This window comes from Pseudopipra pipra, chromosome 2 (genome assembly GCF_036250125.1).
Source record: "Pseudopipra pipra isolate bDixPip1 chromosome 2, bDixPip1.hap1, whole genome shotgun sequence".
NCBI lineage: Eukaryota > Metazoa > Chordata > Aves > Passeriformes > Pipridae > Pseudopipra > Pseudopipra pipra.
The window spans coordinates 114983974-115106466 of NC_087550.1; the positions used below are offsets into that span (position 1 = coordinate 114983974).

General features: G+C 44.6%; 3 protein-coding genes and 1 long non-coding RNA gene across 12 annotated transcripts in view; 3 read left to right on the forward strand and 1 right to left on the reverse strand.

Moving 5' to 3' along the window:
- RIPK4 (receptor interacting serine/threonine kinase 4) overlaps positions 1 to 4473 on the forward strand; it is a 23418-nt gene extending 18945 nt beyond the window's left edge. Inside the window, exons 6-8 of the mRNA XM_064647031.1 lie at positions 466 to 572; positions 1094 to 1346; positions 2308 to 4473. Coding sequence (XP_064503101.1) covers positions 466 to 572; positions 1094 to 1346; positions 2308 to 3485 — 1538 coding nt within the window. The 3' untranslated portion in view covers positions 3486 to 4473. The remainder of the gene's footprint in view (positions 1 to 465; positions 573 to 1093; positions 1347 to 2307) is intronic.
- Positions 4474 to 60647: 56174 nt separating this feature from the next.
- Positions 60648 to 70743, forward strand: LOC135410368 (uncharacterized). 4 transcript variants are annotated; one of them, XR_010428649.1, is made up of 4 exons: positions 60648 to 60734; positions 61301 to 61508; positions 62691 to 67872; positions 68221 to 70743. It is a non-coding gene; the product is annotated as an uncharacterized LOC135410368 (long non-coding RNA). The 4 variants fall into 4 exon arrangements; XR_010428648.1 differs by lacking the exon at positions 60648 to 60734 and having other exon boundaries at positions 60749 to 61508; positions 62691 to 62798; positions 63548 to 67872; XR_010428650.1 differs by lacking the exon at positions 60648 to 60734 and adding an exon at positions 60749 to 61095.
- Positions 70744 to 75258: 4515 nt separating this feature from the next.
- Positions 75259 to 97854, forward strand: TMPRSS2 (transmembrane serine protease 2). 5 transcript variants are annotated; one of them, XM_064647037.1, is made up of 15 exons: positions 75259 to 75399; positions 82127 to 82300; positions 83466 to 83536; positions 84379 to 84577; positions 84858 to 84941; positions 86284 to 86427; positions 87753 to 87882; positions 89223 to 89333; positions 90170 to 90213; positions 91328 to 91502; positions 93033 to 93208; positions 94200 to 94295; positions 94957 to 95099; positions 95681 to 95833; positions 96027 to 97854. In XM_064647037.1, exons 3-15 carry the CDS (start codon positions 83522 to 83524, stop codon positions 96036 to 96038), a joined length of 1482 nt encoding a protein of 493 aa, XP_064503107.1. In that variant the 5' UTR covers positions 75259 to 75399; positions 82127 to 82300; positions 83466 to 83521; the 3' UTR covers positions 96039 to 97854. The 5 variants fall into 5 exon arrangements, with proteins under 5 accessions (XP_064503107.1, XP_064503105.1, XP_064503109.1 ...); XM_064647035.1 differs by lacking the exon at positions 75259 to 75399 and adding an exon at positions 75916 to 76059; XM_064647039.1 differs by lacking the exon at positions 75259 to 75399 and adding an exon at positions 75916 to 76059 and having other exon boundaries at positions 86308 to 86427.
- A 1014-nt stretch (positions 97855 to 98868) lies between these two features.
- On the reverse strand, positions 98869 to 120336 carry LOC135410369 (interferon-induced GTP-binding protein Mx-like). Of its 2 annotated transcripts, XM_064647033.1 has the most exons (15): positions 120238 to 120299; positions 119646 to 119704; positions 116861 to 117183; positions 115166 to 115358; positions 114214 to 114351; positions 112848 to 113002; positions 110756 to 110894; positions 110065 to 110263; positions 109242 to 109320; positions 108485 to 108607; positions 107585 to 107726; positions 105289 to 105447; positions 104341 to 104417; positions 102662 to 102880; positions 98869 to 100019 (listed from the first exon to the last, which is right to left on the reverse strand). In XM_064647033.1, the coding sequence occupies exons 3-15, from the start codon at positions 117128 to 117130 to the stop codon at positions 99786 to 99788; spliced, it is 2127 nt and encodes a 708-aa protein (XP_064503103.1). In that variant the 5' UTR covers positions 117131 to 117183; positions 119646 to 119704; positions 120238 to 120299; the 3' UTR covers positions 98869 to 99785. The 2 variants fall into 2 exon arrangements, with proteins under 2 accessions (XP_064503103.1, XP_064503104.1); XM_064647034.1 differs by lacking the exon at positions 119646 to 119704 and having other exon boundaries at positions 120238 to 120336.
- Between the last annotated feature and the right edge of the window lie 2157 nt (positions 120337 to 122493).

Genomic DNA, 122493 nt, shown 5'->3' on the forward strand with positions numbered 1-122493 from the left:
AACAAAAGGCAACTCTGGTGAAGGGCTTGAACTTGTCCAAAGCACCTGTTAGGAATTCAAACATGCAGAAGGATGTAGCAAGTGCTTCCACCATTTAGCATTAATGGGAGAGATTTGCCTCTTCCCTCTCCTTCTGCTCAAACAAGGAATGGGGACTGAAGGGACCCCATATTTTAATAAACATGTCGAAGTCTGCCAGCAGTACATTGGTTCTCATTTCACAGTCAGTCCTGCAGCGTAGCCACTGTGTAACACCAGTCTGGTTTGAATGTAAAAATGAATTGTTTGGGCAGCCCTGTGCACTCTTGTGCCCACTGATGAGGTGTTAGAGGAAATAGTCAGAATTGGAGTCTTTCTCCACAGTATCTCAAAGCTGTTAAGTTCTATTGCCAGAGAGAGGCAGCAGGGCATCTCAGAAAGTCTCCTGTAAGAAAACCCTGAAACCTTCTCTTACTTTCTTCGAAGAAATCACTTCACAAACAGAGGCCCTCTGTGAAAAACCAGAAGATGAAACAAAAGAGATGATAACTCAGGACCTGGACACCAAGAATTCCCCGGAGCAGCAGCCTGAGGTATTTTCTCTTTCACTTCTTGTTCAAACATGATGGGTTTTGTGAGGAACAGTTTCCTCTGTGACCTGTAACGTCCCAAGCAACCTTCTCTTTGCTGCTTTTGAGCACTGCCTTGCCTGATAGAAGTGGGTCTTGGTGAAGGACTGGAATGCCAAAGTGACAGCAGGAGCATGGAATGAGCTCAGGAAAACCTCAGTGCAGCACCAAATGCAAGTGGATCTTACTCTGTTGAGGGAGAGCAAGACAGTTAGGAAACAAAAGCTGGAATGATGTGGACGTTACTGATCTTAAAAACCACTGTAGACAGAAGAGCCACATAGCTTTACTGGCTGTGTGAGTACTGATGGAAGCTGCCCTCCTGCCTCTGGAAAAATTTCAGCGACCTGGTTCATAGTTTTCATTTAACACAAATAGTCTGTAAAGGCTACCTGCAAATTAAGAAATTTATGTTTCTTCTCTAGGGCCTCGTGCTCAGTTTTCTTTGCTGACCCTTCTAAAATGCTTGTGTGCTTCTCTTGAAGGGGATTTGTGCACTGTCCCAGAAGAAACAGGAGCCTGCTCTACCGTCAGTTAAGGATTACAGTCTCTCAGAGTTATTGTCCCAGTTGGATTCAGGGATTTCACAGACTATGGAAGGCCCTGAGGATCTCAGCCGCAGCTCTTCTGAGTCCAAACTTGCCTCCAGTGACAAGCGGCTTTCAGGAGTTTCATCTGTAGATTCAGCTTTTTCATCCAGAGGCTCCCTTTCCCTTTCCTTTGAAAGGGAGAGTTCAGGTAATGGTCAAGTTTTTCTTTGTAGTTGTTTGGACTGGGGCATGGGAGTCAATGGGTTGGAGAGTAGTCATGTAAAGAATAACATTCTGGAAATTACTGTTAGCCTTGCTTTCTCTTGCTGTCAGCGCTACAAATTTGTTTACTGGAGGTAGTTATTTAAAAGAAAAAAATAAATATAAATAAAAAAACATTATGTGGTTCCCAAATGTGATCTAATGAGAAATAATAAATCTCATTTACTCTTTGAAAAGGAGTGACCTGAACTCCCATCAAAGCAGTTGCACAATCAGTCATGTAGAGGTTGGTTTGGAAGGGAGGTCACATAGTCCAGCATCCCGCTTGAAGTGGGATTAAAGCCAATGCCCAGTCAGGTCAGCTGAGTTTGTGGCTTTTTCAGTTATACCAAGCCTAAATCTGAGCACCTTTGTTTTTGCAGAAGACTCAAGCCACCCTCTCAGCAGCCCCTGTGAACAATGTAATAAAGCCCCCCTCACTTTTCAGTCCAGTGCTGCAAAACCCAGACATTATTTTCCAGTTGAGTAAACAATGATTAGCACAGGGAGATCAACCACAGCATCCTCTGGTCTTCATGTCACAAGAAACAGAGTTAGTGGGGGTTCCAAATTTGACCTGAAATTGTTCTGGGACAGTTGTGGGACAGAAGGGTGGATTGGTGCAACTCATTGCTGAAGCCAGCATATCTGTTAGCCATGGCCAGGTAAGGTTTGATGGGTATCAGAAATGTGATGATGTCTTTTCCATGGAATTATAGGACAGTTGGGGTTAGAATGGACCTTTAAAGGTCATTTAGTACAACCTTCTTACAATGAGCAGGGACATCTTCAATTAGATCAAGTTGAATGTTTCCATGGATGGGGCATCTGTCACCTCTCTGGGCAACCTGCTGTTCCAGTGTTTCACCACCCTCATTGTAAAAATTTTCTTCCTCATATCCGTTTAGATATTGGTACTACAGACATACAGAAGAGGAAGCTAACGGAGGCGATTCTGTCTGGAGATACCAGCAAGCTGATGAAGATCCTCCAGCCTCAAGATGTTGATATTGTTTTAGATGGGAACTCCAGCCTTTTGCACTTGGCTGTTGAAGCTGGTCAAGAAGAATGTGTCAAGTGGCTCCTCCTGTACAATGCTAACCCTAACCTCACCAACCAGAAAGGATCCACCCCTCTTCACATAGCCATCGAGAAGAAAGTTAAAAGCATCGTGGAGCTGATTATGGCTAGGAAAATCAACGTTAATGCCAAAGATGAGGACCAGTGGACTGCCCTTCACTTTGCTGCCCAAAAAGGGGATGATTTCAGCACCAAAATGCTGCTTGATAAGAATGCCTCCCTAAACGAGGTCGATTTTGAAGGCAGAGCCCCCATCCACATAGCCTGTCAGCACGGCCAGGAGAACATCGTGCGGATCCTGCTGAGGAGAGGCGTCAACGTGAACATCAAGGGGAAGGACGACTGGGTACCACTGCACTACGCTGCCTGGCAGGGCCACCTCCCCATCGTGAAGCTCCTGGCCAAGCAGCGGGGAGCGGATGTGAACGTGCAGACCGTGGACGGAAGGACCTCGCTGCACTTGGCCGCCCAGCGAGGGCACTACCGCGTCGCCCGGCTCCTCATAGACCTGGAGTCGGATGTCAACGTCCAGAACGCCCTCCTGCAGACTGCCCTGCACATAGCTGCTGAAACCGGCCACACCAGCACCTCCAGGCTGCTCCTGAAGCACGGCGCAGACATCGAGGCAGCCACGGCAGAGGGATACACGGCTCTGCACTTGGCGTCGCGCAGCGGCCACTTGGCCACAACAAAGCTGCTGATGGAGGAAAGGGCCAGCGTTCTGGCCAGGGGCCCGTTAGACAGGACAGCCTTACATCTTGCTGCAGAAAACGGGCACTCTGAGGTAGTGGAAGAACTTGTCAGTGCAGAAAATATCAACGTGCCTGACAGCGAAGGGTTCACAGCTCTTCACCTGGCTGCGCGAGGAGGGCACGCGAAAACAGTCGAGGTTCTTCTGAAGCACGGGGCTCACACTGACATGCCAAGGCCCAAGTGTCACACCCCGCTGCCCCTTGCTCAGCAGAGCAGCAGTAGCTCACTTACTGTGTTGTTGAGTGACACTTAAGCCAAAGGTGCCAGACGCGATACTTTTTAGTACCTGGTGCGAGGAGGCTGCTGGAGCTCAGCTCCTCAGGGCCTCCTGCAACTGTGCAGTGACCCCACCAGCGGTGTCAGTGATGGACTGAGGTGCAGCCAGCACAAGTTTGAATGTGTGATGAGACTGCACGTGGATGTAAGGCCCCGAACTGGAGTCTGCCACGCCGTGGTCTGTGTCATTCATTCTGCACATGCCCTGCCCTGGCTGGATCTGGACATTCCCCTCCTGAGAATGTTGTGAGAGAAGGATGTGACTTGTGGGTTCCCCCTGCCTTCTTTTTTTTGTTTTGTTTAATGTGCCAAACTAATTTAAGAACTAACATTATGCTTTTTTATTTTCCTCAAAACAAAACAAAAAGGTGTCATAGATTTCTGGTTTACTGCAGTGATCTGTATTTTGGGCTGAACGCCTCCAGTGTAGAATAAATAAAACACCAATCTGCTTGAAGTTAACGCAAGAGATGAGGAAAGAGCTGTTTAGGATAATCATGTTTCTGGTACTTTTTTTAATGGAGACATTGATTACAGATTTCCATGTACTCAAAATTTACGAGGCAGACTTAATAGCAATGCAGGATTCCAAAAATAATAAGCAGAAGTAAAAGCTTAACACTGGTGTCTTCATATGCAGTACCACCTTGTGTGTATTCTAAAATCAGTAAGCTGAACTAAGTGCTTAGTGGTTTGTCTTAAATAAACAAGTCAAAAGCTGAAATTCATACTGGACTGGAACTGGATGGTATATTCTCACACTGCTGTACCAATTTACGAAACAATGTTTGGAGGGGCCGATGACCAGACTGATATACTGTGTATATAGGATTTCTACCTGTTGTATGCTTTTTTTCTACTGAAGAAAATAGATTGCTTAGAGTGGGTATGTTTTAATACGCCTTTTAATTTCACTCTTTTCAAAGTACAAATGTGATCTGTTATTAATAAAAGATTGTGTTCTATATCTGTCTGTATTTTGTAGTTGTTAAAGCAACTGAAAACCCATTGAGCAGCAGCAGCACACAACTGTCATGTGTTTAATGATCATGGAATCATAGCATGGCCCAGGTTAGGAGGGACCTTTAGAGATCATCCAGTTCCAACCCCCTTGCCATGGGCAGGGACACCTTCCACTAGACCAGGTTGCTCAGAGCTCTGTCTTGAGTTTTAAGGCAGTTCACTGACTGCAAGTAGATGGTGAAGCCACGCTCGTGCCAATACGTGGAGGTTACAAAGCAATACCCCTGTTAGCAGTGCATGGCAGTCCCAGCAAGCTCCTGAAGCTGCTGACAGTGAAGCTTCTCATTAAACAAACAAAACTGTATTTTTCCTACTGCTTCCTTCAGCTTCTTTTGAGACCAGTAAGGTGGTCATGTTTCATTAAGCTGTGCTTAATCAGTCTCTCATTATAGCAAATGCAACCGCAGACCACTTGATCTCTTAGCACTGTGCTTAAACCCTTGGCCTGGCCTAGCACACACCATTCCCTTCTATTACAGAGTACCCTGAACAGTGAGATTTGAGATACTTTAATTCCAGTGTCTGCCTGAACTGCAAAAGAGCTGTAAGACCACGGAACAGCAGTCTTGCACCTTGTAATAAAGGTGGTTCACACCAGCAAGGCAAGGGGAAAGTACACTTATAAAATGCTTTTAAAAGAGCTCAAGCAGTGCTTTGCTAGTACATTCCTTCAGTGCCTAATAATAATAGCACATTAGCTTCTAATTAAACATGAGGCCACACTCATGAGTCTTTGTTTCCATGCTGTCTTTCACAATAACAGGCACCAGCTATGCATTACATAGAAGGCAACACAGCTGGCACTGGACAAAAAAAACAACCAAGGGATTGCAATAACATGCTTCCACTGTTGGAGTGGGTATTTGTCCCTGTGAACCAGCCTTCCTTGGGGGCAGGAGGGGTGAATGGGGGTGCTAAATTAGCACTAATGCAGCAATTAGGAATTGCTGTTTTGTAAAGGTCTCCTACGGGTGACTTTTCTGGTTGATTGTGTGTCCTTTAACTTTGTTCAAGTCCTAACTGCGCTGTTGACCTGAAGCTTACAGGCATTTCTTTGTCTCTTTCCAATCTTAGGTGTGTTCTTTAGAACACTCTGCAGGCTTGGGAGGTGGGTTTGGGAGGTGGTGTGACTGCGTGGAGGGCTCCATGGAGCTGAGCCTTGCTCCAGGTCCCCTGTGCTGCCTGACTGCTCCCTGGCATCAGACAGGGCTGGAAGATTAATATCAGCACCTCTTGCTCACCTCCAAAATCAGGCAGAGGCTGCTTGCAGGGCTTCTGTGTGCACTGTGCCAATTTGCTTCCTTAGGGCTTCTGACCATGGCCCTGGGTGGCTCTTTCAGCCCAAGGAGCAAAGAATGTCAGAAAATAAGAAACAGTGAAATGGCTCTAGTGACCATAAGCTTCATCTTTTTGTCTCTAGACATGATTTTTCAGCCTGGCCTCTGCCCACACACCTGTGGCAGCACAGTCTGGGTTCCTGCCAGCACCCGCTGGTGCCGGCTCCCCGTGCAGGAGCCCCAGCAACGAGGAAGGTGCCTCGCACCATCCCCATTCCTCACTCCTCCATCCCAGCCTCTGCCTCCGGGGGATAGCACAGCCCCTGATGCATTACCTGTCTCTGCAGCAGTTTGTTCCCAGCGCCAGGCAGCTTTATTTACCTGCTGCTTAGCACGGGGCACTCGGCGCCGTGTTCCTACAGGCCTCGGGAGGACTCAACAAGCCTGCGGTTCAAACACGCTGCTGGGCCAAGGGGAGGGAATTGCTGGGTGATTGCAAAGAGGCCCGGAGGCAAACCTCAGCCCTCTCGTTCCTGCCTCACCTCTTGCACCACCTTGGCTCTGCTCAACAGGGTTGCAAGAAAAACAAGGCATGTGGGAGCTGCTCTGCAAGGTCTCCCTTAGCGGAGAGGTTGGGAGGGGGGGATATCTTCTCTCCTCCACGCTCCTTTAACCCCAGCTGGGTGACATAAGATACATGGATGTCCCCAAAAATCCCAGGAGAAGCCTTTGGGTGCCACAGTGCTCATGGGGTGCAAATCTGTGTTACCTCCCTGGCAGCACCTGGGCTCAGCTGTTGATCAGATCCTGTTGTCCCTGTGCATTAGGGAGAGGGCATCCAGCCTTTCCCCTTCTTTAACTTTCATCAAGCAGTGTTCATTTTGATGTGTTTCTTTGAAGGAGACCCACACAAGCAAGGGAGACAGAGCAGGGGGCTTCTTTTACACACAAGTCCTGGGGCCAGTGGTTTGAGGGAATATGTCAGCCACACTTAGCCTGTCCTGTTCTTGGGCCAAAACCGCCCACACGTGCACCCAGGGCTCTGCAAGAAGCCTTTGACCACTTTTGCAACACCAGCTTGGTACTGTGGAGGGATGGATCATGCACTGCCTCCCCCTCTCCCTGCTCCTGGGATGCACTTTAACCCAGGGCTGTGGCAAAACACTGAACATTTAGCTTGGAAAAGGTCTCCGGGACCATCGAGCCCAATCATTAACCCAGCACCGCCAGGTCCAGCACCATTGTTGACCTGAGCAAGGGAGAGACTCACACCCCAAACGAGCGCTGATTAAGCAGGGCAGGGTAAGAGCACAGGAAGCCCTTTCGCAGGGGAGGCGGCGCAGGCAGATCCCAACACGTTGGGCTGCTGTGGCTGCTCGGCGGCTGAACACCAGGGGCTGCTGGCACAGAGTGGTGATGGAGAGAGGGGTGGGGAGGCTGTGCCCTGGGGAGGTTGGCACGACACCCGGCTGGGCTGGGAAATGCTGCTGCACCAGGGAAGTCCTGAGCTCATAGGGAACCACTCAACAGGCACTTGAGGGAAAAAAAAAGGGTTTAAAATCAGTGCTGTCACCAGCTTATTTACCTGGTGTTTTTGAATTGCTGTGGGAGAGGCTGTCAGGCTTTGCTCTGAAGTGATGTAGAGCAAAGACCATTTAAAAGCTAATAAAGAGCAGCTTGTGATCTGTGCAGAAACACCTTGGCTACGAGACTTGAGCTGAAACACGCAGAAGCATAAGACACATACTACAGCTGTGGCAATGACAAGGGCAAAGATGCTCTGCCCTCTCCCCTGGAAGAGCAGGCAGGAGCCCGTTTGCTCTGCCCCAGAGGCAGAGTAATCCTTGAGCGTGACAGGAATAAGGGCCATGGGCCAACTCAGAACGTGCACAAGGACAGAAATTTGCCTGATGATTCCCCCCTGCCCCATTCTCCATTACCTGATCAGATCAGAGGAAATAAACCCTGGCAGAGCCAGTTTTCACATGAGTTCATGCCCTGACCCTGCCTCAACAGGGACTGGGTCCAATACGCTTCCCTTTTATCTATTTAAATAGAACTGCTTTTCCTAGTCCACTAACAGGCAAAACATGCCAAGTCCTGTGCTGCATCACTGATGTCTGACGTGTTTTAAAACCCCCAGTGAGCCTGGCTTTGCCCCAGCACCACCTTGCTCTTTGCAAAGATGCTTAGCTAGGGGCACTGTAGGAGGTTAGGCAGGCCACAAATATAACTGACATTGGGAACTTCTATCACAGATTCTATATCCAAAAGCACACGTGCACTGGGATTTAGGCATTTGCAAAATCAAAGTCTTGACGTTTGTCTGTGGTGAATATAAAGGCTGGTTCAGCCTAACCTGAGTCGCTCTGCCAGTCTTGGCAGCTCACAAAAATCTGCAACATCTTTCTTTAAAAAGGAAAAAAAAAATTGAAATCTAATCAGCAGACTAGTTGATCCCAAATTAAAGATGCCAGATACCCCAAGATTAACTTTACCTGACTACCAACTTCCCAAAGCAGAATCTTCCCAGTTGGTCTTTATTGCTGAGCACAGCTGCACCCCTCTGCCTGGGGTACAACTTGAGTAGTACTGTCAGGATTTGTGGGAGGTACCTGGCTTTCTCTCCATGTTGAGGCTCCTTGTTTTTCCACACAAGGACATGTGAGCCTACACTCCAACTGAACTCCCTTATGTGGAGCAGGAGGGAAGAGGAGGATGAGGAGGAAGCTGCACTGCATGCCAGCTGATACAGTGATAACCATGGCCTGGGGGAGCAGAGCAGCAAAGGACCACTGACCACTGATGAGCAGCCAGGGCTTTCTGTCTCCACTTGACCTAAATCCAGATTCGGATGATGATTTATTAAGGGAAGGCAGTACTGCTCCATTGCTCACCAAGTCAAACCACTCTCAGGACCATCCCTGCTCTCCCTTCACCCTTTGGGCTTCTGACACATTTGTCAGCGCACCAATTCCCAGGGAAGAAGTTTGTTTTAGTGCAGCAAACCAGGCCAACCAGTGCAGATGCAGACAAGCTCTCTGGCCACAGCTACAACCCGCAGCGTGCACCTCCCTCCCTTTCACCAGGGCAGTGTTTTCTCTGCTGAAAAGGTCCCAGCTCTGGGATGTTCCCAAAGCAAAAACCTTTGCAGAGTTGGTAACTCAGGTGCTCACTGCCCATCTTTGTCTCTGCCAGCTTTGAGGAAGCAGAGAGGTGCAGAACTGCTCTGGGCATCCCCTTCCAAGGCCACAACAGTGCCAATGACACAGCCCCAGACACGCTTTCAGCACAGCACCTTCTCCCTTTCCTTCCCAAAGGCCTGCCAGGACCAGGCAGCTCTGCAGCAACCCTTTGCCCCGGGTGGCACTCGCTCGGCGTGTGCCGGCACGCACCGCGCCACGGGTGGCTCCGGCTTCACCGCCGCTGCCTTTCCATCACGGGAGAATCCTGCCCAGACGGGGCTGGCTGAGGTTTGCCAGACAGCTTTTTTGGCAGGGAGGTGGCGTTGCAGATGCCACTGGACTTCATCCATTCGTTTCTCCTCATTAGCAACCAAAACAGCTGCCCGAGCCAGGGTGCAGCCCGGCGGTGAAGGCAGCGGTAATTAGCTGTGCTGGCAGCTCACCCAGCAAAGCAAAATGGCTGGGGAGCCTTCGTGGCTCAGAGCCAGCTGAGGCCTCCCTGATTCTCCCCTTCCTCCCTCTGAGCTTCCCTCACCTCTCAATTAGTTTGCTCCTTCCTGGAGGAGTTAAAAGAAAAAATAAACTAAAAGGCCAGTAAACGGGGAGGAACATAATGGCTTCTCCCTGCTGGCAGAGGCTTGTGCCTGGAGGGGATTCCCTGTTTCCCCCCCTCCCTCCCCCGCTGGGGTGCATGATGGCAGCTGAAAGGCAGGGGTAAAGCAGGGCTGGCTTGGGGTCAGGCAGAGGGTGCAGCTCCCTGGCAGCAGCACGGCCAGGCTCACCCTTGGGAAGGGACTGTTCTGTTCCATAGTATTCTGGGGGCAGTGGGGCCGTGCCAGCCCCCTGACAGTCTCTCTAGCCTGGAGCAGGCCAAGAAAAGGTGCTGCATGGGAGATTGTCGATCCCTTAACACCAGTAACCCATTTCCAAGGGGTTTTATGCATCTGACTCCCATTAAAACCAGAGGGACTCCGACCTAAGGGACTTGGCCAGCGCTGTGCTTGCTGCCTGCAGGCATCTGGAACCACTCCTTCAGCTGCCACCTCCTCTGCTCCCTCCTGCCCCAAATCTTAGCATCCTGCTGCCTCTCTCCAGCTGACAGCTCTAAAGCATCTAGAAAAAGGCCTAAAGTCAAGTGGTTTCCATGTAAAATCCCCAGAACTGTGCTCTGAGGTGTGCCACAAGACGCCCCTGTGCGCACCACTAGTTTGTCCCTGCTGTGAGCTCATGGGCAGGGCCCTCCCGGTGTCACAGGTTGGCACAAGCATCACAATAAGGCAGTGGGGCTTCCCAGGGGAGGATACAACCCACTGATCAGCCCTGGCTGCGCTGTGTCCCTGCTGCTGTTTGCGAGCAATTACCAGGGACGTGGGACAGGGTGAGGCTGGGCGAGGTAGGAGACCGGAGGCAACAGGGATGGGATCTCAGGCTATCCCAGCTTTTTAATGTGGCTCTTTCCTCACTGCCATCACAGGGCCATGCCAGGTGCCCGTGCATGTGCTCCTACCTACACAGGCACACGCTCCTGCCAACCTGCACACGCGGGTTTACAGCCACACACACACGTGTCCATTCCCTGCCCACACGCCCGGGCACGCTCCTGTGCACACGCGGTCACATGTGCAATGTTCATTTCTTGGGTTTATGGTGAAAATTAGCCACTTTTCAAGGCTCTCAGATCATTACATCCGCCAAACTCCCCCCAGCCAAAGCCACTCACAGACAGGTGTGTCACTCTTTGCTTTCAGAAACAGATTAAAAAACCAAGGAGGGAGATGGCAGGAGTGCAGTGCATCACTGCTCGACCTGATCCCACTGCCCTCTCAGTCCCACAGCAGTTTGCAGCTCTCCCCTTAAGCTACTCCATTCCCAGCTCGCTGTGGTCTATCAAAGCATGTGGATGGCTAAAATTTGCCTCAAGGTGTGTCCCTTGAGGGTGCCAAAGATTCAGGTTAGACACACCACAGCACTGCCACAACCTGGTAATTCATTCCCATGGGATACTGACGCTGCCAGAAAGAAATCAAATCCCATCTGCAAAAGAAAGAGGAAGAAACATCCAGTTGCTCAGCCAGGAACAACTGTTGTTCCCAACAAGGGCATGGTATGGTATGGTATGGTTGTTCCCAACCCAGTAAACACGATCTGGATCAGACCAGCATTCCCCAAATTCAGTGTTCTGCCTCAGAGTTTCCCATGTTGAAAGCCCAAGGAGGAATCAAAACATAATCCTGCTCTAAGCAGTTGGGAAATACAGTGCTCATAGGGAAAACGCCTTCCACATCCCAGTCACTTTTCACAGTGTTCACACTACCTATAATAAATATTTCAATGTTTCCAGAATCCAATACTGTTCTTGAGAGTTACCATTTTAAAAAATATTTATATATACATATTTTTATGCATATTCACATACATAAATATATATATGTTTGCATATATATATATATGCACACAGAGAAAAACCCTTGAAAACATTTATTTGATCAGTCTAAAGACATGCTGCCTTTGGATTCTGCTTCCACCTCCTGTTGTGACAGAGTAAGTCATCTTTATCTTCTCTCTAGCAGTCACATGAGACATGGGATACAAACTGTTACTGATTCCTCTCCAATGCTCCCTATTGACAATAGCTCCAACTCCAATCCCATCCTAACAACCCAAATCCAAACCCAGCTGCAAGGACTTGGCTCCAGAATGGTACATGAGGCTGCTGCTCCTGCATCACCAAAAACTCAAGGAGCTGCAAGTAACTTCCTTACTTTTGACCTTATATCTTTGCAGTGGTTTGTAGTGGTTTATTTATGACAGGCTGGATGGAGCTCTGAGCAACCTGGGATAGTGGAAGGTGTCCCTGCCCATGACAGGGGGTTGGAATGAGATGATCTTTATCGTCCCTTCCAACCTAAACCAGCCTATCATTCCTCCCCTTGCCCTCCAGCAGCCTTCTTCAACACTCTTTTTATAACTGTTGATCCACTAAAGGGCAGTCTCTGGCCTTCAGAGAAGGTATTTAACCAGTATTTCTCACGTTCATTGCAGACATACCCATGCACACACAGAGTAGGTGGTCAGTTGCAGTGCTAAACTGCTTTTTATCAAGCCTCTTCCTGCCCTTATGCTGTTTTCCCAGGTTTGCTCCAGGCCCTAAATATGTTCCAGTTGAATAAAATTCACTGGCTACCAAGACACAAGGGGCAAAAACTTCCAGCCAAGTGGATCTCATGGCCTCCAGCAATGTTAGGCCCATATATCTCAGTTTAAATGTCCCCTTGGCCCTTCCTGATGCCTGGTGGGTGCCAGGGGCTCCATGCCAAGCCCTGGCCACTCCTCACCAGCCACGCAGCCACCCTGACATGCCAGAGGATTATGGCTTCCTCGAAGGTCTTGAGAGGCTTCAATTATCTTCCTCGATCAGATACCGGAGCTCCTGTGGCAGCAGTGAGTGATGGGAGCAAACCCAGCCGGGGAGAAGATGAGCTCCTGGGCAAGGCACTAAATTGCCTGCAGGGAGGGTGATCCCCAGCACCTCGGCTCCCCAGAAAGTTTTATTTCTGGAGAGGCACAGGCCAGCTCTCAAGAGATGCTGGTGCTTGGGGGGGGCAACTCTGTTGCTGCCCACAAGAGGATGGGATATGGGTGAGCCCGAAGGGGAAATTCACCTGCCAGAATCCCAGAGCCAGTTTTTGGGTTTGGCTCCCCCTCTCAGTGCTTTTAACTCCTTGATGCCCTTCCTGAACAACCAATCCAACCCTCCTATGTTGCCCAAAAGGCATTTGGCCGACGAGCAGTGAAGTTGAGATGTCAGTACAAACACGCCTGTTGCCAGCAGAGCTTGGCTGCAGATCCCAGTTGTGACATGATTAATACGTGATGAGGATATACATATTATGTTGTGACATACATAAGATCATCAGCTTTCCGCCGAATATGTTATTGTTGAGGAGCCAAGAACTAATCCTTTAACCATGGATTAAATTTAGTGCTGTATGACATCCCATCCTTCATTCAAGCCATTAAACGAACCTGGGGCAGGAAGCTATTCTTGTTCCTCACCAGAAATGCTCGCATCTGGCTGAGATTTTTTCCTAACATACATGCAAATGAGAAGTTGTGAGGCTCTCCAAGGAATGCCTGCTCTCTCCTGCTCCTCTTCTGGGTTCTGCCCTTTGAGTTGTGGTGAACCAATGCATCCAGAGCTGAAAGGTGAGTCCTCAGTGACTCATAAGGCAGGAGAAGAGGGAGGGAAATGAACACAAGGGCCAGCTCATGTGTTTTTTTCTCTCCCCTCTTTATCCTGCAGGGCTGCACTGTGATCTCCAGAGTCTGGAGGCAGCAGGTGTCTGTTTTGTGGGAGTACAGCTGCCAGCATCCTCTGTATCTCAGCCTACCTGTTACCCAGCCCAGTCACTACAGGCTTTTTCCCCCCTCTCTCCTTCACCTATGATGGAGGTCCCCTGAGATCCCTCTTTCACTTCCTTTTGCCTTAGCTGGGTGAAGTTATTAAGGATCTCTCTCTACCAGCAGCAAAATAGGGTGACACATGGCAAATTTAGGGAGTCAGTGAAAAGAAAGCCAACTCCTGAAACAGAAATGTGGAGGAAGAGGAAGAACATCAGTAAGAGATCTGGAAATGAAAAGCACATTGTGAAATTATGCAGCATCCCTGTAAAGAAATCAGTTATACAACTACCTGTGAGGGCACCTATTTGCATTATCCATAGGGCATTAATTACACAACTCTTAATTTTTCTTTTTGAGTCTTTGCCATTACAGTTCAGCACCTGCAGCAGGTAACCCAGCAGCGCTTTGCTGCCTCTGCTCCCCCCAACACAGTCTATTCAGTTTTCTCCTCCTGCCTAATTATGACAATTACTTTCTTATCCTCCTCTTTTATTTCCCTTCACTCTCAGTGTTTGATCCAGCCATTGCAGCTTTAATGTTCTTGTACCAAAGTTGCTCTCTGCAGACCCCACCCAAGACGGCACCATGATGTCACCTGGTGTCAGGTAGCAGCTGAAATCAGCTCTCCAGCAGGTGGTTTTCTGACAGCTCCTGACAAAAAGGAGTTTGTGGGTTTGGTTTGTTTTCCTCTGACTGCCACATGTCTCCATGGCCTCCTCTTACCATCCTTTCCTGTTCAGCACAAGCTGGATGAACGTGATTGTGTGGTCTCAGAGGCTGTTACAGAAGTGACAGGGATCCCAAGGAAGGGCTCAGCTGACTGCCTGAGCACAACATTCCAGCTCCTCAGAGCTGAAATCCACAGCACCAACTGTCTAAGCATCACTGAGGATTCACCCACAACCCTCCCACAGCAGGACCAGGCAGACCCTGCAGCGTGGGCTCCCCTCTGGCACATCCCAGACCAGGGGCACTGTACTCACACCACAGCAGGGAACTTGTTTAACAATTAATTATTGAGAGCACCAACAAAGAATCAAAAGAGCACATTTGAAACTGCTAGATATACATGGCCAAGTCAGAGACTAATAAAACAGGGGAATAGGGCTAGTCAGCAACACTCACACACAGTTGTTTAGGTTATTCATTAAATATAAATGTTCATAGCCAGGTAGAACGCAGCACACCCAACTTCAGGTGTCCCATAGGCTGCGAGTGTGCCAATGCTCTCCCAACAATCCATGGAGAGAAAATGAAGAAAACCCAGTGCATTTATTCATCCCACCTTTCTCAGTCACAGAGCTGTGCCTCTGGGTGAGCTGAGTGCCCTGCACTGACCAGACAGGGAGAGCAGACAGCCCAGGTGAGCCCAGGGGGAACTGGGCTGGCCAAAGGCAGGAGAGCCAAATCCCACCCAGACTGCCTATGCTTTGTTGTTAAAACAGCCCCAGAGAGGCAAGCAATGAGAAGCTCCTAGGATGTGCCTCAGGGTGTCACTGGAGCTATGAGAGGGTTTTGGTCTAGGAGCTGGAGCACTGGGCTCATGAGTGTGTCTTCAGGGAGGAAAAGGAGTGTGAGAACAGCAGAGCCAGGAATCTCCTCTAATGGGTCCTCCCGGGGCAAGTGCTACTTGTGAGAGATTGCTGGTAGAGCTCATTGTTTAGTAGTTTGGGCTGAGCTGACCAGGGTAATGGGCTAACACTAGGCTTAGGGTTATTCTTGTGGACACAAGTCCAGAAGGAACCAAAGAGCTGAGTCTAGCACTGTTATAAGCAAGGACTAGAGATCTACAGTAAGTGCTGCTGTCTCCAGGAGTTGTTGAGTCATCCACCCCTGAGCTAGTGGTGCTTCACTGAAGTGGTCTCCTGTGATAGGAGGCTTAGGGCTGTCCTGACAGAAGATGGAGTCAAGTTTCTGAAGAGTTGTAGATAATTCTGGAAATGGCTGAGGATTCCTGGGTGTAGGGAAGTTCAGAGTTGGAGGGATACATCAGATGATCGTTTGGGTGTATTGGGTTTGTGTGGAAGCATTTGAGGGATGGGGGGCAGGGGCTACAGGGTTGGCTTCTATGAGAAGCTGTTAGAAGCTTTCTCTGTGTTCCACAGAGCCAATGCCAGCCAGCTCCAAGATGAACTTGCCTTGGTGATAACGTATTTAAAACGTGGGTGGTGGGAGAAACCCTGCTCCATTGCAGCTGGAGAGAGGAGTGAGAGTATGTGAGAGGAACAGCTCTGCAGACACTGAGGTCAGTCGAGAAGGAGAGGAGGAGGTGCCCAGGAACCAGAGCTGCAATTCCCCTGCAGCTTGTGGTGAAGACCCTGGTGAGGCAGCTGTGCCCCTGCAGCCCACGGAGGTCCGTGGGGGAGCTGAGACCCACCTGCAGCCCCTGAAGGATCCCATCCTGGAGCAGGTGGATGCCAAAGGGAGCCAATGCTGGAGCAGGCTCCTGGCAGGGACCTGCGGACCCGTGGAGAGAGGAGCCCACACTGGAGCAGGTTTCCCTGTGGAAGGGAGCCATTCTGGAGCTGTTTGTGAGGAACTGCAGCCCGTGAGAAGGACTCATGTCAGAGAAATTCATGAATGTTTCCCATGGGAGGGACCCCATGATGGAGTAGGGAAAGACTTTGAGGACTGAGGGGAACAAAAGAGCAGCAGAGAAAATGTGTCATGAATTGACCACAACCCCCATTCCCTGTCTCCCTGAGCTGCTGTGGGGGAGGAGATAGAGAAAATCAGGAGTAAAGCTGAGCCCAGGAAGAAGGGGTGGGGAGTGCGGGAGAGATATTTTTAAGATTTGGGTTTGTTTATTCCTTATACTACTCTGATTTGATTGGCAATCAATTAAGCCAATCTAAGCCAATTTTCCCAAATGGAGTCTGTTCTGCCCATGACAGTAATCGATGAGTGATCTCTCCCTGTCCTTATCTCCACCAATGAGCCTTCTGTTATATTTTTTTCCCCTTGTCCAGCTAAGGAGGGGAGTGACAGAGCAGCTTTGGTGGGCATCTTGTATCCAGCCATGGTCAACCCACCACCTTGGTACAGGTGGGTCTGAGAAAATTCAGAGATGGATCAAACACAGCCTAAAGACAAAGGATGAGGCAGGGTGACAGCAGGGATTATCAGCATGTACTTTGGGCTATTCTACTAAGGCCAGAGTCAAGGTTAAGAACCATAGGATCACCAGAAATAACCTGAGGAACGTTGCCTAGGAGGTGAATGCAGGCCAATGGTCGTCATAGGCACAAGTAGCTTCCAGCCTTCCCAGTAACACTCAACCATTCAGCATTCCTGGCATCAGTCTCACAATCAGTTATCAGCCAAGCTTGCCACTCACTTCTCTTCACAATGAGGGCAACTTATGCTTTTCTGAGACCTAACACCCACCTTGCCCCTCGTCTTAAGCCTAGTCCATAATCCTATCTGCTTTTGTGCTGCAGTTTCCTGTACCCAAGGTGCAAACCATAATACCTGTTCAATGAGTTCAATCTGGCCCAGAATAATCAACACTAGATCACTCCAGTGATCCAGTCATCACTCCAGTGTTCACTCCAGCCAGGAGGCACTGGCTCGTTTCAGCCTTGTGGAAAAATCTCATCCCACTTCTGAGCAAATCAAAGCCAATTTGCCTCCACATGATGCAACCATTATCTCAGCCAGACAGGCCCTGCAGATGCTTATGTTATATCAAACTCTCCAGTTTTGCTCTCATCACTCTAGTCCAGTGATGTTGAGCTGAATTTAAATGAAGGATGACCCTTTTGCCCCAGGTGATGCTAACGCTTCAATTTTACAGGACTACAGGAACCAAGGAGAAATTAACAGCTCTTTGTGGGCTTTGTTGAGCTCTAATAACAGGGTGATATCCTTGTTTATGGATCCTGAGTTGGTACAAAATGAATGAGGACACTCTCACCTACACAATTGCCATTCTGCTTTTAAATGGATGGCAGGACACAGTGGAATAGGACACAAAGCCCCAGAGATCTTCAGCCCATGCTAAACCAACCCCTAACCATCATGCTTTTTGCCTGAATAAATCAAAGATCGATGTTTTCCCTCAGGATGCCACCATCACTTTTGCTTGTTTAGCCTTGCAGGCACAAGAAACCCAGAGGAGGGACACGAAGTTGATAAGAGGACTGGAGCATCTCCCCTGCAAAGACAGGCTGAGGAGGTTGGGGCTGTTCAGCCTGGAGAAGAGAAGGTTGTGTGGAGACCTCACAGCACCTTCCAGTATCTGAAGGAGCCTACAGGGAAGCAGGAGAGGGACTGTTCATCAGGAACTGTAGTGATAGGACAAGGGGGAATGGGTACAAATAGAAAGAGGGGAAATTTAGGCTAGATATATGGCAGAAATTCTTTACTGTAGGGGTGGTGAGATATTGGAACAGGTCGCCCAGGAAAGTTATGAATGTCTGAGCCTTGGCAGTGTTCAAGGCCAGGTTGGATAAGTCCTTGAGCAAACTGGTCTAGTGGGAGGTGTCCCTGCTTGTAGCAGAGGGGGCTGGGGCTCCATGATCTTCAAGGTCCCTTCCAACTCTTAACATTCTGTGATTCTGTGAATGTATTGACCCATGCAGCTCTTCAGGCTCTTACCTTCCCACATGGTCCCTCAGACAGAGGAGCCTCAAACCCCCACCCACGTGGCACCAGTGCTAATCAAAGCCCAAAGGCAGTGGAAACGCCCCAGAAAGCTTAGGGCAGGGCCAGAGCTTTCATTCAACAGGAGCTGAGGAGTTTCCTGTTTTACCACGAGGTAAATCTCGAGGCCCAGGATGAGAACCTGTGTGGCGTCCTCAAGGGATTAATTGTTTTTCATAAGGATGAGCTCCCTGAGATCCTCTACTGAGATGAGAGGCAGGATTAGGAACACCAGGGTTTGTGGAGCCCAGGTGATTAGAAAAGTTCACAAGGAGGAGGAGGGCTGGCATTAAAGTGAGGAAATGACTCGTGGGCTATTTTGGGATGAAGCAGGGACTCCTACATTTGTGTCTATGGGCACACAATGCTTGGTTTGGAAGAGCCTGTTTTCCCGCTGTAATTGGCCCAGTGGGAAGGCAGGATGGGAGCTGGTGTCACTGGTGGGGTTATTTAGCCCTTCTCACCATCACAGTGAGCACTGTCTGGCCAAACTCACCATCAGCTCCACCCATGGGGCCTTCCCAGCTCCAGCAGCAGAATTCCACAGTGACTACCCTGCCCAGTGCCACCAAACCTCAGCAGCTCCAGCATCTGGTGTCTCCTAATCACCCTTTGGCAACCAGCAGCCTCTCACCACAGCTGCCAGCAGCCCTCTATTGCATATCAAAGCAGGAGGACAGGGCAGGATTAGGGATCAAAACAAATACATGAGAGATCTCAGTCTGCTTCTGAATCATTCAGCCCTTGGAGGGTAGGATTAGAGATGGTGCCACTGGAAGCCAACAGCTCCTACTTTTTTTCTGGGGCAGGGAGAGTTTGCTGGGGATGCTACTCCATGGCACAGTAGTGTTTAAATAGAGTTGGCACTTTAGCCCAAAGTCTACGCCAAGTGATAAATCCTGCAGATTTACATAAATACTGGTGTCAGTCTGGATGTCTTCTGTGTAACTGTGGGGCATGTGTGGATCTCCTGGATATACAATAGCAGGAGCAAATAACTTAATAGGCCTGTTGTGAGTAAAGCCTGCTTCAAAGGCTGGAGCTGAAGTCCTGATTAAGAAAACCAAGGGATGAAGAGCTAAGCTGATTTACACATCTTGCAACACCTCCCAAGGTAGAATGAGGGCTGTTGGTAATAGCAGCAAGCGTCTCCTGGTTTGTCTTGGGGCACAAATTGTTCTCCAGACAAACACAGGCAAGCCTAGAACTGGGCTTAATATTAGGGAAGGAGACAACTGAAGACCTCTTTATTGTTGTTTTCTCTTTAGCTTAGAGCATTACAGCCACTGCTGCCCTGGCAAGAGATTACCAAAATATTCAGCCCTCACTGCCTGGCTGGTGCCTTGGGTTGATCAGGTGCTGCAGTCAGTGCTCAGACAGTGGCTCTTTTTTGCTCAGGCTCAGGAGGTCCATGGGGTTCAGCTCAAGTTAACACCTGCCCTCACCAGCATCACCTTTGCTCCCCAGTACTAGCACGTGAAGCCATGTAGGCACAAGCCCCCCCTGCTCCCATGGTACCACCCATCCAGGTTTTTTGTCCCTTGTTCCTGCTCCCTTTTTACCTGGTGCTGTTCTGCTGCCCAGACATGTCCTGACACCCACTAGACAAGATGTATCTTATACAGGGAACATCTACAAATCATTAGGGGAATTGCTTGAGAGCTGTAACTTCTACATACTACACACAGTGCTGTGCCCCCCACCCCACTCCTCCAACAGCAGATAATGGCTTAGATGAGCTCTCTGAATTTTTCTGTTTCCAATTCATTTCCCTCATAACTGTACAAATTTCTTTTAAGTTACTAACTGAAGCTTTGTCTTCTTTTTAAGGTCATTGTTATCTATTAGATTTGTAGAACCTCTATGGACTCTGAATAATTGCCTTTCCATTTCAGGTTGGCATTATTGGAAAGGCTATTGAACACGAAGCAATATGAACTGCGGTTTATAAAATTTACATTTTATTACAATAATCTTTCACGTGAGAGGTACCTCTGCCTCATTTATGTGCCCCATCCACCTTCATGTGCAAATGTAATGCTCATGAACTTTAATGGATATTGGAAATGCTCACTGGAATGAGAACATGCTCTTTTCACTGGCCACAAACACAGTATGATGGCACTAACATTTTTTTCCACCCTGCTCACATTTTTTTTTTTTGATCCTGGCTTCTTATTTAATAATAAACCAGGCTGTGAACACACTGACTCATCTCTTGTTTTCTCAAAATAGTGAGAAGTTTTATTTATTTTTTTAATCAGTAACTACCTGAGAGAAAGGAATGCCTCATAAGATAAAGGCATTTAATTAGTTTGTTTGCTGTTAAGAAAAATATGTAGGTGGATGTGGGCGAAATGCCAAGCCAAAGTGGTCTGGCTTTGCTGACAGTTCAGCAAAAGAAGAAAAGATTAGACGTCATGGAAAAAATTACTCCCTGAACAGGAAAAGCTGGACATGGCACATATTTCTCTTCGTGATCCAGCTTTGTAACAGTAAAAGGAACCACTAGCATTAGCTAACAGAACGTGCTTGGGGCGTCAGAGGGCTGCAGGACAGTAAAAGTGCAGCTGAATTGGAGGGCTTTGGTAATTAGGTGGGATTTCTTTCAAATATCTTATTTTTCATTATTATTCTTATTAATATTTTATAGCAAAAGTGAGTACTCCCTTGTATCCCCAGAGTGCTCAAAGGCCAACACATCAGGACTGCTGAGAACCTCTGGCTACACTGTGCACGTTTCGGAGCAGCCCCAGACATCAGGATACTTTCATTTCTAACCCAGAGCGCACCACAAAGCTGGATACCTTTGGTAACCAGGTTAGCAAACAAACAGCACTGTATCAATCAGCCCAATCTTGATTTCAATGCTTTTCACATTCCTGTGGGCGCGAAACACTCGGGATACAACGTGCTGGAATCCCAAAACACAAACAATCCCAGAGAGCCCATAAAGGTGCACAGGTCTGTTTAGGGTTTGGCCATTCTTGCTGAAGGCCAAGTTTGCCACTGGACATCCCCTGTACTCTGTTCACGACTGGATCTTTCTGGTCCATTGCTGCCAAGGAATTATTCCCCACACTTGAGTTTGTGCCACATCCTGGAGTGGGATCACGCCTGTCTGTACCGAACTCCTCTCCAGGGACTGCAGGGCATTTCAGACAATGCTTTCCAGCTGGCTGCTACCTCAGGAAAGTCTACCAGCATGTTTTGGATACAGCATCTTAGTGCCAGTCATCCTTTACCCTTTAGACTTTTGTCCCAGATAACAACCAAACACCCTCCATACCTTTCCTGAAATCCACGATTCTTATCGTGGTGACCTGGCTTATTTTATGATCACTCAACTCCCACCTTTGGATTGTTCAATCAGTTTCTATTAATCAGGACAGATACTGAAATAGCCAGTCCATTATTAGCTGCCTCCTATTTCTGAGATGAGTTGTCTCTACACTCTTTTGTTCCTCCTTATGTTGAAGGAACTTGGCCACCCGACTGCTTCTCCTGTTGACCTTCTCCTGGTGACCTTTGGGAGAGTGAGAAGTCTGCTTACTGCAAGGTCCCATCCCTCAGACAGGCATGGCAGGGATTACAAAAAAAAAAGTCACATCCATCCCTTTCCATACTCTAGGGGCTTGTTACAGCATATTACCTTGGTTTTCCCTTTTATAATTGAAGGGTTTGTGTGCATGAAATGTAAGGAACTTGGTGGGACAGTTTTTTCCCAGCCACCCAATCCAGGTGTGTGTGCATGAAGGACACATTCATACACATGTCTCCAGGACAAATTGAATCCAGAGGGAGACATCTAGTTTTGAAGACCAGGTCCAACATTTCCAGCAGCTGTTAGTGATGGCACAGGGTCCTGCTGGACAGAGGAGGATGGAAATATGAACAGAGAGAATTTACATCAGGTCAAAGACCATGAATGATGAGCAGATTGAGAGTTAAAAAAAGAGAGTTTTTTTACTGGCTAGAGATGATGATCTACTCCCCAACCAACAGAGAGAAACCTGGCTGCCACTCTTTCTTCTCCCACAGGATCTTCCCTTGCATACAGTTATCCCATTACAACTTCCATTTTCCCCGTGCCCCGGCAAGAATTCCAATCTGTGCCCTTGCGCAACTCCCGATTTCCTTGGGAGACGGGATGGGAACCCTAGCTAAACAGGCAGCACCTGGCTCAGCACTTCTGGCTGCTGAGCCAGTAACACCAAAGGTAATGCCCACACCACAGGCTAAAAGGGTGAGACTGTGCCTGGGAAGCCACGGCTCGGGCACCAGCGGCAGCTCGTGTCCCCCAGCACGGCACCAGTGACCTTCCACGCTCCCAGGCAGGGTTTGCAACTTGTTATTGCACCCTGTACTGCCATTGCATCAGGATTGGTGTCAGAAACACTTTAAACCTCAGCTGCTTACTTTTGCTTTCAGAGGTGTTGTCAAGAGAAGGGAGAATAGAGTAAGATTAGTTCTGAGTTTTCTCCTCCAAGAGAAATTAGAAATTAAATCCTGGGTTAGTAAATCTGTTTTAGCCAATCTGGCTCCCTAAAATGAGGCTAAAGGCAACAAGTTCTGCCTGCTACACCCACGTGGCTTGGCTGGCTGCTGACACAATCATCATTTTGTAACATATTGCCTGTGCCCACACCAGTGTGGACCTCCCTCCTCTTCTGCCTTTACCCTCCCTAAAGGGATGAGCTTCTCCTTCTGCCACAGCCACAGGTGCTGTTTTCCAGCAGGGAATATATCTGTGCATACACAGCTCCCATTGTACAGGGCTACTAGGGCTGAACTATTTCCTTGCTAGGTTGATTTTGAAAGCTGACTCCTGAGCACAGAGCTGTGAAATCTCCTGTGAGATCTCATGGCAACTTCCCTGGCATAGTGCAGTGCCCTGCAAAGTCCCACCTCTGTTCCTCATCCCTTCTACTGGTATTTGTCCAGTCTTCATTTCCACTCTTTTGTCCCAAAGGATGATCCTGGACTCCCACTTCCTGACTCATAGAACGGTTTGGGTTAGAAGGGACCTTAAAGATCATCTCATTCCAAGCCCCCTGCCATGGGCAGGGACACCTTCCACTATCCCAGGTTGCTCAGAGCCCCATCCAGCCTGGCCTTGAACACTTCCAGGGACGCAGAATCCACAACCTCTCTGGGCAACCTATTCCACAGCCTCACCCCCCACAGAGTAAAGAATTTCTTCCTAAATTTCAGGCTAAAGGTGTTCCCCCTTGTCCTGTCACTCCACGACCCTGTGAAAACTCCCTCTCCAGAGCTCTTGTAGCCCCTTTAGGCATTGGAAGGAGCCTTAAGGTCACCCTGGAGCCTTCTCTTCTCCAGGCTGAACAACTCCAATTCCCTCAGCCTGTCTTCAGAGGAGAGGTGCTCCAGCCCTGTGATGAACTGAGTGGTGACAGTCTGGTGATAAGGAAACGCAGACTGGTGTGTGTGCTACTGCAAGAGACACTGGTATCCAAGAATCCTGTGTGGCCCCAGGTAAGGAAAAGGTTTCTCACCCCACTTTATCTGAACAAAAGCCTTTCCCCTCCTCTTCAGCTTCTGCACTTTCCATGATCAGACCAGCTTAATCTTCACTGCACCCACATACAGCTTTTAGCCATGTTATTAAGCCTTTGTAGACTGCAGCAGACACACACCACATTATGTGAAAAATACAGGAATTAATGTAATTGTTTTTAAACAGGGCACAGTCTCCAGCAATAATTAAATACTTAAAGGAAAAGGTATGCATGGGAGATAATGGTAGGAGTATAAAAATGTAACCAGGCAAAAGAACATGAATTTCTGGTTAAGGGGAAAAAAAAAAGAATCGAGAGAAGAACCCTGAAAAAGTCTTCATTATGTGACATGCCTCCAAAATAATTAATGAAACTTTTGTTGTGAAAATTAATATAATGTAGATAGATTTGAGGACTTAAAAAAATCCCTAACATTCTTTATTTCTATTCATTTGAATAACATATTTTGATACGTATAACAAGTCACGTATTTATCTAAAAAACCTGAAGTAGACAAATTGGCTGATAAGATGTTGGAATCATCAGAGTGAAAGGAAAAGAGTCAAAAAGTGGGAACAAACATTAAAGAGAAAATGTTCCTCTTTGCCAGCACACAGTAGGATATATTTAAAATACTAATTAAAAATGGAACAAGAACAACGACTTCATTTTTGTGAAACGCTAATTGACATGAACGTAAATTCTGAGCAATTTACAAATTTTTCCCTTAAAATAATCATCCCAAACCCACTGTAAAAATGTCACCCCAGCTCCTCACATCTTCCTCAATACATCTGCTCTGCTTCCCCAGTGATGATGTGGAGGAGAATGGTGAATTTCCCACGAGAGACGTGGGAAGTGTTTTAAAGGTATAAGGAAGCTCAATAGGAAATGCAGTGCTGATGAAAAGAGGAATGAGAGAGGTGACAAGGCTGGAAAATATATCCCTTAGGAGAGAAAACCTGACAGTGTAAGCACAAAAGAGTACTGGGGAATGGGAAGCCAAGTTAACAGGCTGTGAGCAACAATGAACGTTTCCAGTGCTTGACTCTTACAGGAGCAAGTTCAGGCTCAGCTTTCACTGGTGTCTGTCTCCCAGGCTGAAAAATGAGTGAACTAATAACCAGCACATTTCCTGTACAGTTCACCTGGGAACAGCATCATTTGCTTATCACCAGAGCTTTTATTTAGACTCCAAGTAATAAGCTTGTCGTCTAAGTAGGTCAAAGGCACTATTTGAAACACAACTATTGATCCCAAGATATCCCCCTCCATAGAATTTTACAGTTAAATATTACAGTTAAATATTGACATATAGAAAAGAAGCTGAACCTGGGATGTTTTTCATTCCTTAAGTTGCACACAGTTATTTTCATCCCTTATATCACTTTCTTACTGTCATTGAAACATACCTGTGTTTTGGTTTTTTTTCTTAGCTCATCTTTTGCCCTAAACAACAGACTTCTCTCTGTTCACTTGCATCTACTGACTGGAAGTAATAAAAACCTTCTTTCCATCAACTGCCAGGTAAAGAGCTGTGAGCTCACTGACAGAGCTGGATGACTTGGCTTCTATATACATGGACAGCTTGGGTTTAGGGGAAGAAAAAGGAAAGAATGAAAGAAAGAGAGAGAAACAGGAAGAAAGAAAGAGAGAGAAAAGAAGGAGAAAGAGGGAGAAAGAAAGGAAAGAAAGGAAAGAAAGGAAGGAAGGAAGACAGAAAGAAAGGAAAAAAGAGAAAAAGAAAAATAGAAAGAGAAAGAAGGAGAAAGAGAAAGAAAGGGAGAAAGAAGAGAGGAGAAAGAAAGAGAGAAAGAAAGAGAGAAAGAAAGAGAGAAAGAAAGAGAGAAAGAAAGAAAGAAGAAAAAGAGAAAGAAAAGGAAAAAAAGAAGAAAGGAATTAAGGGGAGAAAGAAAAAGGGAGAAAGGAAGAAAGAAAAGAAAGAAAAAGGAAAGAAGAAAAAGAAGAAAAAAGAAAAGAGAGAAAGAAAGAAAGAGAAAAGAGAGAAAGAAAGAAAGAGAGAAAGAAAAAGAGAAAGAAAGAGAAGAAAGAAAGAAAGAGAAAGAAAGAAAGAAAGAAGGAGAAAGAAAGAAAGAAAGAAAGAAAGAAAGAAAGAAAGAAAGAAAGAAAGAAAGAAAGAAAGAAAGAAAGAAAGAAAGAAAGAAAGAAAGAAAGAAAGAAAGAAAGAAAGAAAGAAAGAAAGAAAGAAAGAAAGAAAGAAAGAAAGAAAGAAAGAAAGAAAGAAAGAAAGAAAGAAAGAAAGAAAGAAAGAAAGAAAGAAAGAGAGAAAGAAGAGAGAAAGAAAGAGAGAAAGAGAGAGAGAAAGAGAGAGAGAGAGAGAGAAAGAGAGAGAGAAAGAGAGAGAAAGAGAGAGAAAGAGAGAAAGAAAGAAAGAAAGAGAGAAAGAGAGAGAGAAAGAGAGAAAGAAAGAGAGAGAGAAAGAAAGAGAGAAAGAAAGAGAGAAAGAGAGAAAGAGAAGCAGCTATCTTGAGAACAGAGCATAATGGCATTTTGAGAAGGTGATTTATTGCCAAATTGTGGAGAACGAGGCCAGCTTGGATGCCAAGCTCTCTGAAGCATAGGTCAGCTTTAAGGTACGTGATTTCACAGAGCCAAATATGAGGGAAGAAAGATGATTACAAGGAAAGAGGTGTCCTGAGCCATGACTGAATCACACCAGAAATCCACAATACCACAGCAGGACACAAAACCCCTTAATCCTGACAGCAAGAGCCCAGAATTTCCCCCCTCCTTTTGGGGCTGGGTGGGAATGGTACCAGTGGGCAGCCCTGATGTCTCTGTGTGCACACAGACACACACACACAAACACAAACACGCCGGTTTGTCACTGAATGTGCCTGAGCATTTCTCCCCAGGGGCAGCTTATCAGCAAGAGAGCTCTGAGAAAATGATAAAGGCCAATATAATTACACCTGCTTGTCTCATCACTGGGTAAATACCGTGGGACTCAGGCTGGGGAGTGCTGAGTCCCTTAAAATTCACCCCAAGCCACCCTGCACCTCTCAGGTGAAGCACTGGTCACTCATATGCTAAATAACGCTGATCAAAACATCCGAGGGAAAAGTTTTCTATTAAAAGGAAAAAAAAAAGTCAGTTTAAACAAAATTAAATGTTTTGCAGAAATGGTTTGATATAAGTGTTTCAAGAAAGGAAGAGACCAAACAATTGCTCAGATTAACAAATGGAGTGAGCAAATTGTTTTGATAGTGTGACTTTTTTTCTTTAAACTGTGATCTCTCTATTAAAATCTGTTTTCCCCTAGAACAGTAAAACAGTAGAGCATAAGATGTCCATACTATCTAAATGAAAGGTTTCTGAAGAGTTTTTATTAGGAATTATTGAGTTTTGTTTTGCAAGAAATGCGGGCTTTTTATTCCCACACAGCATTTAAATGTCAACACTGGCCTCCAGAACAGAAGTACTAATTTCTCAGCAGCTCCACCACCAAAAACATGCTTCCCCTAATTAAGTTTCGTGGTAACTCCTGTAATAAAAGCAGGAACCAGATAAAGATATTTCTCCTCAAGGAGAGTGGTAAAACTCTGTAACCCATACTTGCTTGGAAAAGATTTCAAGTTAATACATCCTTCCTCGATGGCATATTCTTCAGACTGGACAAAACCAATCGAAAAAAGCACACAGAAAAGTCATGCAGTACATACCAAACCCTAGTAATTCCACACTTTCCCACAGAGAAAATTGGCCATTGGGCATTTTCATCTCTGCATCACCAAGTCATAACATCCCAACCACTCGCAGGATAAACTTCAGCTAATTACATCACCGTCTCCCAGGTTTTAATCCTTGAATGTAATTTAAAGTTTACACCATAACACCAAATGCTCCTTGATACTGACAGCTTAATTTGCTGTCACTGATCCCTGCACTGCCACTTTAATCAAACAGGCTGCAGTGTCAGAGACCCACTGAATTACACCCCTGGTGTAATCTTGGGTGCGTAATCCTGAGTTTTATGTTAATAAAGGCTGATATCACCATGATGCACTCCTGAGGCAGATAGGAGATGCTGAAATGAGTGGAGTAATGAGGAACCCCACCCTTTCCATATATACTTGTTAATAGCTGGTTTCCCTTAATAAGACTCTTCTAAAGGACAGGCCTTTTCCTTCCCAGCAGCCATACTTAATACCCACATCAGCATAAAGGGAGATGTTTCCTTCCAAAGCATTGCTGTTATGCAATGTCAAAAGGTACCTCTCCATATTCTCTAGGGGAAGGTACCCCTGCCCATGGCAGGGGATTGGAACTAGTTGATCTTTAAGGTCCCTTCCAACCCAAACCATTCTGTGATTCTGTTATTCATTCTTTTATTCATCAAGCCATGGGCATATAGAGAGAAAACCACTACTAAGCACAAGAAAATGAAGTTGAAGTGGGAACTGTCAATGAGCCCTGCTGGACAAGATACTACATTCCCACACACCCCACAGTCTTTTCCAAAGGGTTTTCTCAGAAGAGGAGCCAGAAAGTGGCTTATGTCCATCCTGCAACCCCGTGGGTTCACAGCGTCTCAGTGCAATTCTCCCATCATTACTGATTTCAGGAACTGGGCTGGAACACAGAGCAGCAGCTGGGCTGTAGGTGCTCCTGTCTTCAGTGTTTTCCCCACTGCACATACACCACCAGCCTCCAACAGAGAGGCAGAGCACAGAAAAAGGACAAACAGCCACAGCTACATCTCCCAGAGCTCACTTCTCACTGTCTTTAGTCAGGTGCCCATTGCACAGAGGCAACAGAAGAATCAAGGCCAAAACATGCACACTTTATGCTTTTATCATTAATTTCCTGTTAATTGGCCTAGAAGGCCATCTTGCAGCCTCATTTTGTTGTAAATCAAATCCATTTCCCCTTGCTATTGCCACAGAGATGGCATTTTCTCTCAAGCCCTCCTATAACTTCCTTTCCTTCTTGCTGTGCTAGCTTGCGTTTAGGCTAATTGGGGAAACATCATCAGCCAAGTGAAGTAAGCCCTGAACACAGCTGTGTGTCATATCTCTCTGTCCCTCTGTTAGATAAAGCTGGGTGGAGCCCAGGGAGGAAAGGAGAGCAGAGGGGAGCTGGCCTGGGGCAAGTTTGAAAGATCCAGAAGGGAACTGAAAATCCCTGAAGCAGGATGGGAACACAGTGTGACACAATTAGTGCCTAGCAGTGCTCATTGCACTGACATTAAGGACTACCCAGCCTACTAAAAGTACTGCAGCCATACCAGAGTGCTACCCCTCAAAAAAAAAAAAAAAAAAAAAAGGCACCCACCCTCTCCTCCCATCTGTAGATCAAAAACTTTGGTCTGGATCCTGAAAGCTGACCCAGCATAAGGGAACCAGACCAACCCATGGACCTCCAGAGAGACCAGCAAGGCTCAGGAGAGGCCCTGGAGGTGGCCTTTGAGGAGAAACACTGATTCAGAGAGAGGTGCATGAAGGGTCTGACACATCCAGGATTCTGACCAGAAATACCACAGCTCTACCACTACTGATCTTGAGGTAGCACAGGAGGAGCCCCAGGTGCTTACAAGCCCCAAACATGTACAAGTGGAGGAAAACATGCATCTGCCTCAGGAGACTGTGAGGCTCAGGGTGCTGAGGCAGCACATGGGCTGTCAGAGAGCACCCAGGCATTGGTCCTCCTCCCTCACCACCCTGGGGAAAAGCCCAGCAGGGCTTCTGGGGAAGACTGGGTGAAGGGCATCACCCCAGCTGCCTCCAGTTAGCCTGCCCACTGGTATGGAAAGGCAGGGGAAGATGAAGTGAATGGATAATGAGGATCAATTGACTGTGATCACTCCCACAGGCAGCAACCTCCACGCAGCGTTGCCTAATCGCTGTGGCAATTCTGGCAGGGGTAGAGGGGCAGGAGCACAATGTGCAGAAGCCCAAAAGGTTGTGTTTCCTCTCAGAGGAGATGGGTGATGTCCAGGTGTCGTGCCAAGCCTTGCCTTGACTCAGCAAAGCCGTGAGCGTGAGACACGCACCCAGACAAGGTCAAAAAGTACCTGGTGCCCGTCACATGGAAAGCACTATGGCAACTGGAGGGGAACACAGGAGGGCCAGATCCTGAGGTGATTACTCTGACCTTACTCAGTGGGAATTTTGCCTGAACAACAACTGAGTAATGACTCTGCCTGTTGGCACACACATGACACACCGTTGCGTTCTGTATGGGAGTTGTCTAGATTTCTAATTAGTTTGCACTTGTCCTGGTTGTATTTTGACAAAACAGCACTAGACAAGCCTATTTTCCTCTAACCTCTCCTGTATTTAATAGCACCTGCGATGGCCTTAGGAGACACCTGGGGGTTCCTGGCTCCCTGTTGCAGCTGGAGCACAGCTATGAGGTGCACAAATGCAAACTCACTGCACGCTTTAGGCATGCTCCAGGGGTGGTGGCAGGGAAAGTCCAACTCTGCTTTGGACTACAGTATGGATGGGAACGTTTCCACCAGGCACAGGCACTGGTGATCATGGTAGACTTTATCCACCATCTCCTGTCCCATAAGGTGCTGGGACTATGCCAGCGGACTGCAAAGATGTGACCCTGTGCTGTCTTTGCTGAAGGCTGTGGGGGCAGCTGGGGTTCGTGGGGCAAGGAAAGCACTTGAGCACCACCTGCTCACCCTGATGACAGCTCTGCCCACAAGCAGCTGTTTACCACCCAGGGCATAGGTCACAAAGCACCTCTCTGTTCAGCTCTCAGGACAACCCTCCCTGGCACTGCCCACAGATTGACAGACACCTCGTCCTGTTTGTGGTTTAATGCTTCTCCACAAAAGCAGCAGTATCTGCAATCAGACTCTGCTCCAAAACTCAGAGGCTGCCTGACCTCCTCCCCACCACAGGCAGCCGCACTCCCTGACACGGGCCTGACCCACGATGACTCTTCTCCCCAGCCCAATTTCCTGGTCAAACTTCTCCAGCTCCTCTGAGCACACACTTAAGTTGTTATATAACACCCTCTAAGAGCTGTAAAGTGTTTCAGCATCATCAAAACATTGTTTCTGAGGATGAAAAATAAAACCCCGTCACACGTTTTGGTGACCTCTGTCATTGCAGAATTCATTCCAGTTGAGGCTGAAAGGAGAACATTGCAAGTTTTACAACGTGGCTGCTATTTATTTGAAAAGGCAGAAAGAGAAGCCCCTTGCAGACACTTGGAATTTTATTTCTAAGCCCCAAGGAAGGTGTGTGTGTGTAATTATGCAGCAACGTGCTTTCAGTTGGGGATTTAATAGTAAGATACAGGAAAGAAAAACACCATGGGTGTCAAACTAAATATTGTCCTTATGAAACATAGTGATAACAACAGCTCAAACCAGAGACCAGAGTGCAATGCATGGTCCAAACAGCCCAAAAAGTCACATGTCTGTACAACGTTGGGGCTCACATCCCTCTCACAGCCTCATTGAAGCCGAAGGGAGCGCAAAGAGCGGCCGAGCCCAAGGTGCTGTTCAGTCTTAAACCTTCACCTGTTGCGACAAGTGTGTTGTTATAGGAGATATACTGCAAGCATTTGGCACCTTCAAAATCTATTTTGATCTTCAGATAAAATCAGTTTACTAAAACAAGCACAGAGATTGCAAAGGTCTCCTTACCGGCTTAAAGGAGAACAGTTACAGAAAAGCTTTTCGGGGCATGGGTCAAGCATGCAATGCCAGGTTTAATAGCTGCAATTTAGGATGCTACTACCTGTTAAAAGCTGTTTGAACCCAGGCCTTTGCACTGCAGGGCCAGCCATCAGCCAGGCTGTAAAACAGAGCAGGTGTTGGCACCTCGGCCTTGCCAGGGCTGAGCTCACAGACTAGTTCAGACCCTGTTACGGGCAATCACTTGGCACCAAAGCAGCCAAAGCACAGGTGCACAATCTCTCTGCCATTAAAGGCAGATTGCTGCTGCCAAAAGTCAGTTTGCCCTTAAACCACCACAGACATTTCTGCTCCAAATGCATTTTTTAACCTCGTTTTATTGTTTTACTGGTACAATTAGCAGTTTCTGCAAATAAATAATGGAAATATAAGAACCAGAAGCAGACTGGCATTGAACACCTGAGGGTTTCCTTTCCAAAACACGAGTAAATCCATATTTCAAAACTGACCAAATAAGTTGAACATAAGATGCCTGCTCATTTTTAGCAGTGGCCACATTTCATACTCAGCTCAAGTGCAGGATGGCTACAATCCCTCCAGACTCATCAGATTTATTTTTTTGGCATCACCACCATTGGTCTTACAGAACTTGCTGTGTAATCTGACATTTTACTGAATAAATATGTGGATGTATATAACTTTGCTTAACTGGCAAGGAAGTGCACACTGAATCTATTTCTGAAGTTACCGCACAGGATAACTCAGCCACATTACAACAGGATCTATAAATCCCTGCACATATAAACTCTTAAGAAAAAAAACCCCATTACTCACTGGAATTTTGTCATTGTGTGACTGCTTTACAGACTGCAAACAGGAGGCAACAAGAGTACGTGCAGAGTTACACAGAAAAAGTCTCTGCCTTTTTCATACATAATATAGTGAAAGACACACAAGCTTGAGTTTCCTAACCAAAATATTTTTGCATGAAAAATGACTCTGACCTCAGAATTTAAATGTTTTATTTTGTGCAGTTTCATTTTTTTTTTTTTCTGGGCAGCTTCACACCACCTTTCTAGGATCAGTCACAGAGTACAGAAACTGAGGCACCCCATGTCCTTATTGTTTCCTGATGAGCTGAATTTCTTAGAACAGTCAGATTTTTATGGTGTATTTTCTACTTCTCCAAGCCATACAGTATTTCCTCAATTGAGATGTTTTTCAACATAGAAACTTCGTCCTAAAAGAAGAAAGGATGTGATGTGCCCTTTTTTTCAGTTCCAAGTGGACGCCTGAAAATCCAGTGGCAGCAACTGACAGGCTCTAATTGCAGTAGTTTCTTCACCAAATTTTTTTTAAACAGTTTTATAGCTGCCATAAAAACATATAAACTTTTCAACTGACGAGAATTTCAGGTTTCATTCACCTGTAAATATCTCCTTATCTGTTCATATCTGTAGAGATACAGGATAGTCACTTGCAGTAAGCATTGACCTCTGTACATTTTTCAAGACATTCCTGTGCTGACAATAAACTTGTGCTTATATGAAAGGTTCCCTTTGTTCCACACTTTTATGTAATCCATTCTGTTGATAATCAAACTCTATGATAAAAAAAAAAAAAAACAAAAAACAACCAAACCAAGAATCTCTCCTCCCCTCAAAAAATCCCAAGTATTTTAAGTGTGGATGAATACTTCAGGAAGTAGGAAGACAATGTGTTAACAGGCAAGTTACCATCCCAAAGCATTAATGTTTAGGGCAGAAAAACAGATGTGGCAATAATAGTCTTTTGAGGGCAATTAATTCTTGAAATCAGGATGAGACACTTGTCAGTTGATGGATCTGTTCAGTGCAAATTGTCTCCCTCTCCTGAAAAAAATTCAGCAAGAAAAGGGAAAAAAAAAAAGATGTAGTAGAATGTAATGAAAGGATCTCCCCTAAAACCACACCCCAAAAGAGCATTTCCTTTCTTTTCCAGTTAAAAAGTGCCCTCCCACAGATTTCTTGGGCTTGCTTTCTATATTTTATTTTTTTTTTCTCACTGTGGGTTAGAACCGAAGTAAATAATTTCCTCAGCAAAAGGTTTAGGAAACAATGGGGAGGAGGAGTGGCTTGTTTGGAAACATAATGACACAGCCGGACACACTCAGTGTCAACAGAGATTTCAATGCACTTGCACAAGAAGATATTATGGGAGAGGTCTGCCCAGTAACTGGGTGAAATACTTCTTGTATCAATAATGTATCATCATTACAATGCAAATCTGTCTGTACCACGTTCTACCTTATGGCAGCAGGGCAGACACTCATTACCAAGCCATCCTTGGTTGTAAGAAACAAGAGGTCATTTCTTTCAGCATCCCATTAGTGACCTGTCTGCAAATACCTGAACTCTCAGCTCCAGCACACAGGTGGCACAACAGCCCTAGAGAGGATTATTGCACTTACGAAGAAGAAGCTGTGCCTATTAATTAGATTCCTGTGTTGAAAGATAAGATTTTAAAATCTACTCTGTACTGTATTTCACTCGACTTACTGAAGGTGTTCTCCCTGACAGACTTTAATACATGTGTGTACTTCCTGCCCACCACCCCCTTGCCAGAAATGATGTTGAATTAATTTTTTTCTCCTCCCACCAACAAATACTGTATTTGGAAAATTATTTATTTAATGAAGGTATTTCAAATCACAGTCTGAAATCAAAGTAAGAAAGCCTCAAGAAGAAAACACAGACTAAAACACAATTTCCGATTCTTTCAAGTTAAAAACTTTAATTGTCAGCATTTGTGAAGATAATTTCTGTCATCCCATTAACTCAATAAATTAACAAGAGTTTAATTGACCTTCAGTTCTTTACTTTTCCACTTTGCTCTTCACACTGCTTCTCTCACAATTCTCCCTCCTTCCCACAAGCAAGAGATGAGCTTATCATAGACCTTTCCTGAGCACAGACTGGAGGTTTGTCACTGGCTCCACCAGGACAAAGACTGTGATCTCCTCCCAGAATTTGCTGTGCAATCCAGGGTCATGCTCCAGCCTTTGCCACAGCTCCATCCTCACCACCACCAGCAGGGTGACTGCTGCCCCTGCTCTGCCCCTTGCACTCCATTCCCTGCTCCAAGGTAGGAGTTCACACCAAGGCAATCCTGTTGCTACTGCAAATGGAAGCTCCTGCTCTCCTTCCTTCCTCCTTCTCCCTCCACCCACCCCATGGCAGGTAGCCAGGCAGAGGACACACTGACTGTTGGGATGTGCAGGGAGAGGACAACCAGTGTTTGGCCTGTGGGCAGTCACCTCTTCCTCTCCTTGCTTAATGCACACCTGGTCTACTCTCTGCAAGAAGCCTGATGGTCACACACAGCTTCTAATACTATTTAAGCATCATGTTCATCATTGTGGAACCTGCTGACTCTGGTGGGATTTGACTCAAGTGCACCATTCACTTAAATAAATTAATGTTATATTAGAAACATCCTCAAACCCACTTGGTACAAATAAACCCCTAACTGGACTTTTTTTTTTGTTCTAGAGTCCACCCGGTATGCAAGCAATCCCAAACTTTATGTAAACACAGAGCCTTTCCATGGATATTAAGACTGAGCAAGCCATCTAAATATCAGTCTCAGTGCTGTAGGTCCAGCCTGCTCCTCACAACAGCAAAAGCAAAGCTCCACAAAACTCGGGACATGCCTCTGCAGAAAGACAGTGGATCATGTGGTTTCTAAGTCTAGTTCACTCAGGGTAGAAATCCAAATGCTAACTGTGAGCTAGAGGGTTGTTTTGCTTTTCACTGTTTTTAGTGGACAAGACTCCAGCCCTTGTTTGTCACAGGGGAGTCCTGCCAAAAAAAGAACCAAGTACAGACAGACACACGCCCAAGCTTGCAGAGGTCTCCAAACAATGACTCGTCAACTAGACCACTCTTGGCCACCTCACAACCACCTCATCACAGCAGAGTAACAGCAATGACAGTTCAATGTCAACATTAGTTCAATGTCAACATTAGTTCTTTTCTGTAGGTTAAGCAAAGACTGTGGTAGGTATGAGGATCATAAAGAGATAAGAACTCTGCAGGGAGAGAAATGCATCAAGAAGGGAAGAAAAGACACAAAAATGGAAATGAGAGCACTTAGGGCATGGAGGGAGAGAGCAGGAGTCAGACAAGTCAGAAATAGCAGCCACCTAATGGGCTAGCTTGTGAAGAAACCATTAAAAAATCCCACTAATTAAAGAGTAGAGAAAAATTACATCCCTGCTCTCTCTATGCAAGCTGCTTCTTGATAACAAGGATTCTTCTACCAGGTGAGACTAAACAAAGACCTGACCTTAGAGCTAGTTATTCCTATAAAGGGGCTACAAATAAATCTGCTGCACATGAGACCTGAGAAGAATCACTGGGCTGAGACCCCCCTGAACCACCAGCACTGTAACTGATGGAGAGCAGCCACAGAACACCTTGTCTTCCCTGAAAGCTGCCTTTTCTTCCCAAAGAGTGTCCTGGACACAGCACATCTCTTGGAGGTAGGTGATGTGCCAACCTCCTGTGCCAGTGCAATTAGCTGTGAGCCCCTTCAGGGCTGCTGCCTCCCAGCAGGAGTCATGGCTGAGCCTTCTGCTCCAACCTGACATTTGCTGGGACTTTCAAAACATCCAGATATGTGATAAATGATTTATCTTTCCCTAGCACAGGTCGGCTCCCCTCCCACCTCACAATACCCCTAGGGCACAATTAAAGCCCTTCAGGATAACAGGAACACTCCCTGGAGTGCTAATCATGCTGGAAAGATTGTTGGAGCATTTAGAAACCTAAAGCTTATCTTCTGCACCATACAAAAGGGGATCTGCTTCTGCAGACATCCTAATCTGCAGGATTCTATTTAAATTTCAGGTAATTCCCACTACCACACTGGGAGTAAGAAAAGGCTGATTAGAAGTTGGGTGAATCAATATGTGCTGAATGGCCTAGAGAAGTAGGAACATTCATCTTGGCAGTAATAAAACTGGGAAAGCTGTGGGTGGATGACTAAAAGGAACAAAGGGCTGCTTAACAGCGTTGAGCTCGGGTAAAAAGGCCAGGAAGAAAAGCGCTCATAAAACTTTATGACTAAGACCAGAATGAGATGAGAAATACACTGGAAGGAGTGTTGGATCAGGAAACATGCCACTCAAACCTACGGTGAGTCACGTCTACTCCTGCCTTGTAGGACAGGAGGTCTGCCTTGCTGAAAGGGTGAAGTTCCCCTCCTTGATGCCCCCAAGAAGTGGCTGGTTTCCTTCAGTGGATCCATGTGACTCCTCGAGGGAGGTCCAACCGCACATTTCAGTGCGAGATAAGCACAGAGGCGCCAGAGCCACTGGGAATTCCAGAGTTGTATTAAGAACAACATTAGGATGAGGGGGGAAAATTACCCAGGGGAGGATACAGGGCAACAGATGTGCCCTGGAGGACTTGAAATACAGAGAAAGAGCAGCAGCTTGAGCCCTCGGGAAGAGAGGCCGAGCATTCAACCAAGCCGGAAATGGGTCAACCTCAGGCCAACGTTGCAGCACTTTGTCAGGGCCTGCATTTGTTCTGCCCTTGCTTTATTTGCCCCGTGGCTATATGGAGAACTTTCTTCTCCCAAGTTATCAATTTGCAAGTCTCATGAGCATTTAACTTGCTTAATAATCTGGTTTTTGCTAATGCGTAGTTTGAGCCGCAGTCTCTGTTCATTAAAAACAATTTTCACCTAGAAATATAGAATGGCTTCAAGATTTTGGAGCAGCAACATGTGAGGTCCCATGGAGAGCTGGTGTTCAGACTTATTAAAAAGATTACTGAAGCACTCAAATAAGATTGTTTCCTATTATGTTTCAGAAGCAGTATTCAATATTAAAAACAAATATAGCACTGGGATAGATACCTAAAGTTGTTTGGTTTTTTGCCTTGGTAGCTTTCTAATGGTTTTGCTTTCTGCATCGTCCCCCTTAAAATCTACAATCCAACCACCTTTGGCACTGATGTGTAGTAGACCATAAACAACACTGAGCACAGATTTGTAATTACAAGCTCTGTCATGAGGTCACTGTGCCCCTCACAGAGCTTCAGCCCAGAATTTGATTACTTTTAAAGATTATTTACAAAACTCGTTAGGAACAGTAGCACAAAATTGCTGGAACTAAACAGAAAACAACCAGTGGGATTTTCAGTTTTGTTTTGTTTCAATTTATTAAGGCTAAAATTGGGTTGCAGACACGCTGAACCACAGTACTTGTCCGGATGCTAAATTTCTGCCTGAAAGACTTCAAACATCTTTGCTTTCTACAGAGATTTTGTACTTCTGCTGCTCACACAACCCAAAAGGCAACAAACAAGATGAAATAGGGTTCACTGAAGTGAAGCAGAGATGGGGAGTGTTCTCCACATTCCCCACCACCTCCAGCAAAGCAGAGGGAGAGATCTGAGACAGTAGCAGAAAAGCAATGCCTGGGGTATTCCTAACCCTACAAAAACGTACCAAAAGTCTCAGAAAAAACGCTTTCTGATTACCAGATGACCTTCACTGACTCAAGAGGTTTCCAAGTTCAAGTAAAATCTGGTTGTATGCACACACACTTGGGTATTCTCAGACTAATGCTGGTAAATATTGAGGTTCTCGATGGTTCAGGTTAATTGATTATAACAGACCTATTTATGTCCAAAAGAGCATGAGATTCTCAAAGGTATTCCTCCACATGGCATTTAAGAGGGAAGGCTCCAGAATATAAGTCCTGTGAGGAGTGGCTGAGGGTACTGAAGTTGTTTAGTTTGGAGAAAAGGAGGCTCAGGGCAGACCTTATCTCTTCTCCCAGGAAACGAGCAACAGGACAAAAGGAAATGGCCTCAAGTTGTGCCAGGGGAGGTCCAGATTAGGAAAAATTTCCTCACTGAAAGAGTGGTTAAACATTGGAACGGGCTGCCCAAGGAAGCGGTGGAGACACCATCCCTGGAGGCGTTCAGGAAACAAGTAGACTTGGCACTTCACAATATGGTTTAGTGGGTTTGGGGGTATTCAGTCAAATGTTGGACTTGATGATCTTGGAGGTCTTTTCCAACCTTAATTTGATGATTCTCTTCTAAGTGCACAACACATCTTTGGTGTGTGTCAAGTCACGTTCAGAAGAATACACTTTCTTACATTTAAGTGTCTCACTGTAGCATGGAAACATTGATGGGTGCTTTGCTGCTGACACAGGGATGCTCTCAGGATCAGAACCAACTTTCAGTGCTGTTTTACGGGCATGTGGAGGAGGAGGAGGAAGCCCAAAGCCTTCCAAACCGCAACAGGCTGCTCCGGCTTTGTTTCCCACACCCCAGACTACAGCTCTCCTCTGAGCAACTGTAACGGACGGAGGACACCTAGTGGGGTTTTGCTCAAATACCAACACCACAAAACCTCTTCCATCCGAAAACGATTCACTAAAAAGCACTACTATCACACAGATTTTTTTTTTTTTTAATTCATTTGTTGATGCTACAGGAAAAAATCCCGGACTGTTTTCCCAAATGTTTTCTAAGCCTGGTCATGGCACCACACACTGCTTCAGTTTCTTTCCTTTATCCACATTCTTTGACTAACCTGGTGTTTCTCAGTTTGAGGTCAACAGATCTCTGCCACATTCTGAAAGTGTTTCGTGCCCTAAACCCACCAGAAGAGTCAATTGGCATTAGCAAGGTCATCAGCATTACTGGCCAGAAGGGCTCCTTGGCCAGTACAGCTCCAAAACACAGGACAGCAACCAATAATTTAAACTGGGTGCAGGCAGAACTTTTCACTTTTACCCATTTGTAATGACTAGAATATTATGCTATCAAAAGTAAAATAAGTATTTTCAAAATCTTATTGTTGACTCACTCATATACTGAGTGCAAATATGCTATCGATGCAGTTGGCAGAGTTTTTACAGTGAGCACTGTAAAAATCAGTTCACAATTTCTATTTTATTGAACAAGATGAAGATGTTGTAGGATGTACTCTGATCCTTGACAGATTTTTTTTTTGGGGGGGGGGGGTCTAAAACCCTTCTGTCTTCTGGATTTCTCTAAGCTGAGCCTTTTGGTTTGGATTACTGCACCTGCGTGAGAAGTTTTTTTAAAAAAGCCAAAGTTAAATGCTGTGTGTCTCTTTGGGATTCTCAGTCCACCTTCTGCTTTAGTCCTGGAACTGAGCTTTTATTAGACCAGAGCTCTGGAAAAGCTATTTCCTGTTGTCAGCTCCTCCAGAGTATTGATTTGGAGCACTATCTGAAAACATAAAACATGAGCAGGTAAACTAACTTTATCTACTTCATTGCAGATTTAGCTAAAGAAGAAATATAAAGAAATCCCCAGACACCCCCTCTTCAGTAGCTGAAGTACTGAGTGTACTGAATGTGCTGAGTACCCACACTGTCCTTTCATGTCTCCAGGTAGGTCTTGCAATGATTGATAACTCGGCCTATGCTCCAGCCTGCCCCTTAATTGCCTTAAATACCTGTTTCATCATATTCCCCCCGCTGGCTCCCAAGTTTGAAAGGCAGACAAAGCCAGGCAACAATGTTTGATGGCTTCAAAGTAAAATAGAGTCAAACAGAGATAGGAGAACCTCTTCCCACCCCTCCCAATCAAAGCTAAACATACTTCTGAAACATGCTTTGAGAGGGAATTGACTGGGAAGGGCCATTTATGCTCCTTTCTCTGATGGTAACACAAAGCCAACAGCTCCCCAAAAAAGCAGCACAAGCCTGAAACAGGTCAGAGAATGTGGTGAGGGGGAAGATGAATTGAGAAGCAGCCTTAATATAGTGTGATGACAGAGATATGTTCAGATATCTTCCTAGTATGAAAAACTACATGAAATTGGCAACTGAACCACTATTTAGGCTCTGTCTGGGTGAATTCACCAAATGTGCAGGACAATTGACTGGTATGACACGCTACTGTTAGTTTTTTATTGTGTGAAATCAAATTGCCTTCATTTTAAGTTTAGTCCCAAAGCATAGAGAGGGTAAAAAAGCACACACACACACTGATCACAGCAGTATAAGGAAGAGACTGAGGCAATGAGATGAACCACCACCTTGGTTTGCACACTAAGCCCTATGGCTAAAAAGCAGGGTCACCTTCCTGACTGCCAGGCAATCGGGAGATAAGGACACTGCTCCTTTGGAGAGTTCAAGGATGACGCACTTCCCATTCACTTGGGCACTAGGTCAGCCTTTCTGAATGAGATTTCCCTCCTGCCCACGCTGTGTTTGGTGCTCTTACTGAATGAACTTCCATTATCAGATAAGAGCTGGATACAGGCTCCGTTGTTCCCCCCGCTCTTCACTTCTTACCCAGAGATTTGGGTTACGCTAACTGAGCGTGCAGTTCATGCTAGGACACTCTCTGGCCATCCATCCAGAATGACAGGTGACGAAACTCAGAGCTTTGACACAAAAAGCAGAGGTAAGATGAGCTGCCAGATCATGAATTAATACCTCTCCACACTATTGAACACAGTGAACCCTGAGCATGGAGCTCTTTCTCTGACTAGACATGCCTGTTCATGGCGTGCTTCTGTGCTGAGAGAGGAGTCACAGCAGTGAGTTATCACCGGTTTCCTTCCCAGCACCAAGGGACACCATCAGCTGGGTGACAGGAAAGCTCACCTATAATTACACTACAGTGCAAAACCAGAGATCTGTTGGTTTATCTCCTTTTCAGATTTTAGTGCTGTCAGCCGCTGTCTAGGACTTTGTTCAGTGTTCATAAAACACCTCTGACACACAAACTTTTACTACCTTCCTCTTTGAAGGCCACGACTTTTCCAAACTCTTGGTGTTAGGCTTAAGGGTCCCTTCGGGGAAAGGGAGCAAGCCTTGCCTATTTCCTTGTTCTGAGCAAGTAATGAATCATCATTTAAAGAACATTGCCTCATAAACAGACAGTCACAGGCTGATAAACAGTCACAGCCTCTGCTTTTTCCCTGAGCCTTGTGGATCCTCCCTAAGCATCTCCCTGGCACAGGGCAGAGACTGTGCAGGCACTACCCTGAACCTGAAGTTCTGTGCACTTCAAATGTTTATCACGATAAAGGAAGCTTATCAACAGATAAGGAGCTGGGGAGGAGAGGATTAGCCTAGAAAAGACCATGAACACAAGGTAGACCTGGTGGTTGAAGATTTGAATCTTCCTGTGCTTGCAGTGGGTATAGGTGACCTATAATCTCCCCTCTGCATCCATCCTTAATCCCATAGGGTTTCATATCAGGAAAGTCTCCCAACAGGCTGTTTTCTTCTTTACAATGGTTCCCTACCTGGCTTCAACATTTAAAGGTGTTGCCAGTTCTTATGATTTTATCACAACTGCCCCACATTGCTGTTCTTTTAATTAAAACCAGAATTCCCAAAAGGCAAGATACTCTGCAGGAATCTCAGGTTTCATTTAACAATAATAATAATAATATTCAGATATTTCCAGATGTCAGAAATGCTACGGAAGAGCTTGGAAGTGAAAAAAAAAACAAACAGGTATTTTAAAGATTAACAATGTAGAACAAGAAAACCAAACTTTCTAAAAGTGAGAACAAGACTGTTCATATTCCAAATTATTTTTCAAATAAAATAATTTTTCCCCACTCGGAGGGAATAAAAGGGGATGAAGCTTGAGTCAGTGTTGACTGTCTGGGATTACTAATACTGAATTTTATAGTTAATTTTACAAATAAAATCTGATTAGCCTAAAGAGGTCTAAATAATCTCATACACAAGGAGGAAGGAGTATTCTAAAACTTGTTTATTGTTCTAATCCCTGTTACGTCTCAGATTAATTGAAAATTAATTCTGCTTTGCTTTTGCTGTTGTTCAGAGGGCACTAAGAGAACATCAGACAGTTTACAAACGCTGAAGGCTGACTTGAGTAACAGAAATATGAACACATGACCTTTATATGGGGGATGGAAGCTGAGCATTCTTTAATTATGTTCTCTGACTGGTCCCAGGCTGTAACTTCTGCTAAAATGAATAGCATTACAGATACAAAAAGCATGCTTTGTGCAGCACTGGCACCAGAGGAAGGCAGGCAGATTCAGGTCCACAATAGCTGTCCTGTTCCTACAGGACAGATGGTGTCTTCACCAGCAAAATGCTTAAATACCATCAATTCCTTGCATGTGCCTTTGCTCTGTTACAGCTCTATGAAATCACACAAAGGCATCACTCAGATTTCCTCACCTGATGGACTCTTTCAAAGAGTTTATTTATTACAACCCTACAAGGGCACTATGAACCTTTAGGTGAGGACACTGTTGGGGCACTGCTGTGAGTGTTGGATGTAAGGGAGAGATTGGAATGTCCAGAGCTGCAGTGGATGATGCCACCTGAGAGCCTCTGGGTAAGGACTGAGGGACAAAGAAATAAAGGGCTGTCACTGTGGGAAGCTGCTCTTGGGCATCCAGCCAAGATGACAACATCGAGGAATTATTCTTTACAGAACCAAGGGACACCTCCAAATCAACACCCTTGTCCTTGTGGGGGAATTCACCTGGCCAGGTGTTAACTGGGAACACCACACAGCTGGTACAAACAGGCCCGGGGGATTCCTAAAACACCTGGGTGACAACTTCTTGGTACAGGGGCTCAGGGAGCCAACACGCAGAGGTGCCCTCTGGGATTTGTTGCTTGTTCCCAGAGAGGCTCTCGTGGGTGAAGTGGCCATTGGTGACTGTCTTGGCCACAGTGATGGTGTAGCTGTTGAGTTTCCCATCTCTGGTGGTTCTCCTGCTCCTGTTTTGCTCCCAAGATGGACCAGACACAGGCGAGCACAGCTGGAAAACCAGTATCTTTTATTAATGTTCAATCTCCCTGTGCTGGAAGCACCTTTACCCAGTCAGAGCTGATTTCAGCACAGTTGCTGAGCTGCCTTTATGAGTTTGTTCCTTATCTTGGGAGTTCTGCCAAATGTCCTAACACCTGACCATCCAGGCCAGCCCGTGCTGCTCCCTCAGGGAGCTGTGCAGGCTCCAGGTCAGCTCTCATCTCCGGGGCCCGGCCTGGTGCTGGCAGTGGGCACTAATCCTCCGGCCGTCCCGCCATGCAGGGGATCCGGAACAGCCGGCGCAGAGCCTGGAGCACCCGCCTGGAGCGGGAGGGATGTTTCCTGGGGACCTGGCTCTCTGCCCCTGCCTCTGGCACCTGCTCTCCGGAGCCAGGAGAAGCTGCTGCCTGTGCTGACCCCTCGGGGGCAGGGTGAGAGTCCTGCAGGAGCTGTGGGTACTTGGGGTTGACCCAGATGGTGCGGACGGTGATGCGTTCCCAGTTCTCCTGTGACAGATCTTGGTCTCTGTCATCTCCCTCTTCAGACAACTCTATGTCTTCGCTGAGTTCCCCCTGGGACAGCTCTGGGTCTCCTCTGACTTCACACCAGGACAGCTCCTGGTCAGTGGAGTTTTCCCATTGGCAAAGAACTTTATCACTGTCATCTTCTGGATCTGCTTGGGATAGCTCTTCCTCTTTCCACTGGGACAGCTCTTGGCCCAAGGAGTATTTCCACTCATTCTCCTCCTCAGCCAAGGCCCACTGCTCAGTCTGTGGGATGGGCAGTGCAGCATTCCATGGTGTCCTTGTCCACTCCCCTCTGAGGGCCTCCAGCCAGTGAGGCAAAGGGCTGAGGGGACAACGGGGGCTGTGTGGGGCAGGGCCCGGGCTCTCTGCCCCTGCTGCCTTCACTCGCTCCCAGGAGGCAGGAGAAGCTGCTGCCTGTGCTGACCCCTGGGGAGCAGGGTAAGGGTTCTGCAGGAGCTCTGGATACGAGGGGTTGATCCAGATGTGATTTGGGATGCGTTCCCAGTTCTCCTGTGACAGTTCTTTGTCACTGTCATCTCCCTCATGGAACAACTTCGGGTCCACTCTGAATTCCCCTTCGAACAGCTCTTGCTCCATGGAGCCTTCCCATTGGCAAATCACTTTGTCACTGTCAAACTCTTCTTGGGACAGCTCTTTGTCTCTCTCGCTTTCCCATTGGGACAGCTCTTGTCTTCTTTTTTCTTCCCACTGGGACAGTTCTTGGTATATCTCAAGTTCCTTTTGGGACAATTCTTGGTATTTCTCATCTTCCCATGGGGACAATTCCTGGTATTTCTCATCTTCCCATTGGTACAGCCGTTGGACTGTCTCACCTTTCCTTTGGTACAGCCTTTGAAGACTCTCATTTCCCCACTGGGAAGGCTCCTGGTGTGTCTCATATTCCCACTGGTACAACTTTTGGACACTCTCATCCTCCCCTTGTGACAAATCTTGGTATCTCACACCTCCCAACTGGGAAAGCTCCTGGCATCCCTCATATTCCCATCGGTACAGCTTCTCACAATTTTCACCTTCCCAGTCTGTCAAATTTTGGTATCTCACAGCTCTCCATTGGGAAGGCTCCTGGTGTCTCTCATATTCCCGTGGGTACAGCTTTTGGACACTCCCATGTCCCCACTGGGACAGCTCTTGGTCCAAGGAGTATTTTCGCTCTTCCTCCTTGGCGAAGGACCACTGCTCAGTCTGCGGCCCTGGCAGCTCTGCCACCCCCACCGCCCCCTCCCTGAGGGCTCCCTGACAGTGAGGTGAGGGGCTGGGGGGGCAGCAGGGGCTGTGCGGGGCAGGGCCCGGGCTCTCTGCCCCTGCTGCCTTCACCCGCTCCCACACGGGCAGGGCTCCTGCCCTGGCCCTCATGTGGCGCCTCATCCACGGGCTCGGCAGCCCCTGGGCAGGGTAGGAGTTGGGGTTCGCCCTCTCCTTGAACATCTCCATTGTCCTCTCCCTCAGAGGCTCTCAGGGAGCTGCTGCCTCCTGAGCGAGGTGCTCTCTGCACAGGGGACACCCCAGGGCTCTGCACCCCTTCAGTGCCCCCCACCCCCGGTGTCACAATGGCCTCTGGGCACGACGTGGCCCCCGCGTCACAAAGGGCCTGGAACACGGTGCTGTCACAAAGGGCCACCCCCGGCACCCCAACAACCATGGAACTGGCTGGAACCACCTGGAACCAGCTGGAACTGGTTGGATCCACCTGGAACAGGCCTTGTCTGGCTGTGGGCAGCCCCCAGACCTGCAGGCCCTGGTGTGCCCAGACCCCTGGGAGGCTTTTGACACGGTCCCACACGACATCCTGATCTCCACACTGGAGAACTGTGGGTTTGGAGGGTGGGCTACTCGGGGGATGAGCAATCGGATGCAGGGATGCAGCCAGAGAGTTGTGGCCAGTGGCTCCTTGTCCAGGGAGAGGCCGAGGACGAGGGATGTCCCTCAGGGCTCGGCCTTGGGACCAGGGCTCTGGAATGTCTTTACCAGTGACACAGACAGTGGGATTGAGCTCACCCTCAGCACAGGAGGCTGAGGGCAGGTGAAATAATAAAGGATGGAGCCATCCAGAGAGACGTGGACAATCTTGAGAAGTGGGACCATGAGAACCTCATGAGGTTCAGTAAGGCCAAGTGAACGGTGCTGCACTTGGGTTGGGCAATTCCAGAAACACTGAATCCCAGGATCATTAAGGTTGGAGGACACTTTGAGATCATTCAGTCCCACTGTCAAGCCAGCACCATCACAATCACCCCTAAACCATATCCCCAGGTGCCATATCCACACGCCTCATGAACATTTTAAGAGAGATTCACTGTGAACCTTCAGGTGAGGACACCATTATACAAGGCACCATCTAAACCAGCAGCACAAAGACATGCCCTTCCACAGAGGACTCAAAGTTCACTGCCTCAAATTCAGGCAGCAGCATCCCAGGTGAGAAAGTGGACAAACAGGACTAGGTGGAGAGAGCAAGTTCACACACGCTGGTCTAGACATAGTGGCCACTAAGGAGTTTGGAATTTTATTTATTTTTGTATTTATTTAATATGATCCGCTGAAGAGGCATGTTTGCAGACTACCCCAAGTCCTGAACTCCTTCAGCTCTGTAGCAATGCCATTCACTATTTCAGTGCATAATATTCAAAGGAGCAAACACAAAACTGGTCAAATCAGAATCAGGCTCTAAAAATGAGACTCAGTCACAGGAATTCTAACCCAAGAGACCCCTGAATATGGCACAATTACAACCTCAGTGTGGTATTTAATGAGGATGGAGTGTTTTCAACATTCCCTTTGCCTGTTAAGCCCTCCTGCACTAATACATGGATGCCAGATTTTAATGGCAAAGAAGCATAGGAAGCATGTGACAGCCACATTCCTATAATACCTGTTGCAACTTGTTTTTTAGCCTCCTCCAATCTATATAAACTGAAGTAAAAAAGTGAAAGCTCCAATATATGTAATCTAAATTGGAAAACTGAAAGACAAATACTCTAAATTTAAGTCTAGACCCCTGCCAGGGTGAGTTGGGGCCAAGCTGGAGGCCAGAGCTTTCTGGAATGGAGTGCCAGGGCTGGCTGAGGAGCAGCCAATAGTTTACAGGGTGGTGCCTGAGGACACTCCCACCCCAAATCTTAAAAAAATCTACTGCTACAAGTTAGTGAGGAGGCTCCTCCCTTCTGCTCCACAGTGACAATTCAAAGTTATTCCTTGGAAACAGAGATGGTGGTATATCCAATGAGGGTCACAGCCAGCCATGCTCCAGAGCAGGCCTACAGAAATCCTGTCAGGTTCTCCAGCACAGCCTCACCTTTGTGAGCCAAGTAACACCAAAACCTGGTCAGAGTTTGAACCTGCACAAAGCACTGCTGGGTGGCATTTCTCTTCGATTTACCCTAGTTGGTCATTCACCAGTTTTTGCACCTATGCCTCTCAAATCATGTTGACTAATGCTCCTCACCAGAGGCAGAATTCCCCATGTCCATCTGCTTCCTCTAGCTGCATCCCCCCTTCTTGTAGCCACCAACAGACAGGCAAAATCATCAGACCATTCACTCAAACCCAGTAATTTCCTTTTACTGAAGCAAAACTCAACCTTTTTATCCACCCCTTGTTTTGAAAGGAAGGTGCCCACAGGCGGGTTCATGGCAAAAAGACAAAAAGCAAAGCCAAGCAAACAAAAAAAGAGAATAACCCTGAGCTGCTTTTATTCTCACCTGCTGTTTCAGGGACTAGTCCTCCCAGGTGAGGCCTCTTCTGACAGAGGGAAGCTGCAGTAATTGCATCTCTTAGCCCAAAAGGTGCATTGCCTTTTAGTGAAACAGCTACACATACAACCAAAAACAGCAAAAGAGAAACCTGCTCACTCCCCACCTTATATAGATTCTGTGAGCACTGAAAAGGAGACACAAAGCACCTGGGAAGTCTTTAAAAATCACAGCTGCAGGAAACCTTCCCGCATGATTGAGCTATAAAGGTCTGACTCTGCAGGAAAAAAGTGGTTTCAGCTGTGTTTTAAGGCAAGTCACAAGCTTGAACAGAGGTGGTTGCTGCACAGCAATTTTGTTTTTCTGCAGTGAACAGGAGGGGCCTTTCACAGCAGGGGAACAAGTCAAAACATCTTTCAGAGTTGTCCAAATTAGCACAGGGCAATGCAGTGTGTGTCCCCTCCACACCCACCACTCCAGTGCACAATCTCTCTTGATACAACAATTAATGGGACTCAGCTGACACAAAAAGAGAAAAGAGCAGCTGGGAATTTTCTGTGGTAAATGACTGACAAGAGGTGGCACCACAGCTTCCCTGCTGCTTCCAGTCAAACCTTTTAAAGTAGGAGACCTTTTGTTTCTTCCAGATGAGCTGAAATATTAACCAAAGTTAGAGAGACGGTGAGAGGTGATGATCCCAAAATAGCAGGTTGTGGCTAACCAGGCATCTGGAACAGATTGCCCAGAGAAGCTGTGGATGGCCCGTCCATGGAAGTGTTGAAGGCCAGGTTGGATGGAGCTCTGAGCAACCTGGGTTAGTGGAAGGTGTCCCTGCCTATGGCAGTGGGCTGGAGCGAGAGGATCTTTAAGGCCCCTTCCAACCCAAACCATTCTGCGTTTCCATGTTTCTACCATAATGGTCCATCAAATGTAACTTACGGAAATTTGAAGTATTTTGTTTTGCCAAAGACTGGGGTTGGTTGTGCTTGATCAAGTATTTGGTCTGTAACCTCCCCATACTGACAGGGCAAATAGCTCACTTGTTTGAGAAGTTATAGCCCTGCTATGGCTTAAAGCAATGGCTTAAATCCTCTGTTCCAGACCCACTCAGGATGGAGCCATTTCACTCTCTTGTTCTATCCTTCCTTCTTTGCTTTGCTTCACAGCCACCCTTTATATGTCCACAACCCTTTCCAGATTCTCTCTTCTTTAAAGCATCTCCTTTTCAATTCACTTGATGCTCCTCCACACAACTGTCTTATACAAAATTTTGTTTCCCTTGAAAATTTCTCGTCTTTCAGAAAAAATTTGTTACTTGCCCCTCTATCTGCCTTTGCCACCTCTGTTGTTTCAAACGCCTCAGTCTCCAATTCCCACCCTCTCCTACTCACTCCTCGATGCTTGTGGAATTGCAACGTTTATGGAATTGGAATACATGGAGTAGGAGTTATTTAATTCTGAGGTGAAGAGTAGTGCACAGTTTAAGACATCAGATAATTATTTCGGTCAGACGAGGGCAGTGTTACAAAACATCTTGGTTCCCAGTGCCGAACTTCAGTGCTCCTCCTTCCGGTACAGCTATTTGTTTGCGTTCTGAAATTATCTAGGTTGGAAATAAGTAACCTCAGGGGAAAAAAAAAAAAAAAAGAAAAAGGAAGAGAAAGAAAAGGAAGAAGAGAGATTTATGCCGAGTCATCTCAGAGGTCTAGTTTACAGCAGGGCCACACTGGTGTATCTGCAGAGGCAGCAAATGCTGTAGCCAGGGAGTGAGCAAATAAGGACAAGAAGAATTTCTGAGGCAGAAGCTCTCTGCCAAATGCAACATGTTCCAACAGCCCATGATCTGCCCATTTGTTTTTAATCTGAACTGGGAATTTGAAACTGGGTTGATCTGGCCCTTACTACACATTAAAGTTTTCTTGTGTGTACATCACTCTTTTATTTGACTCTCTAAGCCCTTTCCCTTCTTCCAAATGGGTTGCCACAAGTCCTTGGACCTAAAACAGAGCAGTAATTTCTTTTTTTCAACAGGCAAGTGACAAGGATGACAATTCCTGCCTCAATATAGAGGTAGATGCCAAGCTCTAGCACGTGGTAACTGTAAGAAACATTTAATGAACTTCCTTGGGGAGGAGACTGAATAGTGCAATGGAAAGTCCCCTCATCAAATCTAACTGAAAGCAATCTTTGCTGAGGTAGAAGTAAAGTCATGTGCATATTCAGGAGCATTTGTTTTTGAAAAAGCCCATTTATGACTTAGGGTTCATTTTCAGTGCAGTACTTGCTGAGAAGCAGCTGTGAAATTCCCTTTGATGGTAATATAAATGTTGCTGCTAATTGCTGCAATATTCTTCTTCCCCGTGCTGAGGACCTTTAATTCTGCCAGTTCTAATTCTTAAGTGGTTTATTCTACAGATAAGGAACTAAAAAATACTAAGAACTGCCCTCAAAAGAAATGGGCAAGTGACATACAAACTAAGAAGAACGGTCAAACTCATCTAGCAATTCTGCAATGGACTGCAAGCTGGATTAGCAGGGTCTGTCCATGGCTGAAGAAGGATCACGTGGATGATCTGGAGTGTATAGGCTGAGATTATATGTTGGGCTTTACCAGAAGCAGGAGAGGGGTCCCTAATCACAGTCTCCACAATGACATAAATGTCATTCAATAATTGAGCAAAATCACAGCACAACATCTTGGTCAGTCACAGGTTTTCAGGGAAGCAGATGATTTAGGCAATTCTCAATGGAGATTGTTGCAGTTTAGGGAATATACTGGATATACTCTGCCCTTCTACTTCCAGATGTGCCCACAGAGGACTTCACAACCCCCCACAGTGCAACTAACCATAGGACAGGAAAATCTTATTAACTCTGTTGTACAAAATATAGAGACATGCCCAGGCTCACAGAATAACTCAGTGACAGGGTGGGAGCAGAGTTGCAGAAGAAGTGATCTGCTCTCTGTTGCAGTCACACATATGGGAAGGGTAGAGGACGGCTTTCCATCATCTGCTGGGAGCACTGGGCATCTGTGTGGCTTATCCACGGTGTTCCTTGCACCAATAGGTATTAATTGGGCTGATATGTCATTATTAGCTGATTTAATAAATAACTGGGTCTCTTAGATAAAGCCTTTATTCTTCCCCTCTCTCCTTTTTGCCTCCGTGCCAAGCCCTGTGCTTCTAAATTCAGTTTCAAGCCAGGGAAGCAACCAGTGCTCGAGTTTTTAGCAGTTGCTTGATCAGTTTATATTGATGTTAAACTTCATTAGAGTTGTGCTTTTTCTTCCACTGTAGCAGCTATCAAATGCTATCCCTCTGGAATTCAAATACTTAACATACAAAATGTATATGATTAATACTAACACAAATAAGGAATTAAATAACAAAGTAGTTGTTAATCAGAAGATTTTTCACTTGATAGTTTACCTACAGGCAGAAAGTTTTATCTGTAAATTACATACAGGCTATTAATTTACAATATTTCTTCCATGAAATATTGTATTCAGATAATTTCTCAGTCATTTCTCAAGTAGTGGTCTGGCTCCAAAGACTGCCCAGCACCTTGGCAGTTGCTAAGGAACAACTCCATAGCTCAGAGGAGTGTAGCCCTCACCATTGTTCTGCTCTCATTCACCTGCACAGTGACATCATTTGGGATTTATAAACATTAATGCAGTTTGTGTGCTTTCAAAAGAACAATTATTGATTGAGTTCTGTTTGGTCTGCAGATTGTGTCCAGGGTATGTACATCAAAGGAATAAAAATGATTTTTGGATGCAAAATCCTAAAGGGATGCAGAAACTACTGCACCTTTCAGCTTGTTTGCACATGCAGAATTTGCAGAATTTATGCTCCTTGACTTTAATTGCTTTAAGCTAAACAATTCTAGAGTATTTCCTTGGAAGTCCTGGGAGGGAGGTTTTCCTTCTGACCTTTCCCACCACTCTCCTCCGGGCTTTCTTTAAACGTGCTCAGCGTCTTCCTGTTGAATACAAAACTTCAGCCTGATCAACTACTGAGCAGGGAGGAAAGAGTCCTTCCCTCATTTGCCTGCAATGCTCTCCTTTCTACTTCCATAATACTTCCATAAACACTTCTGCAGTGTTTACTCTTTTTTCACAGAAACATGGCATTGCTGACTGATGCTCAGCTTTTGGCCTCTTATAGACCTAGAAGTCTTTTTACAAAATTTGCCTCTGTTTTGACAATGAACCCCTGAAAACTGCTCTTGGAGCACAGCTGTCCAAGCAAGTTTTTACTCTCACTCTGCAGCAGTAGATTTATCAAGATTAAAATATTTTACTGACTTCCCTACAGAAATGTAATCAAATAAATGGTTAACAATAATGCAGATATGGAATTGTCACACTAAAGCAATGCTGTATTTGTACCTGTTACCCTAAGGCACAACAGTACCCCTAAAAAAAGAAAATAAAAAAAGTGTAGCATCCAAAAATTATTTCTAAAGCCTTACTCAGGTTAGGATAAAATACTAAAAGGCGGAGTCAGTCCCAAATGCAGGTGTCTTAAACTACTTTTGTTGACTCAGACTCCACTATACAATGAACAGTAGTGGAGGGCAATTCAGCTTATCCTAATGTAGAAGCTCAGCCCACATGAAGTCACCTACACTGCAGGAACCTAAATTTAGGCATCTGTATCTGGGATCATGTCCTACCCCTGTCATTCTGTCTATCTGTCTCTGTCTTCTCTCCACAAAGCCTGGTCCCCAGTCAAAGAAAGAAGTGAGATTTGTCACGCAGAATATCTCAGACTTGTTGAGTTGAAAGGGGGGATTCTCTTTCCCAGAATCCAACCCTGTTCCCTGAGAATGCCAGACAAACTAAGGCAGCACTGAGCCAGAAAAAGCACAAAACCAGCAACAGAAACAGCACTAGCTGATGGGGTTTTTTATTTTTACAAGTACCATCCCCATTCTTCTGGCTGAAGACTTTTCCTTTTGTTCAGATATGGAGCAATCTCCAATACAGATGCAAAGGGGAGCAGTGTGAAGCAGGAGGTGAAGAAATGCAAATCCCCAGTTAACCCTCTTCCCTGATCAGTGTTACTGGGATTGGGGAGCAGGGGGAGGGAAGAGGCTGTGTAGGTTGAAGCAGGAAGCAGAGTTTATCACCTCAACTAGAATTCCATTAACCATTAGCTAAGGGGAGATTCCAGGCTGTAGGAGGTCTCCAGAGTCACAAAAACAGGGAAAACATGGGCCCCAACAGAGTTGTCTCCAAAGTGCATGGATATGGCTCCACACACAGCTGAACAGAACTGAGAAAAATCATGGCTTTCTGAAAACTTTTATAGCTTTTTTCCCCCCCCACAATATTTCTGATATTATATATTTATAGTTAATATTTGTAGCTATTTTTTTAGCAGGCCTGCAGTTTAAGATAACGTGTTTTACTCATGCTTCAGAGATTATAAACTATGCTATTTGTTCTCCCAGTTGTGACCAGAAGATTGAGCAACACAGAAGGTAAGGAAGAAAAATGGAGCAGCTCCAAAAAGGCTGATACCAACAGTCCAAATGCACGTGATAAATTATAACAAGGTATCTCTGAGCTCTTTTACCCATTCTCCCACACACTGATTTAGATTAAAATGTGGAGGAAAGCAACACCGGATGAACATCCCATCTTCTTGGGAGAGCACTGCCTGTACATTTGTGGATGAGAGGTGCTGACATAAGTCCTGTTGATCAATAGTTGGCAGACTGGCCACGTTGGAGTGATGCAAAGACCACAGGACAGGTGTGTGTAACATGCACATTGTTAAGTCAAGTGAAGCCAAATTTCCTCCGTCCTTATCTTTCCTTTTTTTTTTTTTTTTCCGTTGGAAGACCTAGCAGTTCCTTATTTGTATAAAAGATAATCTACTTTGCACACTTTGGTATCTGAGTGCTGTATTTATTGCCTTTATCCTCACAAAACCAGGGAGGCAGCTACTGTCTGCTCCCATTTAATAGCTGAGTGAAGGAAATCAAATAAAAATGAGGACAAGTCTTGCAGAAACAAAGTACTTAAATCCAAATTTTTAGCACCACTGAAGCCCCTCCAGGCCCCCAGCTGCACATCTTGTACCTCTTAGCCGTGTGACCTGGAGCCCTTGGTCATGACAAACTGCAGAGGGGCTCAGGGGCTGTCCCCTGCCAGTCCATGCATCCCAGCGTGTGCTCCCTGGGCCAGACTGCACTTCTGCAGATAATTAGATCCAGAAAGCAGGTGTGTCCAGTCAGTGAGGTGGGCTGCAGGTTGGGAAATGGTGGCTGGGATGCAGACAGGGATGAAGACTTCACCTCCCATCTGATTTGTGGCCATAACTTGAATGCAGATCTTCCCTATGCCAGGATGGTGATTACTCCACAGGTGTGAAGAGTGCCCATTCTTATCAGCGACCTTCCTTAGGGACATCCTTACCCTCATGCCCAGTGTTTCTTTCCTTCAGACTCCTGCAGAATCCAGAAGACTCCAGTTGTACCATCCTATTTTTTTTCCTATTAAAATGAAGACAAGGAGAAGAGAAAGCTTAGGCAACACCTTACACCCCTATGTAGGAGTACCTGGGCACACACACCCACTCCTAAAGATGTCTCCAAATAGAAATCCCACATTTTCCACTTACCTTTGTCTGGTCCATTTGCACACGTTATATCCTAGTAATGATTTCCACGAGCGCTTTGTTTGAAATGCACATTAAATTTGTTCCTGTAACTTGGACTCCTGAGTCACAGCACAGTTGACTGGCTACGTGCCAGAGAGGAACAGAGTTGTGCAACTACCAATTATAAGATTATAAAATAATAGCACTTTAGTAGGAAAACAGCCCAGTGGAAATGTTACCGTTCAAACTTTTGATTTATTTACATGAAAAGGCACCTTCAACTCAGTTTTATGTTTAACTGTTAATATCCTTTATCATATTATGGTAATTCCTCAGGCAACCAGACAGATATGAAAAATATAGTCCCTTTCTTATGACTAATGGTGAAATTACGTGCTCTAACAGCTACCTACAAAAAAAAAAATCACTGTATTAGATGTGTAAGATAATATGCTAAATAATTTTATTGCAATTAGGTCTTTGTTTAACCTTGTGCTCAAACCAGGCTGCTGGGTGCATTGCCTTCTTCATTAAATTAATTTGGACAGAAAACTGATCAGAAAAAAAAGCTCTGGACAGACCATATGCTAAAACCATATTCTTAAAAAAATAATAGATAAAAGAAACATGGAGAAATATATTTGCTGTTCTTCCTGAAACTTACATTAGGTTTTCCTCCTGTTACACTCCCCAGATATGTCCTTGCACCAAGCTATGCATAGAACTGCTGTCCAGGCCTTTGGCACTCTTTTCTCTCAGAATTGTTTCAAATTTGTGCTCACTTGGCTACAGTAAAGACAAAAAGAGACAGTATTTGGACACTTCAAAATATAAGATGAATCATGAGGATCACAGAATAATTGAGGTTGGGGAAGGACTTGGAAGGGAAGCCATACAAAGAACTGCTGAGGTCACTTGGTGTGTTCAGCTGGAGAAGAGGAGACTGAGGGGAGACCTCACTGCAGTTACAACTTCCTCAGGAGGGGCAGAGGAGGGGCAGGCACTGAGCTCTGCTCTGGGGGGACCAGGGGCAGAACCGAAGGGAATGGCCTAGAGGTGTGTCAGGGGAGGTTTAGCTTGGATATTAGGAAAAGGTTCTTCACCCATGGGGTGGTTGGGTGCTGGAACAGGCTCCCCAGGACAGTGGGCACAGCACAAAGCCTGACAGAGCTCAAGAAGTGTCTGGACAATGTTCTCAGGCACATGGTGTGAGTTGGGGATGGACCTGTGCAGGGCCAGGAGTTGGACTTAATGAGCCTTGTAGGTCCCTTCCAGCTCAGAATATTCTGATTCTGTGGAAAGCAGGCCACTGAATGTTACCCATTGCTCATGGGAGGCTCAGTCAGCTCTGGCTGCTTGGGGCTTGTGCAAGCGAGTTTCCAGTTTCTCCAGGGACAGGGATCCCACAACTTCCCCGTGCCCCAGTCTTACCAGACTCATGCTGATAATTTTTTTTTTCCTGGTATCTAATCAAAGATTCCAATGTTTCAACCTGTGCCTATTGCCTCTTGTCCTGTCACCCTGTACTTCTGAGAAGAGCCTGGCTCCACCCTCTGCAACGTCTCACAAGCCAGGTCCAGACACCAATAAATTCCCTTCAGCTGTCTCTTCTCCAGCCTCCACAGTCTCAGCTCCCTCTGCTTCTCCTTGTATGTCCTGTGCTCCTGCTCCTGACCATTTTGGTGGTCCTGTGCTGCCCCAAATTGGACACAGCACTCAGTACGTGCCCTCAGCAGTGCTGAGCAGAGGGGGAGGAATCACCTCCTGGACTTGGTATCTACACACTTGCCACGGTCCTTCTGAACAGCAGCCCCATGGATCGACTGCTTCCACAGGGGGAACTTGCATTGCTCCCTGACTGTTGTCTTGGTCATTAATAAGGCATAAATCACTCCTGGTCCGAGTATTGATCCCTGAGGCTGCTGGTAACTGGTCACCAGTTGGACTTTATACCCCTGACGGTTTACAAACAACCCTCTGAGCCCAGCAATCCAGCCAGTTTTCCACCCACCTTATCATCCGCTTATCCAGTCTGTATCTCACTAGCTTGGCAATAAAGATATTGAAGAAAACACTGACAAAGGCCTGCTGGAGTCTAGGAATATGATCTCCACTTCTCTCCTTTCTTACACAGAGCTTGTCATATCATCATAGAAAGGGTTCAGGCTGGAAGGGCACAATTAGCCCTTGGTAAATCCGTGCTGGCTGTTCCCAATCAACTTCTTGTCCTTCCTGTGTCTGGAAATGGCTTGTGACAGGATTTGCTGTACAACATCTCCAGGGACTGAGCTGGGGCTGAGCAGCCTATATATCCCCAGATCCTCCTTGCCCTTCATTTGTCTTTTTCCAGTCGCTGGGAACCTCACTGTGACCAATGACAGAAAGTGGCCTTTCAGTGACAGAGGCCAGCTTCCCAAGCTCCCTAAATGCCTCCCATTTGGTCCCATGAACTTGTCTATGGCTGACTGTCCCAAGCACTCACTAACTCTGTCTACTCCAGGTATGGTTTTACTCCCAGAGACTCCATTAGGAGGCTCAGGCACCTGAGGCCAGAGGGACTACCAGGTCAATGATAAAGAAAGCAAAAAAGGTGTTGAGCACCTCAACCCTTTTTATTAGGCCTGAGGTCCCCAGCCACACTGAACAGCGGGCCAATATCTTCCTTAGCCTTCATTTGCCTGCAAAAGTACTTAAAGAAAGAGCTCTTGTTGTCCTTCGCATCATTTTCTAGATTCACCTCCAGCTGAGCTTTGGTTTTCCTACATTTGGCATTCCCTGCATGCTCTGGCAATGCCTCAATACAAATTTCCAGGTAGCCTGTCCCTGCTTTCTCCTTCTGTGTACTCCCTTTTTTTTCTGGTATCTTTTTATATGGAGATTACTATACTAAGGGTTAGAGCTTTAAACTATTTTACTCAGGCATCCCACTGCAAATTCATACAATCAATAGATACTTTTCATCCCAAGTTCCTTTAGAAGTAAAGTTTTCTGATTTTTTTCCCCAATTTCTGATAACTTCCCATGTTAATGTAATTCTATTACTTTCAGCTCATGTCTTCATTTTCACTAAGCCTCCTAATACCACCTGTCCCCTGAATGTTATGCTCCAATGAAATCCTTGTATAGTTGCATTGCCTTTATTTTATTACACCTGGGGCTCATTTCACTTGGTTTCCAACCATATGAACTTACTACATTTTACTGCATAAATCAGTATTAATATACATGTTTTAAAAGCTTGTGATGCTACCCAGCCTTTACCAACTACGTTCTTACTATATAATTTTTATTCAGTGTAGTTACTCATGTAACCTCTGCATTTTGGTTTTATAATCCTACTAAGTTTCTGAACACGTTACTGGATGTAGGTTTTGGGGGAAGCAGGAAATTAAAGTTAGACCTCCTCCTCCCAAAATCTCACTTTACTGTTCTCACACACACACATGAAATAAAGCAAAATCTCATTCCAATATTGCCTACAGTTATTTTTCTGACACTTGTGATTATTCAGTTTACTCATCCAACAGCATGCACGTGCATTTGAAATGTAAATGTATTAATCTTATAAAAACTACTGCTTGATAATTTAAGGACATGTGGGCAAACAAAGGATCTAGAACAACAGGAAAGGGAACATGCTCCGTTCTTTATGCACACAGCTCCATTTTCAAAGAACCATAAATAGAACATATAACAATGAAGTAGAACTCATTAATGAATAAGAAAATTCACACCTTTTGCTGTCAGTTTGATCATTAATTTCTATTTACTATCTGGAGTTAGGTGGAGGCAAACCCACACACTTTTATCCTTTCAATTTTCTTCGTGGTATTAAATATATTATGTATTTTTTTTTCACTTTTCTGCAGAAAAGCTCTTTCACTGAATGGAATTGAGTAGCTAGAATAGCAAAAATTTTTCACTTAATCCATACACTTTTTTTCTTCTAAAACTTGAATCTATGTGTCTATTTGTGTATCTGTCTTGGAGTTGAACATGCAAGTATTTTGTCCTCTCTACAGCACTTTTTCATATTCAATAAAAACAATTGACTTCACTGAATTTTTTTTAATAGCTTTTCAGTTTCTACTCCCTTTGTGCCATTTTTAAAACCTTTTTCACATTAGGTAAATCTTGGTACCAGTCAGTCAAAGAAAGAAGAAATAAAATCTAGTTAAAAAAAATTGAGAAAATCCCATGGTGTTTGTTTGAGTACTTAGGAATGAACTAAATTCTATTAAAAAGATTACATTTCCCAATTATCTGATTGGGTTTTGGATTACAGGGGGAAGATCTGACTTTCTGAAGTCCTGGTTCTGAGAGCTGATAAGGATTTTGACTGGAAAACAAAGGGGAAGTGGGAAAAGATAAACAAAAGTGATGTTCTTAACTTTGCAAATCATGTTCTACCTTGTAGTACTTAGGACAATTTTCTGAGCTTACATGTTGTAAATAGCCTGAATTTTTTGTTATGGCTTTATATTTAAGCTGTTTCTGCCCCAGGTCATTAGCCACAGAATCACAGAATCATCAAGGTTGGAAGAGACCTTCTAGATCATCCAGTCCCACCATCAACCCAGCTGGTACAAACAGGTCCAGGAGATTCCTAAAACACCTGGGTGACAACTTCTTGGTACAGGGGCTCAGGGAGCCGACTGGCAGAGGTGCCCTCTGGGATTTGTTGCTTGTTCCCAGAGAGGCTCTCGTGGGTGAAGTGGCCATTGGTGACTGTCTTGGCCACAGTGATGGTGTAGCCATTGAGTTTCCCATCTCTGGTGGTTCTCCTGCTCCCGTTTTGCTCCTGAGATGGACCAGGCACAGGTGAGCACGACTGGAAAACCAGCATCTTTTATTAATGTGTCCATGGCAAAGCTGCTGTCCCAAAACAGGTTTTTCACCCGATATGCAAGAAGTCAATCCCCACACACAGACTTGAGGTATTTTTTTTTTCTTTATTTATTTCAGTTCTGTACAGAAAGGGGTGCTGGGTGGCAAATCACAGAGTCAGAACAACAACTATCAACACTTTTCACTATTTATACATTTTAGCAAACAAAGGGATTAATGTTCACTGGCTACAAGCTATGTGTTTCTCTTATTAACCTAATACATTAATTATTTTATTATTCTTAATAAAATATTAAATAACAACTACTATAAATAAATTAGTGGATAAAATTATCTTATAAATTATAAAAACTATACTATATCTTAATATATCAATACAATTAAGAAATATTATTAATCTAACTGAATAGACTACTTCATATTCTATCTTCTATTGGACTTCCTCCCTTCTTATCTCATTAGCTTTCTACACCCCACGTAGGTCTGGGATCACTGAAGCCTGCCTAGTCCTAAACCTGAGCCAGGCAATTCTACCAACAAGGATCCTTCCAAGGCCTGGCCATCCAGGCCAGCCCGTGCTGCTCCCTCAGGGAGCTGTGCAGGCTCCAGGTCAGCTCTCATCTCCGGGGCCCGGCCTGGTGCTGGCAGTGGGCACTAATCCTCCGGCCGTCCCGCCATGCAGGGGATCCGGAACAGCCGGCGCAGAGCCCGGAGCACCCTCCTGGAGCGGGAGGGACGTTTCCTGGGGACCTGGCTCTCTGTGTCTGCCTCTGGCACCTGCTCTCTGGAGCCAGGAGAAGCTGCTGCCTGTGCCGACTCCTGTGGAGCAGGGTGAGGGTCCTGCAGGAGCTGTGGGTACTTGGGGTTGACCCAGATGGTGCGGATGGTGATGTATTTCCACAGTTTCTCCTCCTTGGCGAAGGACCACTGCTCAGTCTGTAGCCTTGGCAGCTCTGGCCCCCCCATTGCCCCCTCTTGACAGCGAGGTGAGGGGCTGGGGGGGCAGCAGGGGCTGTGTGGGGCAGGGCCCGGGCTCTCTGCCCCTGCTGCCTTCATCCGCTTCCACGAGGCAGGAGAAGCTGCTGCCTGTGCCGACCCCTGGGGAGCAGGGTGAGGGTTCCGCAGGACCTGTGGGTACTTGGGGTTGACCCAGCAGGTGTGGCTTGGGATGTGTTCCCAGTTCTCCTGTGACAGCTCTTGGTAAATGTTGTCTCCCTCTTGGGACAACACTGGGTCTCCTCTGGCTCTGACTTCCCCTTCAGACAACTCTGGGTCTACTCTCACTTCCCCTTCGGACAGCTCTTGCTCCATGGAGCCTTCCCATTGGCAAAGCACTTCGTCCCTGTCATCTTCTGCTTGGGACAACTCTTTGTCTCTCTTGCCTTCCCATCGGGACAGCTCTTGGACTTTCACATCTACCTCTGGAGACAGTTCTTGGACTGTCTCACCTTCCGACTGGGACAGCTCTTGGATTCTTTGGTTGTCGCGTTGGGGCAGCTCTTGGACTTTTTCATCTCCCCATTGCAATGCTTCTTGGTACCTCTCAAATTCCCATTGGAACAGTTCATAGACTCTTTCCTCTCCCCATTGCAATGCTTCTAGGTATCTCTCAAATCCCCATGGGGACAGGTCCTCATATTCCACATCTTCCCATTGGGACAGCTCTTGGATTTTGTCAACTTCCCACTGGGACAGGATACTGTGAGGTTGGGAGTTGGGATTCACCCTCTCCTTGAGCATCTCCATCGTCCTCTCCCTCAGAGGCTCTCAGGGAGCTGCTGCCTCCTGAGCGAGGTGCTCTCTGCACAGGGGACACCCCAGGGCTCTGCACCCCTTCAGTGCCCCCCACCCCCGGTGTCACAATGGCCTCTGGGCACGACGTGGCCCCCGCGTCACAAAGGGCCTGGAACACAGTGCTGTCACAAAGGGCCACCCCCGGCACCCCAACAACCATGGAACTGGCTGGAACCACCTGGAACCAGCTGGAACCAGTTGGATCCACCTGGAACAGGCCTTGTCTGGCTGTGGGCAGCCCCCAGACCTGCAGGCCCTGGTGTGCCTAGACCCCTTCAACATGGTCCCCCAACATCCTGATCTCAACGTGGAGAGCCGTGGGTTTGGAGGGTGGGCTACTTGGAGGATGAGCATTTGGATGCAGGGATGCAGCCAGGGAGTTGTGGCCAGTGGTTCCTTGTCCAGGGGGAGGTCGAGAGGTGTCCCTCAGGGCTCAGCCTTGGGACCAGGGCTCTGGAATGTCTTTACCAGTGACACAGACAGTGGGATCGAGTTCAGACTCAGCACGATGGCAGGTGACAGGAGGCTGAGCAGGGCAGGTGAAATAATAAAGGATGGAGCCATGCAGAGGGACCTGAGCAAGTTTGAGAAGTGGGACCATGAGAACCTCATGAGGTTCAGTAAGGCCAAGTGAATGGTGCTGCACCTGGGTTGGGCAATTCCAGAAACACTGAATCCCAGAATCATTAAGGTTGGAGGACACTTTCAAGATCATTCAGTCCCACTGTCAACCCAGCACATAAAGCACCCCTAAACCATATCCCCAAATGCCACATCCACACGCCTTGTGAACGTTTTAACAGTGAGTCACTGTGTCTTTAACAGGGATTTTGTTTTGAGCACCTGTAGATTTTTGCACATGTTCAAGATCTGAAAAGCAATGTCCACCAATGTTCTGCACAGCTCTTATCTGAAGCTCAACATAACTTGGACCAGTGCAGTGCCAGTAAGATCCCACCATGCCAGGAAGGTTTCCCAGTTCCAGTCAGAGGAATGTCTGGGCCCTTATCTATGCTGTAAAAAAATGCCTGAGGTTAGAAAGCAAAGGTTTCTGCAGGCTCACTTTATTGCCCTCTGCATTCCCACCCACCACAGATGCAGCTCTCACTGCAGCAAGGATTGTCCAAGGGGAGCAGGACTTGGGGGCAGCACCCCCAGCAAGGGGCCCTCAGCAGAGCCTCTGCCCTCAGAAATGTCAGTTCTTAAAGCCAATAGCCCAGGCCACGTTGCAGGTGTTAACTGTACTCCACCTGTGTTGCAATCAAGTGCAAAAATGAGCCTTTGCAATCCCAAACTTGTGCTTTCAAGCAAGATGTTCCACCAGATTAACTGCAAGAGGAAAGGGTCAGTTATAAGCTATGCATGTTGCCCACACCGAGCTATGTAAGGTCAGCCTTTGCTGACAAGGATGAAGGTACACTGTATTCCCTTAGAAATGGGGTACCTTATGAAAAAATACACTGGATTTTGAAGGAGCTGGCTTCTGCTTTTTATTTTCAATGCATTAATTGTTGCCATTTCATCACAGTCTATGAGAAGCTGAGTGCTCACTGTATTTATATCACTGAACACATGAATAATCTCTAGGATTTAATATTAAAATGTTATAATGACTAAAGTGGACTTGGCAGAAGTTCACAACAAAATGCAAGCAAAGAGGGTTCTGAAACCTCTCTCTTATTGACAGCACACTCAGAGAGGTTTCCTCTTTCTCTTATGTTGATAAGGTGGGGTTTTATTATGTGAATACATTTTTAGAACAACCCAAATGCAGCCTTGCAAATTTAAGATCAGGAAAACATGGCAGGAAGACAAAGAGCATCTAGGCAATTCCTGCCAGCACATCCCAACCTCTGTTAACATGACCAAACCAGCCCCCTCCTAAGGGATGAATGACACTAAAGACCCCAAAGAACCGATGTGTGTGCAGGCACCAGTGGTATATTTTGTCTGGGCATCTCACATCCCAGACAAAAGTGTCTGAGGAAAACCTGCACAAAAGGGTGTCCTGCAACCTCCGCTCTTATGTTTAGCACAACACGTAAGTAATGCACGAAAGAGCACATGCTACCTTTAGACTCCCATAAAAAAACCCAAACCAACCAACCAAAACCAAAAAAAAAAAAAAAAACCAAAACAAAAAAACCAAACAAAACACAGGCAAAATCTGTCATGGGACACAAAATAACTGCCTTTCTGTTTGTTTCCCACACAGCTTTACTGAAACAAGTCTTTCAAGTCCTCTCATGGCAGACTGTTTTATGCAATACTCCATTAAATGTTTTTCAGATGAGGGTTGTTTCTACATCCCGTTTTTTCTGAGGTCAGTGCACTTCCAGTATGAAAAGCCTGTTCCAACTGCCTGCCTGCCCCTTTGAGGCTGGTAGAGCCAGGCTGCCTCCCCAAGAGGGTATCTGTCCATCTCTAGAAAATGTGGAAGATTTTTTGTAGTCAGCTCTTTGTCTTCCATCTCTCAAACCATCCTACAGGAGCCCTATTCCCTAATTTCACCCTTGTTATGTTGCTTTGAGATCAGATGGTCTGGGACAAAGCCAAGCAGGGGACACATTTGATGCAGGAAGTGTCAGAGTCAGCAGGGCTCTTCCCTGATAAAAATGTTACTTTTAGTTCAGCTGCCCAGGACAAAGTCAGTCCCTTGAGCAGGTCCTAAGGGAGCAGTTCATAGAGACTGAAGGAATAGGAACAACCACCGGCTGAGATCTGAGCCAGGTCTTGAGGGATCTTTCCCTGTTCAGGTCAGCAGCAGCAGAGTGAGTTATTCCTTAGAAAGGGTGTTCCCAGTCCAGTCATGACACTTTTTCAACAAAGCTCTGTGTGTTTAAAGATCCCTGTATAGGTTCGACTCCCACACACTTCATTGCTATATTCAGCTCTCATTATGGCTGTGAGGTTTATTCTGGATGGGCTCTCCATTCCCACCCCCTAAGAGAGCAACAGATTCCCCCTTCCAAAGCTTCATTTTTTTGCTGCATATCAGGATTATTCTTTACTGCAGATGCAGAGATTTTTTTCCTTCAAGATCCTGAAAACCTTCCTTTTTCTTTTTTGGAGTGGTATCCTTCAGTGAGTCTGTCACTGCAACCATGGAAGGCAGCACAGCATGAGATGGACCATCTGTAAATGCCCATGGGGGAAAAGAGGAATTTACCTGCCTCTTTGTCCTGAGGAACTGGGCTGTGATACAAGACAATTGCTTTGAAAAACATGAGGCTGCACTTGTGAGTTCCCTTCAGGAGAGCTGGGACAGTGACTCAGTGCACCTGAGCAGCTGAAGCCTGTGTTTTGCCATGAATGCTGAACAGTCATCAGGAGCTACAGGCAGGACTCACAGTGCTGTAGGTGACCACATTGCTTAAATAAGCAGAAGAATAATAAGAACAAGGAGTCAGGATGAGGTACATTGATCTCAGGCTTGGCTGTGGGTCTCTACACATTGAATAGCACCTGTGAGAAGAATTACAGAAGATCTCTTAATTAAGGTTCATAATGTACCTGACCTTTCCCAGGCATTTTAGTAACTTCTTAAGACAGCCCTGAGTGAATGTCAGACTGGCACATGGTATTGACATCCCTGAAGAATATGGAAAAGCAAGCCCAAGGATGAATGAGAATGCCAGCTCCACACTTGTCTTTAGACAGAACATAGATCTTAATTTCTGGAAATACTTCTCAAGCCTCACGGGCTTTATAGTCTGTGTCTCAGCTCAGAGTTTTATTAAAAGTACTGGCAAAGGTTTCACACAAGTACAGTGAGTGCTCTGTCTGCACCAGGAAGGAAAACCAGCTCCTTCCTGATTTATAGCCCTGGATAGCCTGTCTATTTACTTTTTCCAGGCAAGGTTTCAGTAGGACTCATGAGATACTTGGCAGAGTTCTTTTATGCTCACCGGTGGGAGGAATGGGTTAAAAAGTGGAAGGCTGGAGGAGGATTGTGAATTGCTCAAGTGACCTTGGAGCTGGGAATAACCCTTGATAAGCCTGAGTAAACGGCAGGCCAGGGATCCTCTGGCATGGACTGAGTTTAACAGTGCCTGTGTCTCCACTTGTGTGCCTCTGCCCAGGTGTTGCTTCAGGGATCCCCTAGATAGTGAGGCAATGGAAATAAATTTATTCTTTGCGTTACAGTCGTGAATTGGTGTTTTTTTCTGGCTGCCTGCCTGCCTGTGCTGACTCACACACTCACTGTTGAGCTGACATAAGCCTGCATAGACCACACGAGGGTAGGGAAAAGCTCTTGATGTCAGGCTTAAAGTCTGCCTGACTCTAAGCTCTCCCATAGCACTTCTGTTGGCTAAACTAGGCTTTTTACAGATCTGCCATGCCTACCCACCAGCCTTTGAACCCAAGACAGAATATATCTGAATACCCCTTGGTGGAAACTTCTATTATAGGTCTATTTTTCTTAATGACAAATATTCCTAGGACAGAGGGGGGGGGAAATCCCATCAAAACCTGTGACTTTTGCTGGGTTGATTAACAGCAGTTGGTGCCATTACTATACATTGTGCCCCTTTAACTTCTTTCAGCATATATTTTATAGTTCAGTCAAAACACACTCCTGACTCAGAACTTGTGGGTGGCAGCCAGTCCCCGTGGGTGGCTCAGCCAGCAGGGTTTGTGTGTTCCCTGCAAAAGCCAGAAGGGAAAATCAAGTTTCTGACCCACAACCCCACTAGACAATAGCCTCGGCAGAAAGTAATTTGCAACTGCTCTGCTCCTAATGGGACAGAAATACTGGCCTGAGAACAGCATGTGCTGTGAGGACCTGTAGTGTTTAACATATAACCAACAGTACATTTCAAGCACTCTCTGGAACAATGTTCCTTCCAGTGGCTTCAGTGGATACCCACATTTATGAGGCAGCTCCTGACGTGGAAAGCCTGGAGAGTTTAACCTCTAGAAAGCCTCGGTGTTCTTGTGGACACTTGAGTAGAAAACAGACAGAGAACCTAAAAGGCGCCAGAAACAAAGAAGGGTGCCTCAACTTTCTTTTTTGTCACCACAGACCTATGTCTTGCCCAGTGGCTCTGCTGCTCTGAAGCCCTGCAGTTTCATGCTATGCAACCAGTTTTCTCTGAAAGTAACCAAGACTCTTCTTCTTTGTGTATCACAGCAACCTTTTTTCTGAAAGCCGCAGTGAAAGATTACCTCCTTGCAGGTCTTAAACCAACCGGTGTCCAAGCACACATCTAAGCTCCTGCTGTTAAGGAAGACTCAATCGTTCAGTCATCTCTGAGAGAGGCGCAGTTTTTCTCCTTACCCTTCTCTTATATTCACTTTCCTTTTATTCAGGTGATGGGAGAGCAATCAAGACATCTCTCAGTTTCAAGAGCACTCTAAAAAAGATGCCAGTGTTATGGATATTACCCCATAACAGGGGTGACAGACCACCTACCTTTTACCTTGTGATTTTAGCTTTGGGTGTGTTATGAGCACAACAGCACCTGCAAAAACGGACACCCAGTTTCAGGGGTGTTTCACAGGACCGCTCACCTTCTGCACCGGGTCACTGGATGCCTGCAGGACAGCAGGATATGGAAATTTCCTAGCTGAAAACAGAGAACTGCTGCTCCTGCAAGGGAGAGACTATTTTAGGGGTTTAGATCTGACCTTTGCAGAGCCTTCCTCTCTGAATCACCTGGTGATCTGTTGATCACATAGTAACATCACACTGTTACTATGTACTTGCACCATTAACCTGCCCCTGTTTTAGCTTATACTGCATTTCACAGCAGCATAGTCCATATGGGGCATCCATGAAGGGATGGGTTACATCTTTCACTTATTTACCTCTGGACAGCCTACACCTGCAGTTATCAGGATATTCTGCTCGCACCGATGGACAGATACAATCCCAACTTACTGGGCTTGTTCCACAAGCCTTTCCTGGCTGTAAAGGCTGATTTGGGTGCTTCTGTCCTCCAGGGAGACTTGGCATTGCCCCTCTCTCACAAGACGAGCAGGCTAACCTTGGCCAGATGAAATGATTTCTGCAGGCCTACTCCCCTCCTCCAGAAGGGAACATCTGAAGAAGCTGCTAAAGGATCGTTGCTGGTCCTTCTGGGAGGCTTTGAGGATGCCGGTGACGTGCCCCGGGGCAGAAACACCGGCATTTGGTTCCCCCGTTCACATGCAAATCCGTGGAATCTCATCACAGTCAAAACCTGCTGCTCTTGCCCCATTCAGAGCCTGACAAACAGCCTGAGCTCCCATCTAGGTAACAGCCAAGGCTGTAGCTTTTGTAGCCCCATCACACAGTGATACAGTTTTTGGATTAGTGGAGCCTGGTTGCATTCGAACTACATATGATCGAGATGTTTTGTGTGCACAGAATGCAAGAGACCCAGTGGCCTCCTTTCAGTCCTTTTATGAGTGACTGAGTGTCTGAAGGTCAATCAGATTGTGCCTAATGAAATGACTCATTGGCATCTGGGCTAATTTGTCACCTTTAGCATATCTAAGACAAAAATTCCAAGTGTTCTCAGACGGGGCTCAAAGGAGTCCTGAAGTACAGGCACTCTCCTGAATTGTTAGCTCCAAATCTGCCCTTCTGGGGCATGTAATGGGATGCTAAAGGTCTGGCTATTTTGTGGATTCTTTGCCTTAGGGTCTTCTGAGATTTCTCAACACTTAAAAGACAACTTCCTCTCTCAGTTTCAACTCTAGTCTCTGCAAGGATACACGGAAAATCACATTTTCTGAGCAGAATCCTACAGTTCTTAAATTTTAAGTGTAGTCCAATATTAAAAGATTGTGTATTGACTAGGCTTTTCTGACAAATCTGACTGGTGTAATAACATATGAACAAAAGCAGCATAAATAGGAGGATTATTTTGTATTTATAAGTCATAGAAAAATATATTAAAAACCTCTGTGTGTTACCTGGTCACCCAAGTGCTGCCAACATCTACAACATGCCCTGTGGTGAGGTGTCCACCTTGGCTGCCCTGCTGCTTTTTGAGAGATTATTGGGGTATCCCAACCACACCCTGGGAATTATTTTCCAGGGTCTGAACCTTCCTGCGTTTATCAGCTGACTCTCCCAGCTTCTGCACTGGCATTCTCTTGACAAGCCAGTCTCCCTTGGGAATGAGCCTGGAGAGCTCAGGAAGGGGGCAGGACACACAAGCTCTTGCATCACTTCTGAAGCAATCTGAGTTTATAACTCTCTCTCTCTCTCTCCCACTTCAGCACAGCCAGTGGAAGAAGAGGTTAACTCTCTGTTTTCATACAATAGGCACCTTGCAGCTGCTTTCAAAGGTGTGGAAATCCTCTTTGTCGGGCTGGAGTAGTTCAGTAGAACTAAATTCATTGGAAAAAGGGCAGAGGATTGTTTTCTCTTGAAGATGCAACAGGAGGAGAGAACATAAAACAAGGTAATGTTTTCACTTACTGTATAATCAATATTAACACTTGCAACTGTGTGTAGTAGAAATTACAAAACCAGAGCCATTAATAAAGGGGCAAAATAAAGAAAACTTTATAAAAAAATATAATGTGCCTTCCTCAAATCAGAGTAAGGGAGGATGGCCTTGAAGCAGACTTTAGAAAATAAAACAGGAAACATGTAAATACAATTCCCCCAAAACAATTACAACCCAGATGGTTTAGATATTCATTATCTATTAGGTAGCAATGCAACGGCACAAAAATAAAGTGGCAATATTAATCCAGTCCAAATACAGGAACATCTTGTCTCACAGACCATCTTTTTACTCCTCAAGGAAATGTTCTTGCAATATTCCACGAGTTCCTGGGCACTGCAGTACCTGTATCTCCTGGTGGAGTTCAACATCCTTAGGGCAGTGAGACGGCCACAAAGCAGGCAGGAAAGTTGGATTTCCAAGTACCTCAAATATTTACCAGTTCCTGCAGCTTTCAAAACTTTCAAAATATTTATAACTTTCCAAAATAATATGGTCTACCTACTGTGATTTTTTTTATATGTTATTATTTCAGTTCTAGCATTCCTGTGTCTCTGATGATGCTAAAGGTGGAATAAAAACCCTGACTGCAGACACAACATGTTCATAAAATTCACTATCAGTTGACCAGTTTACCTGACTTCCATCTATGCTATCCATTCTGGTTCTTTCCTTCAAAACCTGCCCACATAGACAGCAAGATAATCAATATTTTGCAAAGAAACTATATAAGACCCACTCCACCAATTAGTAATAGTGGTATAATGTTAAGATCTAAAGCACAGGCTTTGTCAGCTTTGGATATTTATGGAAATGCTCATTTCTTAAGGCCATTTTCTACAGTGCCCATGCAATGTTGTGTGTTTTCCATTGCACCTGTGCTTTGAGCAGTCTCATACAAAGCAGCAGTGAAGATGCAAACTCTCACTGGTATTTGCTTTATGAGGGTTGTTTCTGTTGTTACCACAGAAGTATTTAAGAAAATAGGTCCATCCCCAGCAGAAACTCGTCTGGGCCAGCTTGTACTCCTTTCTCAGGACGGTTCAAATTACCTTCTGAAAGTTCCTCACCAGGTGGTTGTCCAGGAGTCTGATGACCTGTGTCAAACCAATCCCAGAGAAAACAAACACTTCCAGCCAGCTTCTTCTAGCTTCATATGGAGCTTTGATATGTGTCAGTGTGGCTGGGATTTGATCACAAAGGAGTTATAGAACCAGTAAGAAAAAATCTGGTAACCGAGCAGTTACACTAACACAGGAATTTGCTCTTCAAAAACTTCCTTGTTTAATGCTGAAGGGTTGGCAATTAGGTAAAGGTTGAATTAAAGCATCAGTCTCTCACCTCTTAAAACAGTCATGCCATTCTCATTATTGACCAGCAAGGATCTGTTTTCTGGTACCACCTTCTCTAAAGATAAGAAGTATTTTGTCTTTGTTTTATTTGTGCCTTCAAACACAACACTTATTTACACAAACAGCAGGCCAACAAACACAGTTTTTTCTCAAGGAATTAATGCAGCCACTGAACCAGAATAGAGTCAGAGCTAAATTAAGAATGATGAAGATATATTTTAGTCATTAACGAGGAAAACTTAGCAAGTAGCAAGAGTGACAAATGTGTGATGTCCTACTACAAGTTAATAATTTTTACACCGAGATGTGGAAGAGTGGTAACTGTGATTCAGAAATAATTTCAGAAATCAACATTTGTCCTCCACTCAAAAATATATTTGCAGCAAAAATAGTGTTTCATTGAGCCTCTTCAGTCAAAATTAAAAAAAAAAAAAGTCAAGAAAAATAACATATTGGAGTCAAACTGTAAAATCTTGCCTTACTCACAAACAAAGTTATCCTGTGAAACATCATGGACAACACATCTGGCTGCTTCCATGGAAAGCTTCCTGAAAACTGATATCTTGCATTTGCATATGCAATCAGTGCTTTTTCATAATCACAATTAAATCTTTTTTTTTCCTGAGTTCGCTGATGGTTTGCTGAAGAATATAAACAGGTGAAAACAAACTGCATTTCCCCTCCTTTATAACACACCTGATCCAGTGGTGGTTTTTTGTGACTCATCGGGGATTTACAGTTTTCTGACTCCATCTGCACCGTTTATCACAGGATTAAAGCAAAGTCACATTGTCGATAAAAACCAAGTATACCTATACCTGATGTAGGAACAGACCATAAAAGGTCATCTAGCTGCAGGTAAATATAAAGAGGACACTTTATTATTACCCTTTTATAACAGGTTAACCATCAAGTCTCCAAGCACTTTTACAAATATTTGGTTAAATGTGAAAATAGCTGTGATCCTCCTGATACTGCATACCATTAATTCCCTTTCACAGGGCAGCAAACCAATTTGCTGAAGTTATATAGTAAATCTGGAGCTCAACTAGTATGGAAAGTGAAAAAAACCCTTGTCTCTTTATTATTCAGACAAACAAAAGGCAATTCTTTTCGAATAGGATTTATCTCTGGTTATCTCATGCAGGTATTCAGAAAATTCAGCTGTTCAAAAGGCCTTGTTCATTTTTTTTAACCTCTCTAGCATAGAATTATTTCCAAATAAATGAAAAGCGGTGGTCTTCCTGGAGCTATAGAAAATAAGGATTTTTTTTTTTATATAAGATGGCATGAGTAACATTCAACATTTTAAAAACAAATTATAATTAAATGATCATTTGAGAAGATCTGGCTCTACTAAATCAATGTTAACTTTTCCCAAGATTACATTTGGATCCAAAACATAATTTTTGGTTTCTAATTGGAAAACAAAGCAAAAAAAAATCTTAATTTAAGATTTATTGTGGTTTCTTTTTATTTTACCACTCAGTATTTTTCTGTATTGTGATAAACAAAGTCTCGAGTTTCTATAAGTTTTTGAATAACAGTATGCATCTAATCTACTCTAAAACACAGTTCTTTCACTAATTGTTTAAGCCAATTGCATAAGAATGGAGTAATTTTCCTTTTGCAATTTCACACAAAATAAAATATTCTAAAATGTTAAGTTAAAATGTATTTGTGTAATTTCTTTTATGAGAACAGTGAGATCATTCTGCATCGAAACTCAAACTCACTGATGCATTATAGTTGCTTCAGACCTGATTACTGGCACGGGAGTAACTATAAACCTGGCTTAATTGGCTGAGTAGTTTGAATTTATGGCTGCTTTGTGTTACAAGTGCAAGACAAAGCTAAACTACCAGAACAGTGAAAAAAAAAAAGTCCCAAGTATTAAGGGGAAAAAAAGTACAATAAATGAAAGTTGTCATTCAGTTTCTGTGCCACAAGAGGAGGATTATTTTATTGTGGGTAGCAGGTCAAATGGCATTCTGATGTAGGAAAATGCAGCTGTATTTACAATACACCCAGAAAAATCCAGCGAAGAGCAGTATTTGAATTTTTATTCTCTCTTGTTATAGAATAACAGAGAAAAACCCGTTGAAACAAAATGCACCTAAGTGAAACTGAAGGTCACTTATTATTCCTGAAAGTTTCTCCCCTCTGGGAGACAGCAAAGAATCTCATAACTCTGAGACTTTTGTGTCTATACCAGAAAGCTAAACTGGGAGAAAAAAAAAAAAGAAAAAAAATTATAAATTGAGATCAACGAAAAATCTGGGCAACTTTCTGGGTTTCCATCTGTGTGGGGCTTGAAACTCCTAAAATAGCTTCTGAAAGGCTGGGAAAGAAGTGAGAATGTTCACAAGGACCCACCTTTCTAATCTACAGGCACAAGAGACCCTCTCCTAGTTCCCAGATAACAGGGTAATTGGTTTTAGAAGTTGTGTTTTTTCATCATATTTAGTTAATACCCTAACAAAGGACTACCTTCTGCTTCATTCAACAGTTAGAACTAAAAAAAAAAAAAAAAAAAAGATTATGTTTCAAGATGTCTGCCTGTTTATCTTGATTTTCAAATATAGCTGCAGCAGGTAAATTTATGTGTGTGTATTCATGGTAATACCAGCCAGATGCAAACGTACTTCCAAAGTCAACATACATTGAGTTTAAGCTTAGTTATTAAATGACTAATTATGTTCCCAGGTTTGATGTAGTTTTATGGGTGAGTGCACAACTGTAGTGTCTGTCATAAAGAGTCAACCCACAGAGATCTCTTTCGAGCTACTGAGGGAAGAAAAAAAATGTATAGAGGACACAACTAATTGAATATTGGTGAGTTTGTTTCCCAGTTGTGGGATTTAGCACCGAGGTGGAGATAGCTCTAATTGTAGCTCTTTTGGAATGGTAAAGAGAAGTCTTGTGCTGTAATCCCAAAGTGTCAAGGGCAAAGTCACCTTGATGTGCTTTGAGTAAGTACTCTGATGTTTGGCCCTAGGGAGGCCTTATCTCCCACTGCCCTGGGTTCTTTATTAGACACATGAAACCCAGGCAAAAATCAGAAGTACAGTGGAGCACATGGCACTAACTGAGTAGGAAATGAACCCACCCGTGGTGACAAAGTGCCTGCAAAAACCAATGACCTCATTTCAGTCTTCAGCATTCTCACCAGGGGAAGCAGAGGGGCAGGTACCAATCTCTTCACTCTGGTGACCAGTGACAGGACTCGAGGAAATGGCTGGAGCTGAATCAGGGCAGGTTTGGGTTGGATCTCAGGAAAAGGTTCTTCCTCCAGAAGGTGGTTGGGCACTGAACAGGCTCCCCAGGGCAGTGGTCACAGCACCAAGGCTGACAGAGCTCAAGAAGTGTTTGGACAATGCTCTCAGGCATGAGGTGGGATTCTTGAGGTGTCTTGTGCAGGTCTAAGAGTTGGACTCGATGATCCTTGTGGGTCCCTTCCAGCTCAGCATATTCTGTGATGCTATAAATGGGTGGGCAGAGCTACCTTGTAGAACAGGGTAAAGGAGGTGTCATAGGAAGCCAGAGTTATCACAAGGCAGGGTGTACAATAGTAGGTGATGCCAGGTACTTAAAAAGATCAGTGTATTCATCAGTTTATTTATTCAGATGCTTAGCACCAGTTTACAGGAAGGCTAGCCTGCATGCCTGTAAAGAAAAAAACAACAAAAGTTCCAGACATGTTCCCCTGCATAAATAAGGAGAAGGAAGGGGTTTGCCAAACATTTAACTATCAATATTTAAGTGAGGTTAAGGTGTTTGGAGTAAGTTCTGAGATGAGCAATGTTAGGCTGGGTCATGTTGAAGCTCTCCAACACCCTCAGTTCTGGGCAGTGAACTCTGGGCTACCCAGCAGGAGCACATCCCTCTCCAGCAGGCAACTGCCTGCCCCTCCCAAAGCACGCAGCCACTCCGAGAAACCAAACCCTGCCCTGATGTCTCCTTCAGAGGTTGCTTATAATCCATTAATAAAATGAACACTCAGCATCCTGCTCTGCAAAAGCCACCTTTGCGTGATTAAAACACAGTAACACGCACGGATAATAGCGCACGGAACTATCCTGGATAAGATAACAGGGCCCGGAGCTCAGTCCTCGAGCAGAGAGGACAAGCTGAACAGACCTGACAGCTTCTGCTGCCAAGAGGAGGCAATGTCCCCCTCCCCACCTCTGCTGCCGCTGCTCCAGCTCTCCCGTTCCTCTGACCTTTGTTAGCAAGCCGAGTTAACCTTGGGGAATATTAACCCAGGCTTAAAAAAAAAAAAAAAAAGCTTTTACTACGCTAGAGATCAGAAAGGCCAAGCCTTTAGTGAGCCCGATACCAGCCACGAAGGGAGAGAATAACCGGGGGGAAAAGGGTGGGAATGCACTGTTCACTGACCGGCTCAGCCCTCTCTGAGAAGAAAAGGTGTTAACAGGGGTAATCAGCGACCTGCTGGCTTATGCCCAGATCTTCAAGTCTGTAACTTAGCAGAGCGCCATTCATTTTAACCGAGCTGCGCTGAGTCTCCCCCACGGCAGGGCTGGTGTTGTTTCCCGGTGCATAAAGCAGCGCGGGTCCTCCTAAAGGGTTTAAAGCTTCCCTGGCACTGAATATTTGTTACCTGCTGCCGTGTCCTTCTGCCCAATTTCGTTCCCAACACCTGAATTGATGTAGTACCTTAGAGGTGGCTGCATACAGACAACAGGAAACAGCACATATTTTTTATATCTCCCTTTCTCCTTATCTGTAGCCATTGTGCAAGAGATCTGGACAAGTCCAAAGAGAGATCCAAAATACTCTAAACTCAAAAGAAATACCTTTTTGAAATATATATTGTTAGACATCCTAATAACTAATAACTGAGCTTTGTCTTGAGAGAGGCACTAGACACCATCAGTTCAGGAGTATATAACCTCCACATGACTTTCAGAGGAAAAAATACGTGAATTTCAAAAGAAAAAAAAATGTTCTACAGGTTCTCCTGTAGAACAGAACAGATCCTGGGGGGTTTCTTCGTGTTGCTGTGATGCCAAGTGACAATTTGCAGGGCCATTTCCCTCCTCTTGGTAAGGAAACTTAACAGGGAAACCTTATGACCAGGTACCCTGCTTCAAACCCAAAATACCTCTAAGCTCTGAAGGCCACTGACAGAGTTACTGCAGATTAAAGACAAGGACAAGCCACACAGGTGGGCACATTAAAGAACCACAGAAGGTGACATTGCATTTTGGTTGTGACTTGGGACGATTTTATGTTTTACACTTCAAATGAAATTTGAGGTCCAATTCCTGCAACTGAATCCAAACTGGAAAATTACCCAATCTCACTGATTCATTCTGGGAGCACATGAACTGAAATAGCCCTACAAATGGTGCAGCTGGAAAGCCTAAGCTAAAGCTTAAAGCCAATACTCCTTATGTTTTAGTACTAAAGGGCCTGAAGATCATTCGTTCTCTTTGACTAAACACATAGAGATGGAAAAATACTGAAGGTATGATCCTCTTGGTGCACTTGATGTAATTCCTTGATATGCATTTGAAAATATACACAAACTCCAGACACTTATCATGCCAAACTTGGGTACTTTGCCTTATCTCTAGTCTCCATACAGAGATGTTAAGCACAGCATTCAGCAATACTGAAGCTAATTTGGAGCTGTTTTTAACACTGAGTGGAATTTCTTTTGCTGACTTACTTTTCCAGTATTACTCTGAAGTTTTGGGATATAAGTAATCTTTATTTTTTATTTTTTATTTTTTTTTTTGCTGTGGAGCTCAGCTGCAGCAGAGAAAAAACTTCACTCACTGTATCACAGAATCATAGAATATGCTGAATTGGAATGGACGCATCAGGATCATCGAGTCCAACTCTTAGACCTGCACAGGACACCCCAACAATCCCACCACGTGCCTGAGAGTATTGTCCAAACACTTCTTGAACTCGGTCAGCCTTGGTGCTGTGACCACTGCCCTGGGGAGCCCATTCAGTGCCCAGCCACCCTCTGGGGGAAGAACTTTTTCCTGATTTCCAACGTAAACCTGCCCTGACTCAGCTTCGTGCGGTTTCATCGAGTCCTGCTCAGGAGCAGTTCTGCTCCACAGGAGTTACCACGAGTCACCAGAGCCTTGTAAGTCATGCGACCATTGAGACCACGGTAATTTTCCAGAGTGCCCCGTTATTAAATGGCCCTAAAAAAGCCGAAGAAAACAGAAGTCATTTCCCAGGGCCGGTATTTTACGAACAATCTTTATCAGGCGCTGACCTGCCCTGTTTAGGGAATCGTTGTGACTCCTGATTTAATTGAAACGGAGCCCAGCAGGCACCGATGGGCGAGCTCCAAAAAAAAAAACCCAAACGAACCCGCGGATCCCTTGGGTTGGAGCACCAAAAACCAAACCCGAGCGAGCATCGGGGTCTCACAGGGGAGGGGGCACCTCCTCCTCTTCCTCCTCCTCCTCGAGGTGTCCCTTGGCTTCCATCCGGCTTGTTTGTTTTCCTCCGTGGGAGGAGGAGGAAGAGGGGAGCCCCAGGGGTGGGAGGCCGGGAAAAGCTGTTGGGCTGCGTCCCCCGCGGGGTCCCGGGGCGATGGAGGCGGGCGAAGGGCAGCGGGCAGCGCCTCCTCCCCGCCCGCCGCGGGAGGAAGGGGCCGGGCGGCGCATCCACCTGCCGGCACCTGCCCCTGCCCCTTCCCCGCTCCCTGACTCCTCCCCGGCCGCAGCGGCTGCTCCCGGCTCCGTCCTCCCGTGTTCCATCCCGTCCCGTCCCGCTCCGCCGGGAGCAGCCCCAGGTAAGCGCGGCCCCTTCGCCTCGCACGGGGCTCGTTCCCGAGAGCCGAGCGGAGCCACCCCGGGCGGCTCCCGAGGGAAGGGAGAAGGGGGAATCGCCATCCCGGCCGCTCCGAGTGGCGCCTACTGTTTTTTTTTTGGCTTTTAATTAACGCGTTTCGGCTTTGCGGGGATGCGGAGGGACCCCGGCGGCGGAAAGCCCCGTCCCGTGGGGGTGGGAGGCGCCGGGTGACAAAAAAGCGAGCGGGGACGTAGTTCACCCCTCTAAACGGTGTTTCCCCCTGTTTCCCCCTGCCTCCCCCTCTCCGTAGACGGTCTCTCCCCACTGGGAGATGCAGGCGATAGAGTCGCGCTTCCCTGTGGGAAGCCGGTTTGTAAGGGGAGCCGGGAGCTGAACTCGCCCAGAGAAGGTGGGTGGGCGATGTGAGTTCAGAGGATACCGAGCAGGGGCGGGGGGGGGAAGGTGCGGAGAGCTCCGTGCACCTTTCCAAGTGGAGCTTGTCCATGTCTTGCCGTGGTGATGAAGGGCAGGAGATGAGGCAACTTTCTCAAGGTCATCGAGCGAGCAGCCGCTCACAGGGAGAGTAAACCAGAACAACGCTTAGTTCTGGGGCCTCTTCAGCTTGTATTAATGCCACCACTGGTTCTTTTTTTTTTTTTTTTCCCAAAAACTCTAATTTCTGGTTAAAGTTGTCATAATTCATCAAGTGATTTTGGAAGATCATTCTCTCTTTGAGCCTTTGTCCTAAGTGTCCCTGTTTGCCCTAAGTTACACTAACCCCTTAAGTGCTTTAGATTTTGGAAGAGTGACTTTTTTCAGGAGTCCTATCACTGAAACTTCTGGGCCAAATCTTTGCAAGCTGAAATCAACCCCCACTCCACACCTCCCCTCAGGTGGCTTTATGTTCAGAGTTTACTTGGCCCTCGAATTTCAGCCTCGAGTCCCTGGGTGAGTGGGTGTCAGTGAATTTAAAGGGCCAGTTCTCACGTCGAGCCTTTGTCCTAAGTATCCTTGTTTGCCCTGAGTAAAGGGACACTAATGCCTTTAGTGCTTTAGAAAGAGCCCAGGGAAGCAGCTTGGATGATTTCCAGTATTAGGTGGGGAAAGATTTTTACAGTACTTTGGATTTTTATAGTGTTAGGTGGGGGAAAGAGATGGACATTGTATGTGGCACAAATCAACAAACTGGGAAGTGATTGCAGTTGTGTTACCTACAGGTATCAACATAAATGTAAAGCCAAAAGACTAAGATTAAATTTGATGCCAAAGTAGGACTTAACATGTCTTTTTTCCTTTTTCCTTTCATTCTTAAAGTGCTAAAAATTATACTGTTTCATAGGACAGTCAGCCTAGAGCAAATCCATCATGGCAGCCTAGCCTGAAAATGGAAATAAGTTGAAACTATGTTCCTGGATGTTGATGGAAAAACAAAGTACACATTATTCACAGAATCATAGAATTTGCTGAGTTGGATGGGACCCATCAGGATCATCAAGTCCAACTCCTGGCCCTGCACAGGACCATCCCCAACTCACACCATGTGCCTGAGAGTGTTGTCCAAACACTTCTTGAACTCAGATAGGCTTGGTGCTGTGACCACTGCCCTGGGGGGCCTGTTCCAGTGCCCGACCACCCTCTGGGTGAAGAACCTTTTCCTGATTCCAGGGTGCTGGTCAAAATATCTCTCTTGGAGTTGTCAGTCCTGAAGATATGGCCTTTTCCTCCTGTATCAGTCCAGGGTTGGTCCACATGAGTATTTCCAGTGCCACGATGGTAGCTCAGCAGTGCCTGCAGCAGTACTGCAGCAGTACTTCCCCCACATCTTGGATGTCTGGATCCCGAAACCTGTTTCTGGCAACACGAACCTCCCCATGGAGTGAATTCAAACCTCCTGCCAGCAGATTTGCTTTTCATTCTTCTCTGCCATAGACCCGTTAGAAATGGTTTGCAGCTTCTCGGGATCTGTAGTTCACAGATTGAAAATTGCTACCATATTCATACAATATACATTTGCAACTCCAATATGGTAAGCAGGTATTCTTGAGAGGTTCATTTCCTTGTCAGCAACTTTCAGTAACATAGACACTTGAATTTTACTGCCAGAAGATAATAATCAAATATGAAGATAACAAGCAAATATGCTTCTGCCAGAAAATTATTTGCTTCTGCCATGGAAGAAGGGCAGAGGCAGAGCTGGGGATGCAGTGTAGGGGAAGTAAGAATCCAAATGCCAAGCTGGCTGTTGCTGCATCCTCCAGCTCCTCCTGTGATCTGGTGGTGGGCGCTGTGGTTTGCAGTTGTTGCCTGACCAATAGGTCCATCTCCTACCGTGACAGCACAGCTGGTTCTTTTGGGCTCTTGGTCCTTTCTGTTTCAGAAATGGTTGGTTTTGTAGGGTCTTCTGGCACTCATCATCCACTCAGCCAGGCAAGAGAATTTCAGCCTCCTTCCCCACCCCAGTGTTCCTGACGTGATGTACTTGTGATAGGCTGAGGTTCGTGGCAGTATCTGTTTTCAGAGAAGACAAATAGATGATTAGTTGTAGCACAAATATGGCACCCTATAACTGCTTAAAGAGACTGCTACACTCAGAGATTTTTAATGCCTTCTTTTGTCACATGTGGAAGTAGAATTAATCTTGGTTTCCTGGCCTCAGGAATACTGTTGTGGGCTTCACTGAGCTGCTGCTGATAGTGCTTATCAAGAAACACTGTTTTTTGACACCTGTTGATCAGTACACTCTGCAGTATAATGATATTTTGGGAGCTAATCTAGAATAGCTTCAAACCTATTTCTTAGGAATTGTTAGAATGCTGAGGTTTTATTTGTGGCAACCTTTCATGTAAATATTTACGTAGTCTCCTGTTGTTCTCGGAAAGATGTGTGATGTTACCTCATAGGCACACTGAGTAGAGATCACCTCTATGGAGAAGGTTCCTGAAGGGCCAGGACATTGGGAAGAACCTGATTTTGATGACTTTGAGACATTCAGTCAATTAGTCTTTGACTCCTTCCAGGGGATAAATTTTACTCTGTGGAGTAAATTACGATCACTTTTTTTTAATCATCACAGTAAGAATATTTAGTGCTACTTCCTGAAGTGTCAAGGAAATCTTATTAATGAAATGAGGTGAAAATCTTACTTAGTTCCTTTCCTTTTTAATTTATAGCTGGATTTGTTTTAACCTTTCTATACTTCATTTGCAAGTCGCGGTGACTTTTAGTACTGATTGTTCAATAGAAATCTTGACTGTGTTTCTTTCCTCTTGTCCTGGTAGCAAAGGCAAGAATTATCCTGTTCTGTGAAATTGCTCTCTGAAAAGATAATGAAAATTAATCTGGAATCACCTCCTTCCTGGTTTTCCCTCTTATTTTTTTTTATTGCCCCTCTAGTATTTCCTCCCCACCATCATATCATGGTTATATTGTGTTTATGGTTATGCTACTGAAACTTCTCAGTGATCATAAAATGGTTGGGAATAAAAAAACCAAAGGAAGCATATTTCCTTTCCAGCGTCATCAACACCATAATTTCTCGGCTTGCCCTTTTTTAAGGTTGAGCTTTGCACTGAAATTACTCCTTTGCTATCTTAATGAGTTTTACCAGTTTGTTCATCTGGATAGTGGCATTTTTTTGGATGTGACGCATTGTTTCAGGTTCACGTAGAGTGTTTGGATGCTTTTATGATTCCTCCTTTTAGAAGATGGGGTTGACTTCATTCGTTTGGCTTCTGACTGTTCTATTCTCTCCCATCTTTCTTGTTTGCGTGTGGTTGCTTTTACGTAGATCCACCTATGGAGAACTGGTTTGGTTTTCTTTGTTCTTGGTTGCTTTTTTTTTTCAACTGTTGACAACTATCATAGAGCTTAGCAAACAACTAACTGTTGTTGCTGTCTCAGGAAATAGCACAAAATATGTATTGAAGCATTATGTAAATGCAGGAAGTAAACTGTTGCCAACGTAACTCTGGCTTCTTTGGCCAAGTTGAATTCACAGTGTTGAATTAGGATGTCTGGAGGTACTTATTCCATCCTACTGACCTAGGCTTGGAAACAGCCTATGGTGATCTCCACATAAAACCTTGTGGGAAGCAATTAAAAGTTATGACTTGGTTTGCACTAAGGAAGTACCGTTATTATTTCTTGCATGGAGAAGCCAGCAGGTCAGGTTTGATTGACAAAACTGTGGTTAAACCTTTAGGGTTTCATTGCCTTTCATGCTTTCTGTTGTCTCTTTGGGATACTGGCTCCTGGCTAGTGAAGGACACAGGCTGGATGAAGGAGCCATGACATGATGGTGCTGTAAGGAGGCAAAAATGGAGTCTTTCCTTTGCCCAAAAATCACCAGGTGAGGGGCTCAGGAGGATGTGGTGGTGACCCCTTAGAGGTGAGCAGCACAACTCTGTGCTCAGTGCTTTTCCCATCCAGGGGACAGAGTGGCTGTCACTGGGGTAGGGAGGAGGACAAGCCTTTGGAGGACTAATTGTCTAGAAAGTCTGTATTAGATTAAGTAGTATGTTACCAAATGCAGTATGTTATCAAATGAAGTAAACTCTACTGCAGCTTTTACTTAAAGATCTGATCTGCAGAAATTCATTGAAAAACTAAAACAAAACCAAAACCTATTGGGTTGAATTTGTTTTGAATTAATCTAATATTTTAAAATTTTGCATTGCCATTTTGTTCCTTTTTTTTTTTTTTCATTTTGACAACTTTTACTGGAAATAATGATGTGTTTTTTTAATCTTAATGACCCATGGCATCACGCTGATATTAATACTCCTAAGGCATATGTGAGAAGAAGCTCAGATACTTCAAGCAGTAGCTGCCAGCTGTGAGGCAGTACATTTTCCTGTATTCATCAGGATACTGTGTCAGTGATGGCTTTTCACTCTCCTTATCTCCTGTCATTAGAAACAGTAGCTTTATTTCTGTACTTTCAGAGTTACCAAAGAAAAACACGCTCAGTTCTGGATATTCTGTGTTGCTGGAGGTCCAAGTGCTGGTTCTGCTCCACCCATACCAGAGTAAACTGAAGTTTTTGAAATTCAAGGACTCGACTGCATATGACTGAAAGGTCCCCATCATTATTTGGGTTTATTTTTACCAAAGCTAGAAGGTATTAGCAAGCTGCCCTGCAGTCCTTTGGCACCCTGGGCCCTGTCCCTTATACCTTGAAGCCTCTTTTGTGGGGGAACTCCATCCCTATTTCCTTGCCTGGCATCTCTTGAAGTTTGTTTCTTCAGATGTACCCAGGAAAGTGCTGTTACAGCTCAGCAGTCATCAGGAAGAATGACTGGCAGTGGAGAGTTGTGCATTCCCACTAAACTCTTCTGCATCAGAGTGGGTTTATGATGCTTTTACATGGGGTCTATTTAAATTTGTCTGATGTATGAGGTGAGTTAAAGGCCAAAGTATTGGACTGAGATAAGACAGACTAGTCTCTTCTAGCTCTGTAGTTGTTGGGATGGGGAGTGTTTGACAGGTCAGTTTGTTCCTCCATGACTCACCTGCCTTATCTGAGTTGTTGCAGTTCCCTTGATGTATTTGTAAATGATTTTGAAGTTGTAGGAGTGATGTGTGCTTAACAAAACTAGATTATATCATTATTGGATGCCGCACATTGATTTTTTGCCTTAAACATTTGCAAACTAACGGGTTTGTTTTCATCTGGTTTTAAAACACTGGCAAATGTGTATATGGAATACCATGGAAACCTGTATGTACCTATGACTTCCCGGTATTTTGTGATGTGATAACTGTTATTAATCAGAATCTGGATGGGTAATATACTAACAAGTACTAAATTGGGAGGGATGGTTGAAAAATAGTTAAGCAACAGAGATATTTTTCCTCTCAGTTCTTTAAAAAACCCCCCACAAACCAACCCTAAAAGCTCCCCAGAAAAGAGTGAGGAACACTCTTACTTGCCAATTTGCAAAGCCTTTCAAATAGTAATGTAAAAAATATTTGTGGTTTGTTTTTTTTTTTTAATCATAGTACCTGTTGGCTTACCTCAGAATCACCACTTCTGTCTGCTATGACCAAACTTCCTAATCCTTTTTTAGCTCTCCTTTTCAGAGAACGAGGAACGAAAATATCCTCCTCCAGCTTTTTAATTGTCCCCTAAGTCTGGGCAGAGCTGCACTTCCTGACTGCTGTGAAGAGCTGGGTAAGAATGGATGCGACATAAAGCGAAGCAGAAGTCCTGAAGCCTTAGTCACCAATCGGATGGACTTACTGTAAGTAGAATTAAGACTTGCTTCTTACCTGTCTGCCATGCAGATAAGTTCAGCAGTGCATTATTTACATTTTTTTGCCGTCACTAATAAGCAAATACCAGCCTCAGCCTTCCCTAAACTGCAAAGCATTGGCACGCTCGAGGTGCCAAGCTGCTGTTGAAACTTGCTTCAAAGACATTTGCAGTTCAGTTTTGGGAGAGATGGCACCTTGGTGGAGGTTCTAAAAACTAGTCTTGTACTTTGGGTTGAATTATGCTGAGTCTTAATGCAACTGCAGTGTTCCTGTGTGCAGGGCTCTGCTCTGCAAGTTAGGGAAAGGTATTTCTCAGTGCATGACTGAGGCACTTCCTAGGCTTTTTTCCATGTGGAGTAACATGAGAAGATTCAGTGGATTACAGTATTTATTAAAATGATAGCTCATGGAGCTGCACCAGCAAACATTTTGTGTTTCTTGTGTCTGTGCTAATCGGTGGTTTTACTTAATGTTAATGTTTAACTTTAAAATAAACCATTGTATGCTTGAAACACTGGACATAGCTCTTCTTTTTAACTCTATTTTCAAAACTTTATGTCGATGTTGTTTCCCTGCTGTGCTTCTCTCACCGTTTTTGGTGCTGTGGCTACAACACACAACCAAGAAAACAACTCTTTGCAACACGTAAGAGCGAAAAAAAATGTGGCTTGTGGGGCTGCGAGCTGTTATCAAAGGAGTTGAATTTGTATTTCCTGATGCTTTGCTCATGTTCTCGTTTCTGTGTCATAAACCTCAGAGTAAGTGTTACATGAGTAAGTGTTGAGAGAGGCAGGAGGACCTGAACTTGGTACTGACACCGTGTGGGTTGTTGCCAGGATATTCTTTAGCAGCGAGAGTGAGCACTGACTTAACCTTCTCAGTTTTGTGTGGCGCTCGTGTTAATGAATAGTTGCCACTGTATAATCCTCAGGGTTGTAGTGAGAGGCTATTGAGATCTGATTTCATGCTGCACCTTAATTCGTACCCTCTCTTCAAATACTTCCGGTTTTGTTTGTGGTTGTTTTTTATTTCTCCCCCCCTCTAGGTTTGGCATTTTTCCAAAGGGAAAACTGACAAGAAAGGTGGACAGAGTTTCTGGTTGTGATTGTTTTCTTTTTTTTTTTCTTTTTCTTTTTTTTTTTTTGTGTATAGGTTCATGCTTTACTTCCAAACACTTGAATTGTTTCTGTACTGTTGACAAAGGAAAGATGACCTCTACTGTAGTAAGTAATCAAAATGTTCACAATATTCATCTCTGATTTTTTTATTCTTTTAATGATGTTTTATTTCTTTGTAAGTAACAGCCTATCGAGTAATGAACTGATTAATAAACCTTTTAAAACATGGAATATTTGCTGTGTTTTCTTTTCTGCAAAAAGGGAGACACTGTGAGACAGGTGTAAGAGGCTTGAATTAACTAACATTTGAAGTGCTCAGATGCTTTTAGGAGAGAGTTATACTTTTAAAGCTTATTTTGGTGGGATAGGTTAGAATGGCTTCTAACTAGTTCTTACAGCTCTTCCAGGATAAATATCCCACAACCTGTTGTAGGCCAGCGTGTTTCAGAAATGGCTTAGGTATACCTGGTGTTGTCACAGGACAAAATGGGGCAGTAAGCATTTATCCTAGACCTGGACAAAGGCTGTTACTTGTCAGCATTTCTTTCTGTGACAGAGCTGCCTAAAGCTGTCCCTGCTGTTTATTTCTACCCTGTCAGATGTTCCAGTGCAAGCGTTTGTGCCACCAGCTTGGAGGGCTGGGCTCAAGAATCCTTCTCAGGCCGAGTTACTTTGGATCAGGAAACTGATCTTATCTTACAGCCTTGCTCTGTGTTATTTTTGTTATTCAGAGTGTGAGGTGTTAGGCGTGTGCTGTAAATCCCTTCCTCTGTGTAAACTGGAGTCACCAGTAAGTGTCTGTGTGGGGGGCGTGTGCATTGGCAGAATTACTGAGTTACGGTTCTGAGTGTGGATGGGTTTTGAAACTTTTGTCCTAATTGCTGTCTTGCCTCTTGTTTTTCTTTTTTTTCTCCTGTTTCCTCCCCCCCCTCAACATCACCATTTAGGGTCCACCACCGCCATACTACGAGAACCACGGCTTTCAGGCAGAACACATCTATCCTGCCCGCCAGGCAGTGGGTGCTAATCCATATCCACACTTCTACTCCACAAATGCTCCCCCAGTGCCAAGCTATGTCCCAAGGGTTCACACCCACCAGTCCACCAGGCCAGTAGCACATTCATCCAGGAGATCATGTGCATCGAGTAAGTTTTGCTGGGATTTCTTTCGAGATAACAAAGAAAAGGGATCTTTCAACTCGTGCATTGAAGGAGCCACCTCCCCGTGCACAAAGAAGTGATATCTGGCTGGGATGGTGGTGTAATTGGACAGGAACATGGGTGATTTGAGGGAAGGATGGTGGAATGGAGAAAAGTTGTCTGGTGAAAAGGATCTGATTTTAATGTCAGGGAAATACGGTGCTGATGGGTGGAAATTACCATATTTGTGAACTAATTTCTCTTTTTCTCCTTGCTTTCGTTTCAGGTTTAAGGAAAACCATAATAATAATATTATCTATTTTGATAGTCGTTTGTTGTGCAATTGCTGCTTTCTTCATCTGGTATTTTCGTAAGTTGTTGGGGTTTTTTTCTTGTTTGTTTTGTTTTGAAAGAAAAATGCATTAAACTTTGAAAGTTAGAAATATACATTCTCATCTTCCATTTCATGCCAAATTAAGGACAGGCAAGTCTTTGTTGCTTTTCTCCCGAGAGATGAACTAATGTTGCTTTCTAATGGCTCAGTTTTGTAAGTGGGTTGGTTTTTTTTTGTTCTCTCTTTTTAATGAACAATGCTGCTGTCTCTTCCCTTCCCCTTCATCAGGTAAATATGTTTTTGATGTTAAGAAATGACAACTTTTTGACTGTTCAGGAGTGGCTTATTCAGGTGGCTCCTCTGGAAAGGTTCCCTCTATCTGACAAGAGCTGGTACAGGGCAACTAGTAAAGAATATTCCACCTCTGGCAAGGGTTTTTAAAGTTCACTTAATTTTAAGTGAAGGAAGGAGGTTGCAGTAAATTTGTATACCTTAACTGCAAGAGTGTAAATGGTCAAGGTGTGTTTTGGTTTGGTCAAATGGGACCTCTCTCGGAGCAGAGGTCATTTAAATCCATTTCTTTGTTTCTGTGAGGCTTTTGCTTTGAAATTGTGTAAACATTGGACAAGCCCAGCCTGTCTCACCACCTTAAGCCATACAATGGATGATACATTCACCTTGGAAGTCATCCACAACTGGGGTGACTGAGCTCTGAGCAATTCTCTTCAGCTGGAACAATTCTCTTCAGCTTAAGTGAAGTTTGCCTTGTGGTGTTGTCATTTCTCTTTCAATGAAAGCCACTTTTCAAAGGAAATTAAAATCCATTTTTTTATGGTTTTAGGAGCCTCTCCATTCTGTTCTGTGCAAGAAAAGAGGAAGAGAGATCTAGTTGAAGATGTCCTTGATCATTGCATTGAGGTTGGACTAGATGATGTTTAAAGGTCCTGTCCAACCCAAACTATTCTCTGATTCTAAGAGAGTTCATTTAGAACTACTAGGATGACACTTTGTGTTCTTGGGAGTGTTTTTTTCACTCACTTTGATTTATACAGGGTGAGTGTAATCTTCTTTTAAATGACAGGAAAAGTATATAATTGGAGAACTCACTTTCTTCCTCCTTAAAGTGTGACGCTTTGTCAGTGAAGCTGACTCTTTTTTGACAACTTAATGGCTCTTGCTTATTCAGTGGAGGCCAGTGGCCAAAATCCAATCAACTGCATCAGTGACTTAATCTGACAAGTGATCTAAAGGCCAGAGCAAGACATCCTGTTGTGTCAGGCTGGGCTTCCTCCCATCTCTGAGTTTAAGAGCTCCTATCAAAGTGGAGTCCTTGAGAGCTGGCAGTGGGCACCTGAGGCTCACTGATGTTCGGCCTTAGGGCTGTTTCTCTCTCTCCCTGCAGTGGAGAATCATTGTCTGGGCTCCCTGATCGAGTGTGGATCTTCAGGAGTGTGCATACCACCGTCTCAGTGGTGTGATGGAGTGAGTGACTGCCCCGACGGGGAGGATGAAACCCGCTGTGGTGAGTGACGGCGTCGGGGGCTCGGGGAGGAGACCTGCAAAGAGTTTTTGAGCAAATGGCCTTGTCCAAAGCTTGCCTAAGTTGCAATAGGACTGTTTTAGCCTAAGTTATGTCCCTAAAATGGTTTAGGATGCTTGAGTGCTCTGAAGGGGGTGTATCTAGATATTCAGTTTGTTTTCGGTCTAATTGAAAAGCTGAAAGAAAATGTCTGACTCAGGGGTTTGAGCTGCCCTGACTTTGAATCAGTTTTTTAGATATTACCTATTAATTTGAGTAGGACTTGTGCAAAACTGAATGTAACATTGTCTCTGGAATGAACAGTGGTTGTTGACTTCTCAGTAAACCTCAGGTGGTAAACATAAACCTGAGAGTCTTCAATCATGCTTGTCTTTTTCCATATATTTTGCATTCCTTGTTCTCCCCATAACTCTTCAACTGCTTCATAACTCCTTTGTGCTAGAAAGCCTGGCCTGATCATTGTTTCCAACTGAAAGGCTGCCAAGGGAATCAAGAGAATGTAAAGCTGATGGTAGATGTTGGAAACATCATTGATTTGTAGATTCCAAAGGTGTGGTACCTTGTTTCTGTCACCTGTGCCATGCTGGAAAACTCCAGCTGTGCTCTTATTCTCTCTCTGTGAACTTTTATTCAGCATATGCCTCTTTCAGGATTAGTCTTTACTGGCATATGCTCTAAGTCTGTTCCTCTCCATTTGATTGAATAATGGGTTCTTGGAGGAGTTTGTTCAATCTGTTCTTTTCCTTGAGCTATTTTATATTAAATTCTTGTGCAAATAAATACATAATGGGGCATGGAATGCCAGAGCTAATTACTCCTTGTTACATTCTTGCCCTACAAGTGCTTCTCTGAAGAAATTTGGTGTATTAAGATATAATATAAAGTATATTCCAATAGACTATATTTTATTTATACACAGTATGTGATATATTAAGAAATATATTGTTGTGTAGGTAGAAGATAACAAGAGGTTGACTATTGCAATCTTTCTCAGTGGTATTTCTCAGAATATGAAAGAGAATTTTGAACATAAAAGCTGAAGATGAACAATGTCTTGTACACTTGCATTTTAAAACTGGTGGTTCTTTTAAAGTGCCTTACACACAAAGAATTAAGTAATTTCCATGTTTTCGTCTCCTGGATATTTACTCAGAATTTGAGTAGAAGGCAGCATTAAATTAACATCAGTTCATACACAGAAGTGAATATTATGGGTAACAATACTTTTAAGTAGAGAAAGAGCAGTACTATAGTGTGTGATGTTCTTGGTTTCTCTTTTTTTTCCCCCTTTCTTCCTTTTCTGGCAGTTAGACTTTTTGGACCAAATTTCATCCTGGAAGTTTATTCACCTGTCAGCAAATCCTGGTATCCTGTTTGTCAAGATGACTGGACTGATGACTATGGGAAGATTGCATGTAAAGACATGGGCTACAGTGTGTAAGTCCAACCTTCACCAGCCTTTGCACATACATGGAAAGGTTAAAATTTGTCTCTTCCGTTTTTAAAAGCACGTCTGAGCCAAAAAACACATGGGTCTGATGCTGTCAGTGGAGGCTTTTGCAGACTCAAAAGGGAATGTTGCTCCAACAAGTAACGGGGTCTGGCCCACATGGAGTGACCCCTTGCTGTGGGGTCACTTGTATCCACTACAGTCACTTACAATATAACTTCCAGAGCTCTCTCAGGTCATTGAAATGGCTCAGTGACATCCAGTCTGACTTAATCAAGTATTACACAGAAAGCCTTGATCTTCAGAGGGCACAACACCAGCTCTGTGGAAGAAAGAGAAGGCTCAGGGGTGACCTAATTGTGGCTTTCCAGTACCTGAAGGGGGCCTACAAGGAACATGGAGAGGGACTTTTTAACAAGACCATGTAGCAACAGGACAAGGGGGAATGGATTCAAACTGAGAGTGTGTAGATTTAGATGAGATACTATGAAAAAATTCTTCCCTGTGAGGGTGGTAAGGCCCTGGCACAGGTTGCACAGAGAAGCTGTGGATGCTCCACCCCTGGAAGTGTCCAAGGCCAGGCTGGATGGAGCTCTGAGCAACCTGGTCTAGTGGAAGGTGTCCCTGCCCATGGCAGGGGGTTGGAACTGGATGATCTTTAAGATTCCTTCCAACCCAGACCTTTCTATGATTCTGTGATAAGGTCACTGTAAACATTTGTGCCCTGAGTGCTGCCCACGTTCTCCCCACATAATGCCACAGCCTAAATTCTTCTGTGGTTTAAATATTTGACGTTGCCTCTCTTTGATACAGTTGGAAAATGCTGTCCTCTGTTGTGTGTGGAGCAATGGAGTGAATTTTTGGGGCAGGCAGAACTTGTGTGTTCCAGTTCCAGCTCCAGTAGTTCCAGCTCCAACCCAGCAGCAAGAAAACCTCAGCTAGAAGACCTGGCAGAAGAACAACACTTGCTGCCCTTTTTGTTGTCCCACTGAAACGTGGATGTCACAATTTGGTGCACCTGAACTTTGCCGTGCTGTGCAAATGTACTGGCAAAGTACATTCACTTCATATTTCCCTGTTACATGAGGCTGAGCATTTCTACTGTATATATTGGATAAAAATACTTTTTTAACCTAGTAACTGTTTGATGTTTAAACAATCTGAGTCTCTGGCACTGTACTGCACCACCAGGGTTCTGTGTTTACTTAAAAATACAAATAAATATTGTTAGTGTTGTCATGTCAGAAGCTCCAGCTTGGCACAGCTTATTGTTCCTTGTTGGAAAACTGAAACTACTGAGTTTTATAATGAGCTTTCTATTTTGCAGGGATACATATTACTACAGTCATGGGGTAGTACCTGATGTCAGCTTTAAAAGCTACATGAAGCTGAACACAAGTGCTGGGAATACAGACTTGTACAAAAAGCTGTACAGCAGGTATCTGTCTAATACAAACCTTTTTCCTTTTACCGAGGGTCTGTTTAGCTGTTGTAAGAGGTGTAGGTTCTTCTTGCAGCATAATACAAGCACATCTTTCAGTGGGGATTGTTAGAGGAAGACTTTGTTTTTAATCTGATTGCAGCAGCTGCTCTCCCTTCTGTTTAAAAGCACAGCTGCCTTTTCTCCATCCTTCCTCTCATCTTTTAAAAGATGTCCCTCCTGTTCCCTCCTTGCTCTCTAGAAGGTTACCATGTCAAAGGTAGTTATCTAAGGCTCTTTGACCATCAGCAGGATTTCTGTATGGTGACAATAGCTACAAGCTGGAACATATTCACAGCAGCTGGTACAGCTTTTTTTTCAGTCACAAGCACACACAGTGTGCAGAAATTGATCTTTCACTGTGGAAAGTATCATTTTTATTCTCATTAAACAACTCTGAAGTGTCTGGTTCCAAAACCTATAGACTGCTGTGCCTGGCAAACTTCCTGCAGCTCCCTTGTTTAGATGCTTCTACAAGTACTTCATAAATCAGCAGAGCTTTTTCTCATGCTGTTCTTCATCTTGCTCCTCAATAGGCTTACAAACCTTTTGTACTGACCTCTTCAGTCTTCCACATAATAGTTTTGGTGAATGCAAGAAATGGTGGAGGCCAGATGGTTGCTGGTAGGGTAGCTGGAGAGAGTGAAGAAAGGAGGGAACCCGCAGCAGGAAGATGAGGCTGAAGGCAGGGCACATAGCTGGAAAGGGTAGGAAGCAGCTGGAGGGTGGACTTCTCTCACCATTTCCTTCACTATGTGCCTAAGATCCTCTTTGGTTTTTTATTTCTCTTGCAGTGATTCCTGTGCCTCAGGACATGTGGTTTCTCTGCGCTGCATAGGTAAGTCACTGTGGTTTTCACACTTCTGCTGGTTCATGCTTTGAAACACTCTAGCTGGGAAATCCTTTTGAATCTCCATAAATACCTGCTGTCTTTGGATGAGCAAAGGATATAACTCTGGTTGCCAAGTTTCGAAAGGTTCAGTTTAAGAGGCAGGGTGGGAGAGGAGATGAGGAGAATGTTGTATCCCCAGTTGCTTTGGTCTTTGCTGCCACAGTTTCCTTTAAATGACTTGCCTGTGGTGAAGCTCCATAGCCCTCACCTGGAGCCACGGTGGGATGTCTGTGGCACCTTTGCTCTCCAACACTCAGCCAAGGCACCTTCTTGGTGGTGATGGAGTGAGGAGTCTCCTGGCTGTTGGCTGCTTTGTGGAACAGCACAGAATCACAGAATATCCAAAGCTGGAAGGGCCCCCCAAGGATCAAGTCCAACACTTAGTCCTGCACGGGACCATCCCTGAGAGTCACACCATGTGCCCCAGAGTATCATCCAAACACTTCTTGTGCTCTGTCAGCCTTGGTGCTGTGCCCACTGCCCTGAGGAGCCTGTTCCGTGCCCAACACCCTCTGGGTGAAGAACCCTTTCCTAATATCCAACCTAAACCTCCTCTGACACAACTTCAGGCCATTCCCAAGGATCCTGTCCCTGGTCACTACAGAGAAGAGATCAGTGCCTGCCCCTCCTCTTCCCCTCCCAAGAAAGTTGTAACTGCAGTGAGGTCTCCCCTCAGTCTCCTCTTCTCCAGCTGAACACACCAAGTGCCCTCAGTCACTCCTCACATGGCTCCCCCTCAAGGCCCTTCACTGTCTTCGTTGCCCTCCTTTGGACACTTTCTAAGAGCTTGACGTCTTTCTTGCATGGCAGTGACCAGAACTGGTGTGTGTCTCGCCAAAGATGCTTGAAAGCTGTGATGAACCTCTGGTTTATAGCTTGTGGTGAACCAAGGGCAGCAGCTGCCAAGCGATGTTTGCAGTTTGATGGGGGGTCTGCGCTGTTGGACAACTGGGATCCCGGTGTCAGGGCCGGGGCCTGAGCTGTGGCAGTGCAAAGGTGGAGCAATCCATCTTCCAGCTCTCTGTTTAACTGACTCCCGTGCGTGTGATTGACCCCTCAGAGTGCGGCGTGTCCACCAAGAGCGTGAGCATCATGAACAGGATCGTGGGCGGCAGCGGGGCCGTGCTGGGGCAGTGGCCGTGGCAGGTCAGCCTGCACGTGGAGGGCACCCACGTCTGCGGGGGCTCCATCATCACCCACCAGTGGATCGTGACGGCGGCACACTGCGTGGAAGGGTGAGCCCTACCCCTCTCCCAGCTCCCCATCTCCCTTGCTTCGGGCTGAAACGCAGACATTTATCGGAGCCTCCCAACTTTCTGCCTATAAAACTCGTGTGCAGGTGCGAGGTGCAGCGTTTTGTCTGTGTGGCAGCATGGGCCTGAGGGCTTATAGCAAAATTTGTTCTGGCTGCTGGTCATCTGTCTGCTTTCTGCAGGAAGAAAACCTTATTTTATGTGTTAAAGGTGGAAATTAAGGTGGATGGTACTGTTGGATGCAGATACCCACCCAATTTAACATGTAAATTCAAGGCACCAAAATTAACACCAGACAGTACAATGTTTCCGTGAAGATGCCGAATTGAACTGTGAGAAAACACAAAGAAAATGGAAAACAAATATTCCCTAACCCTCAAGTATTGCATTACTGTAGATATGATCAACTTGAAGATACTTGTACCATTTATTTCCTCATATCTTCGTGCCACAGGGTAGTAAAGTCCAAGTCAGTATTAAATGTGGATTTATACCTATCCAAGCAGCACTTTATGTAGCCATCAACAAGAAAAATAGCTGATGCTTTGTACATTTTTAACCTATAAAGGAGAGTTGAGGGTGCTGTAGTACCTTGTGTTTAAAAGGTGGCTGCTTCTGTTGGAGGGAAAACCCACAAAGCAAAACCTTTTCAGTGTTGGTTGGCTGGATCACAGTTCAAGGCTAAGGCGGGGAAAAATAACTTTGTCCTTAACCTTGAGGAAGGAATGCAAGTGTTTATTTTTATGTGGTGATCTTATCCCTCCTTTGTTGTATGATTTGAGCTCTGTAGTATGCAAAAGCTTTGGGAATGGCAACCAAGCTGTGGCTGGCACAAACCTGGTTTTCAGTCTTGATTTGGTTTTTTTTGGAGGTGGGATGACTTGCAGGCACTCCTCTGCCTTGGCAGTTCTCATGGAGGGAGTTTTAACACTTGTGGGAAATTTTCTATTAAGCATTTGTAAACTGTGCTGGAGCACAAGAAGTTACTTAAATTGCATCGAGCAAGCATGCTTAATGTTAAAAGAAAACACCACCACCAAAACCACGCAAAAAAAAACCCCTGGCATTTTCAAGATAATGAAATTCCCTCGCTAGATCATGTTTTTACTAATTTTGGCTTCTGCTTCTCTGTATTCTTTGGATAGAACAGGTGAGTGATACCGCTGACATGTGAGACCTCAGAAATAACTCCTTGATCCCTCAACCATGGAAATCAATAGACTTCAGTGTTGCAGTCTCAGACTTTAATTGCTGTGCTGAGTGACATGAGGGGATGGACAGTGATACTTAATCCATTTTGAAGATTTTTTGGATATATTTATGAAATTAGAGTCCAGTTTTCCTTAAGTTGGATGTGTTGCAATTTTTTTATCTTACTCTTCAGAAATGGCAGTCAAATGCATGTGCATTCTTGTACATTTGACTACAGTTCCTGGAGACAATGTTTTGAAGGTCAATAATCCATGTCTTGTTACCACAGAAGCAAACCTTCTAACCTTTCTTTCTCTACAGACGATTTTCTGACCCACACAGCTGGAGGGTTTATGCTGGGATTCTGAATCAGGATGAGATGCTCTTCAGAAGAGGATACAGAGTGCATCTGATTATTTCCCATCCGGATTATGACACAGATTCCAAAGACAATGATGTTGCCCTTATGAAGTTGGAGTCACCACTGAGTTTTACTGGTATGTATCCTGCTCTTCTTAAGGCAAAAATCCAGTGGCAATGAATACATCTTTTAAAACTTCTGAGTTTCATCAAGAAATCCTTGTGGATACTTATGGGAAGAACACAAATGTGGGTACAGACAGCTTAGAGGCAGGGTGGAGGAAAAGACTGAGGGCACAGCCTCTGATTTCCTGATTTATTTGTCTTTTACATGTACATTGAGGCTCATCTCAATAATGTACTTCTATCTCAGAATGGTGCTTAAGTATTGCCACTGCTGTATGTGCCTTAGTGGAGCAGCTGACTACATCCTAAATCAATTTAGGTCAAATGATGGTCAAAAAACCCCAATCCCAGGACCAAACAGTATAAGAAGTTCCTTTCATAAACATAGATGTAGGTTGTTTGTAAGCAAGGAGTACAAAATAACAAATGGTTATTTAACTTGCAGTGCTTTTCCTGTACAAGTTCTTTGTGTATCAGTGCATCAGCTTAAACCTACTAGAAGTACTCTGGAAAGGATTTTCTGCTATTGAGAGGATGGAGAGTGTCTGTTTACCAGGTTTTTGTGCTGCAAACCTCTCATATATATATATAGGCACTGAATTCTGCTCACACTGAAATTATTTTCAGCAGAGTTTTGCAAAGAGAATGCAGAGCTGTCTGAAGTTTTTCTTTTTATTGTCCTCTACTGACCAGAAGAGCTGGTGTTAGTTGTTCTAGTTAGCCTGATGAATTGAGCTAGAACCACTAACTGCTAGTTCTTCAGTTTGAGGTGAAGATGAAGCAGATTTGAGATGAAGATTAGATAGTCCTCAGGGAAAGGGCAGCTGGTAAACTTCCTGCTGCTGCCTGCATTGCACAGTGTTGCTCACCTGCAAGGAAGGTAAAGTACAGAGAAAATGTGTGGTGTGTAAGTGGTGGTGGTGCTGAGAGACTTCATCGGCATTTATTTTGAATTCTGTCTGCACATCTGGGATTACAGATGTTACTCTGTTTGTTTTGCAGAAAATGTACAGCCAGTTTGTCTGCCAAATCCGGGAATGATGTTCCAGCCTGATCAGCAGTGCTGGATATCAGGATGGGGAGCAGAGTACCAAGGAGGTAAAGAGTGGTTCTGGTCTTCTAAATAAATAGTCCTCTTCAGCCTATGAGTAACCATTTCATGGGCTGATTGGGCAGTTTGCTCTAGATCTGTTGATAAGCTACTTTTTCACCCCTTTTACAGTCCCCAGTATTTACCCAGGGCATTCTGTCTCAAAGCAAGTTGTGATCTGCAGAGGACCCTCAAATCAGTGCTGGGGGTCAGAAATATTCACCCAGGAAACAATTCTGTGCCCCTGCCAGCAGGGCCACCTCTCCTGTAACAAGGATTGCTGCGTGCCAAAGCAGTCCTCTGGAGGTGGGAAAGGGCAGGAGCCTGTCCTTTCCTCCACCTCAGGCTAAAATAGCACGATGCAAGTAAATTTGTAAGAATGGAAAAGGGAGGAAAGGTTTCTTTCAGTAAAAGAAGGTACTGGGTGGGGAGGGGGGTGTTGAGGAAGCTGAGCCCTGAATATGGGAATTGCTGGCAGCTGGTGCTGGACCCTGAAACCGTGGGGAGCTCCTCATCACCTCTTGCAGACTTCTTATATTTTAAAAGTCCATCCTGCTGCTTCTAGTAAGATTATTTCATCGTGGACTGTGCTGGCTGCTGGGATTTGTAGTAGCAACTTAATGTGATGCTTATTCTGCCTTTATATGTTTGTGCCTATTTCAATTTCAGGCAAAACATCAAATAACTTGAATTATGTTGCGGTGCCCTTAATAGAACGTTCGAGGTGTAATTCTCCCTCTATCTACAGTGGCATGATTTTGCCTACAATGATCTGTGCTGGAAATCTAGCAGGAGGAGTCGATTCCTGTCAGGTAATTATTCCTAATTAGCATCTAATAATGATCTGATTATTTTTGTGATCTTTCTCTCTCACACAAACAAATCCCGTGCCCCGCCCTCAAAATTAAAAGTTTGCATAACATTTGATTGGGCTTCAGGTTCCCCTTGTGGTGCATCCCTTTAAAAGCTTTTGTTTCATCTTCTGAATGGCTGCCAATGCTGAGTTCTGACTAAATACCCGAAGAGGGTGAGGCAGTTCTTATTAATGCTTCAAGGATGGCTTGTTATCTGGTACTTGAAAGTGATCAAATAATCTTCATAATCACAGCATTATTAGTATTATTATGGTAATTATCACGGCATTATGCTTGTGAACAGTCAATAATGCAGGTCTTACTTAGGGCTCTGGGCAAATGATTTTCATCCCATTTGCAAGCAGATGTCATTTAATACCAAAATTGCCATCACATTTTGTTTTAGTGACTCCCTAAAATGGCGGTTAGCTTTTTTTTTTTTTTTTTTTTTAGCAAACTTAATCTGTATTCCTGCAGTGAAATGGATCTTATCTTTCCTGGTGGCCAGGTCACTAATTAAATGCTTGTGTTCTGTGCAGGGTGACAGTGGAGGCCCACTGGTGACTAACAAAAACTCTGTGTGGTGGCTGGTTGGAGACACCAGCTGGGGAACTGGCTGTGCTACTCCCAATAAACCTGGAGTGTATGGGAATATGACTGTGTTTACAGATTGGATTTATAGAAATATGCAGGTAAAATATTTGAAGGTTTTTTTTGCAAATTTTACGTGTCCCAAATCCTGAAACACGATTTTATTTTTAAAAATAAATAAATAAATAAACGGGACTTGTCTGCTCATTAAGCTGTTTTGTTGGGAAGCATCCAAGTAATTGATAAGACAGAACTTGAACCTTTGTATTTTGTTTTGTTTTGTCTTTTAAACAGGCGAACAGATGACAACAACGTCTGATCGATGTTTCCGAGGACAAGAATAAATGAAGCCATGGGTGCCTGGGATATTTATTCACTTTGCAATTGATTTTTTTTTTTTTTTTTCTCTTTGAATTTTCTTTTTATAAATGTCATGAAGGATTGCACACTTGGTTCTGTGCTGGCTACAGTGACTGATCGTAATCAGTGAAGGATTATCACAATGAGCACCTTTCTTCTCCTTGTGGTGCCTGGCAGAAAGTCATTCTGTCAACTGCTTGCTAAAATGTCTCTCTTTAGTTGAGCAACTTTCACTTGATAATCAGGTACAGGCTTATAATGGCAATTTAAATCACAGTTTAATTTAAGATTTTTGTAGAAGGACGTTGAGACAGTTGGTTTAGTAGTCTTTTAAATTAAATGTTAAATAATGTGAATGTTGAATCTCTGAGCTGCTGGTTGGCAATTTAAAAAGAAATTAATTTTTTTTAGTGTAGAATCATAGAGTGGTTTGGGTAGGAAGGGACCTTAAAGCTCATCCAGTTCTAACCCCCTGCCATGTGCAGGGACCCCTCCTACTCCACCAGGTTGCTCCAAGCCCTGTCCAACCTGGCCTTGAACACTTCCAGGGACGGTGCAGCCACAGCTTCTCTGGGCAACCTGTGCCAGGGCCTCACCACCCTCACAGGGAAGACTCTCTTCCCAAAATCTAATCTAAACCTACCCTCTTTCATTCTGACATCACTACCCCTTGTCCTGTCCCTCCAGGCCCTTGTTCAAAGTCCCTCTCCAGCTCTCTTGTAGCCCCCTGTAGGTGCTAGAAGGGGCTCTGAGGTCTCCCTGGAGTCTTCTCTTCTCCAGGCTGAACAACCCCAGCCTGTCCTCACAGCAGAGGTGCTCCAGCCCTTGGACCACCTTTGTGGCCTCCTCTGGACTCACTCCAACAGGTCCATGTTGGGGATCCCAGAGCTGGATGCAGCACTCCAGGTGGGGTCTCAGGAGAGCAGAGTAGAGGGTAAGGAGTATATGTGAAGGGAATTTTTCATGCACTACAGCAGAGACACAGGAAAAAAAAAAATACTGTACATTCAGGTAGTTAAAAATCCTCAGGATCTCAACACAGCAGTCACCCAAGTCAGATTGTCCAGTGTGAGACCAGTCTGGCTGCCTCAGCCTTTAAAAGTGCTGTTCTGCCTTAAAGCTGCTCTGAACCCAAAAAAAGGGCAACCCCTGCCATCATTCACTTTGGAGGCTATGGAGAGGGATGTCAGGTGTGCAGAGGGATGTCAGGTATGGAGAGGGATGTCAGGTATGGAGAGGGATGCCAGGTATGGAGAGGGATGCTCTGGAGCTGTAGCAGGAAGTGGTGAGGGAGGTGTCCCAGTGATGCTGTGCACACCGAGGCTGACTCTTTGAACTCTCCCTGCTGTGAAAGGCAAAGGGCAAACTTTTCCAGCAAGGCTGTGTTGCAAGACCTTGGATTGCAGACACATGTGCAGAGACTGGATGTTTTATACAAGGAAACACAAATCTGTGTTTCTGCGTAACCAGATGAACTACCTCATTTATTAAATTTGCCTTCTGATTCCTTAGAGCTGTCCTTTAGGTATCTGCCTGTATGTTTTTTGGCAAAACAATTAATATCTGAGTGCCACCTCAACTAGGATTTTGAAAATAATTTATAATCATAGTACAGAGGATCAAAAAGCCATATCAAGTCACTTTGTTAAGAAGGATAAATCTTTATTGAATGAAATGACTCCACTAGTCTTGTTTTCTCTTTTGGTACTGAGATGCAATTATCTTACATGTAAACACTGCACCAAATAAATCTTTTTTTTTTTACAAATAGTTTTCCTTAGCAGTGCTTTGTATCTGTTTACTTGGATTTTTTTGGAAGCAGTTGCTGGACTCAGTGTCTGAAGTGCTTTGGCAATCTGATTAGAAAAACAAAAACAAAGGAACAAACAATAGAAAAACAACCCAAGAGGGTGATCCAAGAGATTGCTTTAATTCCAATGTTTCAGGTCCTTAAAAAAACCCAGGGAAAGAGAGCTGGAAGGATGTCCTGGAATGTTGAATGTGGTGGTTGGGTCTGATGGAATCACACTTGACTTGTGAAATTAAATTAAATAAGTTTGGCCTACAGGCAGTGGCTTGAGGGAGTCACACCCTATTTTGTTACTGCATCTCACACTGCCTCAAGCAATGTGTACCTGCCTCTCTTCTCTAGGTGTGGGACTGGTGTTTTCAATAGCACACCTGCATCAAGTGCACCTTGTGGCTTACCATGAAATAGTCAGTGAGTTTGAAGTACTTTCAAACCAGAAATTAAATAAATTAAGTTGTTATGATATCGGGCTTTTTTTTTTTTATGGCTTCTGACCTGCAGCACTGCAAGTCAGTAGTAGCAAAACAGTGTAGTGAAATGTGGAAAACAGTCTGAAGTGATCAGCAGGGTTAAGGAAGCTGTGCTGTAGTGGGGTGAATGCTGTACCACAGAAATCAGCCATCAGCTGCAGTTTCCTGTCAGAGGGTCAAACACTTTCTGTCATTTCTAGCCTGAGGAAAAGGCTTCTCTTGTAACAATCCTGGAAATTACTACATGGCACACTGGTATAACAACATTTTTTTTTTTCTAGCTGAATGCAGACATTACTTTTGCTACACAAAGCACAGCTTTGCCCATTAAAATAAATCCTCCATATGAAAGATGTCATGAACACAGTGTGCAGTGATATATTTTGCACTGGCTTCCATGAAATTGAAAGAGCTTTTGGAAAGGTTCTTCATGCCCCGGGGAGGGGAAGGAGGAAGGCAGCAAGCCACCGTGGCGATTGAAGACACGGACTTCACATGATGGTAAAAGCAAAGACGTTTATTATTTATTTCAGCAGGCTTTTTATACCTTTTACACAATAAGCTGCAACTGTTCATTAAATCCATAAGTCCTCGCTGCTAGCTACAATATTATAATATTTTTACCTATTAACAACATTAGTTCCTTTCATCCTTTGTTCAAGTTCCTCTTTCTGACCAAGGGAACTGCTCCTCCTTATTTTTCCCATGGCTTGCGTCCTACCAGGGTAACAACGTCCATTTCTTGCTGTTTTCCCATATCTGAAATCCCTACAAGCCACATGGTGAGACAGCCTTCTAATGTTTAACATCCTGGGTGGTTTAATCCATTTTGGACATACAAATCCTGCCGTGTATTGGATTGCCCATCAGTCCCAAAATTTCAGGTGATGTTCCAGGCATCCAAGAGAAAGAGCCTCTTAGCCTTTCTCTGCAAATCAGAGAACTGAAAAAGGAGACTCAACAGAGCCAATGGCATCCTGTGGAGGTACCCATCAGATGGAGTAAACTTTTATTTTCCTTCCAGGCTGTAATTGTTTCATTCCCACTGTGTGTTCCCTCTCTGCCTATTGGGCTGACATTTAACAGTGGTGACACTTTGCAGGGTCATCTCTTAAGCAATGGCAGGAAAGACAACAAAACATACAACCCTCAGAGTGGTAGCTTTTTTATGATAATTTCAATGGTTTTACAGAGTTCATGAAGCAAGAAATAGGATAACATTTGTTTAATCACAGCTCCCCCATTGGAGCCCTTTTAGCTGCTTGCATAAAACTGATTATGGAAAATAAAGCAGAGCTGAGCACTAGAAATGAGTGTTAAAGGTCTGGGCTGACATTAAATGTTTAGGGGATTATACGAAATTCTTCAATAATGCTAGAAAACAAGAAAAATACCTGTGAAAAACAAAAAAAATTACAGCGAGCTGAAGTCCCTCAGGTACTGACAGGCTTTGGTGAGACGATCGACTCGCTGACTGAGATAGTTCCTATGTTTAGCAGCCTCACTGTCCTCCTCAAGGAGAACGTTTAACTTGTCTTTATCTTGCAAAAGATGCAGCATTGTGGTCTGAATGTTTTCTCCGAAGTCGTGGAGGACAGAGGACAGGATGATCAGAGGTATCTGATTGGAGAGGCGTTTACTTGCTCCCTGCGAGATGGGGGGAAAAAGGCAAAGTTCTAGTTTCCCAAAAAGAACTGAAAAGGGAAGGGCTTATAGGTAATCTGGTAAAAAGTGATACTGAAGTTTCAAAAAGTTGGGTTGAGTTACTATTCAAGAAGTGAGTACTACTATAAACTAAAAAATGTTTGCAACTAGTCTCTGTGCCTAAAGGTCTAAAAATTAAGATTTACTGGAATGTCAGCTGTTGTTTTTTCCCCCTCAGCAAACTACAGCCAAGGCAGGCTGTTCCCTGCTTAGCTCTGTCAGCTGTCATTGATATGAGTTATAGGAGGACATACCTCACAAACAGAATTGTGAACAATTTCTGTTGTCAAACCCGCCTTCACTAAATGCTACCAAGATGTTATGGTGCAGGAAATCACCGAGTGATTCTTCCCAAAGCTGGTAAATTCCTGTATTTAGATGGTATTACTAATGTATTTGCCTTTTTAAGTGTAAGACAGCTTTGGAGTAAGATTTAGCCTTATGGGGAAACGTCTTCAGCAGTGGTGAGACCAGACTGTGCCTGCGTTACATGTAGTGATATCTTATCATGAGATAATTTCCTGTCTAACCTGACCAACTGCCTGGTCGAGTTACTGATGCAAACTGAAACAGATTGACCCAGAAGAGCTTGTGGGGCCCTTTCTCCAGAGACATCTGCAGGAGTTTGGGGCTCAGATGGTACTCCTGGGCAACAGGAATAAAAAAATAAAACCTCTCCCACATGGGAGAGCTGCTTCAAGCCCTCCTGGTGCCAGGTGAGCACTTATGCTTGAGTGACTGGCTGCAACTAACAGGTTCTGTCTTCCTTTCTTTTTGTAATACCTGACTTGAAAATGGCAGTGGGAAGACCAGTTAGAGGCACATTTCATTTGTAGGTCCTATAGAGAGCCCGTTTCCAGAGAAGTCTAAAGTGTTTCTGGCTGTAGATACCTCTGGAGCTCAATGCCTGAAAATCTTTTATGTGTGATGGTGAGGCTGAACTCAAGCTGAAAAATACCTAAGACTAGATGTTTAGTTTATCTCTGTAGTTTGCAGAGATCTAGTCAATGGCAAGCAATTTGGCTGAGTCAGCTAAACCATTTACTGAGCCTACTTACTCTCTAGGCACTACTGACCCTGTGAGGGAGCCCAGGTGCTTTAAATATGGGTGTTTGTCTGGAGCCAAACTCTACTCAGAATTTTGACAGTCCTGTCATAGGTAACACAGCTTCATGCATGCCATTTTCAAAGGCCATGGATGCTTAGGATCCTCCATCTCATTCAAACTGTATTTGGCCTTGCATAAGTCCCGTGGAGATATGGTGCACTGGCATGTTTTTTCTGTTGAAAATGGCTCTTAGGGCATTAAAAAAAATGTTTAACTAGCATGTAAGTCATACATATTACAGCAGTGAGTATAATGAGGTGGGATGGAAGAGCTTATGCAGTTCTGCCTTTGTCTTTTGTTTTCTGAAAGCCACTGGTTTTCTCTCCATCAACCTGAGCAGCCTGGACATTTAACTGGAGAAGTTTGTCAAAACCTCGCTATTAGAATTCAAGGTGAGCTGCTACTTAGTTTACTGCATTATTAATATTGAACCTGTTGCTTTCTGAGGGAGGTTTATGACAAAGCAAATCCTGGTACTACATGTTCTCTTTTCTGTCCTTCTCCAACACGATCCCTTGTTAAAACATCCCACTTGTCTTCAGAGACTTAACTTCTAGGGAGCTGTCTGCAGTACAGCAGATGCACTCTGATCCCTACAGACAGTTGATCCATTTTAACTCCATGTTTTATTATCTCTCCTCTTGCCGCGTTACTTTAGGATCTGACTGCGAGCCGTGGACACCACGTTCTGCTGGCTGCAGGAATATGCACAGTGGCTTAAGCTCTCAGATGCTGTGACAAATGCCAAAGTGCTGTATATAATGTTATTAAGCCTGTGAAAACCAGTGTTGTTTGAAAACTGTGAGATGAACTTGCAGTGGAGAGAGCAGTCCTAGGACTATCGCTTCCTTTTCTTGAGAGGGGAGCTGGCCATCACTCAGTAACTTTTAATTACAGGGCCAAGGGCTCTTCCCCATCCTGTCCTCTCTTCCATGCTGGTGAGTGACTGTCCTTTCCTCCCCCTAATGCTTGTTCCCATAGGAAAGCCAGCAAGAGAGCATTGTACTGATGTGGGGCTGTGTAGGGGGCAGGGAGTCCCCCCCTTCTCCATGGAAGGCTGGAGGAGAAGACTCCCTTGCTGACTGTGTGTTCCCCAAGTGAGGGGCAGCTGAAGCAGGGAGCCAGGCCAGACTGGGAGGTAGCTAACAAGTGGTTTAGGATCCAGCTGTCACTTTAACAACCTGCAGGCTTTCCTGATCACCACATCCTGCACTCTGCAACTGCTCCTCCCCAGCCATGGTGCTGATACAGCCCCACAGACCAGCTTTGTCCTGACATTTTCATCACTGGTCAGAAGCTCCTATTAACTTGTACAGAAGCTGAGTGTGTACCTGAACAAGACACTTATATATCCTCTGGCTACTGTTCCCTGCATAGCAGTAGTGTTGTATGAAAGACTGTATTGACTGCAGGGAGATCTGGATGAGGGGTATATGCTATAGCATTCAGGGGGCAGCAAAGCTGTCTGTAAACTCACAGAGAAGTAGGCCTTTGTGTGAGAAACCATTTCCTGGACAAAGGAGGGTTCTTCTTTTGGAGCTTGAAATAAAATTTGTGGCACATTGGCCTTAACAGTATTAAAATCACAAAGGTAAATGTCATCCTGGCAGTACACAATTCTCTCCATTTTAAACTGTGTCCGGATATGTCTTTCAGCCTCTGCCGCTTGTTTCTCTTTAATGTCTTCAATTCTCATCTAGAAAAGAAAGGAAGAAGAAGTTCTAAGACATTTGCTTCCTTTGGAGGGGTGCCAGTGCTCAGCAGCGTCCCAAGGTGGGCACAGTGTTCAACAGCCCTTACTGCAGCACTGTCTAATCCCAGACTGGCTCTTGGGAACATGGAGTAATGCTTTAGATTCTGGTTCCTCTGTTGTGAAAGAGCAGAAAAACATGGCAGTTTTGTCCCCCCCCCCTTAACATGAATGGGATCAGTCAAAACTGGTGCTTGAAACCCAAAGGCAAACACAAAGTTGACAGGAACAAGCAGCAGCGGCCAGCCATGGGTTCAGCCTGCAGCCAGTCCTTGGGTTTTGCATGAGCTTCATTTGCATCTCCCTCTTGCAGTAGGCAGTGACAGCAGGCACTGATGGGAATTCCATTGCCCCTCCTGCCCTTCTCAAACACTGCAGTCTCCTACCTGTTGTCAGCAAACCAACCCTGCCTAACCCCTCACTGTCTGGTGCTTCCATTGCAGCCATCTGATGCTTTCTGCCCTTTTTGATACTTCCACCTGAAAGTCTGTGGGGAACTCAAAGTTCCCTCAGTCGTCCTCAAATTCCCCTAAAATGCTCTCCTAGCATCCCTAAGAAAGCATCCCATCTTTCTTCTCATGTCCTGTGTCTAACAGAACTTCTTTCCTCTCACCGTGTTCTTGAACACCTCTGTGTTTGGATTAAATACCTTATTTGTTTGCTGCCTGGTAGGCCTGGAGCTCAGCAGGGTTTGACCATGCAATTCAAATGGCAAACCACCTATTTCACTCACATTTGCCTTCGAGTTCCCTTTTTCAGCAGTACCCTGTGAGTGGACTCTGCCTCCTGGCTGCCAGCATTGCTTCTCATCTCTTCCTCAAAGCTCATTCTGAGAAAAGGCCTTCAAGGACATCCCTATCATTTAACTCCACCCCAAAACATGCTCCTGCCCAAACTGTGAACAGTCATCTGCTAGTTTTTTCATAGTTGAATGATTTTTGGCCTGTCTGTTCTCTCTCCCTTTTATCAAAGATGGCATTCCTGCACTGGCTAACACCTTGGCTCATTTTCAGAGAGGGAAAAGCACTGTTTAGGACTCTGAGGCTACCCCCATGCTTACAAATAATTGCAGGACTTAAATTTAAAATTAGTTGTAAACTCTTCAAGTAGCCAGATCAGGTTTTCTTTGCATTGTGTTGTAAGCATCAAAAATGTGATCAGAATGAATGGAGAATATATATATATATATATATATATATATATATATATATAAGATCTTGTCAAAGTTGTGCAAAATGCACTTTCATTAGTGCCATTATAAACATTCTATAATTTTCAATTTCTTCCTTATTTTCCTGCAGGAAATTCCACACTTGCATAAGGGTAATGCAATGAGACATATACCATAAACATGGCTGTATTTACAAATGCTTTTGACTTATCTCAGGTTATAGGTAGTGTCTCACCTTGGCAGCTCTGCTTAGATTGTGAAAATTAGCAAAATTCCTTTTAACGATTTCCATAAATTTCTCTTCAACCAGTTCTAAGGGAAGAACAGACAGACAAAATAAGTAGGTGAGGATTTTAAGCTGTTGTTAGTATGAGACTTGGGAAACTACTCATTTCCTGTATTCATCCAGCAATAGATGAGCAGCTGTAGGTGCACTGTGCCTTTATGACCAATACAAACAAGGAGGAATTTAGATTTCCAGGTCCAAGACTGTGAGCAATTAAAGACCTCCTGTAACCACTTAACACCTGAGAGAGAGATTTCTTTGACAGAGCAATTTCTGTGCTTACAGCTGTGCCTACCAAACGTACCATCACTTGGCCATGTCAGCACATCTGTATCTCACCCCGAGTGGCATCTCCAGGACAAGGAGCTGGCACACGGAGTACAGAGCAGCAAGTCTGGCATGGGGTTGCTGCCCTCTAAGGCAACACAGCAGAGACAGAATCACAACATCATTTTTCCTTGGGTGCCTTTTACTGGATGAGCTACTTACTCTTCCCCCCAGCCCCAACAGTCACTGTATAATATATACAGTGTCATCAAAGAAGATGCATTCCCAGCTCAGGTTTGCGTATTCCACTCCCTGGGTCTGGGAATTCCAAGCTGCTTGGCTGGCACCAGGTACTTCTACTATACTGCTTTCTTACTGTGTTATTTATTAAAGTTACTTTCTAACTCCCTTTCAAGAGCCACTGGAAAAAATATTAACAAATGCTGGAGAGAATGAAGGCTTTAGAGAAGAAGCAAGTCTCCAGGTTGAATCAGATTTACTTCCCTGCTCTGCAGCATCCTTGCTGGAGCTCTTGCTCCAGCAGAGAGAGCATTATCATCAGCTTATCCTGGAAAAAAAACCCAATTGTGAGGCACCCCAGTGTGTCCCACACAAGGCTGTGAGACGTACGGATCACGTTGTTCAGGATCTCCACGGCTGGCTCCTCCAGTTCCAGGATTTGCTCTTTTATGATGTCCTCAAACGTCCTGTAGTTGGTAAAGCCTGGGAACTCCCTCCCACGGTACTGGTCTTCGTATTTGTTTGCTTTGCTGGGTACACTTTTCTTAGCTGTAATAGTAAAATAACGTTGCTTTACTACCAAATCACTCAATCTGTGCATTCCACATTTAAGAAGGAAGCCTAATTCTCCTCTTGAGCTGTTCTTGAGAAGAGCAACTGCTGAGATGATATTTCAAGCAATGTTGCTATTACAGAACAGAGCTAACACATTGTTGCTCAGTGAATGAGTCACCTCACTTCCAAGTTTTAAAAAAAACCAGAACAAAACAGCCCCCCAAGCTCACTAAACACCTATTCCAGGGAATCTGCTGCTGACTAGCTATTTTTTGTTTAAAATAGTCAATATTTAAAACAGTCAGTATTTCTTTGTTGACATTATACACATTTGTCCTCTTAAATGAGTTATATCCCTTTGAATTGGTTTACATGTTTTTGAATGGTTTTGATATTGCCCTGTTTTGGGGTCAGATTTGTGAATCACGGATCAAGGGCACGTGTGGAAGTAGAAGTCAAGCCATGAACGCGTTCAGTTCTAATATTCAGATATATGAATCTATGGTTGGATAATGAAAAAACTCAAAAAGAAAAGGAAAAGAAAATAAAAGACAGAAATAGATGTGGAGTGTCTTGTTCAGAGTCTAAAAACATACCTGTACAGTTACAGTAATACAAATCCACACGAGCCCCCATCAACTTCGGAACAGAAAGTTCAAGGTTTCGAGTATCCAAAGTATTTGCTATGTTTAATACTTTAATTCATCATAAGAAAGCTGAAGTTAAACAGAATCATCTGACACTCAGTGATATACTTTCAGAAGTCTTAAGCAGTGACTGATACCAGCGCTTCTCGTTGAGGAAGGTCTTGCTAAAGCTGCCTCTAGTTTTCAAGCTACATAAGTGAACTTTCTCTGCTGAAAATGTAAATACTTTCCCTGGACATATGAACCCATGATTTTGGGGCAGCATGTTGTGAGCAAGAGCTGTGCTGTCATAAGAGCTGTTGGGTACTGCTGCCCTCACCTATTGCCAAGCTGGACATCAAGGGGGATAACTTGGAAGTGCCCAGAGGATTCCCCACTGTGGTTCAGCTGCTGTGTGATGCCTGGTGTAACTTCTGCAACACAGGTGCTTGTTGTCCTCTGAAGGGGCTGCATCCTTCTGCTTCCTGCTGTCTTTACATCTATTCCTTCATGCCTTCATTGTCCTATTTTTTTATTCCTCTCATAAAATCATGTTGCTTGGTTTGGTACTTCAAGGATGTACTACTACTACTTCAAGGTACTACTTGGATGAGACACTGATACACACCCAAGTCTGTCTGTCTGTCTGTCTCCACATCTATGCATATACATATACATAGATTTTTCTTTGGCAGATGACACCTTTGTAACCTATATGTACCTATCATTTTTTTATCACTTTTAAATTATCATTTATCATTTTAGTCACTAGTGAGGTTGATACAGAAGTACATCAAAGACTAAAAGAACTTGTTAAAAGAGCTACTGCTTGACTGGCAGCTGAAGCTATTTCATCTCCAAGAACAAATGATGGGGTTTCAGAGATGTGAAAAAATTGCTACAGAGGATGTTGAGTGTACAACAGAGTTCAGTCTGCATGTATCACCCTACAGTAAAACCCCCCAGTTAAGAACTGAGTTCAGTTAAGCAATTAGCAAGGTGCAACATTCTTGGCAAGGTTGTGGCTATTTCAGACCCAGACTTGCTTTCTCCACACCTTAAACCAGAGCTAAAGTGGAACAAAAAAAGACCCAGATTCTAAAACATTCATAGTAATAATAATAATAGAAAATAACAATTTATTATTATTATTATTATTAATAATATTAATATTAATATTATTAATATTAATATTAAGTGGTGGTGGTGGTGGTGGTGTTATTTAAAAGAGTGGTTCAGAGAATCACCAGCAAATTCTGGGTCTTGATGTTATTGCTTTGCTGGGAGAAGAGAGACATCCACTGATCTCTCTGTAATGACAACATTTAACACAAACCATGTCTTTGTTCCCAAAGCAGAACTTGCCTAAAGCTACAACAGATGGATGCTCATAGCTTCTTGTTCTTCACTTTCTTGAGAACAACCTAGTGATGATGCTGTGTCTAGATTTAAAAGCAGGGGAATGGACTCTCAGGTCAGCTGCAAGTGATGGCTTCTGTGCTTACCCTTCTCAGCACACTCCAGGAGAATCGCTCCCCACGTTCGAAACTCTCGGCGGATTTTCGTGAACAGTCTGATTTCATTCCCAAACAGCTGCTCCTCCCCTCGCATTGTCCGAGAGATGTCTTGGTTAAAGAGTTTGATCAGCTGTAATGAATTTAAGAACGAGCAAGCAATGTAGCAAACTTTCATTTCTTCAGACTAATTTGTGTATGTTAAGTGAATTAAAGCAGGGACACGGTTCATAGAAAACATCCTTTCCTTACATCTTTTCTGCTCTCAGCTCCTTGTTTGTTTGGCTTTGGGGGTTTTGGGTTTTTCTTACAAAACCATCACAGCTAGAGGAGAACAAACCTGATACTCTTTCCCCTCCCTCCCCCCCCCCCCCTAGACTTTTAGAACCATTTACTAAATTCTAATTGACCAGACTTGTATGAAGTCTTTGAAGACTGGTGAGGCTTCACAAATACCTCTGCCAAAGGCTTACTGCGAGGGATTAACTCCCCAAAATGAGACAACTTACATGGACTTGCAAACCACATTTTGGTATCAGGAATACACCTGAACTTACAAGTGCTGTAAACAATGAAAACCCTTCAAAGTGCTGAGTAGGCAGAAGGGTAAATTTTCCCTCTCTGAGATGCTTGATTTTGACCAATTAACTGAGTTGTTTCATTCTCTTGTCAGATAATCACAGGAAAAAAAAATTGCTAGAATGGGCCACGAGCTTCTCTGGTCCATTATTTTTGCAGGTATGGTGTATTCCTGGAAGAGGTTTGCCTGTGTTACTCTCAAAGCATTTCAGTGACAGATACCACAAACTTCTTGGTGGTTCATGCTGATGTTTTGATAACTTTTTCTACCTCCTCGCTCTGCTCTCTGACCAAACTAATACTGATACTTACATCTGTGAGGAAAATCAGCTTCTCAGACTCTGTTTTGGGTGTGCCTCTATTGTACCTCTGTAGGTCCTGTAACGTTTTATGGAGTGTCTCACGTATTTGGCTCTCCAGTGTTGGCAAAGTTTTCTGGGGAGTAGTCAGTAAAGAAGGGCATTGACATAGGTTGAACATGTCTGGCTTATTTTCTGTAAGTTTGCATAAAGAATTATTTTTTTTCTCTCCTTTGAGACTGAATTTAGAGGTTCCCTATATTTTAGCATCTTCCCTCAGTGGAATAAAATATATTACTTACAGATAAATATATATAAAATAAAAACACCAATGTACTTGTAGTAGTATGGTAATATAATAGAGTAATTACATCTTACTAGAGGTTTTGAAGACATTTTCAGTTAAACAGAAACGACTGTGTTTCAGTAAGCTGGTGGCAGTACCTTGTCACCCAGATGATCAACACTCCTTATAAACAAAAGGAAAAACCATGGCTGCCATTGAAAAGGCAGGAGCTACAGAGTCACAAGTAGATGAAACGACCTGCAGTTTAAAGGCAAATCTGAGGACAGAGCATGGGGGTGTTTTTACCTCTAACTCTCAGTTCAGTTTGTTCTCAGATTGCCAGGTTGAAGGATCATTAAGCACTATCTATGCATAGAAAGCTGCAATCCAGCTGCAGTCCATTGCATTCCAAGGTCGAAGGGTTGAACTCATTTTTAGGCAGTAACTGGTACAAACAGCTTAGTGGGGTACCTCTGTTACTTACAATAATGTGGTTCACAAGTTCATTTGTGAGCTTCACCGACAGATGAGGGATAGTAGCCTTTCCTTCTTCCATAAGAACACTGCAAAAAAAGGGGAAAAGGTGGATTTTGGGTAGCCAGCATGTGCAGGGCAAGGAGGCAGCACTGATGCTCTGCTCTATTTTCACTAGTTCTATTAAGCAACTTGAATAAAGAAAGAGCCCTCTGGGGAGTGCTGGTACAGACGTGGCAGCAGCTCAGGACTCTCTGGGCGCTTTTATTCACGAGTTGCTTTACAGCTCCTGGCTAAGCAAAGGGAAGCAGAGAAGCATCTGAAAACGGCAAATCCTAACAGCAGATGGATGTGCTACTGCATCATTTCTGCATGTGTGAAGTTCACTGATTCAAAGCCCTTTTCATCTGGCCATCCTCTGTATTATGATTGATTTGCTGCTGATTCGTCTTCTGGGCAAACTGTGCCCTCAGCACAGGCAGTGGCCTTTCCATGCTGTGTTTCACTGTGTTTTCCAGTGAAAAGGAACACCTAAGTGCTTGACCTGAAGTGCTCAGATGCTTAACTTGAATTCTTTGGGTCTATTCTGAACTTCTGAAGTTCATTGCACTTCTCCCATATATTTTGCATCCAGTAAACATTTTCAAAGTTTATTTGCTATGTAAAAATTCCTCTGGGTTGCTGAAACACAACACTATCCAGGCAGTGAGAAATACAATATATAATTATAATTAATACCTGTTTGCAACCCTGAGTTAAATCTCAGCAAATCAACAGGAAGCTTTGAAGTGATTTTGATATGTTTTTAAGTGGATTTTTTCTGTGAGAGGTACCTGAAATATCTGTGACTCGCAAAGAAGTTCCTCTCCTGCTGGATTGCAGAGGCCAAGGTCACTTTGTTGTGGATGTCCTGCTGCCCACGACACTTCACGATCATGTAACCCTTTTTGAGGGGGATTACCATGTTTTGCATTACTCTAATGATAGACTCTTCAGTTCCTCTGTCCACCAGGTCGGGTTTGGTGAGGATCCCTGTGAAATGATCCAAAGTTAGTCAAGAGCAGAAGTTACAGGTGGGAGAGGTGCAGGAGAAACACCCCCCACCAAGCAGGAACGCTCTGTACCATGTTTCACAAAGGAGTTTTTGTCTGTTTTCTCTCTCCTAGAAAGCTCTCAGCCCTTGGGCTTTGCCCTGTCAAAGTTGCTCTACAGTTGGCCTCCCACCAGGCCTTTTGCCTTGCAAACCTTTTTTAACAGGCAAAGCTTTCCTACCATTAACTTTGAGATTTGCAATTTCCAATTATTCATAACATGAATGCCAGCAAGACAAAACCATGGGTTTTTATCTTATTCTTATTCTTAGAGCCACTTAAGGCTTGTAAATAGTTTATTTAGGCTGTTTTCTTTTTTTTTCCCTCCTCTTCTAGTAGCTAACATCACAGATCTGGTGTGGAACACAGAATATCAGTCCTCATGAAAAAAAATTGCCCTTCTCTTCAACTTGTAGCTTAAAAGTTGTCTCACCTAGTGTTCTTTCTCCACTGGGATCCACCTCCTGGGCCATTTTCAAGGCTTCTGTTGTTGCAATATCCACATTACATGGCACCACTACCAAATTGATTGTCTCCTTGCAACCAATAATTCTTTTAAGGAGAATTTTGATCTGCAATGCAATACAGCAGTAAAGAGGTTCAGTGAAATCAGATGCTTGCACGTAGGATGTGACCATTTCTAGCAATATGAGCCACACTGTCTGATGACATTAAATGCCACATATGCTGAGGATGGTATTACATGCTAAGGGATGGCATGGAAACGGGTCAGCAGAAGAATGCAGCCTCTTTTCCTATGTAAACATCCTTATCCTTATCCAAACAGCTGGCATGAACAGAGACCAGACTGTTGTTATGCCTGTCTTGACAACTATGTAGAGTTTAACCTCTCATGCAAGTAATATTTAACTATGGAAGTATTAAAGATATTTGATAAATAGCCATATGTAAGAAAATCAGGTTCTTACATATGTCTAGGTACATGCTCATGGAAAGAAAGCAAGCTAGATTATATTGATAAAGCTCAAATTTGTACCTCTGAAAGGAGAGCAAATGTCTGGCTTTTATTTCAGTGGAGTATTTGTAGGGAAGTGGAAAAAAGCCAAAAACCAAGTAGCCCATGATATCTAGTTGGCATTGTTTCCATGTTTCAACGCCCAGCTAAACAAGCTTCTCATAATTTGTGTTGTTTTGCAACAGCTTCACACCGCTCTATTGTGCTTATTCTGAAGTAAATTAACTCTTTTTTCCCCCCTGGGTTTTGCTAAAGATGCCTCCCTCTTCTACCTCCCATCCATCCCAGTTTCTGACATGCTCCAATGATACAGACTCCATCTCTGAAGTGTGCAGACAGCTGGGGATGATGGAAATGTTTGGACCATGTCACACCTGCTGCTTTCTTCTGAATACAATAGAAAGATTACTATCTAACTCTGAAACTAAATTACTCTCCTCTCAGAAAGTAAAGCCCAGACAATCCAATCTTGTCTCATTTTATTTGGTATGTCTAGTTTAGTTTGGGCTCCTCTTATTCCAAGCTCCTATTTAAAGGCATTTTAGGAGGAACAGAATGCCCACTTCCTGCACGTCACCCTCACAGTGGGCCTTGTCCAACTAGTTTTATTTGCATTCCCCGGCATTTCATCTAAAAGCAGCCAGAGGAAGAGTAGAGATCCCCTCCACTTTAACACTGATGCCTTAAGCCCCTAATGGTTTTCATTTTTCTAATATTTGTAAGACTTATGAGTTTTATAAGTAGGTTTAAAAGCAGAAACCCCTTCCTTCTTTGTCCCTTGTCCCTTTCCCTTTCTCCAGTACCCTTGTTTATACATTCCCTAACCCTCTTACCCCATTCTGTGCTCCCCATATCAATCCTGCTTCTGAATACAGCAGAATTGTTTAGTCTTTTGTCAAGGCAAGGCCTAGACAGTTGACAGAACAGCATATCTGGGCCTAAACCACAGAATAGGTCAAGAATTAGGTAAATATGTGCCCTTTGTGCTCTGATGAAGTTGAAGATGATGAAGTAAGTGGTCCCAAAAAGACCCCAGACCCAATTCTCAGGGGGAGGGCCAGGGGCGGTCCAGAGGAAGGGCCAAAGGGTGGACACATCTGGGATTGGATGGATAATGTTATAAAAGGTAACCTTTCGGGCACGGCCGGCGCGCGCGCGTCGTATACCATCTACTGCCTTGGCAAATAAACCCTTTCTTATCTCACCCCTAATTAACTGCTCCGGAGATTTTTTCAGAACCAAAATACACCGGCAACACACTTATTCTGTTTACTTCTGAAAAGGTCTGCTGGGATCCCTTAAAGGATGAGAAAACCCAGGATGGGTCTGATTCAGGTGTGTTCTGCAAGTAAGGGATGAAGTCAGATCTGTTCACCTCTGCCAAATACATTCACAGAGCTGGTAAGAGATCAGTTTTTCTGGGATGTATTTGTCTTCCAGATCTAGCTGAGGGACATGGGGCTGCAGTGTGTTCAGTGACATGCCCAGGTATGAGGGAGGCTACAGAGGTGTCCCCATGCACAGATTGGCACATGAGACTGAGTTTTACCTGTTCCCCGATGTCTTTTGGCTGGTCCCCCACGGCCACTCTGGCAATTCCAGGAAGATCAATTAGTGTCAAATCTGGGACATCTGGGGACCGAACCTCTAGGGAAATTAATTCTGCACTAATGGCACCTCTAGGACCAGCCACAACATCCTGGGCTGCAAGGAGAAAAGAGCAAGGCAAAGAATACAAGCTTCAACTCTACATCAAATCAAAGCTTAACACACCGACTTTGAAAAAAGTGCCTAACTACCACCTAAAGTTCTTTCAGGCTTGGCTTTTTCTCTCAGATCCGGCCACACACATAAATCCACTTATGCAAAAGTCTAAGGAAATTATTAGGCAGCACCCGTGAGGTCCTTTCGGGATAGGAACTGCAATATTTTACAGAGCACATATTTATGAACTCTAGTGTATGGAGACAAAATACATGCAAATAAACCACGGCAAAAGGGATCAGATAAAATATTGGTCAGCTGTAGAAATGCTTCCCCAAAAACAAGACACTCTCTGGGCATTAATTAATCCTTGGATGCCTTGAAAGACAAATAGGTGTTGTTCTATATTCTTCACATTTTGATAGGGAGGTTTGGAGACCAAGTAAATTGTCCCAAATCCTACAAGGCAATAATGCTGGAACTGTGAGCAGCACAAAGAAAACCCACAACCATTCTCGTGAGAGATTTTCATCTCTGTAATTACTTTAATTAACTCATACCAGTTGCCTTGCCAGTTTTGGAAAGGTAACTTGAGAATATCCAAATAATATATTGAAAAGCTAATGAAGAAAACCCAACAACGCAGGAGGAATAACTGTGCAGAGCTGTGCTAGTCTCAAGGAAATAAGGACAATCCAACTTTCACATTTAGGGCAAGTACTTACTGCCCTTTGGGTAAGAACAATGATTTCTTACTCAGCATGAAATGCCATAACAGCAAAGCTGTGACATGGGAAGGACAATGACTGAGGCCATGGTCACAGTACCTGCCAGGATTTCTCCATGGTCTCCACTCTGCCTTCTTGCAGTTTTCTCCAAAACTGTAAGATTTCCAGCCAGAGACACCTCAAGCAATCTCTGAGCTTTTGAACTGATGACAGGGACCATTTGGGGCTTTGCATGTTTACAGCTTGACAGACAACCTCCCCAGACCAGGAAACCAGGAAGACACCACCCAGATAAGAACACACCCTGATCCTGTGTCATGGATAAAAGGATCATGGATCTTGTAAGTGGTATCCCTGACCACGGTGCCGGGACTGGGACTAGATGATCTTTAAGGTCCCTTGCAACTCAAACCATTCTGTGGTTCTGTGATCATCATGGATCATCCTGGTTCGGAGGAGACTGAGCAAGCCAAACCCACTCACCTTGTCTTATTGCCCTCTCCACCTCAGAGGGACTCTGGAGATCCATGACAACATTGTGGTAACAGATTCTCCCTTGCCACGCCTGGCCCTCGGGCAACCTCTTCAGTTTAAGCTCCAGGGGACATCGAGTGACAATACCTGCAGCAGTTCCAAAGACATAGGTAACTCAGCAGCTGTTGGGCATGACACACAGCCTTGTACTATGTGACATTGCCAGAGGGGTCTCATCCAACTTCCCGCTCAGAGTAGGATTGTCACCGGCACTACGTGAGGTCAGCTATGGCTCTTTCCACTCACGCCTGGTCTTGCAGACCTCCACAGATGGGGGATTTGCTCTTTGCTGGGTGATCCGTTTCAGTGCTGCACCTAAATCCTAGGAAGATTTTTCCTCAAGTCCAGCCTCAAAGATCAGAGGGTATTGTCACCTCACACAGAACTTGCAGAACTTACATGTGCGAATATACACACACAGAGAGAGCTGAAAAGTGAATCTTCTTGAGCTGCAAAGTCTTCCAACAGCCTTCTATGACTTAAATGATGTTTTGTTTTTAAGTAAAGGTCTTTGTATACTTTTTACAAAAAAAAAAAAAAAAAAGGTATCTCTAAGAAAATATTGTTAAAAAAATCTAAACCAACCCCAAAAGCAAATTTAAAAAGTAATTTTCCACATGAAACTGATACTCTTTGCTGGGAAATGCACTGAGTCAGCTCATGCAACCTTTCAGTCTGTCCACAGTTTGGGGCAACTACACTCCTTACTCCTGGTCTCTTGAGCAGCCAGAAGATGTGCCTTGTTGGGAGTTACCTTGTGGTGCCTCACTGGCACATCCACTTCTCAGTCACAGTTATCCAATTCTAGACCAAAAAAAAAAATTTAAAAAAAAAAAAAAAAAATCCCTTCCATCTCATCAAAGTGAAATTCAGGTGAAAACCTGAGAAGGTGAATTCTTACCATTGCCCCTGGGAAGAGCAACACCAGACAGGGCTTCTAGGACAGAACTCTTCCCAGAGCTCTGGTCTCCAATCACTGCGATGGCAGGCAGGGACAGGTCCTTCTCTATTCCCAGAGCTCTCAGGCTGTCGACGAGATCAATGCAGGGCCTGATCCTTTCCTCATATTGTCTGTACAAGGTGTGTTCTGCAGCCTGACAGAGTTAAACTTAGGATGAGTTTTCCCTAATTTTAAAATAAGTTGTTTCCACAACAACGACAACAAAAATCCAGACATTTTTCTAACTCATCATTCTTTAGTAGCTACTTATTTATTGACATCAAGCTGTGCTTTATATCACTGTTCATCCTTCCATCTCCATGTTACAAACAGGTGTCTATAAATATGAAAAAAAATAGTTGGCTCAATGATCATCCTTAGCAAAAATACCAAATTTTGGAAGCTATTCTGAGAAGGTAAAAAAAAAAGGAGACCACATTACTAAGTGTGCTTTGTTCTTTTTTTTTTTTTTTAATAATTGCCATTTTCTTCCACTCATCTACAGTTGTATTGAAACGTGCATGCAAATGAAAACTAGCAATCACAGAATTTAGCACAGAATAGCTTATTAAATCTTTGTTTTGGATTTTGAAGATACAGTTTTTCCACAGACACCGAAAGTGTTCTGTTGTAGCATCCTCAACAGGTGGCTAAAAGACTTTTAGATCATCATGGCTCTTCTTTCTTTGCCTCATTTTAGGCTTGGGTAAGGAATGAATATGAGTGGGTTGTGTTAAATGGCTGATTATTGTCATTTTTTGCGTTTGATACATGTGCCAGACGTTTACACAGGCTCCTCATTTACATGAAAACAAGCCAGATAACTTCCAGTCTTTTACAAAACTGATCCATCTGCTGTTAAATATGCTCAAATAAAGTATATAAAGATCAGCTTTGGTCTTTTTTCCCTGTTCCAGTCTGACTGCTGCATTTAGAAATGCAATTTTGAGAACACCAATATGTTTCAGACATATTGGGCCAGGCACACTCAAACCTGACTTTTTGAAAAGAACAAATGAAGTTTCTCTCCATCACTTTTATACAAGAAAGCCAACTCTAAAAGTATGTCTGTCAATCAGATGTACTCAAACAGAGCAGAATTTTTCTTTCAAGATGAGGAAGACTGCACAATTTACTGGAGGCAGGCACTGAAACCTTATTGGTACCCCCTGCCCACTGTCTTCACTGTGATGTTCAATAGCTAGCAACTTCTCAAAAAGCTTCATTGACTATGTCACAAACTTAAAACCAATCTGCTTCCAGTGTCAAATATCTAAGAAGGTTATTATCAACCTTTCTTTGCATTTCTGTTGAAGGTAGAAGAGCCTCAAGTAAAATCTATCTCAGCTTTTAGGAGTTCTGCTCAACATTTGTTGTTAAGAATGACACAGACACATGTCACACATTAAATTGACTTCTAGGTTGCACCCATCCTTTTTTTTTTTTTGTTAGACCTGCATTGTTTATATCTGCAGATTAATTGCAGGTACCTGTCTTGCTAGTTACACAAATGACTGCTTGGCCCTGATCCAAAAGTACTCTTCAGACATAAAAAGTGCAGATTGCCCAAAAAGAGACAAAGGAATTAATTTTGGAGGCACAAAGAGAACCAACAGAATAAGGATGGGGAGGATCTGTGTCCTCTTCTTGCCTTACCTTCTCCTGTTCTCTGGAATATTCTGTCTCCAAGCCCTTCTGCCCATAGTCAGACCTCCTCTGGAACGTGTTCTCCAACATCTGAACTTCTTCTTCTTCTGTCTCTGGTGGGAGAGGCACTGCAACACCTTCTAAAGCTTGTTTAAAGAAAGGAAATGCAAACCCTTCTATCTTCGGGGCAGGTTTGGTTCTTTCAGAAGGTGATTTGAATCCTGCATTCCTCTTATCCATGGCCCGCCGATTTTTTGGGCTACCACGCCGGTTGTCCATAAGGGATTCACTAAACTGTGGTTACTGCCTGGTCCAGCTCTTAGGTACAGCTTCTGGAATCAAACATGGGGCAATGAGTGACTCCAGCTTGAAAGAACGAAACTGCCACAGGAAAAAACAGTATTTATTTGGAGATGAGGGGCGAAGTTACACCAGTTTTTTGCTAAAAGCTGGTTTCCCTCAGTGAAATATTTTGCTGAAAGGTGTCTGGAGAAGCTCAGTCAGTACGTGGGCATGACTGGAGAGAGTGTGAGAATCCTTAACTTCCTGGGATCAGGAGTGTAGGGCTGTGGGCTGCACAAGGAGGGTCTACATGGGTGAGCCTCCAGCAGTGAGAGTGGGACACACATTCTGCTGTGCAGCCAACTCACCTCTCTTGTGGTAGAAACACTTGTCAGAGGCAAGTCTGACACATATTTTAGAAGCTCTGCATCTTGGTCCCCTCCTCTATAGCTTAAAACCCTCTCCCCAAAAGCAGACTTTGCTTGACATGATGTTAGAGAAGGGAGAGCTAGGAGACTTTTTATTTTCTTGTTCAACTTTTCTTTACGTAAAAGTTTTATTTTCTATGGATGTCTGAAGAAACTAGAGGCTTTTGACGTGACATTTTCCAGGGAAAGTGGTTTCCAGAGAGAGAGAGATTTAAAGAAAAAAAACCCCATCAGCATTTTTTCAAAGCTTGGTGTTCTTTGGCCTCCCTCTGCCAAAACTAGGATCTGTTAAACCCTTGGGGAAATAAATTAGGAGAAACACATCTTTGTTTGAAATAACTTCCTGTTTTGTTATTTTCTTTGCTTGAATTAAGTTTACAGGTTTTCTAATTTAAGCAGATGTCAAAATAGGATGATTGGACACAAGGTAAATTATACCTTCAATGTGTAAAACAAGCTTAGACAAAACACCACATGCTGTAGCAGAGTAGTCAAGAGAAGGTTCTGGGACAGGCGTGAAAAGTAGGATACAGTGATTATGTGGATAATTATGATTAGATTTATTGCTAATACAGTATCTAAATATCGCCAGTGCAGTACCCAAATAACAGCTCTGCCATCTATTACTGCGGATTATAGTCAGGTCAGGGTTCTTCCTGTTGAACCAAAGCTTCAGTGAGACCCTCTTGCTTCCAAAACGTTGTCTTTGGCCTTGCAGAATTCACAATTACAAAGCAACAAAGCACCTACGTAGTTCAAGGAAAGGAAGGAGGCAGGGGCAGCCCTGGGGAAGGGAAACTGTTGGCAGACTTTCAGTGTCATCACGTCATCCCATCCTGGTGTCACGTTTCACTTGTGGATTCTGGCCCATTTCAGCGCCTTTTTTTTTCCCCCTCCTCTTTCTTTCCTTCATCTGATGTTGTTAGGGCTCAGTACACAAAAAAAAATCACTATGCCCGTGTGGCACAGGAAGGACTGCACCACCCTACTAACCTTTTTCAGGTCTAGGGGGACAATAGCTTGATAACCTCAGAAATCTACATGTGTCGTTTTACTCTGCTGCTGCCTGTAGGAATCCTCGTTAGGGTGTGTGTGCACCCTGTGGTCTTCACCCCTCCTAGGTGTGTGTAGGGGTGATAGCTGGGTCTTCTCATGAATCCTCAGCCCTCCCCCATCCCTTCCAGGTCTCTGAGGCAGTGGCATTTGCCCAAAGATAAGCACACCAGGTGGGCATCGCAGGATGTCTGGATGCTTGCATAATTAATTCATTCCAGAGATGGGGAGCTGAGATGTTCGCGATTGCCTTCGGTGCACATCGGCCACCAAAGGGTGTAAAATGACGCTGGAGACTGAGTCAACAGGGCAAACTGACCTCCTGAGATTTCAGGGAGTTTCCAGGTCGATTTTCACCCCTCCCCAGCCCCCCTCTCCCCACCGTCCCACCGCCAGTGCCTCCATCAGGGATACCTGCAGGCAGGGATACCTGCAGGCAGGGATACCTGCAGGGCATCTCCACGTAGGAGCAGCTGGACGGACAACACCAGCCACCTGGATGATTAAAGAAGAAGAAGAAAACACTAAAGCAAAAGTATTGTGGTCCTGAGCGAGCCAGAGCTAAGATTAGTGTGTGTGTGAAAAGAATCACAAGATCGGGCTGGAAAGCCGCTTGAAGCACAGCTGTTCTCTGTGGCTGGAAGCAGTCACATGGAGGTGTGTGGTATGTGGAGAGATATAGAAACACCTGCCTGGCTGGAGAGCTCGGACCCAGGTTCTGTATATGGAAATGGAGTAATAAAGTTACAGAAGAGTTCTTCCTGAACTAAAGTCTGTCCCACTTGAATTCATCCACCATGAACGGTGCAGAGCGAGGGACCTTTTTTCTACACCTTCAGCCCCAGTGCTTTTGGACAGGCGTGTAAATACCTAAGATCCAGTCAAATATAGAGTCAAATCCTAAAGCATCCCCTACCTCCTTCCTTTCCTTGAGCTTTACTTTTAGATTTTTGCCTGCCTGCGTGTGGAAACCTCTCCTGGCACAGCAAAGAGCACTGTGCTGCACAGCCACACCCGCACGAAGCACCAACCTGCTGATGGTCCTGAAGAGGAGCTGCCTTGTTTTTCTCTAAAGATCCTGGCTTTGCACCTTAAGGAGATAAAAAAAAATCCCTTATCAATAAAATCCCTTTTAACCCTAAAGTGCAGGGCTGAACCCGCAGAGCTCTTGCATTTATTGCACCCTCTGTCCAGCCTGAGGAGCATATGGACTTCTGGCTGGCATACTTGAGGATATTTGGGTAAACCACACAGTCTCTGGGCTGTATGTTTATTAATTCTAGCTGTCTTCTCAGAAAAAAAAAAAAAGCAGCTTATGATGCTACACATGAATGAATACTGCTGGCTAGATCATGTTGCTGAACACTGCCTCCCTCCTACCAGTACCTACTTTAAAACATGTGTTCCAATTTAAATACCATCTCTCAGTTGTCTCCTCTTAAAGAGGAAATAATAGTAATGTCTTTTCTTTTTTCCCCACCCTGGAAAGCAACAAATCCTACTCCTGGCAATCTTGTTTAAACACACTTATTTTGGACTCTTATGGAGCCTTTTCACATTAAAATTAAAATAACAGTCAAAAATTGCATTATTATTCTTAGAAGCAGGAAAAGAGGAACTTACCCTTGTAAGTGTCCCGTAGCAAGGAGATGCAGTAACCTTTCTGAACTTCTTTGGGTGGTTTTTTATTTACAGGCTCCACCTACAGACAGTGACAAGAATCATGAGAAACGAAACCAATTCTCACACGAGAAATAGTTGCCTTCTGTGGAAAATGACCAGGCTTGCTTTTTCAAAATGCTGAGTTGGCATGAGTCGGCACCTCTTGCTAACCTTGCACACGGAGTTATCCCAACACCTGAGTTGTGGTCAGGGTGAAGTGGAGACCTCACAGCTGGAAGTTCATAGAATTACAGAATCTGGTTTGGGTTGGAAGGGGCATAAAGGATCATCTAGTCCCAATCCCCCTGCATGGGCAGGGACACCTCCCACTAGCCCAGGTTGCTCCAAGCCCTGTCCAACCTGGCCTTGGACACTTCCAGGGATCTGGGTGCAGTCACAGCTTCTCTGGGCAACCTGTACCAGGGCCTCACCATCCTCACAGGGGAGAATTTTTTCCTGATATGCAGTCTAAACCTACTCCCTTTCAATTCAAAGCCATTCCCCTTGTCCTATTACATGTCCTTGTAAAAAGTCTCCCTGAAGCCTCACAGAAGAGCACCCCCACCTCTGTACCGCTATTCAGCAGGTCATACCCAGGTGAAACTGAGCTTAATTAATGGTGAAGTTAAGCTTAGTGAATTGTAAATTATTAATTAGTCACTGTCTTTCTAGCCTTAGGATGTTTAGCACTAACACAGCAAATGCATTTATCAACAGCAGTTCTGAATCTGTTGTAGCTGCCACCTGAGTAAACGATTTTCGACTTTGTGAAACTGTCTCCACAAAAGTCCTTGGAGGGGCTCTGTCAGACAAATGCCAAATCCATACTCTAAAGGTGACAGTTTCACGACAGCTGAAGAAACAATAATGCAATGTGTTGGTATTTTTCCCTTTCTCTGTATGCCAACTCTCCTCCTGCTGTTTAGTGAACAGGAGAAAAGTAACTCCTCACAACACAGCTCCTCCTCTCTTGGCTGTACTGCATGATAGGGTGTCAGGGTGTCATGGCAAATGGCAGAGGTACTTGGAAATATTGCCCTTGAGCAACAACCCCCTCTTCCTCCTCAAAAAAGTCAGCTCACTGACTTAGCTCACTCACACCCAGGGTGAAACCTGCTGGTTCCAGAGGAGCCCAGGCAAGCTGCTGTGCCCCAATCAAACCAGTATTGCCCTCTGGGAATGTTGGTCCTGTGCCCTCCAGGGAACCCTTTCAGCCTTCTCATCCCTTCATGCAAAAAACAAGTGGGTGAGGGCCTCCTCCACAGGAGAGGGAGTATTTTTTCCACCTCACAGAGAGGCTTTCCAGCCCAGCCAGGGTGGCAAACTGTGCCACCACTCACCTGGGCTGAGCCAGGGCTGCCAGAGGCTGCAGGGTATGGCTGAGGTTGTTCAATATGAGTGAGAGAAAGCAAAGTGACACACAGTTATATTGTCTGTGTTACGCACTGCTTCAGGGCAGCTGAGCTCTCAAGCTCTTTCTCAAATCCTTGTACTGTTTTCCCAGAGTCACTGGGTCAGGATGCTCCCTCTTCTGCTGGCTTTGCTCTCCTCTCTCATTTTTCGTGGTTTTGGGTTTTTTGTTTGTTTGTATTTTTGTTTGTTTGGTTGGTTTTTTGTTTGTTTTGGTTTGGTTTAATTTGCTTTGTTTTGGGTTTTTTTTTTTTTTTTTTACAGGCTCTAAGCTGTTAAGCAAAGTCAATATGGTTTGTTCAGCCAGGGGCTTTCCAAGTCAGGTGCAGGATCAGCCCTTACTTCTCACTCCCTCTGCTTTTGACTGCTGCCTCGATTGATCAACTGCTCTCAATTCCTGGCTGTTTTGGTGGGCTTCAAACTGCCTTACTCTAGCCCATGGGTCCGACCCCACAGCACTCCCACTGTTCTCTAGACCCAGCCCTTTTCCTCTGTGACTCAGAGGGCTCGTTACTGATCTCTGGCTGCAGGTGAGTGGCAGGGTGTGACACAGAGCTGGTGCTTCACAGGCACCACCACGGCTGGACATTGCCCACAGCAGGAGAACACATCTCTAAGCTCTCCTGGCCTTCTCCACCACCCCGTGCCAGAAGTACCTTTTCCTGGCCTGATGCACTGACCTGGTTTTGTTCCTTGCAATCTGGAACTACCTCAGTTGCTTCACCAAGTGTCCTTGGTTTGCTAGTTCAGCATTCCCTTGTGTCTAATTTCAGCTGATACATTATCTCAGGTTTCTTTCTTCTTTTA

Bases quoted from the DNA above. Each gene is read 5' to 3' on its own strand.
- TMPRSS2 (XM_064647037.1), top strand. The intron at 93,209-94,199 runs GTATGTATCCTG...TTTGTTTTGCAG, and splicing joins GTCACCACTGAGTTTTACTG to AAAATGTACAGCCAGTTTGT. The intron at 94,296-94,956 runs GTAAAGAGTGGT...TTTCAATTTCAG, and splicing joins GGGAGCAGAGTACCAAGGAG to GCAAAACATCAAATAACTTG.
- LOC135410369 (XM_064647034.1), bottom strand. From the start codon at position 117,130: ATGGACAACCGGCGTGGTAGCCCAAAAAATCGGCGGGCCATGGATAAG. The intron at 115,359-116,860 runs GTAAGGCAAGAA...TAACTCTGTCAG, and splicing joins ATTCCAGAGAACAGGAGAAG to GCTGCAGAACACACCTTGTA. The intron at 114,352-115,165 runs GTAAGAATTCAC...GAACTGCTGCAG, and splicing joins TGCTCTTCCCAGGGGCAATG to GTATTGTCACTCGATGTCCC.